A 144,179-nucleotide genomic window follows, 5' to 3' on the forward strand; every position below is an offset into this window, starting at 1 on the left:
CTCAAGCAGTAGGAAGCTCGTTTATCCATTTATATGCAGATGATGCAGACTTATACTCAGCTGGCCCCTCCCTGGATTTTGTGTTAAAGACTCTACAACAAAGCTTTCTTAGTGTCCAACAAGATTTCTCTGTCGTGATGTGTGTTTTGTATATTTCCTTGAAATATATATTATTTTATCCCAGCCCCCGTCCCTGCAGGAGGCCTTTTGTCTTTTGGTAGGCCGTCATTGTAAATAAAAGGTTAAATAAATAAAACATGTTTTCAACATTATAATGTTAAAGTTGTTTCCTAAAATCTTTCAGCCAGGTCACCCATGATACAAGTCAGTATTCGACATCCATCCATGTCTTAAGACGTCGGGAGAAGACGTGGAAACCAGCCACTAGTTGTAACAGTGAGAGCTATTACCGTCAAGTAGGTTTCGGTTTTACTAAGGCGTTGTGGAAGGGGATGGCGGAAGGGCGGAAGCATGTGCCTCTAGTGCCAAACCTTAACTCTAACTGTAAGCATCTGCCTCTGGTGCCAAAGGTTGCATATATGAATCCAGCGATAGAAAGTCTTTATACTTATTTTAAGTGTATCACTGAATTTGTTTTGATCTACTTTAGCAATGTCATCGTATTTTCAAGCCGCTAAAGTGTAATTTAGACTAAACAATCATAATGTCATTAGAATGACTTTCCACCACTCTACTTTTGGTGGTCACTATGGCTGAGACATCTTTAAGATGTTCAGAACAATGCAGAGTCATGGATATGCAATCTATGAATAGGGCTTGTTTTAAGTGAACTGGTTGAAATGGACATGATGAAAAGTTGATTTTGAATGCGAAGGGCTAGCCACTGTTCTACCCCACTGAAAAGCAGAGCTAGCCTCAAAAGCGTTAAGATTCTTGTCGACTAAAGGAGTTCAAGTGGGAAATTCTCTATTGACTAGATTAAACCACACTCGCACTCCATTATGTATACCCTCGAAGCATGGGCCACCAGCACAAATGTAAACAAGAAAGATGTAAACAATGCATCCTATGCGTCCCGTAAAGTACTTTTGGAGCTCTGCATCCATCCAACACCTCTCAGAGTGTTCTTCACTCTTCTATTCAAACGCCGGACTAATCTCTGCATGGATCCTACTTCGTGTGAACGCCTCAGCACTGATGTGGTACTTGAGAGGGGTGGTGGGTGTCAGTAGTGCTCCCTCCGTGTAAGTGGGGCCTAGTAATCCATTCAGAGACAGACACTAGCTCTAGGGAGCCTCCCTAGGGTACTGCCACTGTAGAGCTCCCATACTAAAGCCTTCTAATCTGTTAAGTAGGGGTTTTTGAACTAAGTCCCTGTCTGAGTCGACTATTCAGATGAAGCTCTAGTCCTGTGGGTTTCAAAAAGAAACTGTATGACGAGTAGGGTTATCAGGAGGTGGCAGTGATTCAAGTAGAGTGGAGCCTCTTGCATAGCCCTTATCAAATGGACCCATCTATGATAAGAATACACATTATTTGTCTGTCATATGTCTCCGGAGGGATGTTCCAAAGGGACAAGCCTGGATCTCTTCATGGCAGCTACACTCCACAGTCTGTGACTCTATTCCAAGTTCTGAGATGGGCTATAGTGTTTACTGTTCAGCATACCTGCATATGAATGAGCCTAATGAATGAATTCGTCTCTGTGTGTATATGTGAGGGTATTATGATTTATTCATTTTATAGTAGGCTGGCACACTACAGATGCAATGTTTTGCATTAACTCTCATCTTAATTGTGTGTCTGTGCATATGTCTGTCTGTTTGTTTTTGTGCATGTGTTGTGCGTGCGCCTGTCTGTCTTTCTGTGTGTGTCTGTGTGTGTGTGTCAGGGCCTGGTGGGGATGTCTGCTGAGCTGGAGGGGGTGGTGAACAGCATTCTGAAAGGCAGTGCCCCTGGCATGTGGAGGGAGAAGTCCTACCACAGCCTCAAACCCCTGAGCAGCTACATCAATGACTTCCTAGATAGGCTCAAGTTCCTACAGGAACATGCTCCGGGCATAGTTTCCCCTAGGTAATATATATAATATAATATTCAGAGAATAGGTACAGATCTAGGATCAGCCCCCCCCCATCCCTCACCTCACCTCAGTGTGGAAAATGCAAAACCTACCCAAGATCAGCGTCTAGGAGCAGCTTCACCCTACTCCCAAATAAACAAGAAGTAGTGCTTGTTGACAAGTCCTATTTGGACTCTAAAGCCACTTCCTGGCTTTAGCTAATTGGCTAGCTAGCTACTTTTGCCCATATAAAGTTAGCTGGTACACAGCATGCTTCACAGTTTACATATTCATGCCCAATTCCAAATGAACCCGTAGTCCAATGAACCCCTCCAAAAACCCATTTGACACCACAGGAGGTTGGTGGCATCTTAATTGGGGAGAACGGGCTTGTGGTAATGACTGGAGGGGAATCAGTGGAATTGTATCAAATACACTAAACACATGGTTTCCAGGTGTTTGATGCCATTCCATTTGCACCGTTCTCCCCTCAGCAGCCTCCACTGTTTGACATGCAAACTATAACCCGGGCAATAAGCAGAAAGGCTCACTTTTTTAAACAGACAGGATGGCAAATTATTCTTTGTGAGTTCCAAATGTTACAGCTGGAGATTTACGATTTAGTTTTTTTTAACCCCTTGTTTGGGTTCAACTTTAATTGCTGCTTTCTTAGAAACAGTTAAAAAGAAAATATAAAACAAACCGTGCAGCATTGTAATGTACAAGATTTGCACTGAAGTTTGAGTTCTGTCCACAAATGCAGAATACATCCCTGAAGTCAGAATACATCCCTAAGTAGTTAATTAAGAGGAGGCTCTTGGGTTGCTTCTGCTTTTGGCTGTATTGCTGTAGGTGTACATTCCTGTACCATCTCACTCAAGTTCCATGTGAAAGGACAATAGATGGAATCAGACAATAGATGGAATCAGAACAGAATAGACAAAGGCCACCATATGGAAAATGCTTTATCTGTGGTAAAAGAACAAATCTTCTAAATTGGCACTTATGAGTACTACTAGGGGGGAATACCCTTCATGGTGCTGCTCGGTCATGTGTGGATAAAGGCAGTTGGTGTTCATTACTCAACAGGATCAACTTAATCCCAAATCACTGACCACACGCACACACACTGACTGCACATTAACAATGAGAGATCGTGGGAAATATCCTAGGGGCTGGTCAGATGTCTTGCACACGTGAGTGCATTGACATGTTTCTATGAACTTTACGGATACAATTTAGATTTTTTTGTCTGATTGTTTTGACTGAGTGGGATTGTGGGATTACTGAAGAAAATGCAAGGTTTTTGGATATAAAGAGACTTCATCGAACAAAATGAACATTTATTGAGTAAATTAATGTCTTCTGATTGCCACCATATGAAGATCATCAAAGGGATTAATTTTATCTTTATTTCTGAGTTTTGTAAACGCTTCTGCTTGGCTGGTTACTGTTTGTAATAATTTGTAAAACTGGGCTATGTTCTGGGCTAGGTATGTTCTGGGCTAGGTATGCTTTCGCCAAAAAGCATTTTATAAATATGACACTGTGGTTGGTTTAACAAGAAGTTAATCTTGAAACCTATGTAAAATATGTTTTGTTTTCTGAATTTTTAGAATGAGCATTTCTGTAATTGAATTTGGCGCTCTGCAACCTCACTGGATGTTGGCCAGATGGCCAACCATAGAGAGGTTAAACATTCAGTACGGTCAAATACATACTGTATACAGAGCAGTATGTAGTCCCAAAAAACACAAACTAAGTGTTCTCAAACTGTTTTGTGTCAGGCACCGGCCAGCTACATTGGGGCAAAAAAGTATTTAGTCAGCTACCAATTGTGCAAGTTCTCCCACTTAAAAATATGAGAGAGGCCTGTAATTTTCATCATAGGTACACTTCAACTATGACAGACAAAATGAGAAAAGAAATCCAGAAAATCACATTGTAGGATTTTTTATGAATTTATTTTCAAATTATGGTGTAAAATAAGTATTTGGTCACCTACAAACAAGCAAGATTTCTGGCTCTCACAGACCTGTAACTTCTTCATTATGAGGCTCCTCTGTCCTCCACTCCTGTATTAATGGCACCTGTTTGAACTTGTTATCAGTATAAAAGACACCTGTCCACAACGTCAAACAGTCACACTCCAAACTCCACTATGGCCAAGACCAAAAGAGCTGTCAAAGAACACCAGAAACAAAATTGTAGACCTGCACCAGGCTGGGAAGACGCCTCACACCTGCCTGCTGCCATTCCTGAGCAAGCTCTGGACTGGTGGTGCCCCGGTCCGCAGCTGAATCAACTTTAGGAGACGATCCTGGCGCTTGCTGGACATTCTTGGGTGCCCTGAAGCCTTCTTCAAAACAATTGAATCACTCTCCTTGAAGTTCTTGATGATCCAATAAATGGTTGATTTAGGTGCAATCTTACTGTCAGCAATATCCTTGCCTGTGAAGCCCTTTTTGTGCAAAGCAATGATGACGGCACGTGTTTCCTCGCAGGTAACCATGGTTGACAGAGGAAGAACAATGATTCCAAGCACCACCCTCCTTTTGAAGCTTCCAGTCTGTTATTCGAACTCAATCAGCATGACAGAATGATCTCCAGCCTTGTCCTCATCAACACTCACACCAGTGTTAACGAGAGAATCACTGACATGATGTCAGCTAGTCCTTTTGTGGCAGGGCTGAAATGCAGTGGATTTTTTTGGGGGGGGGGATTTGGATGGCAAAGAGAAACTTTGCAATAAATTGCAATTCATCTTATCACTCTTCATAACATTCTGGAGTATATGCAAATTGCCATCATACAAACTGAGGTAGCAGACTTGGTGAAAATTTATATTTGTGTCATTCTCAAAACTTTTGGCCACGACTGTACAGTGTCACCCACAACAGTTAAAACGTTTGCGTTTTTTTAATCAACCTTTATTTCAACAGGAACTCCTATTGAGACCCAGGTCTCTTTTACAAAATCCAATCAATAAATACTAATACAATCAATCCAAAAAGTTTCACCAACATGTCTCTGCCCAGCTTTGCCTGAAAGGTCCAGATGCTAAGAAAGTCCATTAGAAACCAGGTTTCTCACATGTAGATGTTAATTGCCCTAATATTGCAGGCTTTCGTCTTTTGCACACACACACACACCAATTCTCTCTGTTTGTGCTGTGCTCTGTCTGGCCCTCTGCAGGACTGATACGATGACTGGATGCTGGCGTTCTTCTGGATGTCAGGCTTCTTTTTCACCCAGGGCTTCCTGATGGGTGGCCAGCAGAACTGCTCCAGCAAATACACTTTTCCATCGACCTACTGGGCTTCGACATTGAGGTGCTCCATGACAAAGAGTACCGCCAGCCCCCCAAAGATGGTGAGACAGACAGAGGGAGAGGGAGGGAAGAGTGGGTGAGAGAGGGCAGGGAGAAGTAAAGGGGTGAAGTTTAAAAATAGATGAAGGATGAGATTTCTCATGATTAATCAGGAATTTTGCTTTTCTGACACAATCCTCCATTCATTGAAACTGAACTGTTCCCTAGCCAAAATCCAGATTTTTAATGGTATCTTGAACACAGGTTCCCAGCGTGAAGCATGGAGGTGTGATGTGCTTTGCTGGTGACACTGTCAGTGATTTATTTAGAATTCAAGGCACACTTAACCAGCACGGCGACCACAGCATTCTGGTTTGCGCTTGGTGGGACTATCATTTGTTTTTCAACAGGACAATGACCCAACACATCTCCAGGCTATGTAAGGGTTATTTGACCGAGAAAGAGTGAAGGAAAAGCAGTCAACAAGTGCTCAGCATATGTGGGAACTCCTTCAAGACTGTTTAAAAAACATTCCAGGTGAAGCTGGTTTAGAGAATTCCAAGAGTGCGCAAAGCTGTCATCTTGGCAAAGGTTGGCTACTTTGAAGAATCTCAAATATAAAATATTTATTTAACACTTTTTTTACTACATGACTCCATATGTGTTATTTCAAAGTGTTGATGTCTTCACTATTATTCCACAATGTAGAAAATAGTAAAAATAAAGAAAAACCCTTGAATGGGTAGGTATGTCCAAACTTTTGACTGGTACTGTATATATATATATATATATATAAAAACAGTTTGACTGGTGTGCACCATCCTGTGTTCAAGTTTTAACTAGCATGCAGTACATAAAGTTTGACATAAGCTAGATGATTTGTGAAGCATTTATGTTATACTGTATTAAAAATGGTACATAAAGTGTGATATAACAGTTCCTTATGTATGGTGCATAAATCACTATGTCGATTCCCAAAAACGCTGTGCTTTATAAAGGGTGACATAACATTATTTTATGACATAATGTTGTTACTAATTGGCTAAACCTACCCAACACCAGTTTGTATAAAATTGGATTCCCATCTACAGTCAATGTTCCATCATTAGGCAAGTAACTAATAAAGAACATTTGTGTGAATAAAGACAGTAGTGAATAAATAAAGTAACATTCTTTATATACACTAATGCTGTCTTTCGAAAGCTGTCTATATATACACTAATGTTATATTCACATGTGCCCAGTACATGACGGGTACAGTTCTAGAGTGTCATAACAGATTTTCCAGGCAAGAACACACTCTAGGCCAGGTATGGCAGTTGGATCACGAGTTTCACATAGTTTACTTTTAGGTATGTTGTCTGAAAACTTGATGGGAGGGTGCAAAATGTGAAATAACCGACTGGTGTTTTGGTTGAGCTTAGCATGAAACATGTTATAGGCCTCATATGAAAGTAACACCTGCACTGCTCCAGGAAAGAACACAATCTTTCACACTATGAAGCACAGCTTTTTGGGGAATGTCACACTTTATACTGTAAGGGGTGCGTAACTGGTGGCAGTGAAGTCGGACGCAGGAGAGCAGAACTAGGTAATAGCTGAAGCAGTTTAATTTCAAAACCAACAGCATAAAGAAAATAACAACATGGGTACAAAACCCGACGTGCACCAGTAACCATGTGCACAAGCACTTACAACAAACAATTCCACACAAAGACATGGGGGGAACAGAGGGTTAAATACACAACACTAAATGAGGGAAATGAGAACCAGGTGTGTAGGAAAACAAGACAAAACAAATGGAAAGTGAAAAGTGTATTGACGATGGCTAGAAGACCGGTGACGCCGACCGCCGAACGAACAAGGAGAGGAACCGATTTCAGTGGAAGTTGTGACATATACATCCATTTATACAGTTTGAAATAAGTGTTATGTGCTTATGAAGACTTTGTGTGCTATATGAAGCCTTTATAAGTTGTTGTTAATTTAAAGAGGGACCTTATCAGTAAATATCGGTTTTATAAGGTATTAGTGTGTTTGAATCCTGGCCTCAATCTTATCATCCTGATGTTTGCTGCAAATGATTCGGTGTGAGCTGAGTTCCCATTGCAAATCAGGACAATGTCTCTTTCTTCCCTTGTTGTTGGGCTCCCGAGTGGGGCAGTGGTCTAAGGCACTGCAACTCAGTGCTTGAGGCATCACTACAGACACCATGGTTCGATTCCAGACTGTATCACAACCAGCCGTGATTGAGAGTCCTATAAGACGAAGCACAATTGGCCCAGTGTCGTCTAGGTTTGGCCGGGGTAGGCCGTCATTGTAAATAAGAACTTGCTCTTAACTGACTTGCCTAGTTAAATAAAGGTAAAAAAAAATAATATACACTACATGACAAGAAGTATATAGACACCTGCACATCAAACATCTCGTTCTAAAACCATGGGAATTAATATGGCGATGGATCACCCTTTGCTGCAATAACAGCCTCCACTCTTTTGGGAAGGCTTTCCACTAGACGTTGGAACATTGGTGCAGGGACTTTCTTCCATTCAGCCACAAGAGCATTAGTGAGGTCGGCCACTGATGTTGGGCGATTAGGCCTAGCTGGCAGTCAGAGTTCCAATTCATCCCCATGGGGTTGAGGTCAGGGCTCTGTGCAGGCCAGTCAAGTTCTTCCACACCGATCTCAACAAACCATTTCTGTATGGACCTCGCTTTGTGCATGGGGTCATTGTCATGCTGAAACAGGAAAGGGCCTTCCCCAAACTGTTGCCACAAAGTTGGAAGCACATAATCGTGTATAATGTCATTGTATGCTGTAGCGTTAAGATTTCACTTCACTGGAAATAAGGAGCCGAGCCCGAACCATGAAAAACAACCCTAGACCATTATTCCTCCTCCACCAAACTTTACAGTTGCCACTATGCATTTGGGCAGGTGGCGTTCTCTTGGCATTCACCAAACCCAGATTTGTCCGTCGGATTGCCAGATGGTGAAGCGTTCTTCATCATTCCAGAGGACGCGTTTCCACTGCTCCAGAGTCCAATGCCCGAGAGCTTTACACTCCAGTCGACGCTTGGCATTGCACATGGTCATCTTAGGCTTGTGTGTGGCTGCTCGGCCATGGAAACCCATTTTATGAAGCTCCCGACGAAACAGTTATTGTGCTGACGTTGCTTCTAGAGGCAGTTTGGAACTCGGTAGTGAGTGTTGCAACCGAGGACATATGATAGTTACCCGCCGGTCCCATTCTGTGTGCTTGTGTGGCCTACCACTTCGTGGCTGAGCCGTTGTTACTCAGATGTTTCCACTTCAAAATTATAGCACTTACAGTTGGGGGCAGCTCTAACAGGGCAGAAATTTGACAAATTGGAAAGGTGGTATCCTATGACGGTGCCTTGTTGAAAGTCACTGAGCTCTTCAATAAGGCCATTCTACTGCCAATGTTTGTCTATGGAGATTGCATGGCTGGGTGCTCGATTTTATACACCTGTCAGCAACGGGTGTGGCTGAAATAGCCAAATCCAGTCATTTGAAGGGGTGTCAACATACTTGTGTATATAGCATACTGACATGAGGGGATAACGAGGGGATTAATTCCACTGGGCAGAAAGAGCAACGGATAATATCTTCCCATGTATCAGTGGATCTGACTGCAGAAAAACAGAGCACATTCTATCTATATTCTGTGTCTTAACTCCTACGAGGCAGCTCTTTTTACTCCTACGAGGCAGCTCTTTTTATCAGACTACAATACCCTATAGGTGCCGAGGAGAGTACAAACAACAACAAAAAGCAGAATAAATGATGCTGCGCAGTTCAACCCAGGAGATTGTTCCCAGCTTGTACTCAAAGTTCTATCTCAGGCTCTCATGCAGTTGCACCAAATTCAGCCCAAACTCGGCATGTGCAATAACTAAGTTTGTTCGCTCTCATCCTCCCTTAGTTTTCTAGGGGGCTTCTTAATTACAACTTGATATGGTGTATGAAGTGTATTAAGAGATTAAACTAGATTGCTAGTGGCAGATTCACGCAAGAAGCTCCCACACACAGTATAACTGATTGCTTTGTAAGTTCTCAGTTGTTTTGTTCTTTACTCTCACAATGCAGGCTGTTGAATAATGCACAAGCTTTCTGTTTTTAATATTCAGACATTTCAGGGCAATCTTATTAACAAAATCAGTTCTTGACAAGAGCGGAACTTAATTAAAAATGTGTTTATTATTTTTAGGGGAAAACACAACACAGTCAGCTTTGAAATGCTAATCTAACCGGCAGCTCCCGCTATTGAAATGAATGAGGGTTTATTTTTTGGAACTCGACAAACTCGCTTTGTGAGAAGTTCAGTGTCCCAGTTTATCCCTTTTGTTTTACCAGGCCTGCTAAATGGGCCCTGGGGACTTGCTCACTCACTGCTATTGTATCACATTTTATGTCCCCAAATTTCCTACTGGTGACTGTCACGTTCTTTTGTTATGTCTTTGTTTTAATATGGTCAGAGCGTGAGTTGGGTGGGTAGTCTATGTTCGGTTTTCTATGTTGTGGTTTTGTGTTTGGCCTGGTATGGTTCTCAATCAGAGGCAGGTGTCGTTCGTTGTCTCTGATTGAGAATCATACTTAGGTAGCCTTTTCCCACCTGTGTTGGGGTGGGTGATTGTTTTCTGTTTTGTGTCTTCACCAGACAGGACTGTTTCATTTCATTCTCTTTGTTATTTTTGTTTTAGTGTTCTGAGTTTAATAAATATCATCATGAACACGTACCACGTTGCGCATTGGTCCTCCGATCCTTCATACTCCTCAGACGAGGACGACGAACGTTACAGTGACTCAACATTTGGACAGTAAAATGACATTAAGTACAATTACCTAACTGTTTCATCCTCTGCCATTGTTCCAACTTCCTTCCCCACCTTCATTTTTCCCTCTTTACTAAAACCGATATCCCACTTTTTAAATTCTTCTCATCATTGTCATCATGTCTACTCCTTGTGTTAATTAAAGTAACAGCATTGAAGTTGTCATCCTAAATCAGCCATAACTCCCTCTCTGCTTGTACCCCCCTCCTCTCTCCATTCTTGTCCTCCATCCATTCTCCCCTCTGTAGCTCCGGAGATAGGCAATCCAAAGAACCCAACTTTGCCACGGTCGCACACAAGCTGGCTGAAAAGAGATACATTTGCTAAATAATTTATCCAACTCTTCCCGCCTGCGAACACACACACACACACACACACACACACACACACACACACACACACACACACACACACACACACACACACAAAAACCAACTCACGTGTGTTACCAAACGTGTGTTACCAAATCAAAATGTTATTAGTCACATGCACCGAATACAACCTTAAAGTGAAATGCTTACTTACGAGCCCCTAACCAACAGTGCAGTTAAAAATAAATATGGATAAGAAGAGATAAAAGTAACAAGTAATTAAAGAGCAGCCGTGAAAAATAACAATATAAACAGGGGGGTGCAGGTACAGGGTTTAATGTGTGGGGGCACCGGTTAGTTGAGGTAGTATGTACATGTAGGTAGAGTTAATTAAAGTGACTATGCATAGATGACAACAGAGTGGCAGTGGTGTGGAGAGGGGGGAGTGCAATTCAAATAGTCTGGGTAACCATTTGACTAGATGTTCAGGAGTCTTATGGCTTGGGGATAGAAGCTGTCGAGAAGCCTCTTGGACCTAGACTTGGCGCTCCGGTACTGCTTGCCATGTGGTAGCAGTCTATGACTTGGGTGTCTGGAGTCTTCGACAATTTTTAGGGCCTTCCTCTGACACCACCAGGTATAGAGGTCCTGGTAGGCATGAAGTTTGGTCCCCGTGATGTACTGGGCCGTTCGCACAACCCTCTGTTGTGCCTTGCGGTCGGAGGCCGAGCAGTTGCCATACCAGGCAGTGATGCAACCATGGTGCAGGTGTTGGACTTTTAGAGGATCCGAGGACCCATGCCAAATCTTTTCAGTCTCCTGAGGGGGAATAGGTTTGGGCCATGCCTGGACCATGTTAGTTTGTTGGAGATGTGGACACCACAGAACTTGAAGCTCTCAACCTTCTCCACTGCAACCCCGTCGATGAGAATGGAGGTGTGCTCGGTCCTCTTTTTCCACAATCATCTCCTTTGTCTTGATCACGTTGAGGGAGAGGTTGTTGTTCTGGTACCACACGGCCAGGTCTCTGACCTGTTGTCGGTGATCAGGCCTACCACTGTTGTGTCATCAGCAAATTTAATGACGGTGTTGGTGTCATACCTGGCCGTGCAGTCATGAGTGAACAGGGAGCATAGGAGGGGGCTGAGCACGCACCCCTGAGGGGCCCCCATGTTGAGGGTCAGCGTGTCTAATGTGCTGTTACCAACCTTTACCACCTGGGGACAGCCTGTCAAGAAGTCCAGGATCCAGTTGCAGAGAGAAGTGTTTAGTCCTAAGGGTCCTTAGCTTATTTGATGAGCTTTGAGGGCACTATGGCATTGCTGAGCTCAATGAATAGCATTTTTACATTGGTGTTCCTTTTGTCCAGGTGGGAAAGGGTGTTGTGGAGAGCAATAGTGACTGCATCATCTGTGGATCTGTTGGGGCGGTATGCAAATTGGAGTTGGTCTAGGGTTTCTGGGATAATGGTGTTGATGTGAGCCATAACCAGCCTTTCAAAGCACTTCTTGGCTGCAGATGTCAGTGCTACGGTTGGTAGTCATTTAGGGAGGTTACCTTAAGTGTTCTTGGGCACAGGCACTATGGTGGTCTGCTTAAAAAATGTTGGTATTACAGACTGGGACAGGGAGAGGTTGAAAATGTCAGTGAAGACACTTGCTAGTTGGTCAGCGCATGCTCGCAGTACACGTCCTGGTAATTTGTCTGGCCCTGTGGCCTTATGAATGTTGACCTGTCTAAAGGTCTTACTCACATCGGCTGCGGAGAGCGTGATCACACAGTCTTCCGGTACAGCTGGTGCTCTTATGCATGTTTCAGTGTTATTTGCCTCGAAGTGAGCATAGAAGTAGTTTAGCTCGTCCGGTGGGCTCGTGTCACGGGGCAGCTCTCGGCTGTGCTTCCCTTTGTAGTCTGTAATGGTTTGCAGGCCCTGCCACATCTAACGAGCATCAGTGGAGGTGTAGTTCGACTCGATCTTATTGTATTGTATTGACTCTTTGCCTGTGTCATGGTTCGGCGGAGGGCATAGTGGGATTTCTTATAAGCTTCCGAGTTAGATTCCCGCTCCTTGAAAGCGGCAGCTCTAGGCTTTGGCTCAGTGCAGATGCTGCCTGTAATCCATGGCTTCTGGTTGAGTATGTACGTACGGTCACTGTGGGGATGACGTCATCGATGCACTTATTGATGAAGCCAATGACAGATGTGGTGTACTCCTCAATGCCATTGAAGGAATCCCGGAACATATTCCAGTCTGTGCTAGAAACAAAGCCTTGTAGCTTAGCATCTGCTTCATCTGACCAGACTAATTTTTGCTTGTAAGCAGGGATCAGGAGGATGGAATTATGGTCAGATTTGCCAAATGGAGGGCGAGGGAGAGCTTTGTATACATCGTTGTGTGTGGAGTATAGGTGGTCCAGAGTTATTTTCCCTCTGGTTGCATATTTAACTTGCTGATAGAAATCTCCCTGCATTAAAGTCCCCGGCTACTAGGAGCGCCGCCTCTGGGTGAGCATTTTCTTGTTTGCTTATCGCGGAACACAGCTCATTCAATGCTATCTTAGTGCCAGCCTCTGACTGTGGTGGTATGTAAAACAGCTACAAAGAATATAGATGAAAACTCTCTCGGTACATTGTGTGGTCTACAGGTTATCATGAGAAACTCTACCTCAGGCTAGCAAAAGCTCGAGACTTCCTTAGATATCGTGCACCAGCTGTTTACAAAAATATATAGACCGTTTCCCCTTGTCTTACCAGACGCCGCTGTTCTATACTGCCGGTACATTGTATAACCAGCCAGCTGTATGTTGATATTGTCATCGTTGAGCCACGACTGTGTGAAGCATAAGATGTTACAGATTTTAATGACCCGCTGGTTGTTTAATCTTCCCAGTAACTCGTCCATTTTATTGTCCAAAGACTGCATGTTTGCTTGCAGAATTGAGGGAGGATTTATTCGATCACCTCCTACTTCTCAGAAGGCAGCCTGCTCTCCGGCTTCTCTTTCTCAGCATCCTCTTCTCGCAGATCCCTGGGGTCGGGGCCTGTTCCCGAGGCAGCCTTATATCCTCTGCCTCATCAGAATCTTGAAAGAAAAAGGATTCTGCTAGTCCGTGGTGAGTAACCACAGTCCTGATGTCTAGAAGTTATTTTTCGGCCATAAGACATGGTAGCAGCAACATTATGTACAAAAATAGTTAAAAATATTTATAAACAACGCAGATAAACAAACCAAAAACACAAATCGGTTTTGCTCGACCCGCTCCGTTTTTCACCACAAAACACCTAAGAGATTAGAACCAGCCACCTGCTTTTACACTAGGATTTGATTATTATACAATATATATTTTAAAAAAACATTAAAGGAATAGTTTCACCATATTAAAAAGAGAGTTCCCGTAACGGCGTTTACATTAAAATGTGGGACAAACGTAAATGAATCACTAATGATGTGAAATAAATAATCTTAAAACATTTACTTTGGGCACGATTGAATGTATCGCTGAAGCGTTAGATTTCGTGATTGAAATTCAAGGTAATTTCCGATTGATCTGGCATATGCAGCGTTTTTCTGTGAATGCAGTCTCCGCTAATACTGGAACATTGCCTTTAAATTTCAATCACGCTACAACGCTGATCTTCGGCGCTATGGATTTAATGCAGTTCTTTGTTACTGGAACAAAGTCACTTGGGGCTCAATTCAATCTGTAGAGCTGAAGACCTGCACTACAGCGCAAGATTGAAATTTAAAGGCCACGTTCCCGTGTTCGCGGAGACTGCATTCACGGTAAAAGATGGATATGATGGCTCAATCGAAAATTACCTTTATATTTTTACATGGGTCTTCAGCGATTGGGATTGAATCCGGCCATTTACAATAATGGTGAAACTTTGGGAAATCTTGGGGTTAAGTGGGTTAAAATCTACATAGAAGTTGAAAAAAATGCTTATTGTTGACACTTGCAATTCTTTATTCATAGAACAAGTCTGATTTTATATTATATGTGGTCTATATTAAAGGGTAGTTAATTTTTTATAACAGGCCTTTAAAATACAATGTTGGTGCACAATTTCTCCTTCAAAATATCAAAAGAGATACAAAAGCCACTCTATTCCTGGAACACACTGGTCTCTAGTGTTTTAACATAATTTGATGTGGACCTTTTCTTATTTTCACTCTCACCTCTACCTACTGATTGGGGCATGATTCAATAAGATTAGCATTAACCTGCTATTAACCGGGTTGTAAAAGCTGTCAAATTTACAAGCTGCTCCCAGTGTTATACCCATTGCGGACACTGCCATTGGATGCATGGCATGCAAGTAGCATTTGTAGAAATCCCATGCAGTCGTGGTATGTGTTTGTAATTAATCTAGACCTTGATAAATTGATAGAAATCCTTATTTTGTTTAATGACTTTTACTTTATGTGGCATTATTTCTATATAGCCTGCACTCTCATTCTGAACTCTCTGACATGAGTGGGATTTAAGGATGGGTGTGGTTTTGTGACAATGACCACAAGGGCAGCCACTCACCTATTTGACAGATCCAACACAGGTACACCTCTGGCATATAGCCTAAACAAATGTTGCCGTTTATCATGGGTTGACACTGAAATTATTGAAACCAGGCCTATGTTGGGTAAGGGTGGAAAACAAATGTTTGGATTGGGATTCTAACTGGCGACCTTGTTGCAACCCTGTTTTTACTCCCTCCACCACCCTCCAACCTACCTCCCAGCTAGCCTGTTTTAAATTTGACTCACCTGTAAGCTTTCATCCAACCAATCACATTGGTTCTGCCTTCGAGGTAATTCAGCACAACACGTTTGAAAAGTTTAATTCAATGTAAACTGTGGTGTTCTGAACTACCAGTTTACATTTGTCACTTAGCAGATGCTTTTATCCAGAGCGACATACAGGAGCAATTAGAGTTAAGTGAATTGCTCCAGGGCAGAGATGCTTTACCTAGTCGGCTCAGGGATTTGAACCAGTGACCTTTCAGTTACTGGCCAAAAGCTTTTATCCGCTAGGCTACCAGCCGCACCCAGTTGAAGAATGTTGTGATTTTGGTGTTTAAGGACCAGACATGGGAAATGGGTTTAGTATATTTACTGAGGAAATTTAATGGATGTGAAAATGAGGATTCATGAGGGGAATGAGAATGGACCGGATGAAGCCACGGGCTGCAGATGAAGGATCCGTGGTAGGGGTGGACTCTGTACATTTTGGCTTGGAGTCTCAGGTAGACATCATTGTTAGGCTGCTGTGGTGATGGCAGTCCCCAAAAAGAGAACTCCAAGTTAGTTGGACCTTGGAGAGGAAATGAGCCGTTCTGGACTGCAAGTGCTGAACGGTTGGCTAAACAGTGGGGCAAAAAAGTATTTAGTCAGCCACCAATTGTGCTAGTTCTCCCACTTAAAAAGATGAGAGGCCTGTAATTTTCATCATAGGTACACTTCAACTATGACAGCCAAAATGAGAAAAGAAATCCAGAAAATCACATTGTAGGATTTTTAATGAATTTATTTGCAAATTGTGGTGGAAAATAAGTATTTGGTCACCTACAAACAAGCAAGATTTCTGGCTCTCACAGACCTGTAACTTCTTTATGAGGCTCCTCTGTCCTCTACTCATTACCTGTATTAATGGCACCTGTTTGAACTTGTTATCAGTATAAAAGACACCTGTCCACAACCTCAAACAGTCACACTCCAAACTCCACTATGCCCAAAACCAAAGAGCTGTCAAAGGACACCAGAAACAAAATTGTAGACCTGCACCAGGCTGGGAAGACTGAATCCTCAATAGGTAAGCAGCTTGGTTTGAAGAAATCAAATGTGGGAGCAATTACTAGGAAATGGAAGACATACAAGACCACTGACAATCTCCCTCGATCTGGGGCTCCATGCAAGATCTCACCCCGTGGGGTCAAAATGATCACAAGAACGGTGAGCAAAAGTCCCAGAACCACACGGGGGGACCTAGTGAATGACCTGCAGAGAGCTGGGACCAAAGTAACAAAGCCTACCATCAGTAACACACTACGCCACCAGGGACTCAAATCCTGCAGTGCCAGCCATGTCCCCCTGCTTAAGCCAGTACATGTCCAGGCCTGTCTGAAGTTTGCTAGAGAGCATTTGGATGATCCAGAAGAAGATTGGAAGAATGTCATACGGTCAGATGAAACCAAAATATAACCTTTTGGTAAAAACTCAAGTCGTGTTTGGAGGACAAAGAATGCGGAGTTGCATCCAAAGAACACCATACCTACTGTAAAGCATGGGGGTGGAAACATCATGCTTTGGGGCTGTTTTTCTGCAAAGGGACCAGGACGACTGATCTGTGTAAAGGAAAGAATGAATGGGGCCATGTATCGTGCGATTGAGTGAAAACCTCCTTCCATCAGCAAGGGCATTGAAGATGAAACGTGGCTGGGTCTTTCAGCATGACAATGATCCCAAACACACTGCCCAGGCAACGAAGGAGTGGCTTCGTAAGAATGGGCCAAAATACCAGCAACAGTGTGAAAACCTTGTGAAGACTTACAGAAAACGTTTGTCATTGCCAACAAAGGGTATATAACAAAGTATTGAGATAAATACATATTTGGCCAATAACAAAAGTTTTCCACCATAATTTGCAAATAAATTCATTAAAAAAAATCCTACAATGTTATTTTCTGGATTTTTTTCTCTCTCATTTTGTTTGTCATAGTTAAAGTGTACCTATGATGAAAATTACAGGCCTCTCATCTTAAGTGGGAGAACTTGCACAATTGGTGGCTGACTAAATACTTTTTTGCACCGCTGTATAGTTGAGGTAGTACAGGCGTGTGGATTAGATGCCCATGGAGTGACCCAAACTTAGACCCCAGGAGAGAAAGCAACAGTGACAGCGGAAAGGAAGAAAACCTTTAGGAGCCAGGGTCAGCTGGGGACCCAATCCTCTTTAGACTGATAAGGTAGGATTTGGTGAATGTGGTAGTTTGTGTCAGTGAAATGAGGCAGGGTCTGGAAGACTATGCTTGAGTTAATGCAGGTTTTGAGAGATGAGCAATGAGGTGGGGTGTTAGAGCGGACTTTCGTGAGGCAGGGCTATGGCCGGCAGTAGACCTGAACAGAGGCAGTTGCTGGTTCACGGATATAGAAGAGTGTCTCAGCTGGTAACACCAGGGGCCAAACCGCGGCAGGAGCAGTTGGCATGTAACTGGCTGAGCTAGATGGGATGTGGTACTTCATTGATGGTAGGGATGGAATGCGAGATGCTGCGGGGGCGGCTTTAACAGGACCGGAGGTGAAGAGAGAGGTAGTCACTGGCAGATAGAGGAGGTTAGTCACCACCCAAGTGTCAAAATGGTTGTAGAAGGCAAATGTAGTAACCAGGTCGATCTTATGTGGAGAGAGGTCATCACTGGCAGAGAGCAGGGGTGAGCCGCTGCAGAAGCAGTGGCTCAGGTGGCGACAAAGCGAGTGTATACAATTTAAGTGGAGTGTGTTTGGTGGAGGAAGAGCCAGGGCAGCCGTGGAGAGGGAATGGTGAGCCAGAGGGCATGGCTGGCAATCGGCTCACTGAACTAAGAGGTAACAGCTGTGAGGACCAAGGGCAGAGCCACAACTGGAGCAGCAGGCACATACAGTGCCTTCAAAGTATTCTCACCCATGGATTTTTTCTAAATTTTCATGTTACAACCTGAATATAAAATGGATAAAACATTTTTGTTTTGTTTCTGGACTACACACAATACTTCATACTGTCAAAGTGAAAAGCATGCCCAAATTAAACTGCCTTCTAAATAAAATCAAAGTTATTTGTCACATACACATGGTTAGCAGATGTTAATGCAAGAGTAGCGAAATGCTTGTGCTTCGAGTTCCGACAATGCAGTAATAACCAACTGAATCTGAAAATTAATCTTAATGGTTTGTACAGTCGTCTCAAATAAAACTGTGAAGGACCTCGGCGTTACTCTGGACCCTGATCTCTCTTTTGAAGAACATATCAAGACCATTTCAAGGACAGCTTTTTTCCATCTACGTAACATTGCAAAAATCAGAAACTTTCTGTCCAAAAATAATGCAGAAAAATTCATCCATGCTTTTGTCACTTCTTGGTTAGACTACTGCAATGCTCTACTTTCCAGCTACACGGATAAAGCACTAAATAAACTTCAGTTAGTGCTAAATACGGCTGCTGGAATCCTGACTAGAACCAAAAAATTGGATCATATTACTCCAGTGCTAGCCTCCCTACACTGGCTTCCTGTCAAAGCAAGGGCTGATTTCAAGGTTTTACTGCTAACCTACAAAGCATGACATGGGCTTGCTCCTACCTATCTCTCTGATTTGGTCCTGCAGTACATATCTACACGTACGCTACCGTCACAAGACGCAGGCCTCCTAATTGTCCCTAGAATTTCTAAGCAAACAGCTGGAGGCAGGGCTTTCTCCTATAGAGCTCCATTTTTATGGAACGGTCTGCCTACCCATGTCAGAGACGCAAACTCGGTCTCAACCTTTAAGTCTTTACTGAAGACTCATCTCTTCAGTGGGTCATATGATTGAGTGTAGTCTGGCCCAGGAGTGGGAAGGTGAACGGAAAGGCTCTGGAGCAACGAACCGCCATTGCTGTCTCTGCCTGGCCAGTTCCCCTCTTTCCACTGGGATTCTCTGCCTCTAACCCTATTACAGGGGCTGAGTCACTGGCTTACTGGGGCTCTCTCATGCCATCACCTGAGTGGGTCGATTCACTGATGTGGTCATCCTGTCTGGGTTGGCGCCCCCCCCCCCCTTGGGTTGTGCCATGGCGGAGATCTTTGTGGGCTATACTTGCCTTGTCTCAGGATGGTAAGTTGGTGGTTGAAGATATCCCTCTAGTGGTGTGGGGGCTGTGCTTTGGCAAAGTGGGTGGGGTTATATCCTTCCACAGTGTCTCCTGGCCCCTCCTGTCTCAGCCTCCAGTATTTATGCTGCAGTAGTTTGTGTCGGGGGGCTAGGGTCAGTTTGTTATATCTGGAGTACTTATCCTGTCCTATTCGGTGTCCTGTGTGAATTTGTGTGCTTTCTCTAATTCTCTCTTTCTCTCTTTCTCCCTCTCGGAGGACCTGAGCCCTAGGACCATGCCCCAGGACTACCTGACATGATGACTCCTTGCTGTCCCCAGTCCACCTGGCTGCGCTGCTGCTCCAGTTACAACTGTTCTGCCTTATTATTATTTGACCATGCTGGTCATTTATGAACATTTGAACATCTTGGCCATGTTCTGTTATAATCTCCACCCGGCACAGCCAGAAGAGGACTGTCCACCCCACATAGCTTGGCTCCTCTCTAGGTTTTGGCCTTTCTAGGGAGTTTTTGCTAGCCACCGTGCTTCTACACCTGCATTGCTTGCTGTTTGGCATTTTAGGCTGGGTTTCTGTACAGCACTTTGAGATATCAGCTGATGTACGAAGGGCTAAATAAATATATTTGATTTGATTTGAGTAATCTAACCTAACAATTCCAAAAACTACTACCTTATACACACAAGTGTAAAGGGATAAAGAATATGTTGGCGTCCTAGAGGGCAGGTAGTTTGCCCCCGGTGATGTGTTGTGCAGACCTCACTACCCTCTGGAGAGCCTTACAGATGTGGGCGGTGCAGTTGCCGTACCAGGCGGTGATACAGCCTGTCAGGATGCTCTTGATTGTGCATCTGTAGAAGTTTGTGAATGCTTTTGGTGACAAGCAGAATTTCTTCAGCCTCCTGAGGTTGAAGAGGCGCTGTTGCGCCTTCTTCACGACGCTGTCTGTGTAGGTGGACTAATTCAGTTCGTCCGTGAGGTGTACGCCGAGGAACTTAAAAACTTACTACCCTCTCCACTACTGTCCCGTTGATGTGGATAGGGGGGTGGGGGTGCTCCCTCTGCTGTTTCCTGAAGTCCACAATTATCTCCTTTGTTTTGTTGATGTTGAGAGTGAGGTTATTTTGCTGACACCACACTTTGCTGACACCGTCTCGTTGTTGGTAATCAAGCCTACAAACTTGCTGATTGAGTTGGAGACGTACATGGCCACGCAGTCATGGATGTACAGGGAGTACAGGAGAGGGCTCAGAACGCACCCTTGTGGTGCCCAAGTTTTGAGGATGAGCGGGTTGGAGATGTTACCTACCCTCACCACTTGGGGGCGGACCATCAGGAAGTCCAGTACCCAGTTGCGGAGTCGAGACCCAGGGGGTCTAGGGTGTCAGGTAGGGTGGAGGTGATATGGTCCTTGACTAGTCTCTCAAAGCACGTCATGATAACGGAAGTGAGTGCTACGGGGCAGTAGTCATTTAGCTCAGTTACCTTAGCTTTCTTGGGAACAGGGACAATGGTGGCTCTCTTGAAGCATGGTGGGAACAGCAGACTGGGATAAGGATTGATTGAATATGTCCGTAAACACACCAGCCAGCTGGTCTGCGCATGCTCTGGTTTTCTTTTTGTAATCCGTGATTGACTAGACCCTGCCACATAACTCTTGTGTCTGAGCCATTGAATTGAGACTCTACTTTGTCTCTATACTGACGCTTAGCTACACTGTGTGTATTCGGTCATGTTTCCGGTCACCTTTCCCTGTTTAAAAGCAGTGGTTCACGCTTTCAGTTTCACGTGAATGTTACCATCAATCCACGGTTTCTGGTTTGGGAATGTTTTAATCGTTGCTATTGGTACGACATCGTCAATGCACTTCTAATGAACTCGCTCACCGAATCAGAGTATTCGTCAATGTTGCTGTTGGACGCAATGCGGAACATATCCCAATCCACGTGATCGAAGCAGTCTTGAAGCGTGGAATCAGATTGGTCGGACCAGCGTTTAACAGACCTAAGCGCGGGAGCTTCTTGTTTTAGTTTGTCTGTAGGCTGGGACCAACAAAATGGAGTCGTGGTCAGCTTTTAGAATAACAATGATCTAGGGTTTTACCAGCCCTGGTTGCGCAATCGATATGCTGATACAATTGAGGGAGTCTTGTCTTCAGATTAGCCTTGTTAAAATCCCCAGCTACAATGAATGCAGCCTCGGGAAATGTGGTTTCCAGTTTGCATAGAGTCAAATAAAGTTCGTTCAGGGCCATCGATGTGTCTGCTTGGGGGGGAATATATACGGCTGTGATTATAATCGAAGAGAATTCCCTTGGTAGATAATGCGGTCAACATTTATTGTGAGGAATTCTAAGTCGGGTGAACAGAAGGACTTGAGTACCTGTATGTTATGATCACACCACGTCTCGTTAATCATAAGGCTACCTAGGCTACCCTGCCGCCCCAGATGGTTGAGACTGGACATTGGAGAGTAGTATGCTTAGGGAGTGGTGCTCGAGGAGCCCGTCTCCGGAGTCTGACCAGAAGACCACTCCGTTTGCCTCTTTTACAACGTCGTTGTTTTGGGTCGCCAGATGGGATCCGATCCATTGTCCTGGGTGGAAGGCAGAAAACAGGATCCGCTTCGGGAAAGTCATATTCCTAGTTGTAATGATGATGAGTTGACGTTGTTCTTATATTCAGTCGTTCCTCCCGACTGTATGTAATGAAACCTAAGATTACCTGGGGTACCAATGTAAGAAATAACACATTAAAAAAAAATTAAATAAAAAATACTGCATAGTTTCCTCGGAACGCGAAGCGGCCATCAGTCGGCGCCGGAAGTAATTTCACTACTCAGGCTCAGGAGACAGGACATGCATATAATTTGGATAGAAAACACTAAAGTTTCCAAAATTGTTATAAAATAATGTCTGAGTATAACAGAACTGATTTGGCAGGCGAAAACCTGAGAAATCCATTCAGCAAGTAGGATTTTTTGTTGTTGTTGTAGTATTCTATTCAATGCCATTACAGTATCCATTGACTTAGGACTCAAATTTCAGTTCCTATGCCTTCCACTAGATTGTCAACAGTCTTTAGAAATGGTTTCAGGCTTGTATTCTGAAAAATGAGGGAGTAAGAGCAGTCTGAATGAGTGGATCCTGCAGTGTCACAGAGCTTTTTCATGAGTGCGACCGAGAGAGTGCCATTCTTGTTTACCTTTTATATTGATGACGTTATCATCAATATTATCGATTATTTAGGCTAGCCTACCCTAGAGAGGTTAAAAAGTTTGTATGGCTTAGATCCCGCTAACGGGATCGGTATGACAACAGCCAGTTAAAGGGCAGGGCGCTAAATTCAAACTGAAATAAAATAACAAAAATTCCTCAAACATACAAGTATTTTACACCATTTTAAAGATCGTTGTTGTTAATCCCATCAGTCTCCGATTTCAAAAAGGCTTTGCGACGAAAGCACACCAAACGATTATGTTAGGTCAGTACCTAGTCACAGAAAACACAGCCATTTTTCCAGCCAAAGAGAGGGGTCACAAAAAGCAGAAATATAGATAAAATGAATCACTAACCTCTGATGTTCATCAGATGACACTCATAGGACTTCATGTTACACAATACTTGTATGTTTTGTTTGATAAAGTTCATATTTATATCCAAAAATCTGTTTACATTGGCGTGTAACGTTCAGTAATGTTTTGCTTCCAAAACATCCGGTGATTTTGCAGAGAGCCACATCAATTTACAGAAATACTCATAATAAACATTGATAAAAGATTCAAGTGTTATACATGGAACTTTAGATAAACTTCTTCTTAATGCAATCGCTGTGTCAGATTTCAAAAACTTTATGGAAATAGCACACCATGCAATAATCGGAGTACGGCGCTCAGACACAAAAACAAGCCATACAGGTACCAGCCATGTTGTGGAGAAGTCAGAAATAGCATTATAAATATTCACTTACCTTTGATGATGTTCATCAGAATGCACTCCCAGGAATCCCAGTTCCACAATAAATGTTTGTTTTGTTTGATAAAGTCCATCATTTCTGTCCAAATACCTCCTTTTTGTTCACACCTTTAGTTCACAAAACCAAATTCACGATGCGCAGGCCAGACGAAAAGTCAAAAAGTTTGGTTACAGTTCGTAGAAACATGCCAAACGATTTATACATTTACATTTACATTTAAGTCATTTAGCAGACGCTCTTATCCAGAGCGACTATATACAATCAATCTTTAGGATGTCTTTTATCATAAATCTTTAATAATGTTTCAACCGGAGAATTCCTTTGTCTTTAGAAATGCAATGGAACACAGCTACCTCTCACGGGAGTGCGCCTGAATGAGCTCATGGCCTTTTGGCAGACCTCTTACTCAATCAGCTCTTATTCTCTCCTCCTTCACAGTAGAAGCCTGAAACAGGGATCTAAAGACTGTTGACATCTAGTGGACGCCATAGGAAGTTAAATCGGACCAAATTTACACCGTTTCTTGGATAGGCAAAGAGCTGAAAACTACAAACCTCAGATTTCTCACTTCCTGGTTGGATTTTTTCTCAGGTTTTTGCCTGCCATATGAGTTCTGTTATACACACAGACATCATTCAAACTAATAAAATGCATATCTTAGCTTCGGGGCCTGAGTAGCAGGCAGTTTACTCTGGGCACCTTATTCATTAAAGCTACTCAATACTGCCCCCAAGCCATAAGAAGTCACATAATAAGTGGCATGGACTTACTGTGTGCATTAAGTGTTCAGCATGATTTTTGAATGACTACCTCATCTCTGTACCCCACACAATTATCTGTATGTTCCCTCAGTGGAGCAGTACATTTCAACACAGATTCAACCATGAAGACCAGGGAGGTTTTCCAATGCCTCGCAAAGGGCACCTATTGGTAGATGGGCAAAGAATGTAAAAGCATGAGCATGGTGAAGTTATTAATTACACTTTGGATGGTGTATCAATTCACCCAGTCACTACAAAGATACAGGCGTCCTTCCGAACTCAGTTGTCAGAGAGGAAGGAAATCACTCAGGGATTTCACACCGAGGCCAATGGTGACTTTAAAACAGTTAGAGTTTAACGGCTGTGATAGGAACAAAAACGAGAACGGATCAACATCAGTAGCAGGAACTCCACAATATTAACCTAATAGGCAGAGTGAAAAGGAGGAAGCCTATACACAACAAATATTCCAAAACATGCATCCTGTTAAAACAAGAAACTAAAGTAATAATGCAAAAACTGTGGCAAAGCAATTCACTTTTTGTCCTGGATACAAAGTGTTATGTCTGGGGCAAATCCAATACATTACTGAGTACCACTTCATATTTTCAAGTATAGTGGTGGCTGTATCATGTTATGGGTAGTCTTGTAATCATTAAGGACTGTGGGGTTTTTCCAGGATAAAAAGAGAAAAGGAATGGAGCTAAGCACCGGCAAAATCCTAGAGGAAAACCTGGTTCAGTCTGCTTTCCACGAGACACTGTTAGATGAATTCACCTTTCACCAGGGCAAAAACCTAAATCACAAGGCCAAATCTACACTGGAGTTGCTTACCAAGAAGACAGCGAAAGTTAGTTTTGACTTAAATATACTTGAAAATCTATGACAAAACCTGAAAATGGTTGTCTAGCAATGATCAACAAACAATTTGAGAACTTGGAGAATTTTGAAAACAACAATGGGCGTATGTTGCACAATCAAGGTGTGGAAAGCTCTTAGAGACTTACCCAGAAAGACGTATAGCTGTAATCACTGCCAAATGTGCTTCTACAAAGTATTGACTCAGGGGTGTGAATGCTTATATGTAAATGAAAACATTTCTGCATTTCATTGTCAACAAATCTGCAAAAATGTCTAAAAACATTTTTTTCACTTTGTCTTTGTGTAGATGGGTAAGATTTTAATTTTAATTTTTATTCAGGCTACAACACAACAAAATGTGGAATAAGTCAAGAGGTATGAATACTTTCTGAAGGCACTGTATGTACTTAACATAAATATTTATGTAACATGCAACAATTTCAAAGATTACAGGAAATCAGTCAAATGAAACAAATTCATTGGTCACATACCTTAAACAAGGTAGGGGCGTAGATCAGAAAACCAATCAGTATCTGCTGTGACCACCGTTTGCCTCATACAGTGTTACACATCTCGCTTGCTGTTACGAATCCCTTTTGGCCCGACAGTCTAGGGGAGATGGTAACGAGACCCGTAACATAACTCATGCAAATTATAATAGTGAAAAAGTAAAAGTGAGAACGAAATAACCACAGACAACTAAATTACCGTCAAACACATGGTTTAACGCATAAAGAGCGAGAGATAGAGAGACATAGTCGGAGAGTGCAACAGCGAGCTCTACAGACATATGGCATTTACAGAGAGATTGAGCTCTTGAGCAAACAACTGACAGGGGTTTTAAACCAAGGGAAAGGAACTGTGATTGGGTAGGAAATAGGAGGATGTGTGTCTTCTGATTGATTGGTGGCTGATTATTGCCACCTGTGAGGGGAGAAGGAGAGAAAAGAAAAACACACGGATACAAGTATCCTGTGTGTAACACTTGCATAGAGTCGATCAGGCTGTTGATGTGGCCTATGGAATGTTGTCACACTCATCTTCAATGGTTGTGCGAAGTTTCTGGATACTGGCGGGAAATGGAACACACTCTCCTCATACATGTCAATCCAGGGCATCGCAAAAGAGCAATGGGTGATACATCTGGTGAGTATGCAAGCCATGGAAGGACTGTGCCATTTTCAGCTTCCAGGAATTGTGTACAGATCCTTGCAATATGGGGCCGTGCATTATCATGCTGAAACATGTGATGGCGGCGGATGAATGGCACGACAATTGGCCCCCTGATCTAGTCATGGTATCTCTGTACATTTCAAATTACCATTGCTAAAATGCAATTGTGTTCATTCTCCGTAGCTTATGCCTGCCCATACCAAAACCCCACTGCCACCATGGGGCACTCTGTTCACAACGTTGACATCAACAAACCGCTCGCCCACACAACACCATACACGTGACATACTAAATTCTCTAAAACAATGAGGTGGCTTATTGTAGAGAAATGAACATTCAATTCTCTGGCAACAACTCTGGTGGACATTCCTGCAGCCAGCATGCCAATTGCATGCTCCCTCAACTTGAGACATCAGTTGCGTTGTGACAAAACTGCACATTTTAGAGTGGCTTTTTATTCTCCCCAGCACAAGGTGCAACTGTGTAATGATCATGCTGTTTCATAATCAGTTTCTTGATATGCCACACCTGTCAGGTGAATGGAATATCTTGGCAAAGGAAAAATGCTCACTACCAGGGATGTAAATAAATTTGTGCACAAAATGAGAGAAATAAGCATTTTGTGCATTTGGTATTTTAGGTATTGTATTAGGATTCTATTAGCTGTTGTGAAAGCAGCAGCTTCTCTTCCTGGGGTATACACAAAACATGACATAATACAGAACATTAATAGGCAAGAACAGAACGACATACAGTTAAAATCGGCACAAACAGCCAACATATCAATACATACACGCAAAATATCTAGGTCAAATAGGGTAGAGACGGTGTGCCGTGACGTGTGGCTTTATTTTTTGAAACCAGGTTTGCTGTTCATTTGAGCAATATGAGATGTAAGTTCCATGCAATAATGGCTCTCTTGAATTTGTTCTGGATTTGGGGACTGTGAAAAGACCCTTGGTGGCATGTCTGGTGGGGTCAGAGCTGTGTGTAAGTTGACTATGCAAACAATTTGGAATTTAACACATTGTTTATAAAAAGTGTCTCAACTTAACCAACTTAACCAAGAAAGGCTGGCCTACATAGCATTTATATTAGCCCTCTGATTACAATGAAGAGCAAGACATGCTGCTCGGTCCTGGGCCAGCTGCAGCTGAACCGTCTCTTTACAACACTTGAGCACATGACTGGACATAAATCAAGATAAGGCAAAAAAAAAAGAAGCCTGCATGACTTGCTTTTTGGAGTTTATTATGGAAATTACAACTTTGAATCTATAGGTGTTGAACATGACAGTTTACAATCTAAGGTCACACCAAGTAATTTAGTCTCAACTTGATTGACAGCCACAACATTCATTACCAGATCGGGCTGAGGTGTAGAGCTTAGGGAATGATTTGTGCCAAATACAATGGTCTTTGTTTTAGATGTTCAGGGCCAGTTTATGACTGGCCACCCATTCCAAAACTGACTGCAACTCCTTGTTAAGGGTTTCATAGCAGCCGTTTGATGGTCCTCCGGGTCCTCTCTTGAACTAGTGTTGATTCATAACACCATCAACAGGAACAAACCTACCTTGAAGACAGTTGAAGAACGATGTACACTTGTTTGGGGTATCGTGCTGTTCAGTACAAACGATCACACAACATTGCAAAGCGTTTAATGAACTGAACACGCCCTTGCCCTTAGAACAAGAAAGTTCAACTGAGCAACAATGACATTGTAAGTTCTCTTGAAGACTGTTGTACTAGTCTCAGGAAGATATTCTAAAATCAAGCAATTTCATTTTTAGAAATTCCAGAATTCCTGGTTATTGCAAAAAGGTCACACAAAAGGGGCTCTTTGCAAACTTTATTTTCCTTTCCAGACAGAGAATGCACAGACAATCAGCGAGGATGATAAATGCAATGCCTACATTTAGATATCCAGGTTTGTAAACAATGTATCAAATTAAAAACCAAACAACCATGGACCTTCATATTATTTTGTATTTGCTGCTCCTAGTCCAGTAAAGAGATTCTGATATTCCTTGGGGCATGGTAATCTAAATTGTGGCTAGACACTTGTAACCATCTCCATTGCATGAAAAATGTATTGTTAAAAGAATATAGCGACATTGCAGGCTCCTATTCAGCCCATATTTCTATTTGTTTTTTCATGTTGAAAAACTATGAAAAACAAATTAACATTAATGTTCTAAAACACGAAAGCTCTACCAATAGGCTCAGCAGGCCCCAAAGAATTCCTCATCGCTACAGTTGATCGGTTAAAAAAAACAACAACATTTGACTAGTCTTTTTAATTTACATTTTTCTATACAAAAGCAGAGAAACAATTACATCCAAAACATTTTCCTGTTCCATTTCACTCATGCCTCATGCATGATTCGATCCAATCAAGTACATTAGTTTAATGTGATTGACGATGATTCACAGCCAATAAGACAAGACGATGGATGTCACACAGTGACAGGATAAATGGAGGTTGCACATTTCAATGTGATCCAGCAGGTGAAGCTGCCAGGCTGGCTAGCTTAGCACTCGAGCAGCAGACAGCCAATGGAATGTCAGGAGGCGACGGCAAGCACAGAATTATGGTAAAGAAAACCCAAATGGGCCACTTTTGGCACAGTCGGCGTGGTGTCTCTCATACACCCATTTAACCAAAAATATACAACTAATGATTGATAAAAAAAACTAAAAGGAACATCTGATAACCTTATAGTTATACGGTTTGATTACAAGTCGAATATCAATTACACAAGTGCAAAGTGTGCTAATTTGAACATATTCAAATATATAGACAAAGCATATTTTTAGCAGTGATAAAGGCCATTGACATGCTTGTTCTTTTCCAGATTGTCAGAGAACAATTTCAAAATGACACAGGAAAATGTATTATTTGATACAAGTACTTTCTTAAACTGGTTTGGGAGGAATGATACGCAACACAGTATCAAACATCTCAGGGTTTAACAATACAAGTGACACTCTTTAGATTTACACTGTTCCTGTGCTTATATGATGCTGAAAACGGTCTTAACGTGGGTAAGGTAACTAGTGTAACCCCCATGTAATAAGCACAAAGTTAATATACTATACGCTCTCAATCTAATTGACTTCTGACTTTGCCCGATTGCGATGGGGTAATCAAGACTTACAGTAACCCATTTAAAAATAAGAAAATACCACAACACAATGCATGGGTCATGTATTTGGCTACAAAAACAAGCTAGTGCCCTCAATAATGGAGTAAACGCAAAGGAACACTGTTTCTTCGACACAGAAGAAAATACTAACTTCAATTCACATAGGATTTAGGGCATGCAAGTTTCATTTTGTAAAATGTCAAATGTTTGTTTACAGACTATCATCAGTCCTCAATGCAGTTGGGCAATATTTCTTGGTTCTTAATATATATGTATCTAGGTAATCCAACTTTTTTTCTCCCATATCATTTTAGAGATCGACTCAGCGCTATCAATCAGTACCGCAGATATATAAAGACGAGCGCGATGCAAGACTGCTCTCCAATAGTCACACAGAGTATCTGATCATGTGCTCGGGTAGCTACAGGACCAAAACAGTGGAGAACTTAAGGCCCGTGCTTTAACACTCTTAGTTGTTGTGGAAATTGAGTTAATATTCTGTTTACTTTGTGCGTCACCGAGTCTACATTTAACATGAAATGAAACTGACTGGAGCCTACATCCGAGTGAGTACCTAAAGTCGTTTTTCTTTTGTAGCTCTATGTAGCATTATGGGTACCTTCAATACCCACAATGCTTCTCAAATTAGCCATAAAAACAAGACCAAAAAATATATAAATATGGAGACTGCTGCAAATGAACACGAGACATTATAATTAGACACTCAATCGCTCTTTTAAGGTTGGGGTAGTGGCTTTCACATTTTTTGGCAAAATGCATAGCTAAGCTGTGGTTCAATTGTTTTGCAGAGCAACAGGGCGAAGACCTTCAATACAGACCTGTTGACTCATGCAATGCCTGGGGACAAATTTGGGCTTTAGCACCACTTTCCTTTAACACTTCCGAGTCTACGGACGAGCTAGCTCCTAGCTACTCTATTACAGTGTGTTCATTGGCAAAGCCACCACAATGGACTTGGCACAGCCACGGCTTTAGACAATAAATGTTGATACACAGCGGGACAGATTTCACAAGTTTACGATGGATGGGGGGGGGGGGCAAAGGGGAAGGCACCACAGGTGCACTAGGCATGGATAATGGGACAAGCCACAGGGTTGATAACAGATAAAGGGAGTGGGAACGACATAAGACGACACACTGCACAGGGTTATGATGGATGAGCAGAGGGCTGCTGGGCCATGACAGCTTCCTCTCTGTAGGGGAGGGCCCTGCACCGATGGGAAGCAGTCTGGAGAAATCTCCAGGTTAGGAGGTTATCCATCTTACACAGTCGGGTGAGGAACTCTGTCCACTATCTGAGAGAGAAGCTCAAAGGTAGTGGAGCACACCTGCTGATACTGAGGCGAGCCGCCGATATGTGAACTTATCTTGTCGACAAATGTATTTAGACCAATTGGAATGTGACATTCCTTTTGATCAAAGTGTTACTTGCATAAGCTAGTCTCCGAAAGGAATGTGGCCTTATCAATATCAACTAAAGAGGTGTTTGTTGGTGAGAGTGTAACCTTGAGGTGTACCTTCAATACAGCATCTAAGCTACATGGGAAGGAGCATAGGATAGAACCTAGGAGCTGAAAGGAATAACTCAATGGAACATAGAAAGGCAACAGAATGGGGGGATATGTATAAGCCACTGCTTTGAGCTACAGAATGGAGAGGCACAGGGAGCATGAATGAGAGCTCGATCACTATGCATGCAGGACAATGGACCACCACAGAACAAACAAAGCACTTTTTAAAGGCGAAACAGCACAAGTACCGACACAACCTCACATTTGCCTTCCCTAGTACCAACCGGCCCCACCCTCCACCGCTAGAAGCCAAAGTCAAAAACTATCTGGTCTTCGAAGATGGCAATGAGCAGCATGATGGAGAAACCGGTGAGCAGGCCAAGGTTCTGCAGGACAAAGTGGCCCAGCTGACAGCGCTTGTGTTCCTCGCTGTCGCCATGGAGCATCTCTGGTAACTAGAGAGGGAGCAAGAGGTCACAATGTAGTCAGACACAATACAGGAAAATTAAGAGGGGACTACACTGTATTAACGTTAGACACTAGAGGCGATAGAGGCCATTCAACTGTACTGGACTTCGACATTAGGTGAGGTGTTACCAAACCTTATGCCCGTGATGCCATTTTGATTTTAGACAATTGTGACCACACCATGACAAAATAGTTACGTAATCAACAGCTAGCGTTTACTTTTCCATTTGGGGCTATGGCAGTCAATTACAATTTCAGTCAGACAGAACTTCAATCTGAAGGAAGTATGGTTTGAAGTGACAAATGCACCAGAGAGGTATTGAGAAGTTAAGGAAAACATCAGGGAATAATTCTGTATGTGGAAAATCCCACCCGAAGTAATTTTGTTCTGATTTGATGCCTAGTCTTGTTCACTGTTCTAATAAGTCCTGCGCTTGTGAGCATAGTCGAGGTACGTGTTGTTAAGTCTTAACTTTCAGGAACCAGGTCATAATAGGTTAAAGCTCCAACAAATGAAAAGCCACATTTGTAGAAAAAACTGTAACCGCTCCGTTTATCCCAACCGCTAACAGCTTTCACGTAACTGCGGTTCTATGGATTAAGCAGCAAATTCATTTGACCACAGATTGTATATATTTTTTCTTGCAACCCCATTTTCAAATCAGAACCCCCAGTTAGGTAATCTCTGCATTCGGGGGTGGAAAGAGCCCACCCGAGTTTTGCTTCTGTGACTGAGTGGGAAGCACCATCAAGGGCCGTCACTATTTTACAGTAGTTGTCAATTTCTTCCTCTACAAGTTTATTGGTGGTTCGTAAAACAAACTGAAAAGGTGCTTACCACCATCTACTGTGCTGGGATGTGTTTAGTCTGAAAAGGCATAAAGCCAAGGTTTGGCCATTTCATGCCATCTGGAGTGCTGCAATTTGCTCAGGACATAAATAATGAATTGGCTGATCCTTCCTGCTAACCAGTATGGAATTTTGTAATTAAACCATGAGGTCCCACCCTGTCGACTACTTTAGAATGGCGAAAGCCTTCTATGGCACTGCCCATGTTAAAACAGGTTTTGTGAAATGGTTGAGATTGTTTCACTGTACAACTAACAACTAACTCACCATGTCCACCAGAGCCACATAGAGGAACATGCCAGCGGTGACGGCGAAGATCCAGCTGGTGACGTTGTGTGTGTACTGGCCCACGGCTGTGCCGATCATCATGCCCACGTAGGCCATGAGGGCAGAGAGTAGGTTATACACAATGGCCTGTTTCACCGACATGCCAGCCTTCAGAAGCACCGCAAAGTCACCTGGAGCCAGAAAAGCACAAGGATGACCAGGTAAGAATTACATGGGCTGGCCAACACACAGTGACAGTATTCACTCAGTCACTCACCTCACACTAACTGTATGCAACCATTTGATACTCATCGATACCCACAAAATGGTGTTACTTACTGATCATCAAGTTTGCTGACGACAAGACGATGGTGGGTCTGATCACTGACGACAATGAGACAGCTTACAGAGGAGGTCAGAGACCTAGCAGAGTGGTGCCAGGACAAGAACCACTCCCTCAACGTCTGCAAGACAACAGGAGCTGATCGTGGCCTACAGGAAACGGAAGGGCGAGCACGCCCACATCCACATTGTAGTGGAGCAGGTCGAGAGCTTCAAGTTCCTGTGTCCACCACTAAGGACTTAATATGGTCCTCTCACACCAACAGTCTTGAAGGCGCAATAGCGCCTCATCCCAATCAGGAGGTTGAAAAGATTTGGCCTGGCACCTCAGATCCTCAACTTTATACAGCTGCAGCATTGAGAGCATCTGGCTGCTTCACCACTATTTATACACATGTATGTGGACACCCCTTCAAATGAGTGGATTCAGCTATTTCTGATGGGTGTATAAAATATAGCAGACAGCAATGCAATCTCCATAGACAAACATTGGCAAAAGAATAACCTTACTGAAGAGCTGTGACTTTCAATGTGTAATAACTACGTAAAAAATGTATGAACGTGTTAAATTATGTGACGTGCAGTCATATTCAGGTCAACAAGCATATTTGACACGTAAAATAGTGTTATATGACACGTCAAAGTGTTATATACTATATTTTTTGATACGCAAAGACCCAAATGACGTTACATAGCAAAGACAAACGGAGTTCCATAGAAATCCTGGTTGAGAAGGAAACGACTGAACAACGAAACAGCACAGCAAGTAAGTGAAAAAAATAGATTTTGATTATGTTTTACTGGTAATGGGGACATAAATAAATGCCAACAAAATAATAATGTTTTGGTCAGTGTGGGGTGTGTAACCTTAATTTAACTAGGCAAATCAGTTTAGAATAAATTCTTATTTACAATGAAGGCCTACCCCGGCCAAACCCGGACGACACTGGGCCAATTGTGCTCCACCCTATGGGACTCCCAATCACGGCCGGATGTGATACAGCATGGATTCGAACCAGGGACTGTAGTGACACCTCTTGCACTGAAATGTAGTGCCATAGACCGCAGCGTCCGTGGGTGTGCTAACTATTTAGCTGTACTAGAATGCTTATAAGGCCACACACAGTGCCTTCCGAACGTATTATAAAGATAGTCACTATAAAGATACAGGCGTCCTTCTTAACGCAGTTGCCGGCTGGGAAGGAAACCACTCAGGGATTTCACCATGAGGCCAAGTGTGACTTTAAAACAGTTACTGCGTTTAATGGCTGTGAAGGAATCCGGCACAGATGAAAACATGCATCCTGCTTGCAATAAGGCACTAAAGTAAAACTGTAAAAAATTAACTTATAATGCCCTCAATAGAAAGCGTTATGTTCGGAGCAAATCCAACACATCACTGAGTACTACTTTCATATTTTCAAGCATAGTGGTGGCTGCATCATGTTATGGGTATGCTTGTCACTGGCAAGGACTATAGTTTTTTTCCCCCCGGATAAAAATAAACAGAATAGAGCTTTTTCACCTTTCAGACAGACAACCTAAAAACGCAAGGCCAAATATACACTGGAGTTGCTTGCTAAGATGACATTGAATGTTCCTGAGTGGCCTAGTTACAATTTTGACTTACAGTGGGGCAAAAAAGTATTGTCAGCCACCAGTTGTGCAAGTTATCCCACTTAAAAAGACGAGGCCTGTAATTTTCATCATAGGTACACTTCAAATATGACAGACAGAATGAGAAGAAAAAAAATCCAGAAAAACCTAAATATAACTTTTGGGTAAAAACTCAACTCGTCGTGTTTGGAGCACAAAGAATGCTGAGTGGCATCCAAAGAAGGGACCAGCCCCCCCCCCAAGTACTGCGTTTTCTTAATCTATTTTGGAGAACATAAATGCATGGATTCGATTTTCTGCATCAATATTTGAAAACAAAAAATGAAGTTTTACAGACGTAACTAATGTGGGCATTGAAAGAGGGCAGGGTCGAATTTCACACCCAAATTAGTGATGACTGAGGAGCGGGGGATGATGTAGCCATCTATAACAGGGTGGACGTTGCAGGAGTTGGTGATCTTGTGGGGGGTGCCTATGTGCATTGCCTCGGTCTTGCCACTTGAGTTATTCTGCATCCAGTTGGACAATGTTGACAAAGCAACTGTGTGTCGTCTGCATAGCAGTGGAATTGCTGTCTGAAGATCTGGCCAAGTGAGAGTATGTAAAGCGGGAAGAGGAGAGGTACTAACACAGACCCTTGTGGGAGAGAACAGTTTATGGTGGATTAAAATTGCTTGCGGTTGGAGGTCGGATGAGAACCAGTTAAGGGCAGTCCCACAGATGGCAGTGTGCTCTCGGAGGCACTGCAGTAGAATGGTGTGATTTACTGTGTCAAAAGCAGCAGAGGTCCAGAAGAATCAAGATGGTGGGGAATCCTGTATCTGCAGCCATGAACATGTCATTTACAAACTTCACCAGGGCTGTCTCAGTACTGTGCATGGTCCTAAAGCCAGACTGGAGAGCCTCAAAGTTAGTTAGCACGGAAGTGTGAGTGAAACGGAGTTGCACTACTTTCTCCAGGACATCAAGTAAAAATGGGGAGTTGGAAATAGGCTTGTAGTTTGAGATTAGGATTTGGTCAAGGGATGTTTTGAGCAAAGGGGTGACTAGCAATTTTGAACAGTGATGGCACCTGCCCAATGTGGAGGGACTTGAACAGGTTGGCTACAAATTGGATGAGACCAACCGAGTTGGAATAGGGTTTAGGGGTCACTAGTAGTATACATTATTTGAGGATTTCTAAAGCAGCAGCAGGTGAAACCAGAGCAAAGTCACTTAAAGGGGGGTGGGGTGGATACAATATCATTTTGGATGGTGTTGATTTTAGCCTTGAAGAACTCAGATAATCGGTTGCATTGTTCGAGAGTTGCTGTGGGAGTGCAAAAGTCTAGGTGGAGGAGGCGACTGATGGTGGAAAACAAGATCCTGGGATTTCCTCTGTCGTTGTCCATCATGGCAGAGAAGAAGGTGGATCGGGCTGCTTTTAGTGCTTTGAAATAGCAAGCCTGGTTGTCTTTATAGGCCAGTAGGTGGACAGTACTTCTCCACAGACACTCTAAACTGCTAACATGGGTCTTTATGTTTTCTGTGAACCATGGGGAGGACGCCGGAGGAGATGGCTGCCGTTTTACGATCTCCTAACCAATTGTGCTCGTGTGTGTTCTCTCGTCATTTGTAACTTATTTTGTACATAATGTTTCTGCCACCGTGTCTTGTGACCAAAAGGAGCTTCACATCTGACCAATACTCTATCCTCCTGATTCCGGCTAACAAGCAAAAACTAAAGCAGGAAGCACACGTGACTGATCAATAAGAAAGTGGTCAGGTGAAGCAGATGCTAAGCTACAGGACTGTTTTGCTAGCGCACACTGGAATATGTTCTGGGATTCTTCCGATGGCATTGAGGAGTACACCACATCAGTCATTGGCTTCATCAATAAGCGCTGATGTCGTCCCTACAGCATTACAGGCAACATCCGCATTTAGCTAAAGCTGGCGCTTTCAAGGAGCGGGAATCTAACCCGGAAGCTAATAAGAAATCCCGCTATGCCCTCCGACGAACCATCAAACAGGCAAAAAAAAAAATCAATGCAGGATTAAGTTTGAATTGTACTACACCGGCTCTGACGCTTGTCGGATGTGGCAGGACTTGCAAACTATTAGAGACTACAAAGCGAAGCCGAGAGCTGCCCAGTGACACGAGCCTACCAGACGTGTTAAATTACTTCGGTGCTCGCTTCGAGGCAAGTAACACTGAAACATGCATATGAGCATCAGGTGTTTGGATGACTGAGATCACGCTCTCCGTAGCCGATGTGAGTAAGACCTTTAGACAGGTCAACATTCACAAGGCGGCAGAGCCAAATGGATTACAAGGACGTGTACTCTGAGCATGCGCTGACCAACTGGCAAGTGTCTTCACTGACATTTTCAACATGTCCCTGACAGAGTCTGTAATACCAACATGTTTCAAGCAGAGTACCATAGTCCCTGTGCCCACTTCAGTTTGCATTTCACCGCAACAGATCCACAGATGATAATCTTTATTGCACTAAGTACATCACTGGGGCCAAGCTTCCTGCCATCTAGGACCTCTACACAAGGCAGTGTCAGAGGATGGCCCTAAAAAAAAAAAAAAATTTGTCAAAGACTCCAGCCACCCTAGTTATTAGACTTCTCTCTGCTACCACACGGCAAGCAGTTCCGGAGTGCCAAGTCAAGTTCCAATAGGCATCTTAACAGCTTCTACCCCCAAGCCATAAGACTCCTGAACAGCTAATCAAAGGGCAACTCAGACCCCTCTTTTATGCTGCTACTCTGTTTATCATCTATGCATAGTCACTTTAATAACTCTACCTACATGTACATATTACCTCAATTACTTCAACTAACAGGTGCCCCCACACATTGTCGCTGTACCGGTACCCCCTGTATAAAGCCTCACTATTGTTATTTTACTGCTGCTGTTAAATTATGACTTTTTTTAACTTACCACTCATTTTTTCTTAACTTCTTAAAGTATTGTTGGTTAACTTCTTCGATATAGGGGGCGCTCTTAATTTTTGGATAAAAAAACATTCCCGTTTTAAACAAGATATTTTGTCACGAAAAGATGCTCGACTATGCATATAATTGACAGCTTTGGAAAGAAAACACTGACGTTTCCAAAACTGCAAAGATATTATCTGTGAGTGCCACAGAACTGATGCTACAGGCGAAACCAAGATTAAAATTTCAAACAGGAAATGGCCCAGATTTTGAAGGCGCTTGTGTTCCAATGTCTCCTTATATGGCTGTGAATGCGCCAGGAATGAGCCTACACTTTGTCGTTTCCCCAAGGAGTCTGCAGCATTGTGGCGTATTTGTAGGCATATCATTGGAAGATTGACCATAAGAGACTACATTTACCAGGTGCCCGCTTGGTGTCCTCCGCCGAAATTATTGCGTAATCTCCAGCTGCGTGCATTTTTCCATTTGCTTCAGAGGAGAAACCAACTGCCACGAATGATTTATCATCGAATAGATGTGAAAAACACCTTGAGGATTGATTCTAAACAACGTTTGCCATGTTTTTGTCGATATTATGGAGTGAATTTGGAAAAAAGTTTGGCGTTGTAATGACTGAATTCTGTTTTTTTTCTTAGCCAAACGTGAACAAAACGGAGCGATTTCTCCTACACAAATAATATTTTTGGAAAAACTGAACATTTGCTATCTAACTGAGAGTCTCCTCATTGAAAACATCCGAAGTTCTTCAAAGGTAAGTGATTTTATTTGAATGCTTTTCTTGTTTTTGTGAAAATGTTGCCTGCTGAATGCTAGGCTTAATGCTATGCCAGCTATCAATACGCTTACACAAATGCTTGTGTAGCTATGGTTGAAAAGCATATTTTGAAAATCTGAGATGAGTGTTGTTAAGGCTAAGCTTGTGAGCCAATATTTATTTCATTTAATTTGCGATTTTCATGAATAGTTAACGTTGCGTTATGGTAATGAGCTTGAGGCTATGATTACGCTCGCGGATACGGGATTGCTCGACGCAAGAAATTAAGGGCTTGTAAGTAAGCATTTCACTAAGGTCTACGCCGGTTGTATTTTGCGCACGTGACAAATAAAATGTGATTTGATAGTTGGAAGGATACTTGTTTTTCAGGGGCAAGGCTGTTTAAGATGTTGCTTAGGGTGATATTATACGGGTCGACCCTTTCGTCAGCTTGTAGGGTAGGATGAACAGATTCCTGGAAGAGGGATGTGTGAAGTGACTTTTCTGAATTTAATAGTGCACTTCAGGTGAAGCTGCAGGAGTAGTCACAGACATTGTCATGGCCCTATGGTCAGATACACCTAGCTCATGTTCATCCAGGTCTGAGGCAGGGACTTCTTCAATGATGAGGACTAGTGTATGCCCACGATTGTGTGGAGACATTGACATGCTGTACCAGGTTGAGACAGTCAAGCATGTTCAGGAATCCGTAACAGAGTAACATTTTGTTGAATCAATGTGAATGTTGAAATCACCTAGGATCCTCCTCACTCACTGCCAGCGCAGCTGTGGGAAGAAAGCCCAACTCTCACCGGAAAAGCCCTCGATTCAGTGAGAAATGAATAGACGCTGACCTACATTTACTCCACGCCATACAGAGTGTTCCCTTTTCCCGGCTAATTACCACAATGAATATATTATCACGCCGGTCTCCTCGTATCCATCAATCAAATAAAAAGAGAGAGCGCCGAGCCGTGGTCTCCCACCATTACCACTATCCAGTCTCCACTTTGCTTCCTCTGGTGTTTACTGAGGACCATGTTTCGGTCGGTTCTGATCTGTCGTCACGCACTCAAAGCTGCCCTTCTTCAGTGTTGCTGCGTGCAATTAACACACCCATCACTGCCAATGAACTTCTCGGTGGGGTGTTAAAGAGCCTGGAGGAGGCATTTGTCTTTGGAGCGACGGGAGAGGAGAGGCTCACTTTGAAAATGCGCTGGCGTAATATTTTAGGAGGAGATGACTGGTCCAAGTGTTGATAGCGTGGGGTGGAGTGAGGGGATGGCAAGCAGATGCTCCCTTAGGGTTGGAGCCAGTCAATGAAGAATGGAAATACATTGAACACAATGCATCTTAGGCCTATTCATGTTATAGTAGAACCTATAAAAATCTGCTGCAATACACCTTAAAAAAGGAGCATACAATGCTAAACTATTTTACCCATAGATGCCCCAGACCAGGGGTTTCTAAGCTTTCCAGCATGAGAGCTACTTTTACACTTTTTTCATAGCTTTCAAATAGGTACATTCTTCTCTCCTACAACTCTAGATGCTTCTTCTCTTAAATCATCAACAGTTATGATAGTTTCTACAGTATACTACAAAATTCGTGACTTTAACAATTGTTAACCATTGAGTGGAGTTGCATTGCTAACAGAATGGCAACATTATCCATTCATTTATTATATTCTCCTTAAACGCATTGTGGTTCATCAAGTAATATTTGAAACAGTCAGCCAACCGAAACAGCAAGACACTTAGTTAACAACAACATGAGGGGGAGCATGTAGACAAATGAATAGTGTTCATTTCTGCTTTAGTCTGGTCTATACATCACTCAGACTAGAGACCCACACTCAGACGTCATTATCTACGGCAGCAGCCATCATTAGTGTGCAGAGACACTGTCGATCAGCCTATTCACTCTGCTTGCTACTAACAGACACACAAATAAACCAAAAATGCCCTGCTGCATGGGCACAGCACAAGCCATGGCACAGAGGCCAAAGTACTTTTAGAGGTTGAATCAATGTTTTATTGTCAGTGGGGGTTCCTCATTCATCACACCTTTGTGCCACAAAGAATCTCGATGACTAGTGGATCGACAGTGAATCTGTCGGTCATCTCTACCTCAATGAATAGCAGAGTTTCTGTGAATGGTGTGGAGTGTTATGAATGTCAATGAGCAGCCGTGAGGCATGCGTGTGGCTGCAATTCAATAAATTGCATAAAAAGTTCAATCACAAGGTCTACACTGTAACAGAGGTGTTAACCGTGTAAAAATAAATAGTCTTTCATATGCTCCTGCCTTGATTGAAAGTTTAATGTGTAGTTGCTGCCGGTCTTGTCATGAAGGGCTCCCTTGCAAAGAGACCTCGGGCTCAATGGGACTTACTGCTTCAAAAAAAGCGTAAATGTTTTTTTAAATAAACTTATTTGACGTGTCAATTAGTTTTATTTAATGGGTCAATTAGGTCCAATAAAAACATGAATTAATATAAATAGATTTCCTAGTGTCTGTTTAACAGATCGTAGGCACTGTGCATTCTCTCCAATGCCCAACACATTGTCCTTGGGGATGGGATAATTATCCAAGCTTTTTGAGTCAATTGTGAAATGAGTTTTGGCAAAATAATGTATGTTGTTTGACGATTGATGGCTCTGAAGCGCTTCTCGGACCGGGAATGGTGCACTTACCCAGTTCGTGAGGCAATTCATGGCAGAACACTGCAACAGATGTACTGATGCCACCGGTAATATTTGCACTGAAGGCAGCACCTGTCAAAGAAACAACATTCAACAACAAGAACATTGACAGACTTAATCATGTTACAGAACAGTATAATACAGTCTAATCTTTATTAATTCAACCTTTACCTAGCCAGATAAGTAACCGACAACAAAATATTTTACAACGTGGTGGCTTACTGCTCACCTATGGCCAGGCCGTCGCTGAAGTTGTGCATGCCATCACCCATGATGACCATCCAGGCGATGCTGGCGATGCCCGCGTCCTTCATCTCCTGGTCCGAGTGGCAGTTCCCGCCATGTGAGTGCCCATGCCCACCTCCGTGAGAATGCCCACCGTGGTTGTGCCCGTGTTTCTTGGGCCGACGGCCATTCTCCTTGGTAAGCAAGTCTGCAGGGGCCAGTGGCGTCTTGTTGCTGGGCGAGTCAGGTGGTTGCAGCTCTGTAAGCTGGGTGTCATTGTGGCCGTTGTCGCAGGAGATGGCCGTGCTGTCCAGACCTTGAGGGGGAAAGGAGTAGAAAGCTGTTACTAAATGCCAAGTTCAGGATATACTGTACATGGCATGTCCTACAAAACACAAGCACACAAAGCTGGCAATACAGCCTTTCATATATATATATATATATAAAGTAAAAACACACCTGGTACTTTTGTCATGCATAGTATAATCATCCTCCTACACAAAAAATTCCAAGTCTCACACAAATCTTCCACTCAAGTGCATTTTAAGTGTGGTAACAATCCTACTCTTGTGTTAGAGTTCACTTTAGGACAGGACACCCTCTCACCCTCTGTGAGAGGCTTGAGGTGAAGCCACTCTGCGTCCGAGCGTCGATTCAGCATGTGATCGGACAGCTTCCTGCCAATCTTGGCCTCCTCACCCCTCTTCTTCCTACGACAGAAGGTTCCCTGAAGGAAGAAAGAATAGACACATTAATTAGAAAGAAAGACTTGTTTGCTAGCTCAAGTATAGCAATTCACCCACTGACAATTCCTGAGAAACTGGGTTACAAACACACCAAAATAATTGACATTTTCATTAAAAATATTTTGATGAATTTATTCATACCATTTCATCCTTCCACAAGATAGTCCCGACACATTGGTTGCCAGAGACGTGACCCAGTCGTTCAGTTTTTTTTGTTCAGTTTTTTTTGTTCTGCAGCCAGTGGTAACTTGTGGAATAGACACAGGCTGGAATGCGGTTTTAACCAATCAGTGTCCATGATTAGACCCACCAGAAAAGAGTGGGAGGCCCCGGTGCACAACTGAGCAAGAGGACAAGTACATAAGTGTCTTGCTTGAGAAACAGACGCCTCACAAGTCCTCAACTGGCAGCTTAATTAAATAGTACCTGCAAAACACCAGTCTCAACATCAGTGAAGAGGCGACTCCAGGATTTTCTCGTGAAAGAACTGTGTCCACCCCTCCAATAAAGTTTCCGACACTTCTATGCCAAGGCGCATTGAAGCTGTTCTGGTGGCCCAACGGCCCAAAGATGCTATGTTGGTGTTTCCTTTATTTTGGCAGTTACCTTTACTACTACAGTGCCTTTAGAAAGTATTCACACCACATTTTTCCATATTTTGTTGTTACAAAGAGGGAATGAAATGGATTGTAATTTTTTTGTCAACGATCGACAAACTACTCTGTCAAAGAGGAAGAAAAAATTCTAACTTTTTTTTGTAATTAATCGAAAATAAAAAAACAAATCTGGATTAGATATGTATTCAACCACCTGACACAATAAATTTTAAAATCACCTTTGGCAGCTCTTACAGCTGAGACACAATATTAGCCCATTATTATTTTTAAATCTTGAAGCTCTGCTGCAATGTAACTTTTTGGGCAACCCGGTCATAATGACATAAATTAGTTACAGATCTGTCACTCAATGAAAGCAAGACTAAGAAGCGGTAGATCTGTTTAATGTGCGCTATTACTAAGTTTCCTGTGCTTAAGTTTGTTATTTGCATCTTTTACTTTTGGTTTTGTACACCAGCGTCAAAATGCTGAAAATACAATATTTTTGGTTATTGAAAATATATTTCAAAGTGATTTAGATTATATTGTAGAGAATCATTGTACAATCTTCTTTAGTCACAAACTGAAAGGCAAACTATTAGAATTTTAACAACCAGGAAAATGTTGGAGCGATTTCTGCATAACTGTAATTAGGACATTCGGGAGGTTGTCTTGGTAAGCGAATCCAATGTACAGTTGAAGTCGGAAGTTTACATACACCTGAGCCAAATACATTTGAACTCAGTTTCACAATACCTGACATTTAATCCCAGTAAAAAAAAAATCCCTGTTTTATAGGATCACCACTTTATTGTAAGAATGTGAAATGTCAGAATAATAGTAGAGTGATCTATTTCAGCTATTATTTATTACATCACATTCCCAGTGGGTCAGAAGTGTATATACACTCAATTAGTATTTGGTAGCATTGCCTTTAATTTTTTAAAACTTGGGTCAAACTTTTCAGGTAGCCTTCCACAAGCTTCCCACAATAAGCTGAGTAGATTCTGGCCCATTCCTGCTGACAGAGCTGGTGTAACGGAGTCAGGTGGGTAGGCCTCCTTGCTCGCCCACTCTTTTTCAGTTCTGCCCACAAATTTTCTATGAGATTGAGGTCAGGGCTTTGTGATGGCCACTCCAATACCTGGACTTTGTTGTCCTTAAGCCATTTTCCACAACTTTGGAAGTATGCTTGGGGTCATTATCCATTTGGAAGATCCATTTGTGACCAAGCTTTAACTGATGTCTTGATGTTGCTTCAATATCTCAAAATAAATGTAACTCATAGTGCCATTTATGTTTTGAAGTGCACCATTTCCTCCTGTGGGCAAAGCACCCCCACAACATGATGCTGCCACCCCCGTGCTTCACGGTTGGGATGGTGTTCTTCGGCTTGCAAGCCTCCCCCTTTTTCCTCCAAACATAATGGTCATTATGGCCAAACAGTTCTATTTTTGTTTCATCAGACCAGAGGACATTTCTCCAAAAAGTACGATCTTTGTCTCCATGTGCAGTTGCAAACCATAGTCTTTTTTTAAATGGCGGTTTTGGAGCAATGGCTTCTGCCTTGCTGAGCAGCCGTTCAGGTTATGTCGATATAGGACTCGTTTTACTGTGGATATAGATACTTTTGTACCAGTTTCCTCCAGCATCTTCACAAGGTACTTTGCGGTTGTTTTGGGATTGATTTGCACTTTTCGCACCAAAGTACATTCATCTCTAGGAGACAGAACGCATCACCTTTGATGGCTGCATGGTACCATGGTGTTTATACTTGCATACTATTGTTTGTACAGATGAAGATGGTACCTTCAGGTGTTTGGAAATTGCTAAGAAGGATGAACCAGACTTGTAGAGGTCTACAATTGTTTTTCCTGAGGTCATGGCTTATTTCTTTAGATTTTCCCATGACGTCAAGCAAAGAGGCACTGAGTTTGAAGGTAGGCCTTGAAATACATCCACAGGTATACCTCCAATTGACTCAGATGTCAATTAGCCTATCAGAACCTTCTAAAGTCATGACAATTTTCTGGAATTTTCCAAGCTGTTTAAAAGGCACAGTCAACTTGGTGTATGTAGTAAAGTTCTAACCCACTGGAATTGTGATAGTGAATAACTGAAATAATCGGTCGAAACAATTGTTGGAAAAATGACTTGTGTCATGCACAGAGTAGATTTCTTAACTGCTCTAGGATAGGGGGCAGCATTTGGAATTTTGGAGATAAGATAAACATTAGTAAATTTGGATAGAAAACTCTGAAGTTTCTAAAACTGTTTGAATCATGTCTTTGAGTATAACAGAACTTATTTAGCAGGCGAAACCGAGGACAAACCATTCAGATGTTTCTTTTTTTTTAGGTCACCCTCTTTTCAATGAGTTTTCATTGTGAATTCAGATTTAAGGGACTTGCTTGCAGTTCCTACCGCTTCTACTATATGTCTCTAGTCTTTAGAAATTGGTTGAGGTCATTCCTTTGTGTAATGAAGAAGTACGGCCATCTTGAACGAGGGTCACTTCATGTGTACTGTTTGATAGAGGCGCATGACCAGAAAGCATGCTTGAGTTTTTTTCTTCCTGTATTGAACACAGATCATCCAGTCTTTAATTTGATCGATTATTTCGTTTTTAAAAAATACCGAAAGTTGTATTACAAGAGTAATTTGAAATGTTTTGGCAAAGTTTACAGGTAACTTTTGAGATATTTTGTCGTCACGTTGGCGCAAGTTGGAACCGGTGTTGTTCTGGATCAATTGAAATGTTGAAATGATTGAAACGTTCTCTTTTGTTTACGGAGGTGCTATCCTCAGATAATCGCATCGTTTGCTTTTGCCGAAAAGCCTTTTTGAAATCTGACATGTTGGCTGGATTCACAACACGTGTAGCTTTAATTTGGTATCTTACATGTGTGATTTCATGAAAGTTTGATTTTTAATAGGAATTTATTTGAATTTGGCGCTCTGCATTTTCTCTAGCTTTTGGCCAAGTGGGACGCTACTGTTCCACATATCCCAGAGGCTAACCAACTTGCCAAAACTATAGTTTGTTAACAAGAAATTTGTGGAGTGGTTGAAAAACAAGTTAATGACTCCAACCTAAGTGTATGTAAACTTCCGACTTCAACTGTATAAGGTACATAGACAGGGTAATCATTTAAAAATCATGTTAAACACAGTGAATCCGTGACTTGTTAAGCACATTTCAGCGTTATTTTTTATTCATTTGTAAACATTTCTAAAATCATAACTACACTTTGATATTATGTGTAGATCATTGATACAAAATCAAATCGATTCAAATTCAGACTAACAACAAAATGTGGAAAATGTCATGGGGGGGTGTGAATACTTTAAGGCACAGTATTTCCTATAATCTACTCTTTCACGTCATAAATACACAATAGTAAACACCAGTGGTGTGCACTCGAGTCACAAATATGGTGACTTGCAACTCGACTTTGACACCAATGACTCGAGACTTAACTTGGACTTGAGCCTTTTGACTTGAACGGACTTGATACGCTACACAAACCCAAATAATAATGAAATGACGCTTAAGTGTGCAGCACATAAACTTCATTTAACGGATTACAATTCGAACAGCAGCCAATCAAATTGTGCCAGCTGAGAAAGTTGTGCGTGGTGTCAGGAATGTTCCGGTGTTGGACACTAGATGCACTCATGCTTTTTGACCCTTTTGTTTTCTTGTTTCCAGCTATTATATGCACCTGTGCCTAGTTTCCCTTGAATGTATTTAAACCCTTAGTTTTCCTCAGTTCTTTGCTCTGTGTTTGAATGTTAGCACCCAGCCCTGGCGATGCTGTGAACATTTGTTGCTCCAGTTGGACTCTCATGGTACTCGGTTTTTGTTCTCATTTGTTTTTGATTATCTTTTGAGGCTTTTGTCTGCTGTACCTACCACCTTGTGGATTTACCTTTCGACTTGGAGGATTACCTTTTTCTCTTGGAATTACTTTTGACGTTGTGGATTTATATTTTTGCCTGAAGAACTTTCCTATTTACTTTATTAAAACACCGTCTCAAGTACTGCCGTGTCTGGGTTCTGCCGACTATTGGTGGCTCAGTTTGCTAAGTGACTGTTTCTGACACCGGAGAATGATCATTGCACCCAAGATTGTGCTACAACTGGCCAGGCAGTTGGAAACCAAAATCCTGCCTGATGTTTCTGCTGTAAGCCTACATCGCCCGATAAGGTGGGGGGGTTGTTGTCTTTCTCATGGCTATCCATGTACTTCCATAGAAATATAAAGTTTATTTGGCAAGTAATACATTTTTTTAAAATCATTCATGATTTGTGGAAATGTAATATACTATTACTCTTGTTATAAATATGACTTAAATGTAAATGTATTACATTTGGTGTAGAGCACATGACTTGTTTAGGACTCGAAACTTGACTGTCTAGACTTGGGACTTGAGTGCAGACTGGAGACTTACTTGTGACTTCTAAAACAATGACTTGGTCCCACCTCTGGTAAACACCTAGTTATGAAGTTATTTCTATAGCATTCAATCAGGTATGGGAGCATGGCTTCTCCTTACCCCTGCGTCTTTGTAGTGTTTGAACATGCCGAGGCAGTGCTCAATGATGAAGAGGAAGTAGATTCCAGCCAGCGCTGTCAGGCCCTTCCAGACCCCGTCAAAGGCAGTGAGCATGTCCACCTCTTTAGTGTTGCTCTTGTTTCCTGACTCACCATGGCTGTGGTCGTGCTCCCCTTGAGCCTACAAAATGAAAACAAAAACAAAAAACATTGGTTGCACTACTTTACAGTCTTGTTTCCACTGGTATGTAATAGGAAATTGTGGTAGTGTAGCCGGAGTACCAGTCTTTTTAGCTAACATTCCACTCCTCGCCTCTCCTGTCATTTGTCAAAGAGACTGGCCTTTCTTCAATCTTCAAATATGAACATTCTATCATTAATGACCGAGGAGATGAAGATTTGATCCTGATTCGATAACCCTCATAGCTGTACTCCAAATCACAAACGTTATGCAAATATTGGATATTATTTTCTTCACAGATCACATAAGCAAAGATTTTTATAACTAACCCAAGAGACCACATCCTGTCGTTTCCAATGGAAGAAAATGAATCAGTGGGCAGAACAATCGAGGTGGGCAGAGCCAAGCACAGACCTATTGGCACATGCCTACTCTGAAGTACACATGCAATAACCATGGGTTAAAATAAGGCGGTGTCACGGCAAAATAAAGTGTGGTACGGCGTAGCGGTAAAACATGAGCCTATCACATTAATTAAAACAAAAAGGTCAAGAAAACTAGGCTATTACACCACTTTTTAATAATCATTACCGTATGTCAGAGGCATGAAAAATGTGCGAATGAACTTAAACAGGTGATATAACCTACGCTCCAAAAGGGTAAACATTTTTAAAAAGCATCTCGCTCCATCTTCTCCGACTGTCGGAGAAGGAAATGCTAACCAGATGCTTCAGATTTATACATTCGGTGAAACATATGGCTCATTGTTCTGTGCTGTTTTTTTTGTTGTTGTCCAGACAAAAATCAGTCTGAAAAGTTGCTAGCTCATTTCTACATTTTTGACCATGATGTCCTTCTGGACATACTGGAGAAGTAAATTGGTTTAGAACCTATTGAACCAGCATAAAGTTTCACCCTTGGTGAACATACAGTAACGGAGAAAAAAAAAATGGTACCGGTCAGTTTTTACTCCCTCACACGATTTTCACTGCTAGTCACTTAGTGTCACCAGAGGATTTCAACTCCACAGATAAATTAGACTGTATTTGTGATAAATACTTGGATTGCTCACAACTTCTCCAGCTAAATCAAGACAAAGACCAAGGTACTTACTGTTGGAGCCAAAGCACAGAGAGACAGAGAGAATCTGGCCTCACATTTATTTATTTTAACATGTTATTTTAGAGTCGGACCTACATTTCGAATCACACATTAGGAATGTGACTAAATGTGGCTGTTTCTCTCTCAGGCTGATACAGAGACTCATCCATGCATTTTTTTTTTTTTTTACTTTAACTACGCAAGTCAGTTAAGAACAAATTCTTATTTTCAATGACGGCCCTAGTGGGTTAACTGCCTGTTCAGGGGCAGAACGACAGATTTGTACCTTGTCAGCTCGGGGGTTTGAACTTGCAACCTTCCGGTTACTAGTCCAATGCTCTAACCACTAGGCTAAGCTGCCGTACAAGCAGGCTTGAGTACTGTAATACTCTCCTGTCTGGTCTACCCAAAAAAAGCCATTAGTCAACTGCAAAACATAGAATGCTAGAGCACGGGTAATGACCAAGACCAGATGGGAGCACACGTTACATTGGTGGAGGTCTCTGCAGAATTTTTCTAATAAAATATAATACATGAAGATTCTTCTATTGTTTTAAAATCAATCCATGATTGTGCACCCCAATACATTTCATTTATGTACCCAGTAGGTCCTTCAGGTCCTCTGGCAGCCTGTTAACTATCCCATATCCTAGGAACAAGAGGCATGGAGAAGCAGCCTTTAGTTATTATGCCCCCAATCTCTGGAATAGCCCGCCAGAGAACCAGAGGGGCAGAACCTGTAGACCTGTTTAAAAGAGATCTTAAAACGCATATTTAGTCACTCAGTTTCACTCCTTCTTTAGTGTTTTATCACCATGTTTGTTGTGTAGTAAATATTTAAGCTCTTATTTTCATTTATTTTTTTTAAATCATGTGATGCACATTGTGTTGCATTCAATGTCTGAAATGTGCTGGCTCAAACTAAAGATATACTGCAATTCAAACAAAACATTGCAGCTTTGATTTTAAAATGCAACAACTTGCCTAGCTAACAACTAAATTGTTGTTTTTGACTTTGTATAATTCTAATTTTGAAGCTGCACGTTGTCATGGAAAATATGAATGTAATTTCCAAAAACCAATTAGCAACCCTGCCGGACATCCAGCTGCATATTGAACATTGAGATTGCTGAACGTGGAATGTTGGCAAAAAAGGCTGGTACCCAGACTAGATACGATGTACTTTCTTTAGAAATTCAATGAATGTAACTATTTTAGCATAGTGCTGAAAAACTTGTTTATTGCAAAAATAATATCAATATTACACATCAATACAGAGACATTTCTGTGTATACAATGAACAAATAAAACACCAATTAGGGGCATTTTTAGATGTGACAAGGCAATGAGACATTAACAGACATGACTTCTAATGTTTTGAGGGACTTTAAAATTGTAACAGTGAAATAAACTCAATTTACATTTGTGAATATAATATTTGGCCAAGAGAAATTACAAGGATAAGCAGTGCCATTTAGCAACAAACGTACTGTTTTAGCACCAGTGTTCTTTAAAATAACAGATAGAAAATGCTTAGCTAGTTACTTTTTTAAATTTCATGGCCAGGATTCCTGAACTTGTTAACAGTATGAAATGTCAAGGCAATTATTTCATCGCTACTAGCGGTGATGGATTGATGACTGGCATAAAACGCAGAGGTGAGGAAGTCTGGATGGAATACTTTGCAGGGAGCTGATTTTCTGGGGTGGTCTGAATGCAGGTTGTGGAGAACGATTGTCTGGGATAATGCCAAAGACTAATTCAACTAGAGCAGTCTGATATTACACAGATAAAAAAATCTGAATGAGTCATGTGTGTGATACTTCACAAGGAGCTGTCAGGCTGCGGGCTGTGAGAGGAGTTGGCACTGTATGTGTGGCACTATATTGGCATTCCACTGAGGGCACCAGTGGTAAGGGTACAGGATCTTATAGTGAATGAGTTGGTCTGGCGATGGCAGGGGTTTACGCAGTGGGGTGCAATGTTTTGAACTTTGCAGCTGAAAACGTCATGAAGAGTCAACACCGTATTTCTTATTCGGCAAGAATAACTAAATCATGCCTGCTCTACGCAATCCACTTCTATCTGAACGCTCTAACGTTGGGCCAGAATGTGGTAAGTGGGTGTGTGGATTGGGTGCCATGGCTACGCGGGAACAGATGGCATGCGAGGTGGATGTGTGGGTGGTACAGGGCAGAGAAGTTGGCCTACTCAGTGTTTGAATTGCATATGGATCAAGGCCTAAAATTAAACACCCGCCACACAACAAATGCAGGTGGGTAGTTACTCAGGGCTCTACAGTACGGCAATTTTATTTAAAAAAATAGTCACAAGTCAAGTATGGGCACATGCGAGTTGTGATTAATAGAACTGATACTGCAGCATTTATTTTTCTAAGTATTTATGCCATTCTGTTTCACACATCTTAATGCACAATCTAATCCGAACGTTGTACCCCACCTCGCGCAGCAACACTGCCTGTCTGGGGGGCTGCACACAGTTGGTCTAACTAGTAAAGTGAGACTTTTGTTTCTTGGATATTTACATTGTTTTGTCCACAAGTTGTCTAAATGTTTGAGTTTGCTTCCACTGCAGGCAAAGAGATGTCGTCAGCCTCTACTAGTCAGATTCTCACAGGCACACTAGTGATGTGCAGTTAGCAAACAAGTAATTATTTTTGAACTACTATTTTTACTGACTTGAGTCCTTTGTCTTTCATGAGTGACTTGTTAATTTAAGTCGTTCGTTTGATCTGCTTGTGCCGGTCGTAATGAGTCCTAAAGCAGGATTAATACACGTTCCTCCGTCTCAGCGGCTCCAGAGACGTGCTCCGACCACCAACTCTGGCATATGTGTGGAGGAACTGACAATTGATTGCATGGTGCATTAATGAACGCCATTAATTGATTATTGAATGTAATGCTGGAAACAGCTTTGTAGAACCAAAACATACACAGCTCAACAAACAAACTCGAGAATGAAACATTTGGAGCGCTGCAGCTCGCAAACAAAATTGTGCTCATCACCCTCACGGCAGTCAAGGAATGCATTTCGCCAAGAGTTGCTCAAAATCTAGTCCAGTTGCGGCCACAACCAGTCTAGACCTTGTAATAAACGCATCAATAAATAATATTGTGTTTGCATGCCCAGCAATACACACATGTACATTGTTTAAAGTACATGTTTCAGTCACAAATGACAGCTCCATTGAGCCACCTATGGTGAACGACATTTGATTCTTAAGACTCTGGTTCACGACTTCGAGAATTCAGTTCATCGATGCCCAGTAGAGGGTCCTGAATGCTCTGGGCATGAATGACTCAAATTAACTAAATTAGTCAAAAGATCACTTATTATGACTGAATGAGTCAAAGATCAGTCAGCAAAAAGAGCCGAAATTCCACAGTAACCTTAAAGGGGCAGCAGAATCTGTGATATTTGGTTAAAAAGACTCAGGTCACAAAACATTACATTAAACTGAGAAAGATACCACATGAATTCTTACTAGTAATACATATCTTGTTTTAGAAACATTACTAAGCATGCTCATCCATTTGTTTTCAGTTTTTTTTAGTGTAACACAAAACAAATATTTTGGTTGGTAAAAAAAATCTGAGTGGCTGGTAGATGTATTAATCTACATGCCAGTGTCTGGTAGGCATTAAAAAGTTTTAGGCCCTGACATTGACTCTTAGGGGTGCCGGATGTTAATATCTTTATTTTTGGGGGGCCCGCATAGATATTTCCATTCTTGTTGTGGGGGTGCCCCGCTCCCCTCTTCCAAGTATAGCTTTAATTCACGTGGGGCAGCAGGTGAATCGTCAATCTGACATCCTGTAAAAAGTATTCCTATTAGGGAAATTCAACTTAAAGGCCCAGTGCAGTCAAAATTAAGAGTTTCCTGTGTATTATAACATATTGTACAGCTGATGAAACGAACACTGTAGAAGTATAAAAAAAATAAAAAAAAGTTAAAATCAGTGTTAATTTCCTCAAAGTTGCAGGTTGAAAATACAATCTACACAGGACCTAATCAGCAGCTTTCCAAGGTGAAATCACCATGCGGTAAATAGGTAGATAGACCAATAACAAGAGAGATCCAAACCTCTGCTAGTAACAGCTAGTTTTCAGATTCCCCTCCCCACTCAGACCACTCCCAGAAAGTCACAGCAAAAATGCTAAAAAGCTATTTTGCCCATTTAAATGGAATCTATTACAGTAAGGTACTAACAGTCCACATTGTTACATTACAGCCTTATTCTAAAATGGATTAAAATGTGTTTTTCCCCTCATCAATCCGTCCACAGTACCCCTTAATGACAAAGCAAAAAATGCACCAACCCAAACAAGTCTCTGAACTTGTTGGTGGATGTGTGTAGATTGGGTGCAATGGTGGCTGAGAAACTGAGGTGTCACAGGGTCAGTGGAGCCAGAAGTACTCACATGTGGCAGCAGGTGGAGCAGGGCGTCTCCGCTGAGCGTGCCCACAGCCAGGGCAACCAGGAAGGTGAGCAGGAACTTGAAGCAGCCCTGGTTGAGGATGGGCACCAGTATTACACCCAGTAGGGACAGCAGGCTGATAATGGTGATGGAGACAAAGCCCCACATCCAGACCCACACTACACACAAACAGAGAAAGGGGGTGAGAGAGACAAAGATGGTGTGAGAGAGTGAAGAAAAAGACCGAAAGAGTCATACCACAACTCGTAAGGAAGGAGCATTATGCATAGACTGCCAATAATATTGTGAAGGGGGGAGTGACACCATAGTCAGAAACCTGTCGCCCTGCAGAGAAAAATGTCTACTGTCCACAAGCTGTTGATATTCATAACCTTACCTTGAGTGAGATTTTGTAAACAACCACTTCCATCGCTGTTGAAAGCGATAGCTACACACAGAGCCACGTTGGTAAATGTCATTAGGAGTTAATTTTGTCCTTGCTCCGCGAACATTTATTCAAAACAGAGGCCCATAATTAAAACTGAAACAATGTATCAAAAAAGGTCATAAAAGTATATGGTCATGACAGGATCAGTTTGAAAATGCAGGCTCATCATCCAGACAATTGATGTCAAGGGTGGACTGCGACAGTCCTTTCTTGCCAAGTCAAAATGAATTGGGGTTTGATGAATATGTTGTGAAGATTGCATAGCCTGTTTTGGAGGTGGCCTGACTAATAACGGTGCCTTAGTTGGTTTGTTCAGGTTATTATACATGTAACCCTACATAACCACAAAATTCTGTGGGAGAAACCCTTTCCTTGAAGCCTCAAAAGCAAATGTATACCATTGTTTTCTAGTTATTTTTATAGGGCAGGGTATTCAAGTTACTTTTAGTGGACCTGCATGCGACATGTGTCTCCTTACACTTCACAGGGATCACAAACTCTCTCACGGGATCAAATAAGTGCAGCCTTTGGAAAGGTTTGAATAGTGAATACTTTTTTCCTTCTCTTGGGATGGTCACTGGTCTCTCGACTGGATAGGTTAAACCAAGTGTTGTTCATGGACCTGTTCATCCCTAGTCGTTTCAGAGGTGTATTCCAAAGTAGCGTCAGCAACCTAGGAAGAAGAGTGAGCGGTCTTAACGCTAAGATCAAATAGATCAAACAAAGTCCAAATTTATACAAAAAAAACAAATGAATAAAACACCTGGTCATGCATCTTTTCATCTGCCTAGTCTCAGGTGGTTACTGAAAAAAAGTGATCCCTGAATAGCTGTAGAGGGAGTGAATTAAGCAGTTGCTGTTGCTTTGCCCAAATGGAGGATTAAAAATCATTACAAATCTCCAAATGCTGCAAGTCCTTTTGGAAACAGGAGGCAGGCGTTCAAAGGAGGAGGCAGGCCCAGTGCAGTCAAAAGTAAGCTTTAAAACGGTTTTAAATCATATTGTACAGCTGACGAGAACGAACACCATAAAAGTATTATTTCCTCATAGTTGCTGGTTGAAAATACAATCTACACATGACCTAATCAGCAGGTTTGCATGGTGAGAATTTCAGCTTTCCAAGGTGAAATCACCATGTGGTAAGTTGGTTGATAGACCAATAACAAAAGAGGGATCCAAACATTTACATTTAAGTCATTTAGCAGACGCTCTTATCCAGAGCGACTTACAAATTGGTGCATTACCTTATGACATCCAGTGGAACAGCCACTTTACAATAGTGCATCTAAATCTTTTGGGGGGGGGGAGTGAGAAGGATTACTTATCCTATCCTATTCTAAACCTCTCTGCTAATAACACATGAGCGCTCTGGATCAGGTTATCATCAAGGAGCTCTCTGTACTTTGCTCTGTTCATCTTTGCCTCGATCCGGACTAGTCTCCCGGTCACTGCCGCTGAAAAAAAACATCCCTACAGCATGATGCTGCAACCACCATGCATCACCATAGGGATGGTGCCAGGTTACCTCCAGACGTGATGCCTGCATTCTGGCCAAAGACTTCAAACTTGGTTTCATTAGACCAGAGAATCTTGTTTCTCATGGTCTGATAGTCCATTAGGAAAACTCCAAGTGGGCTGTCATGTGCCTTTTACTGAAGAGTGGCTTCTGTCTGGCCACCACCATAAAAAGGCCTGATTGGTGTCGTGCTGCAGAGATGGTTGTCCTTCTGGGAAGGTTCTTCAATTGCCACAGAGAAACTCTGGAGCTCTGTCAGAGTGACCATTGGGTTCTTGGTCACATCCCCGATCAAGGTCCTTCTCCCCCAATTGCTCAGTTTGGCAGGGCGGCCAACTCTAGGAAGAGTCTTGGTGGTTCCAAACTTCTACCATTTAAGAATGATGGAGGCCACTGTTCTTGGGGACCATCAATGCTGAATAAATGTTTTGGTACCCTTCCCCAGATCCGTTTCGACACAATCCTGTCTGAGCTCTACTGACAATTCCTTCGACCTTGGCTTGGTTTTTGCTTTGACATGCACTGTCAACTGTGGGACCTTATATAGGAAAGGTGTGCGCCTTTCCAAATCATGTCCAATCATTGAATTTACCACATGTGGACTCCAATCAAGTAGTAGAAACATCAAGGATGATCACTGGAAACAGGATGCATCTGAGCTCAATTTTGAGTATTCACTTATGTAAATACAGTATTTCTATTTTTTAAATGTGCGAAAGTATATAAATTGTTTTTGCTTCGTCATTATGGGGTATTGTGTGTAGATTGAGGAACATTTAAATAAATGCAGTGCAATTGTTGCCAATAAATTATTTGATATAGATAAATACAGCTGCATTGGGCCCTTAAAAAAAAAAAAAAAAAAAAAAAAAGTCAAACAGTTAAATGTTATGTCTACTGAATAAACTCCAGAAGTAGGGAAACCGGTAAATAGCATGTGGATTCATAGGGGACCAAATTAATGATTTACATGGCTCTGTTTAACCTGTTGTGACACCGCATCCCGTGAACGGGACCGTTGTCATCATCTGACACTAATTAGCATAACGCAACGGACAAATCTTCCTAGAAAATAGTTCTATTCATGAAAATCACAAGTGAAATATATTGGAACACAGCTTAGCCTTTTGTTAATCACCCTGTCATCTCAGATTTTCAAAATATGCTTTACAACCAATGCTAGACAAGCATTTGTGTAAGTTTATCATAGCCTAGCATAGCATTATGCCTTCCTAGCAGCAGGCAACCTTGTCATGGAAATCAGAAAAGCAATCAAATTAAATCGTTTACCTTTGATGAGCTTCGGATGTTTTCACTCACGAGACTCCCAGGTAGACAGCCAAAGTACATTTTTTCTCAAAATATTATTTTTGTAGGCGAAATAGCTCTATTTGTTCTTCACGTTTGGCTGAGAAATCACGGTCACCACAACGGCGAAAAATATTCCAAATTAGCTACATAATAGACAGAAACATGGCAAACGTTGTTTAGAATCCACCCTCAAGGTGTTTTTCTAATATCTATTTGATAATATATCCGTCGGGACAGTTAGTTTTTCACTAGGACGGATTGGAATCTCTTTTTTTCGTTTTCGAATTGTCGTTCTCAACTAACATCAAGGCGGTGGCCCGTTCCTGTAGGTTCATGCTCTACAACATCCGCAGAGTACGACCCTGCCTCACACAGGAAGCGGCGCAGGTCCTAATCCAGGCACTTGTCATCTCCCGTCTGGATTACTGCAAATCGCTGTTGGCTGGGCTCCCTGCCTGTGCCATTAAACCCCTACAACTCATCCAGAACGCCGCAGCCCATCTGGTGTTCAACCTTCCCAAGTTCTCTCACGTCACCCCGCTCCTCCGCTCTCTCCACTGGCTTCCAGTTGAAGCTCGCATCCGCTACAAGACCATGGTGCTTGCCTACGGAGCTGTGAGGGGAACGGCACCTCAGTACCTCCAGGCTCTGATCAGGCCCTACACCCAAACAAGGGCACTGCGTTCATCCACCTCTGGCCTGCTCGCCTCCCTACCACTGAGGAAGTACAGTTCCCGCTCAGCCCAGTCAAAACTGTTCGCTGCTCTGGCTCCCCAATGGTGGAACACACTCCCTCACGACGCCAGGACAGCGGAGTCAATCACCACCTTCCGGAGACACCTGAAACCCCACCTCTTTAAGGAATACCTAGGATAGGATAAAGTAATCCTTCTCACCCCCCTTAAAAGATTTAGCTGCACTATTGTAAAGTGGCTGTTCCACTGGATGTCATAAGGTGAATGCACCAATTTGTAAGTCGCTCTGGATAAGAGCGTCTGCTAAATGACTTAAATGTAATGTAAATGTAATGGAATGATGGCTACCTCTATTTTACGAGAGAATCTCTGAGCCACCATGTGACCACGTACGCAATGTGGCCGCCTATGGCTATTCTTCAACAGAAATGCGTAAAACTACGTCACAATGCTGTAGACACCTTGGGGAATAGTAGAAAGCGTAAGCTCATTGATGGTACATTCACAGCTGAATAGGGAGTCAATGGAACGCCGCGCTTTCAAACCCTGGGGCACTTTCGGATTGGATTTTTCTCAGGCTTTCGCCTGCAACATCAGTTCTGTTATAGTCACAGACAATATCTGTGTTTTCTATCCAAAGCTGTCAATTATATACTAGCATCTTTACCTGACAAAATATCCCGTTTAAAACAGGAATGTTTTTTTTTTCCAAAAATGAAAACTGCCCCCTAACACCAAGAGGTTAAGTGGCTTGGGATGTTACATTGGGATTTGTATGAAAACATGTTTATGTGAGTCAAGGTTAGTGTCCTCTCTCTGGCTTAATCCCTTTTAATGGCCATCAGGGGAGCTTCAAATGGTGTGAGTTTAGCACCACTGACATTCCAAAGGGCATTAAAAAACAACCTCTACCCTCCCATCTGCATGGAGGGGGCGGCTTAAGGACTGGAACAACATTGTCCACACACCCTTGTTGCAGCAAACATCCTATAATATGCTGCAGTTGTGAGCCACGCCCCTCCGGTTATCCTGAGTTAAATTGAAAATGTTTACCAAAGTTGGTCACCAACTGCTCTATCCTGCTTTGTGACACACCCTTCAGGTGTTGATGCCCATGAAGTGAATATGCCACAAAGGTGGCTAACCTTTGAGCCAGGTAAACTGTCGCAGTCAGATAATCTCGTAGCTCCCAGTTGGTGAAGATGACATGAATGCATTTTAGTGCTTCTGAAGTTGAACAACTTCAACCAATGAGATTTTAGGTATATGGCCAAGCAAGCTAATGTTGCAGCTGTTAACTTTGTCGCCATAATCATGTGTCAATAATGTATATGTTTTCTTTCAATCTGTTGAAACCCAGCTTTTCACTTTAGTGCCAACCATTATTATTAGAAGATTCTGCAGCAGTATTTGTTGTGTTGCCACTTCATATTCCACATTCATACCAGTTGCTTGGCCTTTTAAATTAAATAGTGTCAGAGAGGAAGAGGTGAAGCAAGAGCTGACTCTTGTCCAAAATCTGAAAGTGGGGAGTGTTGGATTTGGTCAACATAAAATGTAATAGCTAAATGAGATGAGGCCTATTTGATCTAATAGAAGTTAAGAAATGCTTTAAAAAGAAATATGTTGTTACAAATGTACTGGTATACAGCGCATTGGGAAAGTATTCAGACCCCTTCAGTGTGTTAAGTTAGACTTATTCTAAAATATATTAAATATATTTTCCTCAATCTATTCAAAATACCTCATAATAACAAACCAAAAACAGGCAATTTTTTTGCACATTTATAAAATAAAAAAATAAAACAAATGCCTCAGAAGTATTCAGACCCTTGTGGGAGAATCGAAATTGAGCTTCGGTTTCCATGGATCATCCTTGAGATGTTTCTAGTTAAAAGGTTAAATATATATATATTTTTTAAATCTACAACTTTGAGTCCACCGGTGGTAAATTCAATTGATTGGACAGGATTTGGAAAGGCACACACCCATCAATATAAGGTCCCACAGTTGACAGTACATGTCAGAGCAAAAACTAAGCCATGTGGTTGAATGAATTGTACATTGAGCTCCGAGACAGGATTGTGCACAGCACTGGGGAAGGGTACCAAATTACTGCAGCATTGAAGGTCCCCTAGAACACAGTGGTCTCTATCATTCTTAAATGGAAAACGCTTGGAACCACAGACTCTTCCTAAAGTTGGCTGCGCAGCAAAACTGAGCAACCAGGGGAGAAGGACCTTGGTCAGGGAGATGACCAAGAACCCGATGGTCACCTTGACAGAGCTCTAGAGTTCCTCTGCAGATATGGGAGAATCTTCCAGAATGACAACCATCTCTGCAGCACTCCACCAATCATGCCTTTATGGTAGAGTGGCTAGATGGAAGCCACATGACAGCCCACTTGGAGGTGCCTTTTGGCAAACTGCATCTCAGAAAGTAAAAATATAATAGTCAATAGTAAGACAGGGTTTTCCACTATGGGCAAATCTATTTATTATTGCCATCTAAATGTTAGTTGTTAAAAACAGATGCAACAATATTAAGGGATTAGAAATCCAGGGCTTAAAAACAAAAAGGTGTCATTGTACACCGATTCATGTTCTCTTTTAAATCCACACTTAGAAAAAGTAGGAGGGATACTAACCTCTGGATTAAAAGGAAATGACGACATGTACTATATTACATATTGGACCATATATTTACATTACTGTGTAGTTTACCAATAAAATAGTCTGATGGGGATGTGGACATATTCGGTATATAGTCGTGGCCAAAAGTTTGAGAATGACACATTAATTTCCACAAAGTTTGCCAATTCAGTGTTTTTAGATATTTGATGTTTACTATGGAATACTGAAGTATAATTACAAGCATTTCATAAGTGTCAAAGGCTTTTATTGACAATTACATGAAGTTGATGCAAAAAGTCAATATTTCCAGTGTTGACCCTTCTTTTTCAAGACCTCTGCAATCCGCCCTGGCATGCTGTCAATTAACTTCTGGGCCACATCCTGACTGATGGCAGCCCATTCTTGCATAATCAATGCTTAGAGGTTGTCAGAATTTGTGGGTTTTTGTTTGTCCACCCGCCTCTTGAGGATTGACCACAAGTTCTCAACGGGATTAAGGTCTGGGGAGTTTCCTGGCCAAGGACCCAAAATATCGATCTTCTGTTCCGAGCCACTTAGTAATCACTTTTGCCTTATGGCAAGGTGCTCCATCGTGCTGGAAAAGGCATTGTTGGTCACCAAACTGTTCCTAGATAGTTGGGAGAAGTTGCTCTCTGAGGATGTGTTGGTACCATTCTTTATTCATGGCTGTGTTCTTAGGCAAAATTGTGAGTGAGCCCTTGACCGAGAAGCAACCCCACACATGAATGGTCTCAGGATGCTTTACTGTTGGCATGACACAGGACTGATGGTAGCGCTCACCTTGTCTTCTCCAGACAAGCTTTTTTCCCCAGATGCCCCAAACAATCGGAAAGGGGATTCAGAGAAAATGAATTTACCCCAGTCCTCAGCAGTCCAATCCCTGTACCTTTTGCAGAATATCAGTCTGTCCCTGATGTTTTTCCTGGAGAGAAGTGTTTCTCTTTATACTCTTGCAACATGTCTATTGTTTTGAAATGTATCCTCTTGCCACAGAGGCAGTTACTACCGTTGAGTAATATCTGACTTGTCACATCAGGCAAAACCCCCTATAATCCTGAGGCAACTGTAAATCAGACAGAACATCACTGGCGGGTCCTTCACACTTGCATAACTCATACTCCACTCCACCCCCCCTCTAATTACCCCTATCAGGTACAGCTGGGTGGAAATATGGGGAAGGAGGGGAAAAGAGACGAGAACTGGTCCTCACTCAAATTATGATTCTCCTTCGAGCCGTGGCCCAGAAAGAAAGACTGTCCTAATTGGCAGTGTGAGAAAAAAAAAAAGGAGAACTTACAGGACATTTTCTGAGCACACAAGTGGAAGTTTACAGGGAGTAAACAAGAGGTAGGCTCTCTCCAAGGGAGGGATGCCCTACTGGTGTCTCTCGCTGCACCATGGGAGAGACTCCAGTCCTTCACCAATGAGGAGTCATCCGTGCCCGCTTTCCTTTTTCAGTGCCATCTTAATGAGCTTCATTTTTATAGTGGACTTCAGCCACACCGCACAAATGTTGCATCGGGACTCTGGAGTTTGTGTGTTAATGAAAGATTTAGTACCTTCAGAAAGTATTGAAACCCCTTGACTTGTTACACATTTTGTGTTACAGCCTGAATTTAAATACCCCATAATGTCAAAGTGAAATTGTTTTTCAAAATGGTTACAAATTAATTAAAAGCTGAAATGTCTTGAGTATTCAACCCCTTTGCTACCGCAAGCCTAAATAAGTTCAGGAGTAAAATGTCCTTAACAAGTCACATAATAAATTCCATATTGTCGGCAATAATATAGTGTTTAACATGATTTTTGAACAACTATACCCCATCTCTGTACCCCACGCATATAATTATCTGTAAGGTCCCTCAGAGCAGTGAACACAGATTCAACCACAAAGACCAGCGAGGTTTTCCCATGCCTTGTAAAGGGCACCTATTGGTAGACAGGTAAAAATAAGAAAGCAGCAGATATTGAATAACACTTTGAGCATGGTGAACTTATTACAATTTGGATGGTGTATCAATACACCCAGTCACTACAAAGATACAGGCAGAGACAGAACAATGAGCCAGATATTTCTCCGGATGTATAAACGTGAAGCATCCGGTTGGCGTTTCCACTCACTCCCAAATATGGTGATGAGGAAGCCCAGCGGCCGGCAAAGGGAGAGGATGGAATGAGATGGATTTTGACCAACATTATGCTAACTTTGTCATCGTTGAAAGATTTGATCCTTACAAAATATGCATCCTGTTTGCAACAAGGCACTAAAGTAAAACTGAAAAAAAAAGTTTCAGGACAAAAAAAAAAAAAATAGATCTAAGGACAGGCAAAATCCTAGAGGAAAACCTGGTTCAGTCTGCTTTACACCAGACACTGGGGGATGAATTCACCTTTCAGAAGGATAATAACCTAAAGCAAGGCCAAATCTACACTGGAGTTGCTTACCAAAAAGACATGGCATTGTTTAGTTGACTTAAAATCTGCTTGATAATCTATGGCAAGACCTGAAAATGGTTGTCTAGCAATGACAGATCTTGAATATTTTTTTTTTTTATAATAAAAATGGGCAAATGTTGCACAATCCAGGTGTGGAAAGTTCTTAAAGAACTACCATGAAATATTCAAAGCTCTATTCACTGCTAAAAGGTGACAAAGTATTGACTCAGGTGTGTGAACACTTATGCAATGATATACACTGCAAAAAAAATAAAGGGAACACTTAAACAACACAATGTAACTCCAAGTCAATCACACTTCTGTGAAATCAAACTGTCCACTTAGGAAGCAACACTGATTGACAATACATTTCACATGCTGTTGTGCAAATGGAATAGACAACAGGTGGAAATTATAGGCAATTAGCAAGACGCCCCCAATAAAGGAGCGGTTCTGTAGGTGATAACCACAGACCACTTCTCAGTTCCTATGCTTCCTGGCTGATGTTTTGGTCACTTTTGAATGCTGGCGGTGCTTTCACTCTAGTGGTAGCATGAGACTGAGTCTACAACCCACACAAGTGGCTCAGGTAGTGCAGCTCATCCAGGATGGCACATCAATGCGAGCTGTGGCAAGAAGGTTTGCTGTGTCTGTCAGCGTAGTGTCCAGAGCATGGAGGCGCTACCAGGAGACAGGCCAGTACATCAGGAGACGTGGAGGAGGCCGTAGGAGGGCAACAACCCAGCAGCAGGACCGCTACCTCCGCCTTTGAGCACGGAGGAGCACTGCAAAATGACCTCCAGCAGGCCACAAATGTGCATGTGTCTGCTCAAACGGTCAGAAACAACACCCTCCCATGAGGGTGGTATGAGGGCCCGACGTCCACAGGTGGGGGTTGTGCTTACAGCCCAACACCGTGCAGGACGTTTGGCATTTGCCAGAGAAAACCAAGATTGGCAAATTCGCCACTGGCGCCCTGTGCTTTTCACAGATGAAAGCAGGTTCACACTGAGCTCGTGACAGACGTGACAGTCTGGAGACACCGTGGAGAACGTTCTGCTGCCTGCAACATCCTCCAGCAAGACCGGTTTGGCGGTGGGTCAGTCATGGTGTGGGGTAGCATTTCTTTGGGAAGGGCCGCACAGCCCTCCATGTGCTCGCCAGAGGTAGCCTGACTGCCATTAGGTAGCGAGATGAGATCCTCAGACCCCTTGTGAGACCATATGCTGCTGCGGTTGGCCCTGGGTTCCTCCTAATGCAAGACTTCATGTGGCTGGAGTGTGGCAGCACTTCCTGCAAGAGGAAGGCATTGGTGCTATGGACTGGCCCGCCCGTTCCCCAGACCTGAATCCAATTGAGCACATCATGTCTCGCTCCATCCACCAAACAGACTGTCCAGGAGTTGGCAGATGCTTTAGTCCAGGTCTGGGAGGAGATCCCTCAGGAGACCATCCGCCACCTCATCAGGAGCATGCCCAGGCATTGTCGGTCGGTCAGTCGGTCGGTCACACACACACACACACCTGAGCCTTATTTTGACTTGTTTTAAGGACATTACATCAAAGTTGGATCAGCCTGTAGTGTGGTTTACCACTTTAATTTTGAGTGTGACTCCAAATCCAGACCTCCATGGGTTGATGAATTTGATTTCCATTGATAGTTGAATGTACTGACAACAATCACACAAATTATGTAAAGAAAGTATTTAATAATAATATTTCATTCTTCAGATCTAGGATGTGTTATTACATGTGTTATTCTAAAAAAATAATCTGAAAAAAAAGGTGCCAGGGAGAAACCTTGTACTTTCCATTCCCTTTATTTTTTTTGAGCAGTGTATTTCTGTATTTAATTTTCAGTAAACGTACCAAATTTGTCATGATCATTTTTGTCATTATTGGGTTTGTGTGTAGATGGCTGATGGGTAATTCAGGCTGTAATAACAAAATGTGGAATAAGTCAAGGGGGTATAAATACTTTGAAGGCACTGTGTAGCCCAGATGAGGGCTTACTTTCATTCCAGTAAAACACACATTTTCAACCGTGCATTGACAACAATGACCTAGCAAATTACATACTGTAGGTTGTCACTCAACTAATATCACAAACCATTTTTGCATTTGGATGATGAAGGTGCCTCGCAGATGTGCAAGAACAGGCCATCTACCGCTCGCTGGTCATCGCTCAAAGCTGGGCACAGTGTGCAGTTTGATTACAGTATGCTACTGATATTGCCTGGAGTTTTTCAGCATGCAAAATTACTTTTAGAACAATGACTGTCAACACAGTTACATGCTTAGGTGTGACATGCTAAGTTGTCACAAAATATGAGGTATTTTCGGAATGTATAAACCATGTAATATGAGCAAAAAAAAAAAAAAAAAAAGAACACCCTTTGCACTTCAGTGTGATGGTTTGACAGCCTTTTCCAATCCCTCACGAAACAGTTTGGAACCCTGCCGTTTAAAGAGCATTGAGACATACAACTGAATTGGCCGTGCTGATTAATAATATTTTGGCTATGCTTACTCTTCAAAATGTTTTTCTTTTGAATATTAAACATATCAAATGATGGAGCTACTGTGAAATGACCAATGGAGACCATGTGATATGATTAATGATTAAGCGAGTTGGAAGATATTTGAAACTGAAGAATTGAGGTTCGACAGGAAGTATTCCCTGATTGGCAGTTTTGCTAAATGTTGTTGTCCAAGGCCTTTTCCATTTAGATGTATTGTCATGGGTAAGAACACTTTAGTAGTAGTACTTGGCAGCTAAGAGCTAAATTGCAGTACTGAGAGTGCCATTGCATCATACGCATGTCAAAACAGAAAAACACTTAGGCCTATCCAGCCCCAAGTAGTATCAATTCACCACACCAATAAAAGGACAAAAACATAAGTAAGATCAACCTTTGTGCAGCCCTTATGTTTTGGCAAAGTTCTGCAGAGCCTTGGGAAATGCTGATGGCAAATAAACTTTGGCATAAAAGTTAAGGCACACGTCAAATCACGAGACTGTCACAAAGCTATTGGCATGTTTCTGAGTATGTGTTCTCACTCGACACAGAAGAGCCTTCAAGCTCACTATGTGCTACCTAAGAAGCAGGGTTGTATTTACTGAAAAAAATACTGTAGTTTGCAGTGCTCATTTTGTTTGCAACAGAAGCTAAGTGTGTACAGAAGGGTGTGACTGACATCTATTGTGTACATAGGCCCTAATACTGACAACCATGTGTGAGTTGCACCATTCAAAACAGATTCAAAGCCTTACATCCACAGAACAATCCAATAATATTATCTAGGCTTTTGGACATGAGTACCGCAATTGTCACATTGACACAAAAGTCACAATGGGCACCTTGTTAGTGGATGAGGTAAGATACATAAATGCATTACTGTCACCGAGTGAAATCACTCTTACCGGAGTTGGCTGGCTCCAGGGCGGCCTGCCCCAAGTCCACCTGGTGATAGTGGCGGATACAGACGCGGCTGTCAATCTGGTAGAGCAGGGCCGGGCACAGGTAGGTGAACTGGCTGGGCGAGATGCGGGAGTCTGGACTCAGGCCATAGTAGTTGAGGAGCTGGGTCAGATTCAGACACTGGAAATTGAGGAAGGAAGAGATGGTGGACAGGGGTGAAAAGGTTCATCAAACAGTACCATGTCATTACACATCCTCAGTTTATGCAAATCCATTTCATATATATAAATAAATAAAAACATTGTGTATTCATCACACATAAATAAGCCCCACCTCCTCATGCTGATGAACCACGTCCTCTTGATGCCTGGGCAGGGCTGGCACCGGTAACATGGGGCTCAAGTGGGGCTCACCTGCCGCCCTCTTCCCCCTAGGCGCAGAACTAAGACTGTGACCATGCACATGGTCATGTTCCTGACTGTGGTTATGGTGGTCTTGGTTTCGTGCCCACTGGCCTTTGGGTTTCCTTGGCCTCCTGGGCTTGGATTCTGGAGGTAGGGTAAGTGGGCCAGAGGGCTTGGCAATGGGGACCTCTGAAGCCTCGGCCCCTGGTTGCTGCTCCTGGCGGGCCTGTGCCGGGGCTGTGGACGGCTGCTCTTGATGTGCTTGAGGACTGTCTGTGTTGTTTTGTGAGTGATGGGGGCGTGTGTGGGATTTGAGGTCATGATCATGATGAGGCTGAGTCTTGTTGCTGTGGTCTTCATGGTTGAGCTGTTGGCTCTCTTTGAGTTTGTGCTCTTTGTCTTGTTCGTGGTCATGATTTGGTTTATGATCATGAGTGTGGTCACCGTCTTTTACTGGGCCGTGGTCATGTTTGTGGTCGTGATCCTCCAATGGACCATCATCTACAGTGGGACTGGCACCGGTCGCCAGCTGGTTGCAGGGGGAGTGAGTTGGCCCTGGATCTGTGTGTGGGTGGTAGTGTGCATGCGGCCTCCCCCGTGTATGCTGGTGTCTATGCCCATGGCCATGCCCTGGCTCTTCGTGGGTGGGCGAGTGTGAGTGGAGCCCCTCCTGGACCTCCAGCAGGTCCAGGTGGGCAACGTGATCGTGGCCCAGCTCCTCATGCTCCAAGCCCACCACCTTCACCTCCCCCAGACCCAGGCTGAGCAGCAGGCTCTGGAAGCCACGGAAGTCCAGCTGGCCGCGCTGGCCGTAACGCCGGAACAGTTGGTGGATGTAGAAGCGCTGCTCCAGCTCTAGCACCTCACCAGGACCCTTGTTCTGCACATCCATTTCCCCACCAGACCCTCCTCCGCCCACGTAAGGAGCCTGGGAGATCTGCAGGTCGCTGTGGGCGTGTTCATGACCATCATGTTCACCAGCGCCGCTATGGTCGCCTTGGTGATGGCCGTGGTGATGGTGCTGGCTGTCGCCGTGGCAGTGGCTGCACTGGTGGAACAGGAAGGTGAGCACACATAGGAAGCAGAACTTGGTGTGAGTGTGGACCCGCATCGTCTCCCCGCTATGACACCCCTAAAATGGGTAAAGAGAACACACACACACGTAAGAAACTTTGTTATAAGCCTAGAAATTGATGAAGTAGCTACCCAACTGATCTCATAATAACAAATCTGATTTAAAATAAAAGACTGGACAAATGGGCTTTCATCTAATTGCAGCCTGAGCACAATAAGCTCCCCGAAGAGCTAGCCGGAGAAAGTGTGAGAAATTTGCTTTTTTTCCCTTCATGTTTTTCCGCCAGAGGCAGACATAGCATTCCAGTCAAATGATCTTCATAAGATCTCCAGAGAGGCCTGGGGGTAAGGGGGATGCTAGGGAGTTGAATGGGAATAACTAACTGCAAAGATCAGAGTTTGAAAGAGGGTAAGGCAATGGGGATTGTTAGCAAGGGTACCCTTGCTTTGATGCTAGACAGTGCTTGGGACAGACCCCAGACAAACTGAAGAAGCCAAAGAGAGCATTGAAACCCGTAGACCAGCAACCGTATTGAAGACACAGATTGAAAGTACACCACACTACCAAATCACTTATTTTTATTACATTTTCAAAACATTGGTAGTGTGCTGTGTTCTGTCTTTTATACAGAATTCATATATTTGCACTTTTTACAAGTCAAAAGTTTGGACACCTACTCATTCAAGGGTTTCTTTATTTTTACTATTTTCTACATTGTAGAAAAAGTGAACACATCAAAACTATGAAATAACACATATGGAATCATGCAGAACCCCCCAAAAAAACATGTTAGATTCTTCAAAGTAGCCACCCTTTGCCTTTACACACTCTTGGGATTTTCTCATCCAGCTTCACCTTGAACAGTCTTGGAGTTCCCACATATGCTGAGCACTTGTTGGCTGCTTTTCCTTCACTCTGCGGTAGAACTCATCCCAAACCATCTCAATTGGGTTGAGGTCGGGTGATTGTGGAGGCAAGGTCATCTGATACAGCACCGCATCACTCTTTGGTTAAATAGCCCATACACAGCCTGGAGGTGTGTTGGGTCAATGTCCTGTTGAAAAACAAATTATAGTCCCACTAAGCACAAACCAGATCGGATGGCGTATCGATGCAGAATTCTGTGGTAGCCATGCTAGTTAAGTGTGCCCTGAATTTTAAAATAAATCACAGACAGTGTCACCAGCAAAGCACCCCCAGACCATCACACTTCCTCCTACATGTGTCTCACAAAGACACGGCAAACAGAACCAAAAACCTAAAATTGGCCCAAAAAACTCAAATCAGCCCAAAGGACAGATTTCCACTGGTCTAATGTCCATTGGTCGTGTTCCTCGACGTCCTTTAGTAGTGGTTTCTTTGCAGAAATTCGACCATGAAGGCTTGATTCATGCAGTCTCCACTGAACAGTTGATGATGTCTGTTACTTGAACTTCAAAGTATTTATTTGGGCTGCAATTTGAGGCTGGTAACTAATGAACTTATCCTCTGCAGCAGAGGTAACTCTGGGTCTGGCTTTCCAATGGCGGTCCTCATGAGAGCCAGTTTCATCATAGGGCCCGGCCCGATGTTTTTTTGCCAATGCACTTGAAAAAAAACATTCAAAGCTTTTGAAATTTTCCGGAATGACTGACCTTCATGCCTTGAAGTAATGGACTGTTGTTTCTCTTTGCTTATTTGAGTCGTTCTTGCCACAATACAGACTTGGTATTTTACCAAATAGGGTTCTCTTCTGTAATGCTCCAATGCATTAAGAAGGAAAGAAATTCCACAAGTTAACTTAAGGCACACCTGTTAATTGAAATGCATTCCAGGTGACTACCTCATCTAGCTGGTTGAGAATTCCAAGAGTGTACAAAGCTGTCAAGGCAAAGGGTGGCTACTTTGAAGAATCTCAAACATAAAATATATCTGGACTTTTTTTAGTTACTGCATCATTCCACATGTTATTTCATAGTTTTGATGGCTTCATTATTATTCTACAATGAAGAAAATAGTAAAAATAAAGAAAAACCCTGGAATGAATAGGTGTCCAAACCTTTGACTGGTATTATATAAGCAAAGGTATGTGGACACCACTTCATATTAGTGGATTTGGCCATTTCAACCAAACCCATTGCTGACAGCTGTATAAAATCAAGCACACAGCCATGCAATTTCCATAGAAAAACATTGGAAATAGAATGCCCTTACTGAGGAGCGCATTGCATTTCAACCTGGCACCTTCATAGGATTCCTTCTAGAGCTGCCCCAGTCAACTGTGAGGGCCGTTATTGTGAAGTTGAAACACCTAGGATCAACAACGGCTTAGCCGCGAAGTGGTAGACGACAAGCTCACAGAACTGGACCACCGAGTGCGGCCATTGGATTCTGGAGCAGTGGAAACGTGTTCTCTGCAGTGATGAATCACGCTGCACCATCGGACAGTCCGTCAGATTAATCTGGGTTTGTCGGATACCAGGACAACGCTACCGGCCCAAATAAATAGTGCCAATGTAAAATTTGGTGGAGGAGGAATAATGGTCTGGGGCTGTATTTCATGGTTTGGGCTAGGCCCCTTAGTTCCTGTGAAGGGAAATCTTAACCCTACAGCATTCAATGTCATTCTAGACGATTCTGTGCTTCCAACTTTGTGGCAACAGTTTGGGGAAGGACCTTTCCTGTTCCAGCATAACAATGCTCACATGAACAAAGCAAGGTCCATACAGAAATGGTTTGTTGAGATCAGTGTGGAAGAACTTGACTGGCCTGCACAAAGCCCTGACCTCAACTCCATCTAACAACTTTGGGATGAATTGGAACGCCAACAGCGAGCCAGGCCTAATCGCCCAACATCAGTGGCCGACCTCACTAATGCTCGTGGCTGAATGGAAGCAGCCACGCAGCAATGTTCCAACATCTAGTGGAAAGCCTTCCCAGAAGAGCAGTCTTATAGCAGCAAAGAGCAGCAAACTCCATATTAATGCCCATGATCTTTGAAATGAGAAGTTCAACGAAAAAGTAGCTAGACAATCTTTAGCAGTCTTGAGTCCTAGAGGGAATGGAACAAATACAACAATTGTGCAACAAAGCACCACGACATTAAAATTCGGTCAACGGTGTAATTGTTTGAAAGGTGATCACTGCTCTGCATCCTTGGCTCCATATAATTTTTTTTATTTAAAAAAAGTGGCAATGTTTAACTTTTTGGAAGACCAGAGCAAATGATCATAGAAAAGTAAGAAGATCTGTAACACACTGAAAGCAAGTCTAAGAGGCTGTAGAATTGTTCTGTGCGCCATTTCTAAGCTTCCCATTGAAGTTGAGTCTTTCTTTTGTACACCAGCTTCAAACAGCTGAAAATACAATACTTTTGTTACCGGAAAATATATTTCAGTGGTTTAGATGGTACAATGATTCTCTACACTATACTTATTTTGTCACATGAACTGAAATATTAGAATTTTAGCAACCAGGAAATGGCAGAGCGATTTATGTGTAGTTCAACTTACAATTTTATAAAGACTGCATGTGGCCTTCAACCTTTATTTTATGTTTTAATCACTCTGTCTAATAAAAATCAGTGTTTATTTCATGAAAATAACTCCAAATATGGTTTTGATCATTTATTTCCCTGAGCCTTGTCATCAAAATGCTGTCTGATCGTGTCAAACAGATTTATATACACAGCCATGATTGGCATACAGGATCCTCTAGACCAGGGATGGGCAATTAGCGGCCTTTTGCAGGCCATCGGATCAATTTCCCCCCCAAAAAAAACATACTGTTAAAGAGTGAGAAGAGTTAGAATGCACAAGGGGAAATTGTTCTATTTGGTTGTGTATAAGCAGTTTCTCTCGTTATGTCAGTAACTGAAAGGCACTGAATTAGCTTGTGTCAGCTAACATTTTTTTTTAGATTCAAGGGATTCTGTATCGAATACCTTTAATGTATTTAGCATTGGTTATTGCTAGGCTAGTCATCTACAGATTCAAAGTGTGCATCCCGTTTCTGGTCACATTACAGGAAGGTTCTTTACACTCCCACTGAGAATTAAGACCGCTAAGGAATTTTGGGGGGGACATGGACACATCTTGACTTTAGGACAATCCCAATATGATTGAAAGCAGAGTTTGATTTGAGGGTTGTATGCCTTTAACGATACAGTCTGGGATATGTTTAATGGCAGCTCCGCCACTTGTTTTGGTATACAGCTAAGGGATGGGCCTGGGGTAAAGTTAAAATTCATTACACAGTGCTCTAGATGTCATGATCTGTCAGTCCTTGCATCCATAAGATTGTTTTAAACATATTTTGTTTAAATTCTTGTCATTCGTAAACCCTGGAGTAATACAACCTTGTATGACATATGGAATTGTTTAAGGTCATACTGTGGATCATTTAGCTATTTGATTTGGAATTTAGGAACCCTTTAAGTATCCCCAAAAAATGAACATTTTGATAAATTATTGAATATGGCCATTAATACACTATGCCATGGAAAAGATTAAAAGCATTCATAAAATGGCCAAATTGACAGAGATGAGGGGTATTGTTGAGGGGGGGGTCATAGAGCAAAACAGAGAACATCCTGTTCATAAGAGAGTCTCCCCTTTCTATAGAGTGGTTAAATTAGTTTGTATGCAAAACTGCTACAGACGTTTGTGAGAAGACCAATTTTCGGGGTGTTTCCTGGTCCGCCAAACGGCCCTGTAGTTCTACCACTTTTGACAGCAGATGCAGAAGGACGACATAAGCAGATGCGGTGGATTGAGACGCAGAGACTGCAATTGAAACTGGTATCTGTAGCTTGAACTGACAGATTCATTTTTTTTATTGGGGTACTTAAATTGATGGACCGGTGCATAAAGATTTTTCTTCTTCTCATTTTTATATATCAGTAACTGAGATTAAACAGGCCATGTTATTTTTGCTATGATCTGTCCCCCCTAGGGTAGAGTACTGCATCATACAATAATTTGTAAACATTCTACAGCTAGAAAGACTGTCTGCTACCCATGCTTCATTACGTCAGACTACTTTATATAAATACTACCGTTTAGGCCAACATATGTTTGTGGTAGTGTTGATGTCAGATCACCATGCGTATCTCAGGCAATTCTGAAAACCTGGTACAGATCCCTAGTCTTCTACCCAAGCATAGTCGATAATCCTGCCAATACCAGAGCTAATCAATGACCAACTTCCTTATACCAGACTTAGGATAAGGAGGTGCAAATACTAGGATCCAGTCATTAAGTGGTACCAAAGGGCTGCTTGATAATATGCATCTAATGCATGATACTTACAAATATAAAACATTTATATGAGTGACTTTATACACTTGTGAAACACAAGCAATATACTGACAATTATTTCAAGACACAAATAACGTATTGCCAAGTGCAGCCTGTTGCACACTATATTACCATGTAACAATTAAAGTGGGAATGAACTGCTGAAAATGATGTACAGTCAAATCAATGTGACACTAACCTTTCCCAGTCAAAAATCCAAGGAAAGCAGAGTAGGCTACTTACCACAGAGTGCCTTGCTTGCCCAAGTGATGCGTGAAATCAAGTTAAGGCAGAGTGTGACAGCAGTGCAGCTTTTCGGTTGCAAACGGCAATGTGATTACAAGGCTACTTCGCAGCTGCTTCCGACAAGACACTGTTTATAAACATGAGTCTGGGCTGACCTATGAACCCACGTGGAGATAGGGCAAGACTAACCTATTTTAAGAACACACCTCTAACAAAACAGAGCATGGTGTGTGTGGTCTACTGAATACATTTGTTGTTGAGTGCTTTCACAAGGTTTGAGATATGTGAACTACAATAATTTCCACTTTATCACCAAAGCCCCATATACTACCCACCACTGCAACCTGTATGTTGTGGCAGGTTAATATATGCTCTTGTTGGCTGGCCCTCGCTTCATATTCGTTGCCAAATCCACTGGCTCCAGGTCATCTATAAGTCTTTGCTAGGTAAAGCCCTGCCTTCTCAGCTCACTGGTCACCAAACCAGCACCCAACCATAGCACGCGCTCCAGCAGGTATATTTCACGGGTCCCCCCAAAGAAAATTCCTCCTTTGGCCGCCTTTCCTTCCAGTTCTCTGCTGCCAATGACTGGAACAAAGTGCAAATGTCACTGAAGCTGGAGACTCATATCTCCCTCACTAACTTTAAGCATCAGCTGTCAGAGCAGATTACAGATCATTGCACCTGTACATAGCCCATCTGTAAATAGCCCACCCACCCAACAATCTCCATATTATTATTGTTTTTTTAGCCTTTGTACCCCAGTATCTCTACTTGCACATCTTTCACTCCAGTGTAATTGCTAAATTGTAATTATTTCACCACTATGGCCTATTTATTGCCTTATACCGCCCTAATCTTACTTCATTTGCACACACTGTATATAGAATTTTCTATTGTGTTGACTGTACATTTATTTATTCCATGTGTAACTCCGTTGTCTTGGCCAGGTCGTAGTTGTAAATGAGAACTTGTTCAACTGGCCTACCCGGTTAAATAAAAGGTGAAATGAATAAAACAAAATTTGTTGAAGAATGTGCTGGGGAAAAAACCCACTTATGACCTATAAGTCATATCCACACCACTAATGCTCCTTAAAGGTTTGAGACATACACAAGACAAATCTTTCGATACCACTGGGCCCTTTAAGGAACATCGTGCCAAAAGTTTAATCTACACTCAAAATATGAAGTTACTTAATATTTTTTAATCTCTGTCAAACTGTTTTTGTTTCATAAAATGTGAGATGTTTTGGCTGTGCAGCTGTTAATTTCAGTTCGTTCATTATATCCTTGTTTCAGGGACCACTAAAGTCAAGCAACTAAAAAGTACCTAGTTATCCTAAATTAAACATTGAAAAATGTTCAATGACACAAAAACATTCTTGTTTATGAGATACAAACAAGAACACCTTAAACAAAAATATTTTGGGGAGGGGTACACTAGCCAACTTGCCTAAATATTCTGAAAAGTTTTTATTTTTATTGAAAGCTTGAAATGGACAGGACCTAAATGACCCAACAACCAAAACACACAAGTATTGCCTTCTTAAAACAAGAAAATCAAGAGCTATTTCTTGTTTATCAAAGTTTGCCAGCTAACTCATTGATCCTGCTTTGTAGTATACCCCGCTGTGTGGGTGGGGTCTAAACACATAGGTAAAGCTTTTGGTTACAGTAGCCAAAGAATACTGTACTTGAACTTCTAGCCAGGGGGGCGGGTCATTAACTCACCATATCCAAGGGCGCCTTCTTCAATTCAACTGTGAATGAAAAGACCAATTCTCCGTTTAGTATAAAGCACATATACTTTGACACACACACACACAACTCGAGACCCCTCGGGCTTAGTGTATTTTCAGGATTTAGTCAGGCTTGCGTGTTATGCACCACAACCGGTGTTTGTTTTTTTTATTTCAGACGGCCAATGAAAAAGGTCAGCGAGTGATGTAACCGAACGCACTTACAACCCAGCTCGTGAATTCACATGATATTCTTTTAAGTTATACAATTTCAACCATAATTTACACAACAATTAGGGATTTTTGACTCTGCTATACCTAGCCTGTTGTGACAGACAGCAGATTAACAGCATTCAGAGACAGCGAGTACAGGTTTGAACACCAACCCCCAAAGTCAAATTGAATAACTAGCCAGCGCACAAGAGGTTTGGTTCTGGGTTCCAAGAAAAGACTTAACATAACCCATCTTTAGTAGTAAACACATTTCCTAGTTAACCAAAATAACTCTGTTTGGAAACGTTAAACTTACTGTAGTAATACTGCTCCGCCTTGGCCCCCAATGCTGACGTGATAGGGCCTTTTCCAGTTCTTTCAGAAATACCAACTGTTGAGCTGAAGAGAGAAGTGTGACCAATTCTCAAAAACATCAACAATGACAACTGAAATGCAGGGTTTTGACAGATATCAAATGGCTTATTTGATGTCCAGCTGGAGTGGCCAAATCTCCTCCTTGAGAGCTGGGTATATGCAGGCTTTGCTCCAGTCCTACACCTACACACCTGAATCAGCTAATCAGTTCACAGAGAAGCAGCTGATCAGTTGAAGCAAGTGTGTTAGAATAGCTTTGGGGTGGAAATCCTGCCGGAGGATAGGCTAGCTTTCCAAGAGGGTTGAACAGAGTTGGTAAACAGAATACAGTGGGAAAATTACCACCTTTGTCTGATTTACTTCCGTATACAGTCCCATTCTGTGTTGAATAGGCTTCAAGACAATATTAAATAAAAATGCAGTCAATTAAAATAATTTATACATTTTACTTTCCTAAATTCAAGTAGCTACACCTCCCGCAGCTTTGGTCGCGTACTGGATTAGACAACACACTCGAGTCGCTCGAGCTAAAGACTCACAGAACCATAAAAAACAGCTAGATACAGGCTGTTTTGTGTTTTACATTAGATTACGCAGTGTGTTTTTATATTTTTAACTGAACGCTGCCAGCCAGTACTTCTAAAAAAACATTTTTAGACTGGCAAGCTATTCGAAAGAAAGACATACAGCTGGCGAGAATTGTGGTTAAAATGTGTAGGCCTAGATAAAAATGAAATGGTTTTAACTTAGACTTCGTGCTTCTTCTTGGAAGACAAAAACATTGGGAGTACATTAATCCGAAAACACGTATTACATATTGTAAAATGTCAGTGGTTTTATGAATTTGACGATGCAAATTGAAGCTCATTCGAAGCCTTCAAAATGTGTATACAGAAGTCCTATTTGTAGGACCCTCACATACAGTGCATTTGGAAAGTACTAAGACCAAGACTTTTTCCACATTTTGTTTCATTAGCCTTATTATAAAGATTAAAAAAAAAAAAAAAAATTTTTTAACAAAGTCAAATCTACCCACAATACCCCATAAAGACAAAGCAAATACAGACAAAACATTTTTGCTAATTTATTACAAATAAAAATCAATTTACTAAAGTATTCAGACCCTTGCTATGAGACTCGAAATTGAGTTCATCCTGTTTCCATTGATCATCCTTGAGATGTTTCTACAACTTGGATTCCATCTGTGGTAAATTAAATTGATTGGACATGACTTGGAAAGGCACACACCGGTCTATATAAAAAGGTCCCACGGTTGACAGTGCATGTCAGAACAAAAACCAAACCATGAGGTCGAAGGAATTGTCCGTAGAGCTCAGATTGTGGACTACAGGAAAAGGAGGACAGAGCATGCCCCAATTCTCATCGACGGGGCTGCAGTGGAGCAGGATGAGAACTTCAAGTTCCATGGTGTCCAACTATCATGGTCCAAACATATGAAGACAGTCGTGAAGAGGGCATGACAAAGCCAATTCCTCAGGAAACTAAAAGGACTTAGCATTAGTTCTCAGATCCTCAAAAGGTTCTACAGCTGCACCATAGAGAGCAGCAACTGCTTAGCATCTGACCGCAAGGCACCAGAGGGTAGAGCATACAGCCCAGTACATCACTGGGGCCAAGCTTCCCGCCATCCAGGACCTCTATACCAGGCGGTGTCAGAGGAAGGCCCTAAAATTGTCAAAGACCCCAGCCACCATAGTCATAGACTTCTCTCTGCTACCGCACAGCAAGCTGTACCGGGGCGCCATGTCTAGGTCCAAAAGGCATCTTAACAGCAAGCAATGAGACGACTGAACAGCTAATCAAAGGGCTACACATACCCCTCTTCTACACTGCTGCTACTCAGTTTATCTATGCATGGTAACTTAACTCTACCTACATGTACATATTCTCTCATATACCTTGACAAACCGGTGACGCCGCACATTGTACTGGTACCCCTATATATAGCCTCGTTATTGTTATTTTTCTGCTGCTGTTTAATTGTTACTTAAAATTATATATTCTTTTACTTAACTTCTTTGGGGTGGGGGGGGCAGTATTTTCACATCCAGATGAAAAGCATGCCCAGAGTAAACTGCCTGCTACGCAGGGGTGCGTCACCTGAGTGGGTTGATTCACTGATGTGGTCATCCTGTCTGGGTTGGCGCCCCCCCTTGGGTTGTGCCATGGCAGAGAACTTTGTGGGCTATACTCAGCCTTGTCTCAGGATGGTAAGTTGGTGGTTGAAGATATCCCTCTAGTGGTGTGGGGGCTGTGCTTTGGCAAAGTGGGTGGGGTTATATCCTTCCTGTTTGGCCCTGTCCAGGGGTGTCCTCGGATGGGGCCACAGTGTCTCCTGGCCCCTCCTGTCTCAGCCTCCAGTATTTATGCTGCAGTATTTATGCTGCAGTGTCGGGGGGCTAGGGTCAGTTTGTTATATCTGGAGTACTTATCCTGTCCTATTCGGTGTCCTGTGTGAATTTGTGTGCTTTCTCTAATTCTCTTTCTCTCTCTCGGAGGACCTGAGCCCTAGGACCATGCCCCAGGACTACCTGACATGACTCCTTGCTGTCCCCAGTCCACCTGGCTGCGCTGCTGCTCCAGTTACAACTGTTCTGCCTTATTATTATTTGACCATGCTGGTCATTTATGAACATTTGAACATCTTGGCCATGTTCTGTTATAATCTCCACCCGGCACAGCCAGAAGAGGACTGGCCACCCCACATAGCTTGGTTCCTCTCTAGGTTTTGGCCTTTCTAGGGAGTTTTTCCTAGCCACCGTGCTTCTACACATGCATTGCTTGCTGTTTGGCGTTTTAGGCTGGGTTTCTGTACAGCACTTTGAGATATCAGCTGATGTACGAAGGGCTATATAAATTCATTTGATTTGGTACGCAGGCCCAGATGCTAGGATATGCATATTATTAGTAGATTTGGATAGAAACACTGAAGTTTCCAAAACTGTCTAAATGATGTCTGATTATAACAGAACTCATATGGCAGGCAAAAACCTGAGAAAGATTTCCCACTTCCTGGTTGGATTTGAGGTTTGTATATGTTTAAGTCTTAGGCTATTCAATATACAGTGTATGTGGGGTCATATTGCACTTCCCACGGCTTCCACTAGATGTCAACAGTCTTTAGAACCTGGTTTCAGGCTTCTACTGTGAAGTGGGAGAGAATGATAGCTGATTGAGTCATGGGTCTGCCAGAAGGCCATGTGCTCAGTCAGGCGCGCGCCCGTGAGTTAGCTCCGTTCCCTTTCATTTCTAAAAACAAAAGGAATTCTCCGGTTGAAACATTGTATAAGATTTATGATAAAAACATCCTAAAGATTGATTATATACATCGTTTGACATGTACCTACAAACTGTAATATATATTTTGACTTTGTCTGGACATTTGGATTACTGTACTAAATACGAACAAAAAGGGGAGGTATTTGGACAAATTATGGACTTTATCGAACAAAACTAACATTTATTGTGGAACTGGGATTCCTGGGAGTGCATTCTGATGAAGATCAGCAAAGGTAAGTGAATATTTATAATGCCATTTCTGACTGTCAGGATTGAGGGAATAATGAACGGAGCAAAGTACCGAGATATGCTTGAAGAAAACCTGCTCCAGTTCGCTCAGGACCTCAGATTTGGGCAACGGTTCACCTTCCAACAGGACAATTACCCTAAGCACACAGCCAAGTCAACGCAGGAGTGGTTTCTGGACAAGTCTCCGAAAGTCATTCAGCAGCCCAGTCAGAGCCCGGACTCGATTGAACATCTTTGGAGGCCTGAAAATAGCTGTGCAGTGACGCTCCCCACCCTACCCGACAGAGCTTGAGACAAACTCCAAATACAGGTGTGCCAAGCTTGTAGTATCATACCCAAGAAGAGTAGAGTACTGAAAGTACTGAGTCAAGGGTCTCAAAACTTATGTAAATGTAAAAAAGTAGAAAGAATGGCTAAAAAAAATAAAAAAATGTTTTATCATTAAGCGGTATTGTCTGTAGATTGATTAAATAGTTTGTCCCCTCATCAATTTTAGAATAAGGCTGAAACATATGAATTTTCACAAATTGTGGAGTCTGAATACTTTCTGCACAAATCCACAGGCCTCCACATTCAAAGAACTAGCACAGTTTATTATCTGATGGTTATGCAAACACCTAAGCCTCACAGGCTTTGACTTATACACAACTTAGGCTTATACAACATGGTCCAATAACTAGCAGTCTAGTGAAAAGGGCCTGGCAGAAGCAGCGGTGCATTCCTGGCGTGCAGACAGTCAAGGCTTTTTCTCTATCGCTCATCTTTAGACACGAGGTGGTGGGAGAGAAGGGAGCCCTTAAGCCGCGTCATATGACTCTCACACGGCTACAGCTTCCTCCTCATCTCAGTCTCTGTGAGAGACAAATTGAATTTTGTCACATGCTTCGTAAAAATAATAAAAACAATGGGTGTAGACTTAACAGTGAACTGCTTACTTACAGGCCCTTCCCACCACTGCAGAAGAAAACAAAAATAACTAGAAAAATATTAACATGCGGAACAAATACACAACTAACGATAACTTAGGTATATACACACACACGGTACCAGTACGAGGTAGATCTGTACATATAGGTAAGGATCCATTTACTAGGCAACAGGATAGATAATAAACAGTAGTAGTAGCAGCAACATACAGTGGGGCAAAAAAGTATTTAGTCAGCCACCAATTGTGCAAGTTCTCCCACTTAAGACGAAGGCCTGTAATTTTCATCATAGGTACACTTCAACGATGACAGACAAAATTAGAAGAAAAAAAATCCAGAAAAATCACATTGTAGGATTTTTTTATTTATTTTCAAATTGTGGTGGAAAGTAAGTATTTGGTCACCTACAAACAAGCAAGATTTTTGGCTCTCACAGACCTGTAACTTCTTTATGAGGCTCCCCTGTCCTCCACTCGTTACCTGTATTAATGGCACCTGTTTGAACTTGTTATCAGTATAAAAGACACCTGTCCACAACCTCAAACAGTCACACTCCGAACTCCACTATGGTCAAAACCAAAGAGCTGTCAAAGGACACCAGGAACAAAATTGTAGACCTGCACCAGCCTGGGAAGACTGAATCTGCAACAGGTAAGCAGCTTGGTTTGAAGAAATCAAATGTGGGAGCAATTATTAGGAAATGGAAGACATACAAGACTACTGATAATCTCCCTCGGTCTGGGACTCCACGCAAGATCTCACCCCATGGGGTCAAAATTATCACAAGAACGGTGAGCAAAAATCCCAGAACCACACTGGGGGACCTAGTGAATTAACTGCAGAGAGCTGGGACCAAAGTAACAAAGCCTACCATCAGTAGGATGCCAGGGACTCAAATCCTGCAGTGCCAGACGTGTCCCCCTGCTTAAGCCAGTCCATGTCCAGGCCCGTCTGAAGTTTGCTAGAGAGCATTTGGATGATCCAGAAGAAGATTGGAAGAATGTCATATGGTCAGATGAAACCAAAATATGACTTTTAGGTAAAAACTCAACTCGTCATGTTTGGAGCACAAAGAATGCTGAGTTGCATCCAAAGAACACCATACCTACTATGAAGCATGGGGGTAGAAACATCATGCTTTGGGGCTGTTTTTCTGCAAAGGGACCAGGACGACTGATCCGTGTAAAGGAAAGAATGGGGCCATGTATCGTGAGATTGAGTGAAAACCTCCCATTAGCAAGGGCATTGAAGATGAAACATGGCTGGGTCTTTCAGCATGACAATGATCCCAAACACGCCGCCCAGGCAACAAAGGAGTGGGTTCGTAAGAAGCATTTCAAGGTCCTGGAGTGGCCTAGCCAGTCTCCAGATCTCAACCCCATAGAAAATCTTTGGAGGGAGTTGAAAGTCCGTGTTGCCAAGCAACAGCCCCAAAACATCACTGCTCTAGAGGAGATCTGCATGGAGGAATGGGCAAAAATACCAGCAACAGTGTGTGAAAACCGTGAAGACTTACAGAAAACGTTTGACCTCTTATATACCCTTTGTTGGCAATGACAAAGTATTGAGAACTTTTGTTATTGACCAAATACGCATTTTCCACCATAATTTGCAAATAAATTAAATAAAAATCCTACAATGTGATTTTCTGGATTTTTTCTCTCTCATTTTGTCTGTCATAGTTGAAGTGTACCCATGATGAAAATTACAGGCCTCTCATCTTTTTAAGTGGGAGAACTTGCACAATTGGTGGCTGACTAAATACTTTTTTGCCCCACTGTATGTGAGGAGTCAAAAGAGTGGGGCAAAAATTGTCATAGGTGGTTATCTATATAACTAATAGCTACCGGACTAACTATTTAGCAGTCTTACGGTTTGAGAGTAGAAGTTGTTCAGGGTCCTGTTGGTTCCAGACTAACTGCATCGGTACCGCTTGCCGTGCGTTATCAGGGATAACGGTCTATGATTTAAGTGGCTGGAGTCTGAACATTTTAGGGCCTTCTTCTGACACCGCCTGGTACAGAGGTCCTGAAGTGCAGGGAGCTTGGACCCGGTGATGTAATGGGATGTACGCACTACCCTTGCGGTCAGATCCAAGCAGTTGCCATACCAAGCGGTGATTCAGCCAGTCAAGATGCTCTCAATGGTGCAGCTGAAGAACTTTGAGGACGTAAGGGCCCATGCCGACTCTTTTTCCAGACTCCTGAGGGGGAAAGGGCTTTGTTGTACCTTCTTTACGACAGTGTTGGTGTGGGCCATGATAATTCCTTAACGATGTGGACACGGGGGGATCTTGAAGTACTCGATCCCCTTCACCGTGTGTGTGTACGAAACATTTCCAGGTCTGTTGTTGCATTTCTGCAGACAGTACTGTGGGGGGACAAGTCAGGACAAGGGTAGTGCCCCATCACTGAATCATGCACCTGGTTAGCTCTCACTACTAATAATACATCTCAGCCTTCATAAGATGTAAACTGTGAATCTACATTTTACAAATTTCCACAGACTATGTCAAACTGAATTGAACACAGACCACAACAATAGAAAATAAACTCCTATAAAAGTAGAGACTAAGAAATGTTTTGGGTTTTAACTAGGCTACTTTTCTACTGTATATCTGACTGGTTTGTGAGCCAGACTTTACAGAGCAGAAAGGGCAACTAAACTGGTATAGTACTTAGTATTCAGACCCCTTGAATTCTTACAGTTAATTTACAGCATCATTCTAAAATGGTTTAAAAACATTTTTTAAATCCTCATTAAACTACATACAATACCCAATAATGGCAAAGCGAAAACAGATTTAGAAATGTTTTGCAAATGTATTAATTAAAAACATACTAGCATTCAAATGCAAATTAAAATCGATCAAAATACAGTGTTGATATACATTGTTAATGTCTATTGTAGCTGGAAACAGTTGATTTTTTTCATGGAATATCTACACAGGCCCATTATCAGCAACCATCACTCCGGTATTCCACTGGCATGTTGTGTTAGCCAATTCAAGTTTATTATTTTAAAAGGCTAATTGATCATTAGAAAACCCTTCTGCAATTATGTCAGCACAGCTGTGGTAAATTCAATTGATTGGACAGGATTTGAAAAGTCACACACCTGTCTATATAAGGTCCCACAGTTGACAGTGCACGTCAGAGCAAAAACCAAGCCATGAGGTCGAATGAATTGAACGTAGAGCAGATCTGGGGATGGGTCCCAAAAGATTTCTGCAGCATTGAAGGTCCCCAGGAACACAGCGGCCTCCATCATTCTTAAAATGGAATACGTTTGGAACCACCAAAACTTTCTAGAGCTGGCTGCCCGGCCAAACTGAGAAACCGGGGGAGAAGGGCCTTGGTCAGGGAGGTTACCAAGAACCCGATGGTCACTGACAGATCTCCAGAGTTCCCATGTGAAGATGGGAGGAACTTTCAGAAAGACAAACATCCTGCAGCACTCCACCAATCAGGCCTTCGTGGTAGAGGGGCCAAATGAAGGCGATTCCTCAGTAAAAAAAAGGCACGACAGCCCGCTTAGTTTGCCAAAAGGCACCTAAAGGACTCGGACCATAAGAAACAAGATTCTCTGGTCCGATTAAACCAAGTTTGAAGTCTTTGGCCTGAATGCCAAGCATCACATCTGGAGGAACGCTGGCACCATCCTTACAGTGAAGCATGGTGGTAGCAGCAGCATGCTGTGGGGATGTTTTTCAGCCGCAGGATCGAGGGAAAGATGAACAGAGCAAAGTACAGAGATCCTTGATTAAAACCTGCTCCAGAACACTTAAGGACCTCCGACTGGGGCGAAGGTTCACCTTCCAAGAGGACAACAACCCTAAGCACACAGCAAAGACAATGCAGGAGTGGCTTCTGGACAAGTCTCTGAATGTCCTTGAGTGGCCCAGCCAGAGCTCGGACTTGAACCTGATCGAGCATCTCTGGAAAGACCTGAAAATAGCTGTGCAACGACACTTCCCATCCAACCTGAGAGCTTGAGAGGATCTGAAGAGGAGATCGGGAAAAACTCCAAAGACAGGTGTGCCAAGCTTGTAGTGTCATACCTAAGAAGAATCAAGGCTGTAATCGCTGCCAGGGGTGCTTCAACAAAGTACTGAGTAAAGGGTCTGAATAATTTTCATAAATTTGCAAACATTAAAAAAAAACTTATGGGGTATTGTGTGTAGATTGAGGGGGAAAACTATTTCATCCATTTTGGAATAAGGCTGTAACGTAAGAAAATGTGGAAAATTCAAGGGGTATGAATACTTTACAAATGCACTATACACTGGAGAAGCAACATAAATTCATTCATTCAACATTGACATGTTCACTTATCAACTGCATTTGGTCACACGGATAGCTAGTTTTTCCACTCACTCAGGATAGTGCACAGTGAGTGCACTATCCGGCAATGACCCTTGGTTACTTTAACAAGGGGTGGATGGACTCAGGCTCCTAGCGTGAGTCCCACCGTAAGCTGGTGCAATTCAGCATGAGATCTTTAAAACTGAACGTATGTGTGATGCTGACGTGCTACAGGCTGGGGACGAGTTAACCGCAGGATGAGAGGGACGGTCCGAGGCTACGCCTGCAACCAGGTAAACTTATTAGCAAACCATGTCAAAACAGGGACGACTGAAACCTAAACAGCAATTGGGGAGGGCTCAAAAAGGTACAGCATACCTTTATCTCAAGACCTAGAGGAACAAAAGAAGGAATCCTCACACCCAATGCTCTTCTGGGTTACTATTGGAACTGGTTGGCTGTTTTAAAGTCTTTAAATCAGTTGACGTAGGCTAACTCGTTTGTGTGTGGGACGTGGTGTACAAAGGGAGGGGACAGAGTGTGTGCATGTCTTGGAGATGGGATCAGAGTTAATGAACCGGACATTTTCTGGAAGGGGTAGGGGTCCAGATGATTTGTGCATGCGTATACAGACTGAGCAAGAAGCCAGAGTCTGGTGAGTTACGCAAGAGGGCACAAATGGGCATGACATTCGTGAGGCAACATGCTGACATATCGTTGGGAGAGTGAGAGACCGAGAAACTGACAGAGAGAAAGAGAACCAAACGATATGATGAGTAGACATGTGACGGTTATTGAATAACCGTGGTGGGTTATGGATGAAGACTCATGAAAATAACTGTAAAAACCGTTTAAAAATAGGCCTACATTCATTTTAGGTTGACATTTAAAATGTTTTATAACTTTATTTTCATGTAGATAAATTTTACCTAATGATGGGAGTGTTGACTAATGATTATAAGCAATTGTTCAGCTAACTTTATCTATTAAAAACTTTCTACATCTTTCCTTTGATGCTTTAGCTAGAATGCGATGTTGGGTCAAATGGACAAGGCACCATTCCTCTCCAACCTGGCATGGTATAATTCTTAATGTATCGACTAATCAGCAATGATCCTGCCCAGTATGATGCCCTAGGTGATAAAGTAGAATAGTAGCCTAGGTTAGTGCACAGCCAGCATTGCACTTTCATGAATGCCCATGCGGTAACCCACAGTTTGTAAAACAGGCAAATTTCCATTTATTAGTCATTTGGTTGTGCCAATTACAGTAGTTTACCATTTCATTCTCAGGGTGGAAACTTTGTTTACAGAATTCAAAACCGGCTACACTTGAGAAAAAAAGTATTGGTTTATTTCATAGGCTCCCATCATTTACACGCTCCATGTGAGCAATGCGCATGCATCGGGTTTCTCTGCCCTGTTAATGTTGACAGAGTGCGCACCCGGGCATGCATAGAAGTACCTGGCCTGCTTCTTGCAAATGTCAAATCTAGGAAAGTGCTCAGCCGGGCTTCTGTCATTTTTTCTTCACCTTTTTTTTTACAAAATGTTATCCTTTCAAAAATGTAATAGTTCCTAACAGTATTTGAAAAATCTTTCCAACACTCTCCCCCTCAATCAGTGGCACTGATAAATAGCCTACACGCAACTTGTCCATAGCCTATTTGAAGGATTGCCAAGTTTATCTTCATACTCGTCCCCTTCATACTTCCAATATCATATAATCTACTTCAAAATAACCTATGGAAGCGTAATAAAAAATGAAAATACATTTAAAAAAAATGTTTAATGAATGGAGGAATGTTTGCTCATCTGACATATACTGTTGGTGTTGATTTATGGGCACTTTTACGAGGGTGTGCTTGTTTGAGTTTGCCGATTCTCTCTACAGTCCCATTTTTGTCCATTAAGAAATTTTCCTAAGTAGCCTGTCTGGACACAAATCGCTTTAATAAGAATCAAAATGGTCCTGGTCATGATTTAAGCTACATTATTTCTCATTAAAAAGGTGTCCTTCCTTTGAAGAAAATACACATGACTAAAAGTATGTGGACATCTGCTCAATGAACATCGCATTCCAAAATCATGGGCTTTAATATGGAGTTGGTCCACCCTTTGCCGCTATAACAACCTCCACTCTTCTGGGAAGACTTTCAAGTAGATGTTGGAATGTTTCAGTCGGGGACTTGCTTCAACCACAAGAGCATTAGGGTGGTCAGGCACTGAATTCTCTTAAAGTACAGAATCATCTAGAATATCATTATATGCTGTAGCGTTAAGATTTCCTTTCACTGGAACTAAGGGGCCAAGCCTGAACAATGAAAAACTAACTATTAAAATTGTGGAATTTCTTTCCTTCTTAATGCATTGGAGCCAGTTGTGTTGTGACATGGTAGGGGTGGTATACAGAAGATAACCCTATTTGGTAAAAGACCAAGTCCATATTATGGCAAGAACAGTTAACATAAGCAAAGAGAAACGACAGGCCACCATTACTTTAAAGACATGAAGGTCAGTGAATGCGGAAAATTAACAACCAAGTTTCTTCAATTGCAGTCGCAAAAAACATCAAGCACTATGATGAAACTGGCTCTCATGAGGACCACCACAGGAAGGGAAGACCCAGAGTACCACTGTTGTTCAGAGACCGCATTAATCAGGCCTTCGTAGTCTAACTGCTGCAAAGAAACCACAACTAAGTGACACCAGTAAGAAGAGACTTGCTTGGGCCAAGTGGAAATCTGTCCTTTGGGCTGATGAGTCCAGATTTTGGGGTTCCAACCACTGTGTCTTTGTGAGACACAGAGAAGGTGAAAGGATGATCTCCATGTGTACATTTCCCACCGTGAAGCACGGAAGTGGTGGTGTGATGGTGCTTTGCTAGTGACACGGTCTGTGATTTATTTAGAATTCAAGACACACTTAACCAGCATGCCTACCACAGCATTCTGCAGCTATACGCCATCCCATCTGGTTTGCGCTTAATGGGACTATCATTTCTTTTTCATCAGGACAATGACCCAAAACACACATCCAGGCTGTGTAAGGGCTATTTGACCAAGAAGGAGAGTTGTCCCAACCCATCTCAATTGGGTTGGGATAAGTTGGACCACAGAGTGAAGAAAAAGCAGCCAACAAGTACTCATTCTATGTGGGAACTCCTTCAAGCCTGCCGGAAAAGCATTCCAAATGAGCTGGTTGAGAGAATATGCAGAAAATAGGATCTGTCATAATATATATATATACACACACACATACATACCTTGTCTGTTGGCTTTTCTATATATATATATATATATATATATATATATATTATATATACACATATATATATACACATATGTACATATGCATACGCACATATACACACGCACATATACACATCTTCATTTTGACTGTTAATATTGTGTCAATACTAAAATGCAACAGATCCTCTCCAACTTGGCATTTCTTAATATTTATAAGTAATAATCTGAATAATAATGAAATGTCATGATAACGCAGTGGAATGGCTTGTTTCAAATATGGATATTTATATTGGCGTCTGGAAAACCGGATATGTCATTAGACATACTGTGAATCTTTGTGGAAAATATTTGTGGCTAGAGGAAGCTTTGACTGCTTACTCGTATCCTGTTCAGTTTCGGCAAAAACTAATTTTCAAAGTTGACCTTTGGAATTGTGCCGTTTCACATTGGTGTACTTTTAAGAAACCGACTGGAATGACAATATCCATAGAACACATTCTGAAATTAGACTCAAAAGTCAAATATACTGGCCCAATATGATATCCACAGGCTACACATAGATATTTCCCCCTATACAATCCCTCAGACATACTAAAAGAGGAAGGAAATTATGTTTACAAGCAATGATTAACATTAGAGCTGCTGCTTGTGCATTTTACAATACGTTGTCCAGCTGCACCTGATTTGCAGTGTTACAGTAATTCTGAATAAGGCTACTCTGTAAAGCTGAACCTGACATCACTTCTGCCATTAATTCTACTGCATCTAGTTACCAGGCCGGTCAGTGTACATGCGTGTTTGCCACTGTTGAAGGAAATTTGCATTCAGCCGTAAGAAGTACAATAGAGACACTGCACAAAATGCAAGTTATGAAAGTCCTAATATATATTCATGTTATATAGGGCTAGGTAAAAAGTTGCTATTAATAACAAAAACATAGGCCTAGACACGGTGGAAATGTTTGCCAATACCCCACCTTGTCATTACATAGGGCTAAGCTTGTGGGATTTCCAAATCCACACAAAAATAATGTGCGGAGTGTTAAGAAAATATGTATTACGCAACCATTAAGCATGGACCCTCCATGTACAGTGCAAGCACCTGACATGCTTAGGATGACTCTGGCGAGATCACCACCCGGCCGGGTAATGTTCAGTAAGCACAAAATGTAATTTGAAACAAAATAGACCATTCTACTTCAACAATTTAAGGCCGTATTTGTGTTTTGAAGTATTTTCTAAGCTATAGGGCAAATTAACAGAACATTCTGGGTACCATTTGTAGTAGCATCAATACCGGAACAAATATGTCCACATTCACAAATAACCACAGAGATTGCTCCAGTGTAGGGTTGCAAAACTACTGGAATTTCCCATAATGCATAGTTCTTGGGAGGGTATGGTAGGCTTATTGGCTTCCTAGGTTTAAGACTTTAGAAGACATATTCCTACAAACAACTAAAATTTCAACATAATGGCTTTCATTGAAATTTAACTACATCTGTATGGTCGCCTTATACCTTTTGATCAGGTTGATCATCTCCTTATGTAGACAATGGTAATGCACATATAGCTTTGCTTTTAAAGGCATAGTGGAGTCAAAAATGTGATTTAACTTTGTTCTATATACACACTGAGTGTACATAACATTGGGAATACATTGGAAACTAAATAATAGTATTTAGTTGCAACTCCTTGTACCCCCAGAACAGCCTCAATTTCATCAGCACATGGACTACAAGGTGTCAAAATCCTTGCACAAGGATGCTGGCACATGTTGACTCCAATGCTTCCCACAGTTGTGCCAAATTTGCTGGATGTCCTATAGGTGGTGGACCATTCCTGATACACGTGGAAAACTGTTGAATGTGAAAAGCTCAGTGTTGCAGTCCTTGACGCAAACCGGTGTGCCTGGCACCTACTACCATACCCCGTTCAAAGGCAGTGAAATATTTTGTCTTGCCCACTCACCCTCGGAATGTCACACATACAATGTCTTTTGTCACAAGGCTTGAAAATGTTTTAACCTCTTGGTCCTACCTGGCACGCAGGCGTCCCATCTAGACATCTGGAAATGCAAATGCACTACGCTAAATGCTAATAGTACTAGTTAAAACTCAAACATTCATTAAAATACACATGCAGGGTATTGAATTAAAGCTACACTCGTTGTGAATCCAGGCAACAAGTCAGATTTTTAAAATGCTTTTCGGCGAAAGCATGAGAAGCTATTATCTGATAGCATGTAACACCCCAAAAGACCCGCAGGGGACGTAAACAAAATAATTAGCACAGTCGTCGCTACACAAACCGCACAAATAAAATATAAAACATTCATTACCTTTGACCATCTTTGTTGGCACTCCTAGATGTCCCATAATCACTATTGGGTCTTTTTTTTCGATTAAATCGGTCCATATATAGCCTAGATATCGATCTATGAAGACTGTGTGATAAACGGGAAAAAAATTGCGTCTTATAACGTAACGTCATTTTTTTAAATGAAAAAAGTCCACGATAAACTTTCACAAAACACTTCGAAATACTTTTGTAATGCAACTTTAGGTATTATTAAACGTTAATAAGTGATCAAATTGATCACGAGGCGAAGTATATTCTTTAGCTGTCCGTCTGGAAATAATGTCCGGGTAATTCTCAACCAAAATATCCGGTCGGAGACCGGAAGAAATGCGTTGCCTTGCGTCTGTTTGACCAAGAAACAAAGCCTAGGCAAATGACAAGACTGTTGACATCGTGTGGAAGCTGTAGGTAATTGCAACCTCAGCCCCATTTAATGTGGTTCACATTCAACAATGGGTTCTAGTGGCGCATGGATATATTTTCGCATTTTCAGTGATCAGATTTTCCTGCGCTTTTCGATGAAACGCACGTTCTGTTATAGTCACAGCCGTGATTTAACCAGTTTTATAAACGTCTGAGTGTTTTCTATCCACACATACTAATCATTTGCATATACTATATTCCTGGCATGAGTAGCAGGGCGCTGAAATGTTGCGCGATTTTTAACAGAATGTTCGAAAAAGTAGGGGGTAGGATTAACAGGTTAACCAGTCTCCTACCCTTCATCTACAATGATTGAAGTGGATTTAACAGGTGACGACAATAAGGGATCATAGCTTTTACCTGGTCAGTTGATGTCATGGAAAGAGCAGGTGTTCCTAATGTTTTGTACACTCAGAATATATTTCCACACTACAAGGGTGGAAAAGTATACAATGAAATTGTGAAAATGGTGATGATAATGCCATTTCAATGTAAGAGCAGATTGAAAAGACTGCCTGACATTTCTGCCAGTTTTGGTCTTCCATGGTGTTGTTGCCATGCTGTAAATAAGTTAAACCAATTAGAGAGTTCCAAACCGCTTGGCCAATAACAGCAAATTTTCAGTTTACCCCCATCCCACGTAAAGCAACAACCCTAGCAAAATTGTTCATTGCTAAGAAGCTGTGTCTGTATGACCATTTTAATTTCAAACAATCACATTAAGAGACTTAATTGTTTCCCAGAAATTAATTGATATTGAGATAAAAAAAACACTGCATTGAACCTTTAACATTTCTGGGAACATGTTCAGCTAAATGTGGGTATTGAGTGTGACCTTGTAACAGACTTAAATAGCCACTAGACCTGTGTCTAGACAAATGGTTCAACTTCGGAACACTCATAAAAAAAAAGTGGCCTGTAGAATGAACGTGAGATTTCGACTTGAGCACCAGCGCAGCAAGAAAGAGTCAATCAGATAATACATTGAATAACAGATGATTATGCAGATGGGGCGACTGGTAGCCTAGCGGTTAGAGCATTAGACTAGTAACCGAAAGGTTGCAAGATCAAATCCCTGAGCTGACAAGGTGTAAAAAAAGAAATGTGTTCTGTCCCTGAACAAGGTAGTTACCCCACTGTTCCTAGGCCATCATTGAAAATAAGAATGTGTTCTTAACAGACTTGCCTAGTAAAATAAAACGTACATCTGTATTGTTGATTCAAGTTCAGTGCACTGAAGCAGTTCTTATATTTGAGGGGTGTGCATCATGAACAAAGTAATTTATCATTTTTCTTAGTCTGAAAACCGTTAGGATTTGCCTGTGCTTATGCAAAGCCTCTGCTACAGAAAAAAAGTTAGTCTTGTATCTGTGGTAGCACCTTTACAATGCTCATCTCTAGACCGTCCCGACCTATACCTGCGCTACACATATTTTTATTAGAAATGTGCACCTTCAGCGGGACAGTTTTAAACGGGTACACACAAATTAACCATCGTGAGTAGGAAACAAATAGTTTAAACCCTACTTAATCTATGACAAAGTACGGATTCGAATGAGGTCATTGCCACTAACTAAATTAAGAAAAGTATGTGTGCCACAATTTATCCCATCATTGTGCCGCGGTTCAGAAAAAGACTGAGCCACTGCAGTGGTCTAGATGCAAGGCAAACATTGATTCAGTGCCTGTCTACCAGGCCCAATACTTACCTGCAGTTATAGTTCGTAGATAGTGTAATTTCTCACCAAATGAGCTACATTTAATAATTAGACTGCCAGCCAAATAGAACTATCGCGCATTGCTAATACTGAATCACAACAGGCTTATGACACATTAGCGTAGCTACTTTAACAAGGACTGATTTACCTACCAACAAATTATTCGACATTTAATTTAACGGAAATGTTATCGTTCAAACACAGCCGTACACATGGACTGCATAACGTTACAAGCCACCAACGTAGGTTGCTAGTTTACGTTAGTTGCAGTTTTAGTTTCTCGGCTTCCCATCGTAGGTCGGTTAAAGTTTGAAACGTAGTTTGTGGTGGTTAGTTAACCAGCTAGTTGCGTTAATCTCCCACGCGGAACCAGTTAGGCCGGTAAAATAGCTAGCTAACATTAGCTATGGTGCACCACGCGTAGTCTGGTCCCCTGCAATGGCTGCATGCAATACAGTGTGCCTAAGTTAGCTTGCTGTTAAATATTTTTACAAGACGTAGCTAGCTACTTTCACAATATGTTGCTACTCATACCGTAGTGGCACTGGGTAAATTAATGCACCTAGTTGACAAAGTTAGCTAGCTAGCAAGCTAGCCATTTTAGTTTCAAGACGTCAAAGTACTACAATAGGCAAAATTCCAAATAGCTAACTAAGGTTAGCTAGCCGACAACGCACAGGAAATGTGCTAGCTAACGTTAGCCATTTAAACAAAGCTGGGCGTTTAAGATTTCTGTTACGTTATTTAATTTAACAGATAAATGAATGTAGCCAACTAGCTACATCTGCATGTTGTAGCAAATTCTGTCCGGTTCCATGTTGTGGGAGTGAAAGAAAACAATGTTTTTTTTTATATAGTTACCTCACTCGAGTGCCGTGTGCATCTCCTCTCAGCTCCGTACTCAAAAAAAAAAGCAACCCGTTCACTGAGCAGCGACGCACAAACAGCCAATGGGTTTCCAAGGGGGCCTGCTTCCCACGACAATCAAGAGGGCCTTTTCGGTACTGCAGTTTACAGGCCTAGAAAGACAATTCTTATAGACCGCCCGAAAGAGAAGTCACGTTTTTTAATTCCAAATAAGACACTTTTGTCATCAACTTTGTGAACAAAACATAAATTGAATTATTCAAGTAATTGTCTCAGAGGCAGGTTTTATCCCATCATTCACAGACTAAGTTATTAACATTTTAGATTCATGCTGTGAAGTTGCGATCTTCTGTCACATGAACACGCTGAAGGGAAATCATTCACGCGTTCTCGTGCGGGGGGTTCTTTGCGCCTGTTGAACATTGCCAGAAGAATAGAAAGCAATAGGAAGAGAAGCAGCAAAAACCTGAATGTACTGACTGTCATGTTCAGCTTTCAACTTCACCAAACATGCTAAGTGTGACAGGTTAAAGGACATATTCATAGCCTGTTATACATTGAAAAGTATTAGTAAGTTCATAGTATGTGAGGATCTTAAAACATCTAAGGTTAAAAAGATGCATTCAGTATTAGTTGATAGAGATTGATAACATTCATATAATTGTGTTAAAGTTCAAATCTGTCAAAGGGTACGAATTGTGAGAGTAATGTGTAAACGTTATATTGATTACTTTATTTTGTGGTGCCTAAAAGTGTTAATCTGTGATCTACGAAATGCTCTTAAGCTATGAGCCGGAGATCGATTGCTCTGGTCTCCACGCATATTCCTGGGGAAATTCGCGGTCTTTTCTCATTGAACTAAATGTTGACTTGAGAATACAACACCGTATCACTCTCGTGATTATTTCTCCCCTGTTTTCAGGTACTTTATTGATGATAAAAATAGTAATTTAAATGTTATAACTAGCGAACATGTCAAGAGTGTTTAAGGTGTGTTTTAGTAACGTCTTGAGGAAGTTAGAGTTAAGTTTGAAGAGAGTAATATTAGCCCTGCTCGGTTGAAGTGAAGGATAGCGTCGTACTGAGAGTAGCTGCCATTTTATGTCGATTGTGAATGAACATGCGTGTTGTTAATAAGATATTTTGCTGTGTTATTTGTATAATGGGTTTTCTGTTATGTAATGTGTTACTTTTGTGAAATGATTGAACTAAATGTTGACTTGAGAATACAACACCGTATCACTCTCGTGATTATTTCTCCCCTGTTTTCAGGGGCGTAACATTTTTGGAGGCTCCGCTGAGATAGCTGCTCAGATGTCCAGTTTCCACACCCTGGTCGCTGAATTCCGAGCCAGCTAAATCTCCACATAACAACTCAGGCAGGCTGCAGTGAGGAAAGTGTTGCTGTTTGGGGGGAAGTTAGTGGTTAAGTACGTGTCAACTGATGCCATTGATCGACCATCAGAGACAGTAAGGACCATCTAATTCAGAGTCAACTCCTGCACAGTAAAAGTTCCTCCTGTTCTGTCAACATGACAAGTGCCTTGGAAGAACTACAGGAAGAGGTCGTAGGAGAATTACACACCCTGACTAAAGACAAATTACTAGAGATATGCGATTTCCTTGAAATATCAGGCGAACAGAGAAGAGATGTTAAAGACAAATCCCGCATAGCATTAATGACTCGCATTATGATATTCCTTGAGAGAGAGGAAGTCACAGAGTTAGAAGATGGCGGCATGTCGGAATTGTTGCTACTTAGAGACGAAATGACAGAGATGATCAGTGGCAGAGATAACAAAACAGGGCAAGTTGACCATGATATTGAACCAGCCGGAACACATCACAGAATAGAGGAACTGAGAACTGTAACCCCACAACAAGGGGCGGGAACTGAGCAGATTACTGCAGCCAAAGTCAGTGATTCTCTGCGTCAGCCCCAAAACCATGCCAATCTTCAGGGGAGCGTGCCGCTCTCACCCAATGCACAGCCCAGCTCATACTGGCGCAAAGAGTTTAACATTTCTGGTCAGATAGGTGAACCGGGCCAAAAAGAAAAACTGATTTTTTCCAGCCTTGCCCATCAGATTGAAAATGGACTTAACAGAGGATATCCTGAGGTAGAAATAGTAGACACAGTAGTCAGGGCTATTTCTCCAGGCTCACAGCTATGCAGCTACTTGGAAGGTAAACCCCAGCTAACTCTTCCCACACTTAGATGTATCCTGCGTTCCCACTTCCAAGAGAAGAGTGCCACAGAGCTTTACAAACAGCTAGCTTCAGAAGCACAGCATAGCAAGGAGACCCCTCAAAGCTTCCTGATGCGCGTTTTAGATTTGAGGCAAAAAGTACTGTTTGCATCCCAGGAGTCAGAATCAGGGCTTAAGTATGACCCTGCTCTAGTCCAGAGCATGTGTTTACACACAGTCCTTACGGGTCTCCAGAGTGACAGTATCAGGATAGACATGCAGCCTCTCCTGCTAGAGAGCAAAACATCAGATGAGGTTTTGCTAGAGAAGCTTAACATTGCTTGTGCTAATGAGAGAGAAAGACGAAACAAAAAGCGGTTTAATGCCCCACAGCCTGCTACAACTGTAAGTGTAGTCCAGTTAGAGGATATGCCATCTGCAAAGTGTCCTGTGAAGGAAGCCAAAGCTACGATACCCGCAGAACTGTTAACAGAGTTAGCTGAATTTAAGACAGGTGTAGCTTCTCTAAAAGGTCTCAGTGCAGAGATTGCTCAGATTAAGGAGACATTACAGCAGCCTATGTTTCAGTCACAGCCTTGTGCCTATGCCCCACCCCCAGTTAGGAGGCCAGATAGGGACCCCCAGCCACCTGTTTCCCAGCAGCAGTATTACAGCAACTACAGTCGGTCCCAAGCACTTGACCCTGCACAGCATCAATATGCACCTAACCGGTATACCAACCACTCTGCTCAAGCTCCAAGGAGGTGTTTTGTCTGCCAGCAGGCCAGAACAGATGCACGCTGCACACACTGCTTCCGATGTGGGAGTGGAGAACATTTTCAAGCTGGATGTAAAATCCGGGAGCCAGACCATCAAGGGAGGCCCCTTTAAACGGAAACGGGTTACCGCTGAGGGACGAGTGTTAACCGTAGCTACCAAAAAGTCCCAGAAATGTGCAAATTGTGCCAGAGAAGAGTCATTTGAGAACCTGAAACAATGTTCATCATGTAAAGAGACACTGTACTGTTCCAAAGTATGTCAAAACCAACATTGGACTAAACATAAGAAAAAATGCACTCACCTGAAAATTGACTCTACCAGTGAAAGGTTTTCCTGCACATAGAAAAATGCCCACTCCTTACCATCCCTAGCTCAAGGTTGCCACCCCGTAAGGTCACCTCGCTAGTCGGCAGACAGTGCCTTATTGAGTGTCACCTGAATCGCCACCACCTCCAAGCTCTATGGGACACAGGATCTCAGGTATCGGTCATTGATGAACGATGGAAAGAGGAATCTCTCCCAAACGCAAGGCTGAGAGATGTTTCAGAAATCCTGGACTCACCTGATGATCTAAGGTTGACTGCAGCAAATGGGACTGAAATGCCGTACCTGGGATGGATTGAAACAACTTTTCGTCTAGCCTCTGAAATTGACCAAACAAAGGAACTGATCATCCCAGTGCTGGTAATGAAAGGCTGTCACCTATCTCATCCCATCATAGGTTTCAATGTTATCGAGCACATCCTGACAATGACCGAAAAGACTAAACGATACAGTACAGTAAAAACAGCTTTCCCAAGCCTCAAAAGAAACAAGGTGAGAGCTTTTATACAGGCTGTTAGCGCAGAACAGACAGATGAATACGCAGTGAAAACCAAGAAAGAGAAGGTTGCTGTACCAAAACACAGTAGCATTCAGATTGAGTGCCGTGTAGCTTCCCAGCCTTTCAAAGATGACATGACAATGCTTTTCCAGCCAGACCTGAACCCGCAGTGGCCAGATGACCTTGAGTTCTTTGACACACTAGTCAGAGTCAGTAAAGGTGTTTTTCCAGTTATCCTGCTTGATGTCTCTAACCCCACTGACCACGACATTGCCCTGCTAGGACGCACAATAATAGGTACAGTACAAACCATTATGACTGTGTTACCTGCCCAAGTCTTTGAAAAAACTGTCACCTCAGCCACAGTGAATCACACCAGCGTTCGAACCCCATGTACTGCTACTGAACAGTGGGATCCACCAGTAGATTTAACTCACCTAACCGAAGAGCAAATGCTTAGAGAAGAGTGTCACTCCTTCTCCAGATCAGACAATGACATTGGCTGCATTGAACGATTGAAAATGACTATTTCTCTAAAGGACTCTGAACCAGTAAAGCGCACATACATGTCAGTGCCCAGGCCACTGTATCAGGAGATGAAGGGTTACATTTATGACCTCATAGTCCAGGGCTGGGTTCGGAAGTCAAACTCTTCATATTCCTCACCTGTCGTGTGCGTTCGTAAGAAGGACGGGACCCTCCGGTTGTGTATAGATTACAGAGATCTGAACAGAAAGACACATCCCGACCGCCAGCCCATCCCTCGGGTCCAAGACATCATGGACAGTTTAGGTGGTAATTCCTGGTTCTCCCTCTTAGATCAGGGGAAAGCGTATCACCAGGGGTTCATCTCTGAAGAAAGCAGACCACTGACAGCATTTGTGACACCGTGGGGACTCTATGAGTGGATACGTATGCCATTCGGCCTCATGAACGCTCCTGCAGCTTTTCAGCGGTGTATGGAGGAGTGTTTGGAAGGGCTCCGGGATAACATCTGCATTCCTTATCTGGACGACACGCTAGTCTTCAGTAAAACATTCAACAGCCATGTGAATGATGTGCGAAAAGTTTTGCAGCGTCTCAGAGAGTATGGCATTAAACTCAAACCAAGTAAGTGTGATCTCTTTAAGCCCCAGGTCCGTTATTTAGGCAGAATAGTGTCTGCAGAGGGCAGCCGAGTTGACCCAGCAGATTTTGAAGCAGTAAGAGCATTGAAAGAAATCAGACCAGAGACTGTGGGCCAGCTCAGAAAAATGCTTGGTTTACTCACGTACTACAGACAGTACATCAAAGACTTTTCTAGGAGTGCCAGCTGCCTGTATGACCTCCTGAAAGCAGATTCAGAGAAATTACCTGACCACCCACGGAAAACAAAAACAAAGAAAGTAAGTCATGTGGTGCCCTCAAGCAAGCCAATCCTGTGGACTGACCAGCATCAACAGGCACTTGAACAGCTGATTGAGTGTTTGCTTCACCCACCAGTTTTAGGTTTCCCTGATTTCACTCAGCCATTTGTTGTACACACTGATGCGTCACACCAAGGCTTGGGAGCAGTTCTTTATCAAAAGCAAGAGGGGAAGCTTAGGGTCATTGCTTATGGCTCTCGAACTTTAACAGCAGCTGAGAAGAACTATCACTACCACTCGAGCAAGCTAGAATTTCTAGCTCTAAAATGGGCAATCACTGATAAGTTCCATGACTATTTGTACTATGCTCCCACCTTCACTGTATACAGCGATAACAACCCGCTCTGCTACATTCTGTCTACTGCAAAACTGAACGCAACCACTTCCAGGTGGGTTGCAGACTTGGCTGATTTCCACTTTACAATAAAGTACTGGCCAGACAGAGAGAACGGTGATGCAGATGCTTTGTCAAGGATGCCACTGGATGTAGAGTCACTGATGAGAGAATGTTCTGAGGAGCTTCCACCAGACACCATCGCCGCCACGATACAAGCAGTTGAGGTACAGAAAGAGGCTGTTGTACCTTGGTCATTTTCAGCTGCATCTATGTCAGTATCAGCTGAAGGTGAGACAACCACTGCAACAACCAAGAATCTGATCCAGTCATCCGTCCTGTGCTCAATTTCAAACTGTCGGGTTCCAAACCGCCAGGTAAAGAGCAAAAGAAATTCAGTCCAAAGACAAAATGCCTATTCAGAGAATGGGACAAATTGACAATAGACAGTGATGGCATTTTGTACAGAATCACTACAGCCCGCAAGCAGTTAGTTCTACCAGAGCAGTACAAAGGTAAAGTGATGGAAGAGTTGCACAATAACATGGGACACCAAGGTACTGACCGCACTGTATCACTAGTACGTGACCGCTTCTTCTGGCCATATATGCAATCTGACATCGAGCACTATGTGACTAAAAGGTGTAGCTGTGTCAAGCAGAAAAAGCCAGCCCATGCAACAAGAGCTCCTCTGACAAACATTATGACAACACAGCCATTTGAACTGGTATGTATAGACTTCCTTCATCTCGACAGATGCAAAGGGGGATATGAGTACATCCTCGTGAATGTTGATAATTTTACACGTTTCACTCAAGCCTACGCCACCACATCAAAGTCAGGTAAAACTGCTGCAAATCTCATCTTCAATGATTTTGCCCTGAAGTTTGGGTTCCCGTCCCGCATCCACCATGACCAAGGGGGAGAATTTGAAAATCAGTTGTTCCATCAGTTAAAGAAACTCAGTGGCATGGCGGGGTCCAGGACAACACCCTATCACCCGATGGGAAACGGTCAAGCGGAACGCATGAACAGAACATTGTTGCAAATGTTAAAGACACTAACCGAGACACAAAAGTCAAACTGGAAGGAGTCTCTGAACAAACTGGTTTATGCCTATAACTGCACCCGTTGCGAAGTGACTGGCTATTCACCATTTTATCTTCTGTTTGGGAGATCACCCAGGCTTCCAGTTGATATGCTCTTTGGATTGTGCACAGAGGCAGGTTCCAGTAACCAGCGAGAATACGTGGAGAACTGGAAACGAGGGATGGAAGAAGCATACGCCATTGCAAATGAAAATGCTCAGAAAGCCGCTGAAAGAAGTAAGAAGTACTATGACACTAAAGTTAGGAGTTCAGTGCTACAGCCTGGCGAGCGAGTTCTGATTAAAACCTGACACCAAGAGGAGGACCAGGAAAACTCCGTAACTATTGGGAAGATAAAATTCACACAGTGGTGAGACAAATGGGTTCAGACCTGCCGATTTATGAATTGAGACCAGAAAAGGGTAGGGGACGCTCCAGGGTCCTGCACAGAAATCTGCTCATGTCCTGTGACCACTTACCTTTGAGACACAACCAGAAATGACCAAAGTGGACAAAAGTCAGAAAACGAGGAGACACCAGCCTGCATCACAGACTCTAGATTCTGATGAAGATAGTGGGGATGAATATGACTTTCATCATGAGCCGCTACAGGTTCCCACATCTCCTACAGTACCTGAGGAGAGGAATGCTGAACCAGCGAGAGAGTGGAAACACAGGCCCTCAACAGTGAAACAGACAGTTGCAGTGCCAGTCCGATACGCTACCAGCACAGCCTCTTGTTGAAAAGCGGCTGGAGGAGACAACAACAGTTGAAGACCTGCCTGCTGAAAATTTGCCTGATGATCGTCCACCAAGTGCCTTTCCTTCATATACTGATGCTTCTGAACCTATGATCAGCTTGGTATCCCTTCATGCTACAGTATACAGCCACAGCCACAGTTGTTCCCTGTCTACTCTGCACCAGGACTGGTTCCATGGCTGCCATCACTACAGCAATGTTACTTTCAGCCACCTTACATGTATGGGCTTCAGCAAACATGAGGCTACAGAGTTGACATGTTTGACCATGGACTACTGTCAGATTTCACAGACTGTCAAAAGAGACAATTTACAGACTATGCATATAGATCATTCAAATTGATGGACTGTTGATCAATAGTATGAGAAAATACTGCTTATGTTATATAGCTGGTCAACAGATATGGACTGTGAATATAACTTGTTAGTTATATTTGAACTGTGACCCGTGACTTCTGCTCAAGTACTACCTTACAGAAGAGGATTTTCTAGGTCCAGTGCATACGAACTGTTGAAGAAGACAATGTTGGTAATGTTGGGACAACATTTATTTTGTCGGGGAGAGTGTGACAGGTTAAAGGACATATTCATAGCCTGTTATACATTGAAAATTATTAGTAAGTTCATAGTATGTGAGGATCTTAAAACATCTAAGGTTAAAAAGATGCATTCAGTATTAGTTGATAGAGATTGATAACATTCATATAATTGTGTTAAAGTTCAAATCTGTCAAAGGGTACGAATTGTGAGAGTAATGTGTAAACGTTATATTGATTACTTTATTTTGTGGTGCCTAAAAGTGTTAATCTGTGATCTACGAAATGCTCTTAAGCTATGAGCCGGAGGTCGATTGCTCTGGTCTCCACGCATATTCCTGGGGAAATTCGCGGTCTTTTCTCATTGAACTAAATGTTGACTTGAGAATACAACACCGTATCACTCTCGTGATTATTTCTCCCCTGTTTTCAGGTACTTTATTGATGATAAAAATAGTAATTTAAATGTTATAACTAGCGAACATGTCAAGAGTGTTTAAGGTGTGTTTTAGTAACGTCTTGAGGAAGTTAGAGTTAAGTTTGAAGAGAGTAATATTAGCCCTGCTCGGTTGAAGTGAAGGATAGCGTCGTACTGAGAGTAGCTGCCATTTTATGTCGATTGTGAATGAACATGCGTGTTGTTAATAAGATATTTTGCTGTGTTATTTGTATAATGGGTTTTCTGTTATGTAATGTGTTACTTTTGTGAAATGATTGAACTAAATGTTGACTTGAGAATACAACACCGTATCACTCTCGTGATTATTTCTCCCCTGTTTTCAGGGGCGTAACATAAGCAGTCTAAAATCTACACACAAATTGGTGATCGCATTTTTTGTATGAATGTTGTCATGCATCTGTTTTAAGATCGATGGGTGATTTGTGTTAGCTAGCTTTAGCATCTTGACAAGGCATCTTGAAAACGCTCATGGTTGTTTTGCTTGTAATATGTGCTATTGTAGTTATAAACACAATGCTTGATACGATAATTATGACATTATCTAAGTGATATTCAAATGCTGTCAATAAGCAGCCAAACAGGCGGCATGACTGGTGGTGGCACAGCTGTCTGTGTGGGTCGCTACACAGCCCCCCCACCACAAAGTCCCTCGTCCCTGAGAGAACAAACAAAGTCTCTGAAGCAACCCGGAGGTCTCCTTTGCCTGCATGGCCGTGATGGTCGCAGAGTGGCCAGATGTGAAACGGGGCACAGTCTGTGGCAGGGGGCTGCACCTCTGGTGCCCAGGGGATGAAGGCAGGGATATGGGGGACAAGGATGCGGGAACGGGGAACCACGCTGTGGAACACAGGGAGGGAGACTGTTGTCTGGAGCCTTGTCAGTGGTGCCTGGAGAATGTCATTGCCAGAGGGGGGAATTGTGGGGGTCCCTGGGGTTTGGGGAGAAGAGGCCCCTCTGTATGGGGCTAACCTGTCCCGGTGCAGTGCCACCTTTCTCCTCCTGGGAGAATGCTACACCCGGTAAACAACTTCCCCTACCTTCTCCGGGATGCTGCAGGGCCCCAACCAGTGGCTGTCCAACTTGGGGTGTCTGCCTTTCTTTCTTAGGGGGCTATAGACCCAGACCAGCTCCCCAGCCACAAAGTGCCTTCCCCGGATATGCACGTCATAGTTCCTCTTTTTCCTCACACCTGCATTCACCAGCTGCTCTCTGGCGAAGGTGTGGGCTGTCTCCAGGCGGTCCTAGAGTCTCCGGGCCCCTGGGTAACAGGAGGGCTATTCGGGCGCCATCTCTGCAGTGGTGCGGATCTCTGTTCCCAGCATGAGGAGGGCAGGTGTGCAGGAGGTGGAGTCTTGGACAGCGGAGCTGCATGCCATGAGGACCATAGGCAAGTGCTTATCCCAGTCACGCTGGTGTTTGGAAGAGACGATGGCCAGCTGCTGTCCAAGCGTTTTGTTGAAGAGCTCCACAAAGCCATCACTTTGAGGATGGAGAGGAGTAGTGGGGTCTTGTGCATACCCAGCCTCTGACACATGGTGGCGAACACACAGGACTCAAAGTTTCTCCCTTGGTTGCTGTGGATGGACTCCGCAGCTCCAAACCTGCTGAACATCCCCACTGTCAGGGCGTCGACGATGGTCTCTGCCTCCTGGTCAGGCAGAGCATAGGCCTCGGGCAATTTTGTGAAATAGTCCATGGCCGTGAGCACCCAGCAGCTTCCAGTGTCTGGTGGGGAAAGGCCCAACTATATCCACTCCCACCCTCTCCATGGGAGCCCCAACTGGGAACTGTTGGAGCTGAGCATGAGGGTCCTTTCTTGCAGTTGTCACAGCGGCGGCAAAAGTCCTCCACATCCCTCTTGTGCTGCCCCCAGTAAAAGTCCTGACGGAGGCGGCGGAGTGTTTTTGTGACCCCAAAGTGTCCAGTCCCCACCCCCCCATGAGTGCTCTGGAGCACAGCTTTCTATAATGCTTTTGGAACCACCACCTGCCACCTCTCCTCTCCCGTAGCTGACTCCTTCCATGCCCGCTGTAGTATGCCATCAGCCAGCCGCTGTCTCTCAAACTTTGACCAAAAGCTTTTGGTCGTGAGTGAGAGAGCTGCCAACCCTTCCCACGGTGGCCTCAGCTGCTCCTCTACCCACTGTAGCACCGGCTGTAGGTCTGTGTCCGTCTCTGCTGCTGTCTCCATTCCGCCACGTCAACAGTCTGCAGCTCACAGCAGACCGGCCCGCTCGCCTAACACATTGTGGTACAGACCCCCTCCTCTGCACACAGCTCTCTCTCATGGCCCTCTTTCCGCCCACAGTGGCGGCACCCGTCTACAGTACAAGGCTGACGGGACATGGCATTGAAGTGACGTGCCCCTGCCCTGTGCGTGCCCCTGCACAGTGAAGTCGTCCGGCTGAAGCTCCTCCAACCAATGTGCCACCTGCCCCTCTGGCTCTCTGAAAGACATGAGCCACTGGAGAGCAGAGTGGTCAGCCCTTACAGTAAAGGGCAGGCCACCCAGGTAGTACTTGAAGTGTTTGATGGAAGCCACAAAAGGAAGGAGCTCTTGCTGGGTGAAACAGTAGCGGCGCTCATGTTTGTCAAATGTTTTGCTGAAGTACGCCACCACTCTCTCCCCCTCTGGCCCCAACTGGGTCAGCATCCCACCCATGCCCACATTGCTCGCGACTGTGTCCAGGATAAAGGGCAAGGTGATGGCACGGGGGCCTCGATCACCTTTGAGGCTGTTGAAGGCCTTCTCACACTCTGCTGTCCAAGTGAAGGCCTTGTCCTTCGGCAGCAGGCGGTTCAGGGGAGCAGCAATGCTTGAGAAGAACCGTACAAACCTCCTGTAGTACCAGGCCAGGCCCAGGAAGCTCTTCAGCTGACGCTGGTCAGTGGAGGTGGGCCAGTCTTGGATAGCCCCCACCTTGTCCTCCATGGTGCTGGTACCCTCCTTCCCCACTCGGTGGTCCAAGAAGGACACCTCTCTCCTCATGAAGTGGCACTTCTTGGGGTGAAGCTTCAGGCCTGCGGCAGCCACCCTCTCCAGCACACGCCGTAGCGCCCCCAGGGCTGACTGGAAGGAGCTGCCGTGGGCCAGGATGTCGTCAAGGTATACCAGACACTGCTGTTGGGGGATTCCATCCAGAACCCTGTCCATCAAACGCTCAAAAGTAGCTGGAGCGAAGCACAGGACCTTGACCTACACGTGTCCTCTCTTAGTGGAGAACGCAGTTTTGGCTCTGGCCTCTGGGGAGAGGGGCACCTGCCAGTAGCCACTGCGGAGGTCTGGTGAGGAGAACCAAGAGGACCCCCTAACCAGTTCCATCAACTCACCCCATACCACGTATCGATATGAGTTCTTCCTGGTTACCTCATTCAGCTGCCTGTAGTCCGCACAGAACCTCAGCTTGCCCCCCTTCTTAGGAACCATGATGACAGGGGCTGCCTGAGGACTTGATTAAGTCTGCCCGCTGCATCTCCAACACAACCTTGTCTGCCGCCTGCTGGCGTGCCAGCGGGATACGACGGGGACGCATCTTGATGGGCCGAGCATCATGCTGCACCAGATGAGTCTGACCCACCACTTCCTCACTCAGTGCAAAGCTGTCTTTGAGTTCAAACAGCAACTGCCACAACTGTTTCTGCTGCTCAGGTTCAAGACCAACACAGTTCTTCCCCCATATCTCCCTCACTGCAGACAGTGTCCTATCCTCTCCCATCTGGGGTAGCTGGGCTGGGGGGAAAAGTCACACACATAAGTGGGGGAGGCAGGGCAGCCATTAATCTCTGCTGCTTTAAGTGTTGGAGTAAAGGGGTTGTTGTGTGAATGTCACATTAGGAGGGGCATGGTGACTGCCAGCCCTCCCTGGGGGACATTGGGTAATCCCGGCGCAGATAGCCTGGCTGGCTACACCCCCAGCAGACCCCCGGGACCAGGGTGTGTGTTTCGTCCCGCCTGTAGCGACACAGCACTAATGAGTTCAGTCATTTCAGCCACCCATGCAGGTTTTTCTGGCTCTGGGCTGCTCTGCCCCCAAGCCGCACAGTGGGTCTGTCTCCCTGCACCCCAACCGAAGCCCCAGCCCACACAAGCTCCCTCTCCAAAACCATCTCTGAGGCTATCTGCAGTGACTCAGGATGAGCCAGCTGGTCTGTATGCGCAGCTCCGTAGGAGAGAGCACCTGTATCTACTGGTCCCGTGCTAGCTCGCTCTGCACGGAGGGGGGCATGTGAGCATACGCCTGCCGAGAGAGGGCATTTTAAACCCCCGTTCTCACGTACGTAAGCGAGCCACGGTAGTCAGCTAGCTAGCTGGCTAACATTTATCTATGTTTTTACTTCTGACAGCAATGTAATGACCTGGCGAGATCATAAAGGAACAATTGTCCAGAGGGTTGAGTTTACGATTTGTTAACCCAATACCACACAGGCTGTTTGGCTGTAGCTAACGCCAAATGAATTAAAGGTACCCTATAAAACAACCGTGACATTCTCTTGTGAAGACCAGACGTAAGAGAGAGAACAATGGCTAAAAATGGTCTTAACTTGCAATGCTCCATTCGCCTGCCAAACCACGCCATTCCACCAACCACCAGGATGCCCGGTGTTATGTTCTGTTAATTACTGATGTCCCCTTTAAGGATGGAGCACCCTTGGTCATGCACAGTGTTGTTCTATGTTATTCTGGTACTAACTAGTTTGAGTAAATGTGAAGCTCCAGTTCAATTGCTTGTATTCAGAGTCTTTCTTATTACATAAATAAGTACTAAGTGTTAAGACACTACACCCGGCATCAGAACTTTCCAGGCATTCCCGTGATTGACATATAGCAGGTTGATTGGAATGTTGGACCCCGTGAACACTGGGTACTGGTAAGTACAACACAACCAACTAATAGCATAACACAACACACAGCTGTCTGTGCGGGTTAGCCCACATTGTTAGCCCAAATTGAATGTCATTGATTTAGGATAGCTATGTATCTATAGTTGGCTAGGTAAACACCATTACTATCTACACTAATCTAAAATATAAAAGCAACATGTTGGTATCGTGCTTCATGAGCTGGAAAATGAAATTGGAGACATTTTCCATACCAACAAAAAGCTTAACTCTCAAATGTAGTGAACAAATTTGTTTACCTCACTATTAGTGAGCATTTCTCCTTTGCCAAGATACTCCATCCACCTGACAGGTGTGAAATATCAAGAAGCTGATTAAACAGCATGATCATTACACAGGTGTACCTTGTGCTGGGGACAATAAAATGCCACTTGAAATGTGCTGTTCTGTCACACAATGCCACAGATTCAAGTTTTGAGGGAGCATGCAATTGGCATTGCAACTGCAGAAATGTCCACCAGAGCTGTTGCCAGATAATTTAATGTTAATTTCTCTACCATAAGCTGCCGCCAACGTCGTTTTAGAGAATTTGGCAGTACGTCCAACTGGCCTCAACCACAGACCACGTGTAACCACGCCAGCCGTGGACCTCCACATCCGGCTTCTTCACCTGGGGGATCGTATGAAGGGAGTACATTTACATTTACATTTAAGTCATTTAGCAGACGCTCTTATCCAGAGCGACTTACAAATTGGTGCATTCACCTTATGACATCCAGTGGAACAGCCACTTTACAATAGTGCATCTAAATCTTTTAAGGGGGGGGGGGTGAGAAGGATTACTTTATCCTATCCTAGGTATTCCTAGGGGTGCTGAGGAGTGTTTCTGTCTATAATAATGCCCTTTTGTGGGAGGAAAACACACATGCCCTCCCAGGCCCACCCATGGTTGCACCCCTGCCCAGTCATGTGAAATCCATAGATTAGTGCCTGATGAAATTAATTAAATGTAACGATTTTATTATTAGAACTGTAAATAAGTAAGATTTTTTAAATGGTTTCATGTTGCCTTTCAGGTATTTGTTCAGTATAGCTCAAATGTAAAGTAAAAATAAGACAGAGTGTAGTTACATTGATCATTGTGTCTAAATTGCTTGACAGCAAAGTTATTTTAGAAGAATCAGGTAACGTGGTCTAAGGGGGAGTAGATATCCTGATAATCTAGACCACTGCCAGTTCTACCCAAACGTGGGGTCGGGGTCCCTTAAAATGGAAACGTTTCAGACCCCTGGTAAAATCTGTAATGTCATCAAACAAATTACATATATAAAATGTTTATGGACTTTGACGTCTTTATTTTGTGTTGGAACAGCCCTAGGGGACCTACAATGGAGTGAATATGATTGTACAGCGCATTCGGAAAGTATTCAGACCCCTTGACTTTTTACACATTTTCTTACGTTACAGCCTTATTCTGAAATTGATTAAACTTGATCTACATACTACCCCATAATGACAAAGTGAAAGCAGGTTTTTAGAAATGTTTCATGTATTAAAAATAAAAAACAGATACCTTATTTACATAAGTATTCAGAACTTTTGCTATGAGACTTGAAATTGAGCTCCTGTTTCTATTGATCATCCTTAAGATGTTTCTGCAACTTGATTGTCCACCTGTGGTAAATTAAATTGATTGGACATGATTTGGAAAGGCACACAGTTGACAGAGAATGTCAGAGCAAAAACTGAGCCATGAGGTTGAAGGAATTGCCCATAGATTGCCCATAGATCTTTGAGACAGGATTGTGTAGGGGAAGGCTACCAAGAAATGTCTGAAACATTAAAAGTCCACAAGAACATAGTGGCCTCCTTCATTCTAAAGCTCCAGAGTTCCTCTGTTGAGATGGGAGACCATTCCAGAAGGATGACCATCCTGCAGCACTTCACCAATCAGGCCTTTATGGTAGTGGCCAGACGGAAGCCACTCCTCAGTAAAATGCACATGACAGCTCGCTTGGAGTTTGCCAAAAGGCACCTAAAGGAAACAGAAACAAGATTCTCTGGTCTGATGAAACCAAGATGGAACTCTTCAGCCTAAATGCCAAGCGTGAAGCATGGTGGTGGCAGCATCATGCTGTGGTAATGTTTTTCACCCGCAGGGACTGGGATACTAGTCAGGATCAAGGGAAAGATGAACGGAGCAAAGTACAGAGAGATCCTTGATGAAAACCTGCTCCAGAGCACTTAGGACCTCTGACTGGGGTGAAGGTTCACCTTCCAACAGGACAACGACCATAAGCACACAGCCAAGACAATGCAGGAGTGTTTTTTGGACAAGTCTTTGAATGTCCTTGAGTGGCCCAGCCAGAGCCCGGACTTGAACCAGATTGAACATCTCTGGAGAGACCTGAAAATAACTGTGCAGCGACGTTCCCCGTCCAACCTGACAGAGCTTGAGAGGATATGCAGAGAAGAATGGTATATACAGGTGTGCCAAGCTTGTAGTGTCATACCGAAGATGGCACTTGGCTGTAATCGCCGCCAAAGGTGTTTCAACAAAGTACTGAGTAAAGGGTCTGAATACTTATGTGAATGTGATATATACACTATCGTTCAAAAGTTTGGGGTCAGTTCGGTGGTTGATTATCTTTGGAGAAATGCTCAATAACAGGGATGTAAACTCATTTCTGTACCAAATTTGAGAGCAATACGTTTTTTGTGTGTATTGAACATTTCTGGGATCTTTTTTTGAGCTCATGAAACATGGGATGAACACTACATATTTTGTCATTTTTTGTTTTTTATTTATATATATATTATATATACGTATTTACCTCACAACAATTAAATGCTGATGTGGCTATCATAAATAACTACAAATGCCATGATAATCTGGACGAGACTGCCGAATCGAGTCAAAGGTAAGAATCTTTGGATTAACTATCTGTTAGCTAAATGTAGTAATTAATAAATTGATGCTATTTTTCTAATCAGAGTAGATAGTAAATATCTACCCCCCCCCCCGGGTAAAGCCTACACAAAACTCCCCTATGAGGAAAAATGGATGGTGGAAAAACAATTGGAACCATTTCCCTGTTTGACAGCCAGCTTTTATGGGTATTATGACTCCTCCACTGTGGGGTTCTATGGGAGGTGTAATGGTTTATTCTATTGGTGGTGTAGGTGGGTTTCATAGGTCTCGAATGATCTTGTTTAATGGTTTTATTGCTTAAATGTATAAAGACACACTATTGAACTTTTACTGGAATCAATTTCACTGTGTTTAATTTGTTCCTTGGGATGTTGTTCCTAGGGAATATTTAGTATATTTGTCAGATTTACTGTTTACACTTGGCTAAGAACTAGCCTGCTATAAAATACATCATATTTTTCCACAGGTTCCCATTTAATGACCATCCCAGGCTGCAGCAGTTGGTAGCAAATGTCAGGTGGATGAATTGGAAACCAACCCAACACTCTCGTCTCTGCCCATCTCTTTGAAGATGAATGTTTTGGGCATGATAACAAGAGAAAATTCTACCTCACCCCGATTGCTGTGCCCACCTTTTTTTTCCTTCGCTGAGTAGTCACAATTCCCCAGGGAAAGACAAGGAATACAGTAGGTACAGAGAGGTAAGTAGCTACATTGATCATGCAAAATTATCTGCTGCACAGGATCACAATTACTGTGTAAGTAGCGTAGATGAGGCTGAGGTACTTTTGTTATAGTCAGGTGCCCTCACTCAGAAGTAGTGCGGCGGCCTGGAATTGACTGGTGTCTGCCTTGGCAGGACACCGCCGAGGAGGAAGCCCTGCAGAGGGAAGATTTTTCATTGTTGTGAGTATCAGTTGTGTTCACATGCCACTCACCTGAGGTCGTCCTGTGTGTTTCAGTCTCAAAGCAACGCTGCCGCCGCTGCTGTTTTCTTGCCTCTACCAGAGAACTACATGGCTTATTACAGTGGTGCTGCAGGCCTCTGACGTCACTAGGCGATGTTCCCACACCTCAGTGGATCCAATGACGACAAACCATTGCTCTCCATCTCATTTGGCTGTGATTTTATTTTTTTCCATGCTTCTTCATTGCATAACCCTTACCCATGGCCCTTTCTTTATTGGGTGTCATTTACCTTTTGTTTTCAGATGCCACTTAACTGAGTTCTGCCTGTGTGTTCCAGCTAAAATTGGTAATCGCATGCCAGTTCCAGGCCAGCTGCTGCTGATTCCTTGCCTCTACTAGAGAGCTACCTGGCTGACTACAGTGGAGCTGCAGGCCGCTGATGTCACCAGGCGATGTTCCCACACCTCAGCTGAGCAAAGGATCCAATACCGACAAACCATGCTGGAGATCTTCAATGGCACAGTAGTACAGCTTCTTGGTTAAATACGAATATTCTCTTTTACTCTCTACAGTTGGATTGACAATGGTGCTTGTGTGCATCTAAAATGTTTTATGATCTTTGATGAGAGCCATCATCATATGGCTTTAGAAGTACAACACTGTGATCTAAGTGACCTTTGTGGAAAGCCTAGATATGGAATAGCTTGGATGTCATCAGACTTTTGGGCAAGTCATGATGAGGTTAAATGATGTCCTCTGTCTTTCTCACTCCTATCCTCTCTGTCACCCCTCTCTTCTCTCTCTCTTCTGTGCTCTCCCCTGTCTCCTCAAATAAAATCAAATTTTATTGGCCACATACACATGGTTAGCAGATGTTAATGCGAGTGTAGCGAAATGCTTATGCTTCTAGTTCCGACCATGCAGTAATATCTAACAAGTAATCTAACAATTTCACAACAACTACCTTAAACACACAAGTGTAAAGGAATGAATAAGAATATGTACATATAAATATATAGATGAGCATTTATTATTATAGATGAACATTTATTACATCCCATTTTTTATTATTAAAGTGGCTAGTGATTTGAGTCAGTATGTTGGCAGCAGCCACTCAATGTTAGTGATGGCTGTTTAACAGTCTGATGGCTTTGCGTTAGAAGTTGTTTTTCAGTCTCTCGGTCCCAGCTTTAATGCACCTGTACTGACCTCGCCTTCTGGATGAAAATGGGGTGAACAGGCAGTGGCTCGGGTGGTTGTTGTCCTTGACAATCTTTTTGACCTCCCTGTGACATCGGGTGGTGTAGGTGTCCTGGAGGGCAGGTAGTTTCCCCATGGTGATGCGTTGTGCAGACGGGACCACTCTCTGGAGAGCCTTGCAGTTGATGGCGGTGCAGTTGCCGTACCAGACGGTGATACAGCCCGACAGGATGCTCTCGATTGTGCATCTGTAAAAGTTTGTGAGTGTTTTTGTTAACAAGCCAAATTTCTCTAGCCTCCTGAGGTTGAAGAGGCGCTGTTGCTCCTTCTTCACCACGCTGTCTGTGTGGGTGGACCATTTCAGTTTGTCCGTGATGTGTACACTGAGGAACTTAAACCTTTTCCACTACTGTCCCGTCGATGTGTATAAGGGGGTGCTGCCTCTGCTGTTTCCTGAAGTCCACGATCATCTCCTTTGTTTTGTTGACATTGAGTGTGAGGTTATTTTCCTGACACCACACTTCGAGGGCCCTAACCTCCTCCCTGTAGGCCGTCTCGTCATTGTTGGTAATCAAGCCTACCACTGTAGTGTCGTCTGCAAACTTGATGATTGAGTTGCCATGGCCACGGAGTCATGGGTGAACAGGGAGTACAGGAGAGGGCTGAGAACGCACCCTTGTGGGGCCCCAGCATTGAGGATCAGCGGGGTGGAGATGTTGTTTCCTACCTTCACCACCTGGGGGCGCCCCTTCAGAAAGTCCATGACTCAGTTGCATAGGGTGGGGTCGAGACCCAGGGTCTCGAACTTAATGACGAGTTTGGAGGGTACTATGGTGTTAAATGACGAGCTGTAATCGCTGAACAGCATTCTTACATAGGTATTCTTCTTTTCCAGATGGGTTAGGGCAGTGTGATTGTGTCGTCTGTGGACGTATTTTGGTGATAAGCAAATTGGAGTGGGTCTAGGGTGTCAGGTAGGGAGGAGGTGATATGATCCTTGACTAGTCTCTCAAAGCACTTAATGTTGACGGAAGTGAGTGCTACGGGGCGATAGTCATTTAGCTCAGTTACCTTAGCTTTCTTGTGAACAGGAACAATGGTGGTCCTCTTGAAGCATGTGAGAACAGCAGACTGGGATAAGAATTGATTGAATATGTCCATAAACACACCAGCCAGCTGGTCTGTGCATGCTCTGAGAATGCTGATAGGGATGCCGTCTAGGCCGGCAGCCCTGCGAGGGTTAACACGTTTAAATGTTTTAATCACATTGGCTGCGGTGAAGGACAGCCCGCAGGTTTTGGTAGTGGGCCGTGTCAGTGGCACTGTATTGTCCTCAAAATGAGCAAAGAAGTAAAGAAGTTGTTTAGTTTGTCTGGGAGCAAGACATCAATGTCCGCGACGGGGTTGGATTTCTTTTTGTAATCCGCGATTCACTGTAGACACTGTCACATACGTCTTGTGTCTGAGCCATTGAATTGCGACTCTACTTTGTCTCTATACTGACGCTTAGCTTGTTTGATTGCCTTGGAGAGGGAATAGCTACACTGTTTGTATTCAGTCATGTTTCCAGTTGCCTTGCCATGATTAAAAGCAGTGGTTCGCGCTTTAGTTTTACTCAAATGCTGCCATCAATTCAGGTTTCTGGTTGGGAAGGTTTTAATAGTCACTGTGGGTACAACATCACCGATGCACTTGCAAATAAACTCTCTCACCGAATCCGCATATACATCAATGTTGTTGTCTGAGGCGATCCGGAACATATCCCAATCCACACGATCGATGCAATTTTGAAGCGTGGAATTTTGCCAGCCCGGGTCGCGCATTCGATATGCTGATATAATTTAGGGAGCCTTGTTTTCAGATTAGCCTTGTTAAAATCCCCAGGTTCAATAAATGCAGCCTCAGGATACAGTGAGGGAAAAAAGTATTTGATCCCCTGCTGATTTTGTACGTTTGCCCACTGACAAAGAAATCATCCGTCTATAATTTTAATGGTAGGTTTAATTGAACAGTGAGAGACAGAATAACAACAACAAAATCCTGAAAAACGCATGTCAAAAATGTTATAAATTGATTTGCATTTTAATGAGGGAAATAAGTATTTGACCCCTCTGCAAAACATGACTTAGTACTTGGTGGCAAAACCCTTGTTGGCAATCACAGAGGTCAGACGTTTCTTGTAGTTGGTTACCAGTTTTGCACACATCTCAGGAGGGATTTTGTCCCACTCCTCTTTGCAGATCTTCTCCAAGTCATTAAATCAGCATGGGATCAAATACTTTTTTCCCTCACTGTATGTGGTTTCCCGTTTACATAGAATCCAATGAAGTTCTTTCAGGGCCGTTGATGTGTCTGCTTGGGGGGATATACACAGCTGTGATTATAATCGAAGAGAATTCTCTTGGTAGATAATGTGGTCGGCATTTGATTGTAAGGAATTCTAGGTCAGGTGAACAAAAGGAATTGAGTTCCTGTATGTTGTTATGATCACACCATGACTCGTTAATCATAAGGTATTCAACCCCTCCCTTCTTCTTACCAGAGAGGTGTTTGTTGCTGTCGGCGTGATGCCTGAAGCTACTCTGATAACATATCCCAATTGAGCCATATTTCAGTGAAACAGTGTCACGCCCTGACCATAGTATTCTTTGTTTTCTTTATTGTTTTGGTTAGGTCAGGGTGTGACATGTGTGATGTATGTGTTTTTTGTACTGTCTGAGGGTTTTGTAGGTTTATGGGGTTGTTTACCATCTAGGTGTTTATATATGCCTATGGTTGCCTAGATTGGTTCTCAATTAGAGGCAGGTGTATATTGTTGTCTCTGATTGGGAACCATATTTAGGCAGCCATCCTCTTTGGGTATTTTGTGGGTTATTGTCTATGTTATGTTGCCCGTCAGCTCAGTGTTTCATTAGCGGTCACGTTCATCTTATCGTTTTGTTTAAGTGTTCTTCGTGTTCTTCCTTCAATAAAGAAGAATGTATTCTAACCACACTGCGCTTTGGTCTACTCCATACGACGATCGTGACAAACAGAGAATGTTACAATCTCTGACGTCTCTCTGGAAGGGAACTCTTGCTCGAATTTCGTATACCTTGTAGTCAAGAGACTGGCCATTGGCGAGTAGCATACTCAGGAGCGGTGAGCGATGAGCCTGTCTACGGAGCCTGACCAGTAGACCTCTCCGTCTGCCCCTTCTGCGGAGCCGTTGTTTTGGGTCGCCTACTGGGATCCGATCCATTGTCCTGGGTGGTGGTCCAAACAGAGAATCCGCTTCAGGAAAGTTGTATTCCTGGTCGTAATGTTGGTAAGTTGACGTTGCTCTTATATCCAATAGTTCCTCCCGGCTGTATGTAATAATTCTCTACAGGCAGGACGTGGATATTGCAGCCCTCCTGATCAAGTTAAAAGTGTTCAGTATTCTCTGATGATTCTTAACATGATTTTTGCTCATAATGGTAGATATGGTGGATATACAGTTGAAGTCGGAAGTTTACATACTTAGGTTGGAGTCATTAAAACTTGTTTTTCAACCACTCCACAAATTTCTTGTTAACGAACTATAGTTTTTGCAAGTCGGTTAGGACATTACTTTGTGCATGACACAAGTAATTTTTCCAACAATTGTTTATAGACAGATTATTTCACTTATAATTCACTTTATCACAATTTCAGTTGGTCAGAAGTTGACATACACTAAGTTGACTGTGCCTTTAAATAGCTTGGAAAATGCCAGAAAATTATGTCATGGTGTTAGAAGCCTCTGATTGGCTAATTGACATCATTCAAGTCAATTGGAGGTGTACCTGTGGATGTATTTCAAGGCCTACCTTTAAACGCATATTGTAGACCTCCACAAGTCTGGTTCATTCTTGGGAGCAATTTCCAAACGCCTGAAGGTACCACTAAACAATCGTACGTAATTATAAACACCATGGGACCACACAGCCATCATAGCGCTCAGGAAGGAGATGCATTCTGTCTCCTAGAGATGAACGCACTTTGGTGCGAAAAGTGCAAATCAATCCCAGAACAACAGCAAATGACCTTGTGAAGATGCTGGAGGAAACAGGTACAAAAGTATCTATATCCACAGTTAGACGAGTTCTATATTGACATAACCTGAAAGGCTGCTCAACAAGGAAGAAGCCACTGCCATAAAAAATGCCAGTCTACGGTTTGCAACTGCACATGGGGAGAAAGATTGTACTTTTTGGAGAAATGTCCTCTGGTCTGATAGAACTGTTTGGCCATAATGACCCTTGTTATGTTTGGAGGAAAAAGGTGGAGGCTTGCAAACCGAAGAACACCATCCCAACCGTGAAGCACGGGGGTGGCATCATCATGTTGTGGGGTTGCTTTGCTGCAGGTGGGACTGGTCCACTTCACAAAATAGATGGCATCATGAGAAAATAAAATTATGTGGATATATTGAAGGAACATCTCAAGACATCAGCCAGGAAGTTGAAGCTTGGTCGCAAATGGGTCTTCCAAATGGACAGTGACCCCAAGTATACTTTCAAAGTTGTGGCAAAAGGACTTAAGGACAACAGAGTCAAGGTATTGGACTGGCCATCACAAAGCCCTGACCTTAACCCCTTAGAACATTTGTGGGCAGAACTGAAAAAGCGTGTGCGAGCAAGGAGGCCTACAAACCTGACTCAGTTACACCAGCTCTGTCAGGAGGAATGTCCAAAATTCACCCAACTTATTGTGGGAAGCTTGTGGAAGGCAACCCAAAACGTTTGACCCAAGTTAAACAATTTAAAGGCAATGCTACCAAATACTAATTGTGTGTATGTAAACTTGTGACCGACTGGGATTGTGATGAAAGAAATACAAGCTTAAATAAATCCTTCCCTCTAACATTATTCTGACATTTCACATTCTTACAATAAAGTGGTGATCCTAACTGATCTAAGACAGTGAAGTTTTACTAGGATTAAAGTTCAGGAATTGTGAAAAACTGAGTTTAAATATATTTGGCTAAGGTGTATGTAACCTTCCAACTTCAGCTGTTTAGATGTGTGATATATTTCTAGTTGCACAAATGTCTTACTTACAATGACGTAGTCTGCTCACTATAATTTCCATCCAGTATATTTTTTACACGCATGCCTGGGGAACCCCTTAACTCCTCCTCCTTCTGGCTTTTTATATCCGTGCCCTGTTGATGGACACTATGCCCCCAGATGCAGAGAAGAGCCATCACCAGTTCAGCTCATCAAACTGTCAAATCTCTGTAAGGGACAACAGACATTGCTCAATTTTCCCTTGATTTGGCCTGTTTGCTACCCAGCCGAACGGATTAACGTTTTTACGCACAAATCCTTTCGCTGTTGTATTTTCACATTTTGTGTGTGTTTCTTAGAAGCTGGAAGGTTAGTTGGCGGGCTGTTCTGAAGTTTAAACATTTTCATTGTTTAATATCTGCTCATAATTGGTTATTTATTACATATGAATAGACTGTGGAATTTCACTCTATTACGACTGGTCGGAGAGTTACTAAACAGTCTCCTGTAGTCATGTGAAGTGGAGTTCCTCCTCCACCAATCCCTCAGGGCTGCAATGTTAAACGTCCAACTCCATTCTCTTATACCAACTGACACCGGACCAGCAGCAGTCGGTAAGTAACCTGACCCCACTGGAGGTCTTGATGGCATTTGTGTAGAACAAGAAAGAAAACAATCAGGTGACTTTATTGAACTATTTACTGATAACGTGTAGAAGCAGATTAGCATGTAGTTTACATCAGGGTGCACAACCTTTCACTTCTGTAAGGGGTTCTTTATCTTGTCCTTTTTACTCTGATGCAGCACTTGTTTTTGAATAGCAGAACAGAAATAAAGTACCCCGTGCCGTACTCATGTTGAAAAGGCAGGTCGAAGAGATCTCTTTGCAGGGGTTAAAAAGTATGGACCCCGTAATATCACAGCAAACCGTATATCTGATTTCACTCCTAATATTTGTTTGCCATAACTCACAATGTCAGTGGCTCTGTAAATATATAATGTTGTGATCATCTTCTAGAATCCTGGAGTTTGAATATTATACTTCTTGTACATAAAACCTTTATCAAATACTGTATAATTTTGAATTTGTGTACATGTTATACACTAGGTAACCTTATTGATTAGCTGGGACACAGATCAAATTATTAACAGGCAAATCGTCACTGTAGAAGATCTCAATTGCGTACTCCTCACATCCTCTCTTCTGTGGGTTTATTGCCACCACCAACTGGATGGGATTAAAAAGATTAAAAGAAAATCTATACGTGATAGGGAAAACGAATCCACCCCAAATAAAATAGTACACTGACAAAAACAAAACTCCCACTTCCTTCCATCCTTCAAATCTCCATATCTCTCTTCTCAGGGCCTGTTCTAGGGCCCTGAGTGGGGTACGGCTTGTGACAATACTCTGTGTAACTCCTCCACCGTGAAGTCTTTCAGTCCCAGAAACCTTTCTGCCGCATCAACGATGATCTCTATTTTCCTGGACTTCCTCTCCATCTTGGCAGTGCAATTAATCACCATAGCTATAAAGGCCACAAAGTCCACCTTTAAAATAGCCGGGTCCTGATGTGGAAAGGCAACCTCAGCAGCCTGCAGTGAAGGCCACCATCATGGACTCTTCAGGAGCACCATTCAACCCTCAACCTGTTTAACAGCTGCTGAAAATGAAATGCTCTGTGCAGCCCTGACTTTGGCCACCTCATTCTCTTTCACCCTTGTTGGGCATTCCAAAAACATGGCTTCATGTTTCCCACCACAATTGCAACATGTCACATTTTCATCACTTTTAAAACACATATGATCTCGGCTTCCCCCTTCTGTAAACACTTGGAACATGTCCAAAAGCTTTAGAGTGATCACACTGCATTGGTCTTTGGATAAATGCTTATACTCTAGTTTATACAACCAACTGCACTTGAGGGAGAGACTCCATATTAGAAAACAAAATAACAGATACTCATCACTTTTTCTTTATTCACCACACGAGTCATCCGACATGCATCAATCCATCCAAGAATATTTTTAATCTCTGCAACATCGACCAGATATTACCCCCTTTGGCGTTGCCCTGTTCCTGAAGAGACACACACGACACGTCAAAGTTTTCAAATCGGTTGATCCTCAGAAGTACAAAAGATCTTAACAAGCCCGCCTCTCGTGATCCTCACAGCCTTCACTTTACCCCGTATGCTCTCCAACAGATTTGATATATCAAATGGATTCTTCAAGATAGGATTACCAATCAGCTGTTCCTCATTAACAAACCATAACCCTATAACATTCTCACCACTGTATGCTACTTTGCTCCATTCTTTTAGACAATAGTCCAATTCTTCATGATTCTACCGCCATTAGATTCAAGATCCACATCAGCGTCCAATTCCGCCATCTTTTCCTTCTTGTCAAAAAACCTAGCATCCTCGTCACATTTGAGGAGGTCAGAGGGGGGTGATCTCTGGCTTTCTCATCCAATGGGTTTTGAGAAGGAGAAAGGTAAGAGGATGTGAGGAGTATGCAATTGAGATCTTCCCCTAGTCAAAACCAGACTTCTTAATTGAACAAGAGCCACGGGGCGACACTACTTCAAGTCAGGCTGGGTGATGTCACCGCATGATGCTCGCGCTGGCTCCCGGCTAACCAGCTAACCAGGTATAGTGATACTGTCAGCAACCAAGTTTATAGAGTTTAGGACTCTTACGCAATACTCTAAATACACAGGTTATTTAATTCTGTTGGGAGCAAGTAACCCAGACAAGAGGCTGATACTGGAGTAAAATACCAATTAAAATGTATGTGAATGTCCCTAAAGGTCTGTGGTACAAAACCAAGAATGAAAAGTCCTGAGCTGTTCAACACTCCCCGCTCTATGGTGTCCGGTCGGCCCAAGGAGTGCTGTTTGTAATGGCTGTCCTCCAAAAAGCGGCCTCTGGGGGGAGGGTTCAGAGTTCTAGGGAAGTCGTGTCAAGGGTGCTGACAATGTCCACATAAAAATTGGTGAAAGAGAAAACTGGGGACAGTAGGCTGTCTCACAATCGCTGGGTACCTCCTGTCTTAATGCTGTGACACTTAAACTTGACTATTATCTCTAATTTATCAAAAACAATACCGGATACAGAATAAATATCAGTTCAAAATGCTTGCTCGCACCCAGCCACCCACAAACACAGCAGTCCCACCAGCAACTCCACCACCAGCCATAGCCTACAGCCAGGGCTGTGCACAGACCTTTCAGTGGGTACTCTGTGTAAAAGCTGCTTTCTTGAGATTAAGGTAGTGTTTTAGTTATTTGTAACCCATATATTGTTGTTAGGGAAATTACTTTACTGATAGATAAAGTTGGCAACTATAAGTTGCATAGTACCAAATGACAAGAGGTAAAACATTATCTCCCAAAGGCTATGAGAAACACACATCTGTGAAATGGGAGGAACTTTCGTTGCTTTTTAGTTACATGTGAGAAAAGCACAGAGTAGGCGAAACCGTACCTGGTATATCAAGAAGTATGTCAAGGTCCGTTCCTATGTTCTCGGTTCCAAAATGAGCTCTTGAAATCTGTTACATTACTCGCTCCTTGATCTTCCTCTTTTTGATATGATGGTAAAAATACAAACTGTCATGCTAATTCTGTCTGTGCACCAAGAAGCAATTTGATGCGTGGTAAATTTTCTGTTGAAGAAAAATCCCCTTTATAATAAACCCATAATAACATTTGCGATGTGGCATGCGTTACAGTTAAGCAGAGTCGTTTATAGGATTTCCACACATGGGGATTTTTTTTTACCGAGGTCCTGAAATTTTGTTTGCCTTTTAAAAATGCATTTCATGCAATTCTACAGAATTTACATGACAGAAGGAAGTAGCTGAATCTTTTTTAATACCAAACAAATGACTGAAATAAGTGGCTGCTCAGACACTGACGAACTGAGATCAATCTGGTCTTGAATTCAAACAAACAATAGCCCAGGACAGTGAAGCGACACACAGATAGTGTATATTGCAGAGTGTGCAAAACATTATGGACACCTGTATATTGAGGTCACTTGTTAAATCCACTTCAATCAGTGTAAATAAAGGGTAGGAGAGGAGTTATTAAAGAAGGATTTTTAAGCCTTCAGACAATTGAGAAATGGATTCTGTATGTGAGCTGTTCAGAGGTATTAGGCTACAATAGAGATTTAAACTGAATAAGAATATAAACGCAACATGCAACAATTTAATTTTTTTTACTGAGTTACAGTTCATAGAAGGAAATCAGTCAATTGAAATGAATTTGTTAGGCCCTAATCTATGGATTTCACATGACTGGGCAGGGGCACAGCCAGGGAGGGCATTGGCCCACCCACTGGGGAGCCAGTCCTGGCCAATCAGAATTAGTTTTTCTCACAAAAAGGCTTTATTGCAGACAGAATTTTGCTCTGAAATTCACTGTCAACTGTGGGACCTTATATAGCCAGGTGTGTCTATATAGACAGGCTCAAGCTCAGGTGTGGCAGGTAGCCTAGTGGTTACAGCATTGGGCCAGTAACTGAAAGTTTGCTAGATCAAATCCCCGAGCTAACAAGATAAAAATCTGTTGTTCTGCCTCTGAACAAGGCAGTTAACCCACTGTTCCAAGGCCGTCTTTGTAAATAAGAATTTGTTCTTAACTGACTTGCCTAGTTAAAGAAAGGTAAAATATATATATTTTTTAAATCATGTCCAATAAAATGAATTTACCACAGGTGGACTCCAACCAAGTTGTAGAAACATCTCAAGGATGATTAATGGAAACAGGACGCACCTGAGCTTAATTTCGAGTCTCATAGAAAAGGGTCTGAAAACTTATGTAACAAAGGTATTTTGTTTTTTAATGTTTTCTAAGTTTGCAAAAAGTTCTAAAAACCTGTTTTCGCTTCGTCATTAAAGGTCATTATGTGTAGATTTATGAGGAAAAGCATTCATTTAATCCAATTTAGAACAAGGCTGTAACGTAACAAAATGTGGAAAAAGGGAAGGGGTCTCAATACCTTCCGAATGCACTGTAAATCATTATTTGAATATGTTGGTAACCCGTTGTTTAAAAGTGATAATGCCCTCGAAGCCAGTGTTTGGAGGATATATTGGAATGGTTTGCTGGCCCTCGACAATACCGTGCCAATATAACCTCCAAACACGCCTTCTCTGGCATTATCACTTAAATATACAGTACCAGTCAAACGTTTGGACACACCTACTCATTCCAGGGTTTTTATTTATTTTAAAAAAATATATACATTGTAGAATAATAGTGAAGACATCAAAACTATGAAATAACACATATGGAATCATGCAGTAACCAGAAACATCTTTATATATGTTATATTTGAGATTCTTCAAAGTAGCCACCCTTTGCCTTGACAGCTTTGCACACTCTTGGCATTCTCTCAACCAGCTTAATGAGGTAGCCACCTGGAATGCATTTCTATTAACAGGTGTACCTTCTTAAAAGTTAATTTGTGGATTTTCTTTCCTTCTTAATGCATTGGAGCCAGTTGTGTTGTGACAAGGCAGTGGTGGTATACAGAAGATAACCCTATTTGGTAAAAGACCAAGTCCATATTATGACAAGAACCGCTCAAATAAGCAGAAGAGAAAGAGAAACGACAGTCCATCATTACTTTAAGCCATGAAGGTCAGTCAATCCGGAAAATAACTTTTTCTTCAAGTGCAGTTGCAAAAAGCGCCATGATGAAACTGTCTCTCATGAGGATCAAAACACAGGAAAGAAAGACCCATAGTTACCTCTGCTGCAGAGGATAAGTTCATTAGAGTTACCAACCTCAGAAATTGCAGCCCAAATAAATGCTTCACAGAGTTCATGTAAATGAACACATCTCAACATCAACTGTTCAGAGGAGACAGTGTGAATCAGGCCTTCATTGTCAAATTGACACACTTCCGGCGCCGACAGAGATGGCCGCCTCGCTTCGCGTTCCTAGGAAACTATGCAATTTTTAGTTTTTTACGTGTTATTTCTTACATTAGTACCCCAGGTCATCTTAGGTTTCATTACATACAGTCGAGAAGAACTATTGAATATAAGATCAGCGTCAACTCACCATCAGTACGACCAAGAATATGATTTTCGCGACGCGGATCCTGTGTTCTCCCTTTCAACCAGGACAACGGAATGGATCCCAGCCGGCGACCCCCCCCAAAAACGACTCCGTATAAGAGGGAAACGAGGTGGTCTTCTGGTCAGACTCCGGAGACTCCGGCACATCGTGCACCACTCCCTAGCATTCTTCTCGCCAATGTCCAGTCTCTTGACAACAAGGTTGATGAAATCCGAGCAAGGGTAGCATTCCAGAGGGACATCAGAGACTGTAACGTTCTTTGCTTCACGGAAACATGGCTCACTGGAGAGACGCTATTGGAGGCGGGTTTCTCCACGCATCGCGCCAACAGAAACAAACATCTTTCTGGTAAGAAGAGGGGCGGGGGCGTATGCCTTATGGCTAACATGGTGTGATGTTGGTGTGATCAAAGACACATACAGGAACTCAAATCCTTCTGTTCACCTGATTTAGAATTCCTCACAATCAAATGTCGACCGCATTATCTACCAAGAGAATTCTCTTCGATTATAATCACAGCCGTATATATTCCCCCCCAAGCAGACACATCGATGGCTCTGAACAAACTTTATTTGACTCTTTGCAAACTGGAATCCATTTATCCGGAGGCTGCATTCATTGTAGCTGGGGATTTTAACAAGGCTAATCTGAAAACAAGACTCCCCCTAAATTTTATCAGCATATCGATTGCGCAACCAGGGGTGGTAAAACCTTGGATCATTGTTACTCTAACTTCTGCGACGCATATAAGGCCCTGCCCCGCCCTCCTTTCGGAAAACCTGACCACGACTCCATTTTGTTGATCCCTGCCTACAGACAGAAACTAAAACAACGCTGTCCAACGCTGGTCCGACCAAGCTGATTCCACACTCCAAGACTGCTTCCATCACGTGGACTGGGATATGTTTCGTATTGCGTCAGATAACAACATTGACGAATACGCTGATTCGGTGTGCGAGTTCATTAGAACTTGCGCTGAAGATGTCGTTCCCATAGCAACGATTAAAACATTCCCGTACCAGAAACCGTGGATTGATGGCAGCATTCATGTGAAACTGAAAGCGCGAACCACTGCTTTTAATCAGGGCAAGGTGACTGGTAACATGACCGAATACAAACAGTGCAGCTATTCCCTCCGCAAGGCTATCAAACAAGCTAAGCGTCAGTATAGAGACAAAGTAGAATCTCAATTCAACGGCTCAGACACAAGAGGTATGTGGCAGGGTCTACAGTCAATCACGGACTACAAGAAGAAAACCAGCCCAGTCACGGACCAGGATGTTTTGCTCCCAGGCAGACTAAATAACTTTTTTGCCCCCTTTGAGGACAATACAGTGCCACTGACACGGCCTGCAACGAAAACATACGGACTCTCCTTCACTGCAGCCGAGGTGAGTAAAACATTTAAACGTGTTAACCCTCGCAAGGCTGCAGGCCCAGACGGCATCCCCAGCCGCGCCCTCAGAGCATGCGCAGACCAGCTGGCCGGTGTGTTTACGGACATATTCAATCAATCCCTATACCAGTCTGCTGTTCCCACATGCTTCAAGAGGGCCACCATTGTTCCTGTTCCCAAGAAAGCTAAGGTAACTGAGCTAAACGACTACCGCCCCGTAGCACTCACTTCCGTCATCATGAAGTGCTTTGAGAGACTAGTCAAGGACTATATCACCTCCACCCTACCTGACACCCTAGACCCACTCCAATTTGCTTACCGCCCAAATAGGTCCACAGACGATGCAATCTCAACCACACTGCACACTGCCCTAACCCATCTGGACAAGAGGAATACCTACGTGAGAATGCTGTTCATCGACTACAGCTCGGCATTCAACACCATAGAACCCTCCAAGCTCGTCATCAAGCTCGAGACCCTGGGTCTCGACCCCGCCCTGTGCAACTGGGTTCTGGACTTCCTGACGCCCCCAGGTGGTGAGGGTAGGCAACAACATCTCCACCCCGCTGATCCTCAACACTGGGGCCCCACAATGGTGCGTTCTGAGCCCTCTCCTGTACTCCCTGTTCACCCACGACTGCGTGGCCACGCACGCCTCCAACTCAATCATCAAGTTTGCGGACGACACAACAGTGGTAGGCTTGATTACCAACAACGACGAGACGGCCTACAGGGAGGAGGTGAGGGCCCTCGGAGTGTGGTGTCAGGAAAATAACCTCACACTCAACGTCAACAAAACTAAGGAGATGATTGTGGACTTCAGGAAACAGCAGAGGGAACACCCCCCTATCCACATCGATGGAACAGTAGTGGAGAGGGTAGTAATTTTTAAGTTCCTCGGCATACACATCACAGACAAACTGAATTGGTCCACTCACACAGACAGCATCGTGAAGAAGGCGCAGCAGCGCCTCTTCAACCTCAGGAGGCTGAAGAAATTTGGCTTGTCACCAAAAGCACTCACAAACTTCTACAGATGCACAATCGATAGCATCCTGGCGGGCTGTATCACCGCCTGGTACGGCAACTGCTCCGCCCACAACCGTAAGGCTCTCCAGAGGGTAGTGAGGTCTGCACAACGCATCACCGGGGGCAAACTACCTGCCCTCCAGGACACCTACACCACCCGATGTTACAGGAAGGCCATAAAGATCATCAAGGACAACAACCACCCGAGCCACTGCCTGTTCACCCCGCTATCATCCAGAAGGCGAGGTCAGTACAGGTGCATCAAAGCTGGGACTGAGAGACTGAAAAACAGCTTCCATCTCAAGGCCATCAGACTGTTAAACAGCCACCACTAACATTGAGTGGCTGCTGCCAACACACTGACACTGACTCAACTCCAGCCACTTTAATAATGGGAATTGATGGGAAATTATGTCAAATATATCACTAGCCACTTTAAACAATGCTACCTAATATAATGTTACATACCCTACATTATTCATCTCATATGCATACGTATATACTGTACTCTATATCATCTACTGCATCCTTATGTAATACATGTATCACTAGCCACTTTAACTATGCCACTTTGTTTACATACTCATCTCATATGTATATACTGTACTCGATACCATCTACTGTATCTTGCCTATGCTGCTCTGTACCATCACTCATTCATATATCTTTATGTACATCTTTTTTATCCCCTTACACTGTGTATAAGACAGTAGTTTTGGAATTGTTAGTTAGATTACTTGTTGGTTATTACTGCATTGTCGGAACAAGAAGCACAAGCATTTCTTGCAACATCTGCTAACCATGTGTATGTGACAAATAAAATTTGATTTGATTTGAAATTGCTGCAAAGAAACCACTACTAGAGGACACCGATAAGAAGAGAGACTTGTTTGGGCCAAGAAACATGAACAATGGACAATTAGACCGGTGGAAATGTGTCCTGAAATGTGTCCTGGTGAGTCTAAATTTAAGATTTTTGGTTCCAACAGCTGTGTCTTTGTGAGACAGAGTAGATGAGTGGATTATCTCTTCATGTGTAGTTCCCACCGTGAAGCATGGAATAGGGGGTATGATGTGTTTTGCTGGTGACACTGTATGTGATTTTATTTATCATTCAAGGCACTCTACCACATCATTCTGCATCTATACACCATCCTATCTGGTTTGCACTTAGTGGGACTTTCATTGACCCAACACCTCCAGGCTGTGTAAGTGCTATTTGACCAAAAAGGAGAGTGATGGAGGGCTGCATCAGATGACCTGGCCTCCACAATCACCCAACCTCAACCCAACTGAGATGGTTTGTGATGAGTTGGACCGCAGAGTGAAGGAAATGCAGCCAATAAGTGCTCAGCATTTGTGGGAACTCCTTCAAGACTGTTGGAAAAGCATTCCAGGTGAAGATGGTTGAGACAATAACAACAGTGTGCAAAGCTGTCATCGAGGCAAAGGGTGGCTACTTTGAAGAATCTCACATACAAAATATATTTAGATTTATTTAAAAAATGTTGGGTTATTACATGATTCCATGTGTTATTTCATAGTTTTGATGTAATTCACAACTATTTTACAATGTAGAAAATACCAAAAATAAAGAAAAACCTTTGAATGAGTTGGCGTGTCAACTTCTGACTGAAACTGTGAAGAATATATATATATTTTGTTGTTGTTTATTCTGACATTTGGGCCCACCATGGGCCTTCTAACAAGTGCTTCATCACCGGTAAACCCCTGCATTAATCTCTGCATTAATCCACAGGCCTATGGTTGTCACAGACAGTTTTTAAGAGCTGATGGTTGTGGTGTGCTTGAGAAATGGAGAAATGGACACTATCACAACTGATGACAGCCACCCTCTTCACACACAGCACTTACCTTAGGATGGGGGCGTGCTCTCAAAATACGGACAAACCTCTCCAACTCGTCCTAGACCCGATATGATCTTTATCAGCAATTTTGCTCTTCTGGTTAACAAATAGGTTTTTATATGCCGGCTAGGCATTCTATATGTCAATAAATGCAGCGTTATTAGTGTAAAATAAATACGCTATAGGCTATGCAGAGTCGTGGTCGGGTGGATTCGGGTCCACTCAATCAAACAGCATTGTCAGATCGGGCCCAGGTCTCTGCTATTTTGGGTCCACCCAGACCCGTGAAGACCTCTACTCCAGAGACTCCTCTTCGATGCACCCTACATCCTTTATACACCCGTTATACAGTATGCCATAAACTTGTAGATAATGTGTGAAGCATCTATGTGCTTATGAAGACTCTGTGATGTATAAACCCTATATACACTACTTGACCAAAAGTATGTGGTCACCACCTGCTTGTCAAACCTATATCCATCCTGCCCTGCCTATCTAAGGTCTTCGAAAGCCAAGTCAACAAACAGGTCACTGACCATCTCGAATCCCACCGTTCCTTCTCCGCTGTGCAATCTGGTTTCCGAGCCGGTCACGGGTGCACCTCAGCCACACTCAAGGTACTAAATGATATCATAACCGCCATCGATAAAAGACAGTACTGTGCAGCCGTCTTCATCGACCTCGCCAAGGATTTCGACTCTGTCAATCACCATATTCTTATCGGCAGACTCAACAGCCTCGGTTTTTCGGATGACTGCCTTGCCTGGTTCACCAATTACTTTGCAGACAGAGTTCAGTGTGTCAAATCGGAGGGCATGCTGTCCGGTCCTCTGGCAGTCTCTATGGGGGTGCCACAGGGTTAAATTCTCGGGCCGACTCTTTTCTCTGTATATATCAATGATGTTGCTCTTGCTGTGGGCGATTCCCTGATCCACCTCTACGCAGACGACACCATTCTATATACTTTCGGCCCGTCATTGGACACTGTGCTATCAAACCTCCAAACGAGCTTCAATGCCATACAGCACTCCTTCCGTGGCCTCCAACTGCTCTTAAACGCGAGTAAAACCAAATGCATGCTTTTCAACCGATCGCTGCCTGCACCCGCATGCCCGACTAGCATCACCACCCTGGATGGTTCCGACCTTGAATATGTGGACATCTATAAGTACCTAGGTGTCTGGCTAGACTGCAAACTCTCCTTCCAGACTCACATCAAACATCTCCAATCAAAAATCAAATCAAGAGTCGGCTTTCTATTCCGCAACAAAGCCTCCTTCACTCACGCTGCCAAGCTTACCCTAGTAAAACTGACTATCCTACCGATCCTCGACTTCGGCGATGTCATCTACAAAATGGCTTCCAACACTCTACTCAGCAAACTGGATGCAGTCTATCACAGTGCCATCCGTTTTGTCACTAAAGCACCTTATACCACCCACCACTGCGACTTGTTTGCTCTAGTCGGCTGGCCCTCACTACATATTCGTCGCCAGACCCACTGGCTCCAGGTCATCTACAAGTCCATGCTAGGTAAAGCTCCGCCTTATCTCAGTTCACTGGTCACGATGGCAACACCCATCCGTAGCACGCGCTCCAGCAGGTGTATCTCACTGATCATCCCTAAAGCCAACACCTCATTTGGCAGCCTTTCGTTCCAGTACTCTGCTGCCTGTGACTGGAACGAATTGCAAAAATCGCTGAAGTTGGAGACTTTTATCTCCCTCACCAACTTCAAACATCAGCTATCCGAGCAGCTAACCGATCGCTGCAGCTGTACATAGTCTATAGGTAAATAGCTCACCCATTTTCACCTACCTCATTCCCATACTGTTTTTATACTGTTTTTATTTATTTACTTTTCTGCTCTTTTGCACACCAATATCTCTACCTGTACATGCCCATCTGATCATTTATCACTCCAGTGTTAATCTGCAAAAATTGTATTATTCGCCTACCTCCTCATGCCTTTTGCACACATTGTATATAGACTGCCCATTTTTTCTACTGTGTTATTGACTTGCTAATTGTTTACTCCATGTGTAACTCTGTGTTGTCTGTTCACACTGCTATGCTTTATCTTGGCCAGGTCGCAGTTGCAAATGAGAACTTGTTCTCAACTAGCCTACCTGGTTAAATAAAGGTGAAATAAATAAAAAAATAAAAAAAAAACATCTCATTCCAAAATCATGGGCCTTAATATGGAGTTAGTCCCCCCTTTGCTGCCATAACTGTCACGGTTCATGAATCCACTGCCTTTCTCTTTCTCTCTCTCTCTCTCTCTCTCTCTCTCTCTCTCTCTCTCTCTCTCTCTCTCTCTCTCTCTCTCTCTCTCTCTCTCTCTCTCTCTCTCTCTCTCTCTCTCTCTCTCTCTCTCGTGTTTGTGTGGGCGTGGTTCCCAATCTCGGCCTGATTGTCTGCGCCAGCTGGAACCACTTATCTTCCCTTTATATGTTCTGTAACCAGTGTTTCTTGTTGTCAGATCGTTGTTACTTCCCTGAGGTTGTGTCGTGTGTCTGTGCTCTTCTCTCGCCGCCCTTGTGTGGATTATCTGCTGTGCTCCTTCCTTCCCATCCGGACACACTCCCCTGGATTTCTCAGCACGCTATCATTGGAAGATGCGCCCTAGTCCCTGGGTCGGATTCCGTATGAGTACAGTCTGTCTGTCCTGTTGCTGTTGTAAACTGTATTCATTAAACCATCGTTGCTTGCATCTTGCATCCGCCTCTGTGTTGTCACAATAACAGCCTCCACTCTTCCATTCAGCCACGTGAGCATTAGTGCCACAAGAGCACTGACATTGGGCAATATGGCCTGGCTCGCAGTCGACATTCCAATTAATCCCAAATGTGTTCTATGGGGTTGAGGTCAGGGCTCTGTGCAGGCCAGTCAAATTCTTCCAGACCAATCTCAATAAACCATTTCTGTACGGACCTCGCTTTGTGCACAGGGGCATTGTCATGATGAAACAGGAAAGGGCCTTCCCTAAAATATTGCCACGATGTTGGAAGTATAGAATTGTCTAGAATGTCAGTGTATGCTGTATAATTAAGATTTCACTTCACTAGAACTAAAGGGCCAAGCCCGAACCATGAAAAGCAGCCCCAGACCATTATTCATCATCCACCAAACTTTCCAGTTAAAATCAAATCAAATGTATTTATATAGCCCTTCTTACAACAGCTGATACAGTATATCAAAGTGCTGAACAGAGAACCAGCCTAAAACCCAAAACAGCAAGCAATGCAGGTGTAGAAGCATGGTGGCTTGGAAAAACTCCCTAGAAAGGCCAAAACCTAGGAAACCGAGAGGAACCAGGTTATGAGGGGTGGCCAGTCCTCTTCTGGCTGAACAGGGCTCCGGGCAGCCGAGCGGAAATGGAGGAAAACTCGCCTCCCTGCGGACCTGGCATCCTTTCACTCCCTCCTCTCTACATTTTCCTCCTCTGTCTCTGCTGCTAAAGCCATTTTCTACCACTCTAAATTCCAAGCATCTGCCTCTAACCCTAGGAAGCTCTTTGCCACCTTCTCCTCCCTCCTGAATCCTCCCCCCCCCCCTCCTCCCTCTCTGCAGATGACTTCGTCAACCATTTTGAAAAGAAGGTCGACGACATCCGATCCTCGTTTGCTAAGTCAAACGGCACCGCTGGTTCTGCTCACACTGCCCTACCCTGTGCTCTGACCTCTTTCTCCCCTCTCTCTCCAGATGAAATCTCGCATCTTGTGACGGCTGGCCGCCCAACAACCTGCCCGCTTGACCCTATCCCCTCCTCTCTTCTCCAGACCATTTCCGGAGACCTTCTCCCTTACCTCACCTCGCTCATCAACTCATCCCTGACCGCTGGCTACGTCCCTTCCGTCTTCAAGAGAGCGAGAGTTGCACCCCTTCTGAAAAAACCTACACACGATCCCTTCGATGTCAACAACTACAGACCAGTATCCCTTCTTTCTTTTCTCTCCAAAACTCTTGAACGTGCCGTCCTTGGCCAGCTCTCCCGCTATCTCTCTCTGAATGACCTTCTTGATCCAAATCAGTCAGGTTTCAAGACTAGTCATTCAACTGAGACTGCTCTTCTCTGTATCACGGAGGCTCTCTCCTCTGCTCTCATCCTTCTAGACCTATCGGATGCCTTCGATACTGTGAACCATCAGATCCTCCTCTCCACCCTCTCCGAGTTGGGCATCTCCGGCGCGGCCCACGCTTGGATTGCGTCCTACCTGACAGGTCGCTCCTACCAGGTGGCGTGGCGAGAATCTGTCTCCTCACCATGTGCTCTCACCACTGGTGTCCCCCAGGGCTCTGTTCTAGGCCCTCTCCTATTCTCGCTATACACCAAGTCACTTGGCTCTGTCATAACCTCACATGGTCTCTCCTATCATTGCTATGCAGACGACACACGATTAATCTTCTCCTTTCCCCCTTCTGATGACCAGGTGGCGAATCACATCTCTGCATGTCTGGCAGACATATCAGTGTGGATGACGGATCACCACCTCAAGCTGAACCTCGGCAAGACGGAGCTGCTCTTCCTCCCGGGGAAGGACTGCCCGTTCCATGATCTCGCCATCACGGTTGACAACTCCATTGTGTCCTCCTCCCAGAGCGCTAAGAACCTTGGCGTGATCCTGGACAACACCCTGTCATTCTCAACTAACATCAAGGCGGTGGCCCGTTCCTGTAGGTTCATGCTCTACAACATCCGCAGAGTACGACCCTGCCTCACACAGGAAGCGGCGCAGGTCCTAATCCAGGCACTTGTCATCTCCCGTCTGGATTACTGCAACTCGCTGTTGGCTGGGCTCCCTGCCTGTGCCATTAAACCCCTACAACTCATCCAGAACGCCGCAGCCCGTCTGGTGTTCAACCTTCCCAAGTTCTCTCACGTCACCCCGCTCCTCCGCTCTCTCCACTGGCTTCCAGTTGAAGCTCGCATCCGCTACAAGACCATGGTGCTTGCCTACGGAGCTGTGAGGGGAACGGCACCTCAGTACCTCCAGGCTCTGATCAGGCCCTACACCCAAACAAGGGCACTGCGTTCATCCACCTCTGGCCTGCTCGCCTCCCTACCACTGAGGAAGTACAGTTCCCGCTCAGCCCAGTCAAAACTGTTCGCTGCTCTGGCCCCCCAATGGTGGAACAAACTCCCTCACGACGCCAGGACAGCGGAGTCAATCACCACCTTCCGGAGACACCTGAAACCCCACCTCTTTAAGGAATACCTAGGATAGGATAAGTAATCCTTCTCACCCCCCCCCCCCTTTAAGATTTAGATGCACTATTGTAAAGTGACTGTTCCACTGGATGTCATAAGGTGAATGCACCAATTTGTAAGTCGCTCTGGATAAGAGCGTCTGCTAAATGACTTAAATGTAAATGTAAATGGCTGTGCCGGGTGGAGATAACAGAACATGGCCAAGATGTTCAAATGGTCATAAATGACCAGCATGGTCGAATAATAATAAGGCAGAACAGTTGAAACTGGAGCAGCAGCACGGCCAGGTGGACTGGTGACAGCAAGGAGTCATCATGTCAGGTAGTCCTGAGGCATGGTCCTGAGGCATGGTCCTAGGGCTCAGGTCCCCCGAGAGAGAGAAAGAAAGAGAGAACAAGAGAATTAGAGAGAGCACACTTAAATTCACACAGGACACCAAATAGGACAGGAGAAGTACTCCAGATATAGCAAACTGACCCTAGCCCCCGACAAATAAACTACTGCAGCATAAATACTGGAGGCTGAGACAGGAGGTGTCAGGAGACACTGTGGCCCCATCCGAGGACACCCCCGGACAGGGCCAAACAGGAAGGATATAACCCCACCCACTTTGCTAAAACACAGCCCCCACACCACTAGAGGGATATCTTCAACCACCAACTTACCATCCTGAGACAAGGCTGAGTATAGCCCACAAAGATCTCCGCCACGGCACAACCCAAGGGGGTTGTGCGCCCTTTGGCAGTACTGTCGTGTCGCAAAATGTTTTAGTTAGGGATGGAAATTTCATGATTTTTGGTGGCCTTCCTAAGCCAGGATTCAGACACTGCTAGGACATCCGGGTTGGCCGAGTGTGCTAAAGCAGTGAATAAAACAAACAGGGAGGAGGCTTCTAATGCATGCATGAAACCAAGGCTTTTACGGTTACAGAAGTCAACAAATGAGAGCGCCTGGGGAATGGGAGTGGAGCTAGGGGCTGCAGGGCCTGGGTTAACCTTTACATCACCAGAGAAACAGAAGAGGAGTAGGATAAGGGTACGGCTAAAGACTATAAGAACTGACCGTCTAGTGCGTTCGGAACAGAGAGTAAAAGGAGGAGATTTCTGGGAGTGGAATAATAGATTCAAGGCATAATGTACAGATGTACAGTATGGTAGGATGTGAATACAGCGAAGGTAAACCTAGGCATTGAGTGACGATGAGAGAGGTTTTTTCTCTAGAGGCACCCTTTAAGTCAGCTGAGGTCACTGGGGGGTGGAGGGGTGGGGGGTGGAACAAAAGGGCTAGCTAAGGCATATTGAGCAGGGATGGAGGCTCTACAGTGAAATAAGACAATCACAAACCAAAACAGCAATAGACAAGGCATATTGACATTAGGTAGAGGCATGTGTAGCTGAGTGATCATAGGGTCCAGTGAGTAGCTAGGCGAGCTGGAGACACGGCGATTCAGACAGCTAGCGGGCCGGGGGTAGCAGGCTAGCAGATGGGCCTTCGGGGGACGTCGCAACGGAAAAGCCTGTTGAAACCCCCTCGGGCGGTTAGGTCGGCAGACCAGTCGTGATGGATCGGCGGGGCTCCGTGTCGGCAATTAAAGGGTCCAGGCCAATTGGTAAAATAGGTATTGTAGCCAAAGAATTGGCTGATGGACCTCTTTGGCTAGCCGGCAGATGGGCCTAGCTCCAGGCTAGCTCCAGGCTAACTGGTGCTTGCTTCGGGATAGAGACGTTAGCAAGGACTAGCCACTCGGATAGCAGCTAGCTAGCTGCGATGATCCTTTGTAAAGGTTCAGAGCTTGCGTTAGGAATCCGGAGATCTGGTAGAGAAAAAGCAGTCCGATATTCTCTGCGTTGATTTCGCGCTGGTGTACAAGTTAACGGTGATGACCGCTAGCTAGTAGCTACTTAGCTGGCTAGCTTCTGATGGGGGTTCGGTTTCTAAAGTGTAAAAAAATAGCAGGTCCATACCACATTGGGTGAGGCAGGTTGCAGGAGAGTATGTTCAGTCCGTAGATGGAAATTGAGATAAAATAAAATAAATATTCACAAAACATATACAAAGAAAAATACTCCAATCTCCGCTGTGGAGCTTTGCAGCCCCTTCAGGGTTATCTTTGGTCTCTTTGTTGCCTCTCTGATGAATGTTCTGCTTGCCTGGTCCATGAGTTTTGGTAGGCAGCCCTCTTTTTGGCAGGTTTGTTGTGGTGCCATATTATTTCAATAATTATTTTTTAATAATAGATTTAATGTGACACTTAAATAAAGTCCAGCTGTGTGCAATCTAACTAATTATGTGACTTCTGAATGTAATTGGTTGCACTAGATCTTATTTAGGGGCTTCATATCAAAGGGGGTGAATACATATGCATGCACCACTTTCCGTTTTTTTTTTTTTGGAAACAAGTAGTTTTTTTCATTTCACTTCACCAATTTGGACTATTTTGTGTATGTCAATTGCATGAAATCCAAATAAAAATATATTTAAATTACAGGCTGTAATGCAACAAAATAGGAAAAATGCCAAGGGGGATGAATACTTTTGCACTGTAGCTGTTCTGGAAAGAGCCAAGAACTTGAGGAACATATACCTTCCTCAACGAGGACTATCCCGAAGCTGTGCGCCAGAAGAGGAAAGAACTTATCCCAGCCATGAAAGCTGCCAGAGAGCGTGGGGACCTTGCTTACCTCCACTATGACAGGCTCATTGTCCACCCTCCCTCCCAAAAGCCTGGAAGGGATGAGAGTGCTAAGCCGAGCTTCAACCCAGCAACACACATATATTATTTCTATCTTTGATAATCTACCCAGCAAAGGGCTGAAAATAGCCCATATTAATATGTGTAGCCTTAGAAATAAGGTTCATGAAGTCAACTTTCTAACATCAGATAATGTTCATATATATATACCATATACATATATACATTTCTGAGACTCACTTAGATAGTTAATTTGATGATACACGAAGACACTCTTCAGTAAAAGGCATATGACAGCCCACTTGGAGTTTACCAAAAGGCACCTAAAGGACTCTCAGACCATGAGAAACAAGGTTCCCTGGTCTGATGAAACCAATATTGAACTCTTTGGACTGAATGCCAAGCGTCTGGAGGAAACTTGGCTCCATCCCTACGGTGAAGCATGGTGGTGGCAGCATTATGCTTTGGGATTTTTTACAGTGGCAGGGACTGGGAGACTAGTCAAGATCGAGGGAAAGATGAACGGAACAAAGTACAGAGAGATCCTTGACTGGGGCGAAGGTTCACCTTCCAATAGGACAACGACCTTAAGCACACAGCCAAGACAACACAGGAGTGGCACACAGCCAAGACAACACCGGAGTGGCTTCGGGATAAGTCTCTGAATGTCCTTGAGTGGCTCAGCCAGAGCTCAGACTTGAACCCGCTCAAACATCGCCGGAGAAAGCTGAAAATAGCTGTGCAGTGACGCTCCCCATCCAATCTGACAGAGCTTGAGAAGATCTGTGGAGAAGAATGGGAGAAACTCCCCAAATACAGGTGTGCCAGGCTTGTAGTGTCATACCCAAGAAGTCTTGAGGCTTTAATCGCTCCCAAAGGTGCTTCAACAAAGTACTGATGAAAGGGTCTGAATACTTATGTAAATGTGATATTTCATTATATATATTTTTTTAATTAACAAATATTTCAAAAAAATTGTTTTGCTTTGCATTATGGGTTATTGTGTGTAGATTTGAGGGGAAAAAAACTATTTAATACATTTTTGAATAAGGCTGTTACGTAACAAAATGTGGAAAAAGTCAAGGGCTCTGAATACTTTCCGAAGGCACTGTATGTACATCAACCACAGCTAATGAAGTCACTGAAAACCTTAACAAAGAGTTGCAGTTTGTTTTGGAATGTTTGGCCAGTAATAAACTGGTCCTGAACATCTCTAAAAATTAAAGCATTGTATTTGGTACAAATCATTCCCCAAGTTCTAGACCTCTAGAACTGGTAATGAATGGTGTGGCTCTTGACAAAGTTGAGGAGACTAAATTACTTGGTGGGAAGAGGTCTGTCTGTAATAAAGAGATGCTCTGCTTTTTTGACGCCACACTCCAAAAAGCAAGTCCTGCAGGCTCTAGTTGTCTTATCTTCATTATTAAAGAAAGACCTAGTTAAGTTGCAGCTGGCCCAGAACAGAGCAGCATGCCTAGCTCTTCCATTGTATTCAAAGTGCAAATATAAATTCTATGCATGCTAGTCTGTCTTGGCTAAAAGTTGAGGAGAGACTAATTGCATCAATTCTTTATTATAAAAATCCCAAATTGTTTGCATAGTCAATTTACACACTGTTCTGATTCGCACACTTACCCATCAGACATGTCACCACGTGTATTTTCACAGTCCCCAAATCCAGAACAAATTCAAGAAAGCGTACAGTATTATATAGAGCCATTCTTGCATGGAACTCTGTTCCATCTCATACGTAGAATGTATGCACACATGACTGTAAGTCGCTTTGGATAAAAGCGTCAGCTAAATGGCATATATTATTATTATTATTATTATATTTCTCAAATGAACTGCGAACCTGGTTTAAAAAACAAATAAAGCAACAACTCACGGCACAACGCCTCTCCCCTATTTTGACCTAGATAGTTTGTGTGTATTGATATGTAGGCTACATATGCCTTTTTAAAATTTATGTAGTTATGTCCTTGAGCTGTTGTAACGGTTTTATTGGGTTGAAGGAGAGGCGGACCAAAATGCAGCGTGGTTTCTATTCATGGTTCTTTAATAAAGAAAACTATACATGAATAGACTAACAAAACAATAAATGTGAGAAAACCTAAATAGTCCTATCTGGTGCAAACACAGAGAGAGACATGAACAATCACCCACAAACACACAGTGAAACCCAGGCTACCTAAGTATGATTCTCAATCAGAGACAACTAATGACACCTGCCTCTGATTGAGAACCATACTAGGCCGAAACATAGAAATACCCAAATCATAGAAAAACAAACATAGACTGCCCGCCCCAACTCACGCCCTGACCATACCCAGATAATGACAAAACAAATTAAATAAAGGTCAGAACGTGACAGCTGTTCTTGTCTATTAATGTTCTGTATTATGTCATGGTTTTTTTTCAATCTACGTAACATTGCGGGTGCATAGCCCGGTGCGGTACATACCAACTCCGCGTATCAGCCGGGCTAGAGTGGGCATCGAGCCAAGTGCCATCTGTCCAAAAATGATGCAGAAAAATGTATCCATGCTTTTGTCACTTCTAGATTAGACTACTGCAATGCTCTACTTTCCAGCTACCCGGATAAAGCACTAAATAAACTTCAGATAGTGCTAAATACGGCTGCAAGAATCCTGACTAGAACCCCAAAATGTGATCATATTACTCCAGTGCTCGCCTCCCTACACTGGCTTCCTGTCAAGGCAAGGGCTGATTTCAAGGTTTTACTGCTAACCTACAAAGCATTACATGGGCTTGCTCCTACCTATCTCTCTGATTTGGTCCTGCCGTACATACCTACACGTACGCTACGGTCACAAGACACAGGCCTCCTAATTGTCCCTAGAATTTCTAAGCAAACAGCTGGTGGCAGGGCTTTCTCCTATAGAGCTCCATTTTCATGGAACAGTCTCCCTACCCATGTCAGAGACGCAAACTCGGTCTCAACCTTTAAGTCTTTACTGAAGACTCATCTCTTCAGTGGGTCATATGATTGAGTGTAGTCTGGCCCAGGAGTGTGAAGGTGAACGGAAAGGCTCTGGAGCAACGAACCGCCCTTGCTGTCTCTGCCTGGCCGGTTCCCTCTTTCCACTGGGATTCTCTGCCTCTAACCCTATTACAGGGGCTGAGTCACTGGCTTACTAGGGCTCTTTCATTACCGTCCCTAGGAGGGGTGCGTCACTTGAGTGGGTTGAGTCACTGATGTGATCTTCCTGTCTGGGTTGGCGCACCCCTTGGATTGTGCCATGGCGGAGAACTTTGTGGGCTATACTCGGCCTTGTCTCAGGATGGTAAGTTGGTGGTTGAAGATATCCCTCTAGTGGTGTGGGGGCTGTGCTTTGGCAAAGTGGGTGGGGTTATATCCTTCCTGTTTGGCCCTGTCCGGGGGTGTCCTCGGATGGAGCCACAGTGTCTCCTGACCCCTCCTGTCTCAGCCTCCAGTATTTATGCTGCAGTAGTTTATGTGTCGGGGGGCGAGGGTCAGTTTGTTATATCTGGAGTACTTCTCCTGTCCTATCCGGTGTCCTGTGTGAATTTAAGTATGCTCTCTCTTATTCTCTCTTTCTTTCTCTCTCTCGAAAGACCTTTTATTAACATTTGAACATCTTGGCCATGCTCTGTTACAATCTCCACCCGGCACAGCCAGAAGAGGACTGGCCACCCCACATAGCCTGGTTCCTCTCTAGGTTTCTTCCTAGGTTTTGGCCTTTCTAGGGAGTTTTTCCTAGCCACCATGCTTCTACACCTGCATTGCTTGCTGTTTGGGGTTTTAGGCTGGGTTTCTGTACAGCACTTTGAGATATCAGCTGATATCGAAGGGCTATATAAATATATTTGATTTGATTTGTTTCATGTTTTGTGTAGACCCCAGGAAGAGTAGCTGCTTCTTTCATAACAGCTAATGAGGAACCTAATAAAATACCAAATATTCTGTTGTATAGCAGGACTCAGCATGCTAAAATGAATGGTGTGCTCTGTCATTTGTTGAGTTGTCCCAGCCAGTTAACACAAAGATATGGGTAAACACAAATTATCTCTAAAAAGGAACATCGGTGATTATAATCTCTCCTGTCCCTGACCATAATGCTTTTAAAATGATGCTCTCCGTCCTTAAATGACAAATGTATTAAATAGGTGACCTAATCATTTTGTAGCCATTAGTTCAGTGGCTTGTTGCCAAATTTAATAGCAATTATGCAATTGATTATGAGAACAAATTCAGCCTTTAGCAATTGTAACATTGCTGATGCCATTGATAACCCTCAGCAGCCACTAACCAATACATATTTCAGTAGGCCCTATACTACAAGATAAAATATTACATAGATGGTGTGTAGTTACACTATCTATAAAGGCTGTAAACCTAAGGCTTTAATACCAGCTATGTAAGTGTACGCCTTCGTCATCAGGCTATTTAACAGTCTGATGGCCTTGAGATATATGCTGTTTTTCAGGCTCTCAGTCCCAGCTTTGATACACCTGTACTGACTTTGCCTTCTGGATGATAGTGGGGTGAACAAGCCGTGGCTCAGGTGGTTGATGTACTTGATGATCTTTTTGGCCTTCCTGTGACATTGGGTGCTGTAGGTAGAGGGCAGGCAGTGTGGCCCTGGTCATGCGTTGGGCAAGCCACACCACCCTCTGGAGAGCCCTGTGGTTGCAGGCGATGCAGTTGCCTTAACAGGCGGTGATACAGCCAAACAGGATGCCCTCAAGGGTGCATCTGTAAAAGTTTGTGAGGGTCTTAGGTGCCAAGCCAAATTTCTTCAGTCTCCTGAGGTTGAAGAGGCGCTGTTGCGCCTTCTTCACCACACTCTCTGGTGGGTGGACAACTTCAGACTGTCAGTGATATGTACGGCGAGGAATTTGAAGATTTTCACCGTCTCCACTGTGGTCCCGACGATGTGGATAGGGGCATGCTCCCTCTGCTGTTTCCTGTAGTCCACAATCAGCTCCTACATTTTATTGAGGGAGAGGTTATTTTCCTGGCACCACTCCGCCAGGGCGCTCACCTCCTACCTGTAGGCTGTCTTGTCATTGTTGGTATTCAGGCCTAATACTGTGGTTTCATCTGCAAATTTGATGATTGAGTTGGGGTTGTGCTTGGCCACCTGGTCATGGGAGAAAAAGAGTGCAGGAGGGTGAAGAGCTTTGAGGGAACAATGGTGTTGAACGCTGAGCTGTAGTCAATGAATAGCATTCTCACGTAGGTGTTCCTTTTATTCATGTGGGAAAGGGCAGTGTGAAGTGCAATAGAGCCTTTCAAAGCACTTTCAAAGCACTTTATGACTACAGACATGAGTGCTATGGGTCGGTAGTCATTTAGGCAGGTTACCTTGGTGTTCTTGAGCACAGGGACTGTGGTGGTCTGTTTGAAACATGTTGGTATTACAGACTCTGTCAGGGACAGGTTGAAAATGTCAGTGAAGACACTTGCCAGTTGGTCAGCACATGCTCGGAGTACACGTCCTGGTAATCTGTCTGGCCCCGCGGCCTTGTGAATGTTGACCTGTCTAAAGGTCTTGCTCACATCGGCTGCGGAGAGCGTGATCACACAGTCGCCTGGAACAGCTGGGGCTCTCATGCATGATTCAGTGTTGCTTGCCTCGAAGCGTGCATAGAATTCATTTAGCTCATCTGGTAGACTCGGCTCACTGGGCAGCTCACGGCTGTGCTTACCTTTGTAGTCTGTAATAGTTTGCAAGCCCCGCCACATCTGACAAGCATCGGAGCCGATGTAGTAGGATTCAATCTTAGTCCTGTATTGAAGCTTTGCCTGTTTGATGGTTCGTTGGAGGGCATAGCAGGATTTCTTATAAGTGTCCGGGTTAGAGTCCCGCTCCTTGAATGTGGCAGCTCTACCCTTTTATTCAATGCGGATGTTGCCTGTAATCCAAGGCTTCTGGTTGAGGTATGTATGTACGGTCACTGTGGGGATGACATCATCGATGAAGCCAGTGACTGATGTGGTGTACTCCTCAATGCCATCCAAAGAATCCTGGAATGTATTCCAGTATGTGCTAGCAAAACAGTTCTGTAGCTTAGCATCTGTGTCATCTGACCATTTCCGTATTGAGCGAGTCACTGGTACTTCCTGCTTTAGTTTTTGCTTGTAAGCAGGAATCAGGAGGATAGAGTTATGGTCAGATTTGCCAAATGGAGGGTGATGGAGAGCTTTGTATGCGTCTCTGTGTGTAGATTAAATGTGATCTAGTTTTTTCCCCCAGTTGGTTGCACATGTAACATGTAACATTCTGGTAGAAATTAGGGAAAACAAATGTAAGTTTTCCTGCTTTAAAGTCCCCGGCCGCTAGGAGCGCCGCCTCTCGATGAGCATTTTATTGTTTGCTTATGGCCTTATACAGCTGGTTGAGTGCGGTCTTAGTGCCAGCATCATTTTGTGGTGGTAAATAGACAGCTATGAAAAATATCATGAGATGCTCTACCTAAGGCGATCAAAACCTTGAGACTTCATTAATTTTGTGCACCAGCTGTTATTGACAAACAGACACAGACCACCACCCATTGTCTTAATGGAGGCAGCTGTTCTATCTTGCCGATCCCAGTCAGTGTCACGTTGTGTATGTAGGTGGCAGGGAAGTCAAGCGCAGGAGAATTAAACATGGTATAATTGGATTATTTTAATAACTTAAAACATAAACTCCAAAACCAAGTCCATAATAAAATAAATGTGGGTACAAGATCCCGTCTCACACCAAACCATAAAACATGAACATAACAATAAACAATCTCTGACAAGGACATGAGGGGAAACAGAGGGTTAAATACACAACAATTAATGAATGGAATTGGAAACAGGTGTGTATGAAAACCAGACAAAACCAATGGAAAATTAAACATAGATCAATGATGGCGAGAAGACCGGTGAAGTCGACCACCAAGCACCGCCTGAACAAGCAGAGGCATTGACAGCCAGCTAGCTGTATGTTATCCATGTCGTCGTTCAGCCACGACTAGGTGAAACACAAGATATTACATTTGTTAATGTCCCGTTGGTAGGATATTCTTGATTGGAGCTCATCCAGTTTATTCAATGATTGCACGTTGACTAAAAGGACTTTTTTATTTCACTAGGCAAGTCAGTTAAGAACAAATTCTTATTTTCAATGACAGCCTAGGAACAGTTGGTTAACTGCCTGTTCAGGGGCAGAATGACAGATCTGCACCTTGTCAGCTCGGGGTTTTGAACTTGAATCATAGATTACCTGTTAATTAACAAAATCAATGACGATTCTGGTAACTTGGTAAATTTACATGTAGCTGGTCAGTGCCGCCCAGGCACTTGCTCGCACAGCTACTTTCTCCCTCCTTTTTGTCTGTTGCTGTTGATCAGAGTGAGATTAATCGAGGGGGGCTTGGCATCCATCTTCTCATATACTTCTCCAGTCATGGAGCTCCGAGGTCTTAGTGAGAGTCGTAAAGCACAGGTGGGAGTGCTTTTCTGGGTCTCACTGTCATTTAGCCCCTGTATCTACCCCAGTAGGACCATATATGAAAAGGGCCAACAACTGCACTGAGTTACGAGGCCAGACTCAATCCGTGCCATATTTATGACACAGCCCGGGAAACCATTTTCCGCTGAAATGCCTCTTGCTGCAGATTACTGTGGTAGTATTTCCTGAACTGGAACTCTGTGGTTGTGACTTTGGAGGCAATCTACCTGACACAGCTTTAGTTGACAGACTCTGAACAGCTATAACTGGCTGAATAGCTGGCCAGCCCCTGACATTGACTGGTAAAAATGGCCCACTTTATCAAACAATGGTGGAGAGGTGCTTTTTATTGATGACGATAAAATACAACCTAACAAACAAGCCTGTGGTACCAACCAACCCAAAGCCTCTAGAAGCCTATCTATCACTTTTTAAAAAAGAAATCAGGCCTATAGGGCCATTTTCCCAGACCCAAAATAAACCTTGTCCAGGACTAAAAAACACTTTCAATGAAGAATCTCCATTGGCTCTTTTAGTCCAGGAGTAAGGCTTAATCTGGGTCCAGAGAACCAACCCTTACTATAGACTTGAGGAGCAACAATCATAGATGTTATAAAATGCACACACATGATATGCCTCGTTTAAGTACCTTACATGAGTCAAATTCAGTCGACTATCTTTGATGTGGTTTCCTAGAATTTGATCCTGGTAAACATCGGGGACGTGCTGCTTTGGGGTGCCATGTTCGTATAAATCTTCTTTGCCGCCATGCTGTTGTTACTGAGAGTTCTTGTCACTAGCCATACCGGGAGCAACCCGGCGGGCTCCCCGCGGCTCCCCATCTCTCCTGGAGGCCAGACAGAAAGGGAGGACGAGCGAAGAGTTTTATATTTTGGCTCATTAGCCACCTGTAACCCTATCTAACAACGGCCCATGGACTTTTCATTCCTTTTAATTGTGTTAAGGCAGTAGAAAGGCAAGTGCCGTCGCTCATTTCCTCCCAGGCCGGTTGTCCTAGCCAAATCTCTCTCTCCCCCTCTTTCGATCGATGCTAGCAGGGAGGCTCCGCCAAACCATCTTCATCAGAGGTGGGAATTCGACCACTTAAATATCCATTGACAAAGTACCTGCTACACTTTGCCAGAAAAGAGCAGATCAAGATTTTATACTTGACCTTTATTTAAGCCCCACTGTCTACAATGAAAAAATAAAGATGTAGAGTACAGTGACAGGAGTGTGTGTGTGTGTGTGTGTGTGTGTGTGTGTGTGTGTGTGTGATGTAAATGGAGACATTATGATACAACCTAGGAAATATCTGTTTTATTTGGATCTATCCAAATGCTGGGATTGAAAATAACTCACACATACTACTCGACACATCCGTCAAGGAATAGATTGTGGAGAAGGACCTACGGGTCATTGGTTTTCAGCCTGAGGTCTGGAGCCTCAGAGATCAATGAGAGGAATACACGGAGTCATTGAACACTACACTCTGAAGTTCATGTGCCATTTGGGTTTCTACACCGGCGGAAACTTTCCAGTTTTATTTCCTGTTTTACTTTCTGGCTGCTGGTCCACCCATCATGGCACATTGACTTGAATGGGTAGTCACATTCTAATAATTATATTTAGATGGTCACAAGACAGCTTGTGACAGTTCTGACTCCCTTATCTTATTTCAAAGTTCCACTGTGCAATAATTCCTTATTTGTAATTGAGATACAAAATTCAAAGAACGGACTAAATTAGATTTTTTCCCTGAATTTTCCCCCCTTAATTATCTGTTATTTGCAATATTGGTGATATTCATCAAAGCCATAAAACACACTGTATGAATTAGCAATTGAGTGTGCCAGGTACAGTGTAGGTACAGTGCATTCAGAAAGTATTCATACCCCATACCCATTGATATTTTGTTGTATTATAGCCTGAATTCAAAATGACTTTAATATTTTTTTTCTTTCTCACCCATCTACACACAATAGCCCATAATGACAAAGTAAAAACATGTTTTTAGAAATGTTTTAAAATGTATTGCAAATGAAATACAGAAATATCTCATTTACATAAGTATTCACTCCCTTGAGTCAATACTTTCTAGAAGAAACTTTAGTCTTTTTGGATATGTCTCTAAGAGATTTGCACACCTGGATTGTACACCATTTGGACATTATTATTAAAAAAAAATATTTAAGCTCTGTCAAGTTGATTGTTGATCATTGCTAGATGGCCATTTTCAAGTCTTGCCATACATTTTCAAGTAGATTGAAGTAAAACGTGTAACTAGGCCACTCAGGACCATTCAGTGCCATCTTGGTAAGCAACTCCAGTGTAGATTTGGCCTTGTGTTTTCTGTTATTGTACTGCTTTTCAACAGTTTGTTGTATTCTGTTCCTAGCTCTATTCCGTTTCCTTAAACAAAAGTCCTTGATGATTACAAGCATACCCATAACATGATGCAGCCACCACCATGCTTGAAAATATGAAGAGTGGTACTCAGTGAATTGCCCCCAATTATTTTATTTTTTGGGGGGGGGAAGTATTATTTAAGTGCCTTGTTGCAAACAGCATGCATGTTTTTCTTTCTTTTCACTCCGTCATTTAGGTTAGTATTGTGTAGTAACTACAATGATGTGGATCCATCCTCAGTTTCCTCCTATCACATTCTGTCACGTTCTGACCTTTATTTTCTGTGTTTTGTGTTTAGTTAGTATGGTCAGGGCGTGAGTTGGGTGGGTAGTCTATGTTTGTTTTTCTATGTTTTGGTTATTTCGATGTTTCGGCCTAGTATGGTTCTCAATCAGAGGCAGGTGTCATTAGTTGTCTCTGATTGAGAATCATACTTAGGTGGCCTGGGTTTCACTGTGTGTTTGTGGGTGATTGTTTCCTGTCTCTATGTGTGCACCAGATAGGACTGTAATTTGAGTTTTCACATTTTTTGTTTTGTTAGTTTGTTCATGTGTACCTGATAGCATTAAAAAGTACCATGGAAAATTACCACGCCGCGTATTGGTCCTCTGATCCGTTTCGCCTCTCCTCTTCGGAAGAAGAGGAGGAAACTCGTTACACATTCATTCAACTCTGTGTCTATTTTAAAATCACAATTGGCCTAATGGTGAAATCCCTGAGCAGTTGCCTTCCGCTCTGGCAACTGAGTTAGGAAGGACGCCTGTATCTTTGTAATGATTGGGTGTATTGATGCACCATCCAAAGCTTAATTAATAGCTTCACTATGCTCAAAGGGATATTCAATGTCTGCTTTTTTTATCCATCTACCAATAGGTGCCCTTCTTTGTGAGGTATTGGAAAACCTCCCTGGTCTTTGTGGTTGAATCTGTGATTGACATTC

General features: G+C 43.1%; 1 protein-coding gene across 4 annotated transcripts; it reads right to left on the reverse strand.

Annotated features, from left to right (window-relative positions):
• Positions 1-27,943: 27,943 nt before the first annotated feature.
• Positions 27,944-92,037, reverse strand: slc39a10 (solute carrier family 39 member 10). 4 transcript variants are annotated; one of them, XM_035773012.2, is made up of 12 exons: positions 91,789-92,035; positions 74,339-74,421; positions 73,802-73,830; positions 65,401-66,603; positions 65,070-65,247; positions 52,590-52,765; positions 46,866-47,045; positions 41,570-41,690; positions 40,968-41,279; positions 40,730-40,810; positions 32,372-32,562; positions 27,944-31,242 (listed from the first exon to the last, which is right to left on the reverse strand). In XM_035773012.2, exons 3-12 carry the CDS (start codon positions 73,802-73,804, stop codon positions 31,090-31,092), a joined length of 2,598 nt encoding a protein of 865 aa, XP_035628905.1. In that variant the 5' UTR covers positions 73,805-73,830; positions 74,339-74,421; positions 91,789-92,035; the 3' UTR covers positions 27,944-31,089. The 4 variants fall into 4 exon arrangements, with proteins under 4 accessions (XP_035628905.1, XP_052377795.1, XP_035628906.1 ...); XM_052521835.1 differs by lacking the exon at positions 91,789-92,035 and adding an exon at positions 88,767-91,429; XM_035773013.2 differs by lacking the exon at positions 91,789-92,035 and adding an exon at positions 80,745-81,176.
• Between the last annotated feature and the right edge of the window lie 52,142 nt (positions 92,038-144,179).

The sequence above is a fragment of the Oncorhynchus keta genome, chromosome 7 (genome assembly GCF_023373465.1).
Source record: "Oncorhynchus keta strain PuntledgeMale-10-30-2019 chromosome 7, Oket_V2, whole genome shotgun sequence".
Classification (NCBI taxonomy): Eukaryota; Metazoa; Chordata; class Actinopteri; order Salmoniformes; family Salmonidae; genus Oncorhynchus; species Oncorhynchus keta.

Excerpts from the sequence above, each read along its gene's own strand:
- slc39a10 (XM_052521835.1), bottom strand. The coding sequence starts at position 88,918 with ATGACGTTACGTTATAAGACGCAATTTTTTTCCCGTTTATCACACAGT. Across the intron at positions 41,691-46,865 it reads AACACTACAAAGACGCAGGG|GGAACCTTCTGTCGTAGGAA; the intron begins GTAAGGAGAAGC and ends TTCTTCCTTCAG. Across the intron at positions 41,280-41,569 it reads CCTCAAGCCTCTCACAGAGG|GTCTGGACAGCACGGCCATC; the intron begins GTGAGAGGGTGT and ends TTCCCCCTCAAG.